The sequence below is a fragment of the Nelumbo lutea genome, chromosome 5 (assembly GCF_056320005.1).
Source record: "Nelumbo lutea isolate HS-2025 chromosome 5, American lotus-T2T, whole genome shotgun sequence".
In the NCBI taxonomy this organism is placed as follows: domain Eukaryota; kingdom Viridiplantae; phylum Streptophyta; class Magnoliopsida; order Proteales; family Nelumbonaceae; genus Nelumbo; species Nelumbo lutea.
The window spans coordinates 28668823-28813001 of NC_142688.1; the positions used below are offsets into that span (position 1 = coordinate 28668823).

The following is a 144179-nucleotide window of genomic DNA, read 5'->3' on the forward strand; positions in this document are numbered from 1 at the left end:
GGCTCCACCAAAGTCAGTAGCACTGGATCATGACCTCAAGTCCAATGGCTGGGGCACTCTCCTGGCTCAGACCGGTCCATGGGAGGCGCCGCTTACGTGCTAAAGGGGGACAACCATAATGGAAGGCGATCATGCGCCGATGAGGTGACTTGGCACCGATGTGATGGGTCTCCTGTAAGCCGATGATGACAGGCACCTGTGTGCCATGATGATAGGCAACCGCTTGGGACGGAACACACCCGTGCGCCAAGGGCAACAGGGTAGCTCACTCAGCTTGGGCAAAGGACTAGCGTTGTGAAGGGACGTACTTGAGCCAAGCCCGCATGCCAAGCCTCCCTTGAGTATCGGCAGCGCAGTGCCGGTCCAACACTGTCCCCATGAGCAAGTGTGCGTCCATAAGAAACCCTGGTAGCCATGCTAGCCGTTAACCAGGGCAGCCCCGCAAGGGAATGATGGTCTAGGAGTGCCACGGTTAGGCACCCAAGGAAGTCGACCACCCCTCCTCAAAGAGTATGTTAAGCTTTTGGTGGTCTGCCTGAAGATGACATCAGTTCTCCCAAAAATCTTACAGGCAAAAATGACGGGCATGTCCCTAACGTAAGCCTGCCAAGCATAGGCAAGGCTAAACCTGTGTCAGACCGTCACAATATGGCTAGATATCATGAACAGGGCTCTTTCAAATTTGGAGTTGGAGATGGGGAGTATGGTCCCTGCTCCTACTAAATATGTTTTTGTTGATGGGCGATGTTCCTATAATACGAGGTGGGATGATTTATCCAAAAAAAATATATATACAAGGTGGGATGTGCTACGAGGCCGGTGTGAATGCTCTGTGAGCAAGTAGTCCCAATTCACCATTGAGGCGTATGCGGATGGAATTGGGATGCCACAATGTATTCATTTGTATGCGGATGGAATTGGTGGGATGCTACAATGTATTCATTTTCATTTTTTTTTTCAGCAAGTATTCATTTTTATTTACTGGAGCAAACAGCAACTGTTACACCAGCACAATCATGTTTTTTTAGTGGATGACAATTTATTTTATTTTGAGAAACAAAATCATGGGAAGAACCTTGATTGTCTACATTCCACAAAACATTGGCCACGACACCATACGCATTACCAACGTCCCTAAGCATGATAACAAATGGAAAAGAGACCTTCCCAACGTCCCCAAGCATGATAACAAATAGTTTCCCCATGTAGGGCTGGAATGACCAGTTGGTATGTTGTTGGGATCTAATGTTGATAGCTGATCCCAACTCTTCCATATGACATGTTAGGGTTTGTTCATTTTTAAAGGTGTATTAGAGTTGTAAAATTTTCATGTCAAAGTTCGAATGCAAAGAATTTAGGTGGTATTCGGGGATGTGGATGGGCCATAATATAATATAGTTAATTTCAATCCACACCACGTATGTGCCTTGCGTTCGGTTGGTCATGGTATGAATTGATGTTTAACCCTATATAAACCTTTTTTTTCATTTTACCCTTGCAGGACGTCTCTATGAGCTTGCCGCTCTACTCTTTTCTATTTGAACCACTTGCCATTGTTCCTCCGACCACCACTACATCGGACCAGTAACGGTAATTAATATGAATATCATTATTTGTTATTTAATATTATTGTTAATATTTTTTTATTAATTATTCAAATTCTTAACAATTTGCTAATATTATTTTATTGTGTATATTATTAAAAAATATTTTTTTTTTTAATGATTAACATAAGGTTTTAAAAACTGACCTAGAACTAGAACCATTCTAGCCACCAGTTTTCGGGTTGACAATCTCACCGTTCGGTCGAAAGGACAGCATGTTCCAACTAGAGCTGTAATCAGATCAGATATAGAAAATCCGCATTTGTTCCAATTACTGAGAACCCACATCTGAATTCGATTCAAAATCTGATCGGATTTAAAGAATCGAATTCAAGTTCGAACCCTAAGGATTTAGATTTAATATGACTCTGCTTTAAATTTTCTAAAATACCATAATTTGTTTTTTCAACTTTTATATATAATAAATTAATATAAATATAACATATTAAATTTATTATATATATAAATACATAAATAATATAATATAATATATAAAATATATTTTTATAATTTTAAATATAATTATATAAATTTTATATATTAAAATTAATAAATATTATAATATAATCGGATTGGATTTTAATAAGATCAAATGGGGTCAAATCTGAATCCAATCTGATTATTAATTTGATGTACATTATAACATCCGAATCTAGTTTGATTACATAAATACATCCGAATTCAAGATAATAGGATTGGATGTCGGATTTGGCCTCGGATTTCTAGGTATCATTGACAGCCCTAGTTCCAAGTTCCAACTAAAAAAATTAAAAATATAATTAAAATGAAATGACCAAAAGTCATTGAACGGGTCGAACAGGTTGATGGTTTGACTTCCTGGGTCAACAAGTCGCTGACAAATTCAATGATTTTTGGCCAAGGGCCGGGTTTGGGGTAAAACGGAACCAGTTGCCTGGACAATTTCCCAAGCCAAACTGTTTGATTGTCTAAGGTGGCATTCAAAACTGTGTATATCTCGTGGACGGGACCGTTTTGGTCCAATTCATGGGATTTGGCCGCGTTCTGTTGGGTGTGGATTGGACCGATCTTGTCCACACCCCAATATAGCATGGACAGGTCCCGTCCACACCCCCAATTTCTCATCCACGGCAAAATCTTGTGGTTAGGGACCATCCACACTTGATTTTTGATCCCCTGCTTCACACTTTCCTTAAAAGGCTACCCTATTATCTATTTCACATTTTAATATTTTTGTTAATAAAATCTTAATTTTTTATTTTTTTTTTTAAATTTTAATAGTTTATCAATAAAATTATATTTTAAATTTTTAATTATTTTACTATTGTTTTTATAAAAAATAATATTTTTGGTTAATATTAATTTAATGATGCATTTTTCAATATATTTATCATATAAAATGCAAAATTTAGATATTTATGATTAACTGTGTAGATCAAAGTTTTCGAACTGTTGTTGACCTGGATGGTCAAACCGTTTAGCCAGGGAACCGTCCAGGCAAGCGGTTCCGTTTTGCCCCAAACCCAACTTTTGGCAAAAAATCATTGAAAAAGTCAACAACCTATTGACCTGAGCGGTCAAACCGGTGACCCGTTCAACAATTTTTTACCATTTTTATTTTTAATTATTTTTGTTATTTTGTAATTTTTTTTTTTGTCAAAATGGGTCATCCGTTCAAATTGGACGATTGGATCGTCGACCCGAAAACCGATGGCTAGAATGGTTCCATTTCTGAGTCATTTTTTCAAATGTTGGTGTAAATCAATCATAAATGTATATTAGATACATGGAATCAAAAAGTGTCCACACCACACCTACAGAACGCCATTATGAGTGTGGACTGATCCAATCCACACAATTTGTCCACAGTTCAGAACAACTGTAAACTGTGGTGTGGTGTGGATTGGTCCCTGTCATATGGTGTGGTGTGGACTAGTCCACACCCACCAATTTCTCATCCACACTACAAAACACCCCTTGAGTCAATGACAATTCAAAAACACTGGATTAACAATATAGATTATTTCAAATGTTGTAGTTGAGATGCTTGTAATCAAACACAAGATGTGGATAGCCATGAACCACACCTTGCAGAACGTCCATAGAGGTGTAATGTCAATGATCAATCCACACAGTATTGTCCATAATACAATACAACTACCAGCTAGAGTGTGGTGTGTTTTCATCCACACCTATGGTGTGGTTTGGACGAAAATACTCTACCCAATTTCTCATCTACGCTACAAAACTCCCCCTTATTTTAACCATACATGTGAAAAGCCTTGTTTGGCTTTTACCAAATCAATTAAACGATTAATCACTATATAATAATAATGATGAAGGTGATGATGATGATGATGGATAATCATATTAAATAATAATAATTATTGTTATATAATAATAATAATAATGTTATTAATAATGAATAATTATTACTATATCAATTATTCTTATCATTATAATATTTAATATTTAATAATTATAATTATTAATATTTAATAATATAAGATAAACTTTAGGATAGCTACAACAATGAGAATGCATTGGCATTGAGCAAAAAACACACAGGATTAGTGGGGCCTATGGTGGGGACCCCGGTCAAGTGGGTCAATTCCTACCCACATGCCACTACAATCGTGTCGTGCCACCCACGGCCAAGAACAACTTTACACGATTTTGAGCCAGTCCACCCAATGGTTCATGGGTCGTGCCGCGGCATGACACGATTGTATGGGTTTTAACGGGCTTGGGGGTTTTAGGTCTGTAGGTCGATTCAACATGACTCACATTGTTGTGTTGTGTTGTATGTGGCCCATGGGCTAGCACGGCCCGGCCCGTAATGAGCCGAGTACAGCCCGCCTGAAGAACTAGTTGTTAGACCCCCCCCCCCCCCCCCAAATGGCTAGTTTCAACCTTTTGGGTTTTTTTTATAGAAATACCCCAACAACTGTAAATAGTTATATGGGGGTATTTATGTATTTTGGCTTTGGGGGGCATTATTATCATTTTAAGGGGTATTTAGGTAAAGTGATAAATGACTTTATAATGACCAAAATACTCCTCTCAACAACTAAAAATTGGCTAGATTTAGGGTATTTTGGGGAATTAAATTATTTTCAATTCCTATAAATAGCTTTATCCTCCACCATTCCCATTACACCAATTCTCATTAGGGATGGAAACGGGGCAAGTTTGGGGAGGGCTTTGTAAATTCTAGACCCAACTTGCCTCCCTAAACCTTACAACCCGTATCCACCCCGAAACCCATGGCGGGTTGGATTTTGAGAATCCAAACCGTATCCACATATGAAAAAGCAAAACCTTCCCCACATTCAAGGGTAGGGCGGCTTGGATTTAGAACCGGAATTTAATTTCCCATTATTCCTTGTCATATATAAGCAATAAATAGTAAAATAACACAAATAAACAACAAAATTTCCAAAAGCATGTAGAAAACACATGAACTATTCATTATCTTTCACATAAAATAAAAAATATTATTAAATTCAACACTTGGTACATAAAGTTTATATGCTTTCTAACAATATGCGGGTCAGAGAGGATAGAGTTTAGCCTAATACTGTACCTACTCGTATCCGTATGGGTTGTAGAATCCTAAAACCCGTCCTTGCCCCAAAACCCATTCTTCAATAAAAATCCTGCCCCATCAAGTAGGGTAGGGGCGGATACCCACTAGGTAGGGTAGAAATTTCCATCCCTAATTCTCATACTCATACTCTCTCAAATCTCAATCTCTCATACACCATACTCTCATACTCTCTAATCTCCAATTCTCAACTTGATTCAAGTTTCAAAAAGAATAAAGCTTACTCGAGTATCTTAAGTTAGCAATTTGGGAGACTTGGAGGCTTCAACCATTAAAATCAATTTGAGATTCCGAATTAAAAATCCGGGTAAGTGAAATTAAATTAATTTTTATTTTTTTATAATTAAAATATGGCCAAGTCCTCCTCTCGCTTTTGACACTAATTCCCCAATGTGGTCAATGTTGACGATGTCGATGTTTAGCCGCAATATGATAGTGTTAGTGTTGATATGAATGCTACTGATATTGCCGATGTTCCTACCCCTAGAATTGTTACTAGTGGTAGGAAAAAGAAAAGAAAAGGAGAACATTAGTTGATTAGCCAGGTTTGGACAATATTTAAAATAGAGGAGGTTGAGGGGAAGGGAAAGAGAGTCGTTTGTCAAATATGTAAGAGTGACTTTAACTACAGTAGTAATGGTGGTACTAGCCACTTGGGCACACATAGGAAGTGAGATTTTTGGTACTTTTAAATATTCACAAGAAAAAATGAGGTAGGAGTTAGCAAAATATATTATACATGCTGAACATCCATTTTTATTAGCTGAAGATACTAAACTTGAAAATTTTTTTCGTAGATATGTAAATCCACAATTTAAACAAGTTTCTAGAAATACTATCAGAATAGATGCTTTAAAAAATTTTTATTCATATATACAAAATTTAATTTCTATGTTATCAAATATTAATTTTAAAATTGCAATTACTTCTGATATTTGGACATCTAGATTTAATATGATTTATATTTGTTTATACAATAGTTTTATTCCTATTTTGGTGTATACAATAGTTTATATATGAAATAATAAAATGAAATTAAAAAACTCCATATGGTCCGAAGTCTGCCATGCCAGACGTGTTTTACACCTCTAGATTTGATATCATTGTAGAGCTTCTTCCTTATTCAAAAAAAAATTGATTCGACAGGTCAACATCTCCCTCTTTGGACCCCTTCACAGAGTTTTTTTTTTTTTTTTTTTTCCTTTTAAATTAACACAGATGCAGGTTCAGGGAGGCAATGATGGCATCTTCTGGAGCTTTAGTTCGATGAGTGAAAGGTAGGGTTCATGGTTACTAAATGTGGATCAGCCTCGGCAATATCTCCCTCACAGGTAGAAGCAATGTTTTAAAAACCGAAAAGAAATCAGAACCGTTATGGCCACCAGTTTCCAGATTGATGGTTCAACCATCTGGTTCGAATGAATGGCCCATTCCAACAAAAAAAAATTAAAATAAAAAGAAACCAAAATCATTTAACAGGTGGATGATTCAACTACCCGGGTCAGCAGGTCGCTGACCAATTCAATGATTTTTTATCAGGGGCTGGGTTTGGAGTAAAAGGTAACTGGTTGCCTGGATACGTCCAGGTTAACAACAGTTCAAAAACATTGAGCAGAAGCCCTTGCGATCCATGAAGGGTTAAACCAACTCAGACCATTGAGGTCTCAAGGTTTACTTTGGAATCCGACAATCAACCTTTGGTTGGTGCTCAAAGTATAAGGAAAGAGATATGTAGCAGACAAATCCTTTTCCTTGTGAAGGACAATTTGTTGCTAGTTAGCAGTAGGAAGGTTCTTCTTTGTGAAGTAAAAATCCAATTCAGCTGCCCATGAATTAGCTTCCATAGGATTCTCTTTGCAGCAGTATAACTGTGGTGTCCCCATCAGATTTCATTCAGTTTAGTGCCTTCTCTTTTCTTGTATTTTTTTATTCCTTTGTTGTACTGTCTTCTGTTTAGTCTGTTAGGGTGGGAACAGAGCAGGATGCACACGAGGCTTGCTGACCATACCACTAGAGTCCAGGGAGCGGGTTTGATCCCATGCCTCCATATCTGGAGGATGCTTAATGATCATCCCAGCTACTATATCATTGACACGAGTGCTAAACTTATTATAATCCTTTAAACTGATGGCAAAAGCTTTGGACTTGGGATTGAGGTAGATTCCAAAGGTTGTGTTTGATATCATTGCTGCTTCTACTAGAAACATTCTGGGGACTGGTTCCTGGGTCGAATGGTCCGACTGTCCAGTCCGAATGGGCAGCCCATCCTGAAAAAAAAATAAAAAATAAAACAAAGAACAGCCAAAAACTGTTGTTCGAATTAATAGTTTGACCACCCAGGTCAGTGATTCACTGACCAAATCAACAGTTTTTGGCCAAAAATTGGTTTTGGGGTGAAACGGAACTGGTCAGGTTACTCGTTCCTGATTTTCTGGCTAACCATTTGGTCCAGTCTGGTTTTGAAAACAGTAGTTTATCAATACGATTTTTTGATAAAACAGGCCAGTATTTATATAAAAAAATCCACTTTTATTAAATAGAGGTGCCTTACCATTTCATAAAATGCCAAATTTAATGTTTCTATTATAAATGCCAACACCAATCCAATTGTCATTTTCTAGTGGAAGTGACAAGGACAATTTCTGTGTTGATAAATCCCAAACATTTCTAGTAAAGGCATAGTTCTCTCAAGCGCCCTAGTATACTCTACTTGTTCACCTGTGTCGGTTTGGGGTACAGTCAGTTTACCGGGAGGATCGCCCTCCCAATTCGAAGTTTTTCCTGGAAGTTTCAACCTTGTTGACTATGACAACAGTCGCAACTATAAAGACTCGCAACCATGGCAGGGTGGTACGCTCTACTCTCTCACGACCCCTACTGAAACGAACATTGAAATGAGAAAGGCTTGTAGACTCGTGACAGCAAGAAAACGCAGCACAACGGCTTTCGCGCCATTCCGTTGCTTGCTTTGGTTCACGCTAGAAAGTGCTTCGAAAGGTGTAGCAGGTGCGCGGAGCCGCAGCAATACTATAAACACAACCGAAGTGTTTACTGCAAAATGACAGACAGTAGGTTTCTTTATGATTATGGAGTAAAATCCCCCACCCCCTCCCCCTCCGTCCAAAAAAATAATAATAATATAATAAAATAAAAAATAAATAAATCCCATCAGGTGAACCATCTGCTTATAACTTTCATGGTCTTCATAATGTGAAATTTCGATGTTAATGGTCAATAGACCAAGAACTCACACAAGAATCAATATCTTATTTTAACTTTGAGCACAAGTTTCTCTCATCATTGATGTGTGGTACACGCAAAAAGTTATTTCAACTGGACTGCAAAATTGCAATTATACGTTGAGCTTATGACCTGTTGAACAGCCCTGCTAAATTTTGGGCTGAACGCTAATTCTCCACTAGACTTGAATCAAAATTTAGTAGTGCTGTTCAACGGAGATCTAAATTCAACGCAAAGTTGCAGTTTTGCAGTCCAATTTTTTCTTATGGTTATGAGTGCAGGTTGACAGCTAATGCTCTACTATACAATATCTTGCAACTCAAAATCCAACCAGATCGCAGGAGTATGAGAGGTAAATCCTAACAGTAATGACATGCCAGGTCATTGTCTTACGCCTATGTGCATCTAGACCATTTATAAGGACTTACCATCTACATTATTGAGGTTGGTCGTTTCATTTTGGTTCCAGAGACAGACGTGCATCATATGGCAATTCAGACCTGTTGCTATCTTTTTCTTTCTATTCTTTTCTTTTTTAATTTTTTAATTTTTTTGGTGGGGGTAGGGGGGGAAGAAAATCCCACACAAGAAATTGGAAGCAAATAATATCAAATGAAGCTAACACCTTTTACACAATGTATTAAGAATGCAGTTACAAGAAACCCTCGGCTTGCACTACACCAGGATACATGAGTGATATTATCTGTTTCAAGGCCTTGATTGATGTTTTCAAAAACGAGTTTGTTTCTGCCGCTACAAAAATCAAAGACAGCTGAGTTAGAGTCAAAACACAGTAATACGTACAAAAAATATCAACAAGCCAAGCAAATGATTATGCAGAAGGATGCATTCTGGTAGAACAAAAGGTTTAGTACCTTGCATCAGAAGTTTGATTCCCCTTGAGAAGTCTTCAACACGACCCAGCACTGGTCTAATACCACAAGTTTGTGAGACACCAAATTCCAAGTACAATGCCTTTTCCATTATTTGCAGCATCAAGAAACACACGCCCTGGATTTCCGGCTGAATTGGCTTGGACTTGTGGGCTTCACAGAGTTCAGTAACGATAGCAACAACCTGATCCTAAAAACCCACAAACCCATAATCATATAAGATGTTGCAGAAAAGCTGCATTTCCTTTAAACAAAAGAAGCTATATTTCCAATATAATCTGATTTTGTTTTCTTTTACTACCCCAGGAATGAGCATGTAACTCGCTAGTCTACCTAATTTTCTAAACAAGGTATGATGTTCCAGATATCAAGAGGCCAGATATCCATCCCATAGAGAAATTGCAAAGCTTATTATCTGCTTTTAATACTTTGCTGGGGTTAATTTTAGATTCAAACCATTGACATCCTATTGTTTATCATATAAAAGTGAGAGACATGCCGTTAATCATCATACCTGTAAACCATGCAGAATCTCAGGCATAGGAAGCTCAGGGAAATGTGCAAGATCAATGTACCCCACTTCCTCGGCCCTCTTAGCTGCTCCTTCAACTTGGAGACAAAGAAATTCCAGAAGCAGAAAAGCAATTCTATATATTTGTATTGCAACAGCATCAGAAAAATATGTTTGAGGAGCTAAATGAGCACTACACACTGCTGTATCCTTGATTAGAGCCAGGGTCATGTTTGAGACATCAGAAACCTCAGTTTTAGTTGCACAACCAAGAAGGGAAAGACCAAACCATCCGCTTCTGCTTTCAAGAAATGATGGCTTTTTGTTAGATTCAACCTCCTCTTTAAGGATTGGGGGGCACATAAGAGGTGATGTCCTACTTGAATGTTCTCCAAGGCGCTGAGCTCCTTTGCTAATAAAGGCCAAAAGATGAATGCATCTCTCCCTTAGTTGTGAATCCATTTCTTTCATGGCCTTAACCCAGTTTCTATGCTTTGCAAGCATACAGATAAGCATCAGAGTATGTTCTGTCTCTTTTAGAGCAGCTAGAGAAGTTTGTGTTTTCTGGGTCCTTGCCCTTTTCTTGTCATGACCATCGGATGAGAAGTCAGGTGCATTAAGATAATAAGAAACCAAATGAAATTGCTCATGGAAGAAGTAAGAAATCAAACCATCCATCATATCATCACAAGAACTGTCCCCTAAAGAATTAATCATTGCTGTAACCACAGCCAAGCCAAGCCCCCATATATATTGAGGTTTTTCATCTTTGTCAAGTGATGTAGCAAAACCATTGTTGCCTTGAATATTTAATATATGATTCCCATCCAATAAGAGAGCAAATAACGCTTTCAGAGATGAGAAAACATTGGCATTTTGAAGCATCTCAGCACCTCCTCTCACTCGAGCAAGGGTCAAAAGGAATTTCAAAATTATGGGAATGGAAGCAAAAGAATCCCTTTCTTGGAGCTTCTGAACAAGAAACCGTAACTGGAGATGCTTTTGTATGATCGGTAACCAAGTATCAGAAGTCAAGAAACTATTCAGCATTAGGTCAATTGTTGCAATAGTGAGGGTGCAATACTCCACTGTTTCAATAAAGTTACAAAGAATGGGTAACAGTCCAAGACTCACAAGAGAAACTTCAGTAAAAGCTTCAATAGATCCTGTATCCAACTTTTCCCTGACACATGAATTAGAGTAGCTTGACTTAATTGATGTGAGAAGCAACATAAGGACGAGTTTCATTGCTCCCTTAACCACAGTACTTGATGTCCGAAGATCACTCAATACTCTAAGGACAGTTCCTGAAGTCTTCGAGACAAGTTTACAGATAGATACATACATTTGTCTGTTGACTGTTGGGGAAAGCTTTCTAAATAAAGATCTCATGAGATGTAATAGTAGTTCAGTTTGTGCTGAGACAAAATTAAGGATATCCTCAGAAACATCTGAAGATAGATCTATTGCCTTAACTGTTCTTTGCAAATCATTGCATATGTGATTAATACATGACTCACAGAGTTGCTCAGAGATTCCTCTATCAATATGCTTTCTCTTTACCTCAGTAGACTGCATGGACAGAAATGTTCAATTAGTAATGCATAGGAACAAAACAAAGGGAAAAACTGTTAATGTTTTTGCTCTTGCCAGCTCAAGCTGGAAAACACAAGCTGTGCCGCAATATATGCAGCGTATAAAAAAATATTGTAAAATTTCCCAGAAAAAAAGATGAGCATTTGATACAGGAGAAAATTAGAGTAACTCCTTTATATCACAGCAAAATAGGAAAAATATTTTTATATGAAATATTTCACTTATATTTTTTCCTCTTTGACAGAAAACGCATCATTTTCCACTGATCTTCCATGAAATGAATAGACTTGATGTGAAAACCTTTTGTTTCCTCAGGCAGATAACTCACATTTTCTTCATACACACATAACATGGCTGTCAATGCCTTTAACGCAGAAAGCTTGGAATTTGCAAGAAACGCCATCGAGTTTGCATTCTGCATGTAACTCAGCATCCTTTCAGCAATTGGTTTTGATGCCTGCCATTCTGAATGATCCCAAAATTCCAATCCCATATCAACTTGTAAAAGCACAAGGTCATACTGGAAGGCACAATTGGAAGCCAAGTAGAAATCCCCCCTGTCCATTTGCTCATTAATTTGCAAGAGATTTGACTCAATTAGATACTGAGAGAGCTCTTTGAAAGGTCCAGGACTCATAGTACGGCCTTCCAGCTCTCCTTCTAGATGGTAGTAGAGGTCACTGAGTATTAAAGTCTCGAGCTCCTTTCCTTCACTGCAATCACAAAAAGGATGATCAAAGGACAGTATGGAAGAAAGAAAACTTCTGTTGAAAAGAATCAACTACCAAGAAAAAAAATGAAAGAAATGCAGCAAAATGCAGATGCTGCATCAAATGCAGGTGCCTGGTGGGTTTCTGTTTTGGCAAGCAAATGCTATTAAAAGAGACAGAAACAATGAATAATGAGACAATTCATTTATTGAAATTTTGTGCCCATTTCAAATGTTCTGTTTTCCCATCATCCAGTAACCACAGGATGATAAATAATCAAGGTGGAAGGGTTCAAACCTATGGCCAGTCTGTCTCTGCTCTGCTGGTTTGGGTGGACACTACCTGAAACAGATGCACTGCGCTACCCAGTGCATAACCGTCTCCCTACCTAGCAATTAGTGAAAATGGGGGCTTCAAAGCAGCAAAAGTAGGGGGAATGATACGGAACAAGTGAAGGGCCAGGGCATCTGAACTTTCTGCTTCCACTTGATTGAGAGCTAATGCCAAACTAAACAAGCAAGGGAATAGAATGTCACCACTTTGGAAAGTAAATCATAGGCTAATTAAAGAAGAGGTAGGCTCTGGAGGAGTGTCTGGCCCAATGTATTGTACAGAGAGGCACAGGTGCAAGAACTGCCTCTCCTTGATTAGTCAACCTCCAATGCTCCTCTTTCAGAGCCTCTCAAGTCATAGTATGGGAATACACTATTTTTGTTGTTTCAAGTACCAGGTTAGTACAACTTAAAATAACAATCTAAACACAAGCACATTCAAATCATTCTCTGAGGAGGTTGGGGTACCTGAGACGCCTACATCTCTGGTAATGGCTAGAGCTGGCATTAACAGAACTCATTACCTCTCCTCTGGATCTAAGGTTCATGGAGTGCAGAACAAACACGAAATCCTCTTTTATTCTTTCTACAAATCATACTTGATAATGGTGGTTGCCTTGGACAAGGAAAAGTAGCCTTTGTTGAACTCTCCTCATGACTTCCCTACCCAGGCAAAACCCATGGAGATGGACAGCACTTGTACAAAACATACTGAAAATGGTATAGAACATAAACTGACCAACTACACTAGAACCCATTATTCACCCAGCAGGCTCCATTTGGTTGTAGGAATTTCATTTGCAATGGTGTAAATTGCATAGGCATGTAAATGGATTGAATCCAAATCCTGGTTTACTTTTGCTTCAGATTTGACCTTTTTTGTGAAAGTATAATGGTGTGTCCCTAATTTATATGAAAGAGAAATGAGGCAGGAGGAAGGCTACTTGTTTGGGCAGAGTAAGGTAGGGAGCAAATTGGCGTGGTCCCCACTATATGAGAGAGAAAAGGTAGGAGGAAATGATGCAAAATTTGCATCAGTAATACATATAGCAATAAGACATTTAATGAAACCATACTCTGCATTTAGTTTGTAAGAAAATTTTGATATTGGGAAAGTCAATATGACATTTAATGAAACCACTAAGGACTTTCCCATAGCTTTTCCAATTTCAATAATTTTCTCAGAAACCAAATACAATGTGAAATAAATCAGTAATGCATATAGCATATGATAGTATCTTTCAACACACATACTAATATGATGCACCAATATTAATAAAATTACAAGGCACACACTGTAACTTTGCCACCTAGCCTAATAATAACTCATGGGGGCACACTATGAAGCTAATGCCCTTTTTTGTAAATCCCTATATATGTAATAAAATTTTCTAATTATGGAAAAGGAAACAAGAAACAACTGGACCGCCCATTTGTAATGGTACTGCAATTTATACATAAGTCCAAACACTTCGATTAAGACAAAAAAACTCTGCAAAATGGAAAATAAAGGATTAGCATACAAAAATGAAAATGGGATAGAAGAGGAAGATGAATTGAACTCAAGAAGAGTCGGATGTCTAGTTTTTTCCAGGAAGATTTCTTTCATAAAGACCACATGATGAGTTGCCAACTCCCATCCCCAGTTTCCTTGGCTATCAGAAAATTGGTTGTTACCACACCAATTGAGTGGAGTAGAAATCATTCCATTGTTGTTCCAAAATGCCTAGTATAAAATCCATATAAATGCACATAGCTGATGATTGTACAATGGTACCATAGATTAAGCAAAATATATAAAAAATGAAGCTTTCTAACTTTTTTTCAGCCATGATCACTTATTTAGTTAAGATCAAAAAATTATTAACCAATATATCTCAAATCCCGGGATACCATCCAAATGAAATTCTTTGTCTTCTTTCCAGTTCACTCTTTCCACTGCTCAAACATAAAAAGGAAAGCAGCCAATTTAAAAAGACGAAGAGATGGCAGAAAGCATAGTTGAATGTGCTTATTCTACTTGGATTTAAAAAAACTTCATATTGAAAACACATTTTCTTGGCACTACACCTGTAACCTCGAACTGAATACTGAGCTAACAGTTCGGAAAATGCAGATTGTCCCTTCAACTGTAAAAAGGAGAAATTAAAAACAAAGTGAAGAACTAAGGAATGGAAAAAAATTATAGATTACTGGTCAATTAAGGGGGTTGTCTGACAACAAGGTTGGTTCTGTTTTTGAAAACAAAAACTGCTATGTCAGCAAATTTATATTGTTTTTGCTGTCATAGCAGTTGCTCTTGTTTTCAAAATCAAAACCATGTTGTCAAACACCCCCGAAATATTCAGGATTTTGAGGGACTCAAGAATGGGTAAATTATTCACATAATGTGTAGAACAGTTTCCAGAAAAAAAAAATTGGCATGTCCAACCATGTGAAGGACAGAAACCAACCTGTTTATACATATTCCGTATCTTCTCAGTTAATGACAATGACAAACTCCCAGAATTACCAGTTGTTAATTTCCCCATTACATGCACAATGAACAAGCTTGAAGCAATCTGCATAGATATTCAAAAGAAAAATACTTAACTTTATTTGCACATGATGAAATTACACCAGAAATTTAACAATTGAAAAATTCATTAGCTTGGTTTTTATTCCAAGACTTGGAAATATTATTTTCACCAGCTATGAATGTCAAGGATACAGGCCAACCTTAAGAAAAAAGTTTACCAGTTCAAGCAAAAGCAGGTGTACATCGCATTTAAAGACACATATCCAAAGTTCAACTCAAATAAAGCACATGAAGAATGTGTTGCTGGTATGTCAAATTAGGTCATGTAGATAAGGAGACAAGAAGTGGATAAGGAGCATGTGGGAATATGGGAATAGAGAAATATTAATTGGAGCTATGCTCCCTCTTGGGTTGCATCGGGGGGGGGGGGGGGCATTGTAACAATGTGGAGAGAAGAAGCAGTTCAATGTCTGTAAGAATTAGTGGGCAGATTCTCAGCTTCTATTAAGTTGAAGGGGTGCAGGGCGGATTTGGATGGATTCTCATGAATGCCTATGGGGCAAACTCATAGAGAAAGGAATAATATATGGGGGGAGCTAGGGGATATTAGGGGACTTTGGGGAGGACCTTGGTGTCTAGGGGGAGATTTCAATGTGGTAAGATTTGTGAGTGAGACAACTGGGGGTAGGCAAAGAACTACATTGAGTATGAGAAAGTTCAATTCCTTTATTGAAGCTTTTGAGCTGAGAGATATTCCCCTGGGGCAATCTTGCTATACTTGGTCAAACATTCAAACAATCCCTATTCTATCCAAGCTTGATAGGTTTTCACTTTCACCTGATTGGGAAGAGCACTGGCCAGGGTTAGTCGGGAGAAATCTACCTAGAATCACCTCAGACCATTGGCCCATCTGTTTGTATGAGAGAATCAGTGATGGTGGCCCAACTCCATTTAGATTTGAAAATATGTGGCTCACTCACCCGGATTTTAAAGAGAAAGTCAAGGTTTGGTGGAATAACTTGGATCAGTCTCCAATGTGGGAAGGCCAAAAGTTGCTAAAGAAACTCCAATTGTTGAAAAAGGAAATCAATGAGTGGAATAGGGAGAAGTTTGGAAGATTGGAGGAGAACGAAGCTGATTTAATTTCTCAGATTGAAGCAATTGATAGCAAAGAGGTAGATGGAACTTTAGGCAAAGTTGAAATGGAGTTGAGATGGTACTTGAAGAAAGAGCTAGGGGAGACTATTGAGGGAGGAAATATGCTGGAAGCAAAAATCAAGAGAGAGATGGATCAGAGAAGGTTATGGAAATACAAATTTTTCCATGCCATGCAAATGAAAGGAGAAGAAAGAGCATGATTACTTCTTTATTGGTGGGGGAAAATATGACCATGGACCAAGGTGAGATTGCTAAAGCATTCTTAGAACATTTTAGGTCTTTTTACAGAAGACCCCTAGTTGAGAGGTGGAGGATTGAAGGCATTGATTGGGAGACATCGGGGGAGACTCAAGTCCAAGTTTTGGAAAAAAGGTTTGAAGAGGGAGAGATTAAGGAAGTAGTTTTTTCTATGAACAAATCAAAAGCGCCAGGGCCCCATGATTTCACAATGGCATTCTATCAAGACTGTTGGGACATAATTAAAGGAGATTTGCTTAGAGTGTTCAATGAGTTCTTTAAAAGAGGGGTGATAAGTCCAGGTATGAACTCTACATTTTTAGCATTGATCCCAAAGAAGAAAAATGCCAACCAGCCAGGGGATTTCAGACCAATAAGTGTAGTCACCAATATTTACAAGGTGATAGCAAAGGTGTTGTCTCTAAGGATTAAGAAGGTGATCCCCCCACTTGTTTCTCAATCTCAAGGGGCCTTTATACAGGATAGACAGATTATTGATCAAATCTTAATTGCCAATGAATGTGTAGAGGCTCAAAAGAGATTAAAACAAAAGGAGTGGCTATCAAACTGGATTTGGAAAAAGCCTATGATTTGGTGGATTGAACTTCTTGATTGATATTATGAGGTGTGGCTTTGAAAATTTGTGGTGTAAATGGATTAAGGGTGTTGACAAACTAGTCACTATTCAATAATAGTTAATGGGACAATGTATGATTTCTTTGAGGGATTCCGTGGGCTTAAGCAAGGTGACCCCCCTTTCTCCCTTTCTATTAACTTTGATTGTTGAAGCCCTAAGTAAATTGATTTCGAGAGCAAATTGTTTGCAGTTATTTTGGGGTTGGTCAATTGGGAGGGATAATGTTTTGGTCACTCATAGTTTGTAGATAATATTCTCATTTTTTGTGATGGAGAAAGTAAGGAGGGAGTGGAAAATCTGAGGCTAGTTGTGAAACTCTTTAAGATGATGTCTAACTTGAGGATTAATTGGTCAAAGAGGTTATTGGTTGGAACCAACATTGAAGAGCATGAAGTGAGGTTTTTGGTAGATTCCTACATGTCAATGTCTAGGATGCTACAAGTGATAGTGAGGAAAATTGAAAAAATCATTAGGGATTTTCTTTGGGAGCCAGGGAAAAAAAGAAGGATCATTTGGTTAGATGGGAAAAGGTGATGAAATTGAAGGTGGAAGGGGATTTGGGAATTGGTAATGTTAGGCTAAAACTCAGGCTCTGCTTTGCAAATGGCTTTGGAGGTTTCCAAATGAAAATGAGAAATTATGGCACAAAGTTGTTGCAAGAACTCATGGCATGTCGAGAACGGATTGGATGCTGGATGTCTCCGTAGGGTTACCTTGGCTGCTCCTTGGAAGGCCATCCATGGTGTTCTCCCAACTTTCCTAAATCATATCAGGTACGACTTGTCTTCTGGTAGTAAAATCAGATTTTGGGAGGAAAGAAATGCACGGATATTTGAAGGAAAAGAAAATTGTAAGGAAGCATTAGTCAAAACAATAACATTGAGGGTGGCATATTGGGTAAAAAGCTTGAAGTTGTTTTCAGCTTTTAAGGTCGAAGACTTTTTTAGGGTTTGGGGACTTATTGCTGCCTCCTCATCTACGAGACCAGTTTTTTGAGGCATGATCTCCTCCAACAGATGGCTGGAAGAAGCTGAACTTGGATGGCCCTTCAGGCATTGGGAGGAGGGGTATTAGAGATGAAAATGGAAACATTATTGCTCTGTACTCCGGTCCTGTGGAGAAGGGTGATGTGGCAAGGGCAGAGTTTCTAGTTGCAGCATATGGGGTTGAGAAGGCTAAAGAGTTGGGTATTAACAGATTGATCATCGAGGGAAACTCAAAAACTGTAACAAAATGGTTGCAGAAAGGGGAAGGGGTGACATGGCAGTTGAAGAATGAATTCCAAAGACTTAAATGGATGCCAAGGAACATGTCAATCCAGGTGGGATGGGTTAGGAGATCTGCCAACAGTTTGGCAGATAGCTTAGCAAAGCAAGGGGTTCAAAGAACACATATGTTTTGGGCACATTTGTAATTCTGTTCTGGGTCAGCTTACTATAGCTGGCTTATTTCACAACTTCTTGTTGTATCCTAAAGTTTTCTAATTAATGAAATCTTTTCAGAGTTCTTGACCAAAAAAATGTCAAATTAGGTCATTATATTTATAGATCATAAATGGGAAAACAATTACACTTCCCCAGCCAACCACCACAACTCTTAATATTGACCTGCTAATGCATAAAAGAAAGGACCAGTGCTACAATTACATAGTGATAAATATCTGAAAGGTCTGAGATATTGCACATGAAGTGTTTTTTATTATTGAACTGTAAGTCCCCATCACCAAGGATCAGAGAAATTGTGCATTTTTTTCTCAATGGGGTGGGTATTTTCTAATGAGAAAACATCTGAACATACATGAAACAATTGCAAAACAGAAGCAGAGTATTATCTATGCTACTAAGATAATCACTTTATCAGAGAAAGGTGAGAAACATCTGAACACAATTGGTTGGCATGTTCTAATATAATGCCATTTCATGGAGTTAAAAAATGTTAAGATCATACATATGAAATCTAATTGGATATAAGGGCACAACCAATATAGGCCTGAAGGAGAAACCACACAAGAACATTACAAGAAAAGGAAGATGCTGATACATGCCATAAACAATCTTAAGCAAAATTTAATTAATATTCGACCTAAAAATCAATTCTCCGTATGACTTTTCAACCCAGAAAAATAAGCACCAACAATTTTCATTTCAACTTTAAAAAAATGACTCTTAGAATCACAAAGTTTGTCAGAAGACTCAGAAGTAGGACTCTGTTTGATATTCCTACAATGGATAAGATCAGTGGATATTTTTGATGATATTCCTACAGTGGTTTTGCTGAATAATTGAAAGACACTGGAAGATTCAGCCCCAAGTAGAAATGTCCATATTTCTTCTTGGAACCCGCAGAAGGGCCAAGGAATTAAGTATTAACAGATTGATCATCAAAGGAGACTTAAAAGTGGTGATAAGATGGTTAGGGAAGGAGGATGAGGGTATGTGGGCTCATCTTAATGAAAGAAGACTCTTTAAATGGCTGACTCAGGGTATGGAAGTGAGGCTTCAGTGGGTCAAGAGGTGTGCTAATTCATTCGCAGATACACTAGCTAAACAAGGGGTGGTGGGAAGGGATCAGCTGTTCTGGGCCGTGCTGTAATTTTCCGTTTCCTTTCTGGGGGAGTCAAGATACTTTATCTCCCCCCACCTTTGTAATTATTTTTATTATTTAATGAAATGCTTCTGTTATTGATAGAAAAAAAAGACTACTTGGATAAGCTTTTGCTTTTGAGTTTTGGACTGTGAAAAACAAAATTGAGCAAACAACTGTTTTAAGTGTTTGGTAAAGTTGCTTTAAAAACTTTACAATCTGAATCCAAAACACTTTGAAGTCCCGAACCACGAAGCCTAAAATTAGGGATTTGGTCTTTTAGGCTTTGATATAGATGGACATTTTACCATGTGGAGATAAGAGAAATTTCAGAGATATTTTGCTAATTTCTCTAGGATATTTCAAAAACCCAAAAAATAGGGAAAGTTTTCAAGAAACATGGAATTAGTTAGAGAAAACCTTCAAGGAATTGTTAGAAGAAGCATCAAAATCGCACATTTAAGGCTCAAAAACACCATTGCAAATAAATGCATAAATCAAATAGGAGAAAATTAAGAGACTTTGATGTGTAGCTTTCTCTTTGTCTCCCTTTTCATCTAATAGCCATCTTCTCTTCATTATGTCACTGGCCATTTTGACTTTTGTCTTTTTTATTATTATACATTTTGATTAGGTTGAGAATTCCCTTCTTTAATTATATGCAATTCTCTTTTCCTTTCGAATTATAGTGACTTAGTAAGTGAATCATATGAAAATAGTAAGCCAATCATTCAATCACCAATCCCCCATTGGTTCTTTAAGGAAAAGATTTATAAAAAATTGTGATGAGTTTAATAAAATATCAAAATTCAAAAGTATTTTATAATATTCTAAAGTTTTAAACCTTAAATATATAGTCCATCAATGAAATCTGTAATATTGCTGACATGTTGGCAAAATATCGGATTTATTAGGAAAAAAAAAGATTCTTGGAAACCATCTAGCAAAATGGGGATATTTCAGGGAAAATTTGCCAAAGATTGCTGATATTGTGAACCATGATCCAAATGCAACCCAACTTTGAAACACAATAAAACAAATGTACCAATAAATGGCTATCTCTGTCATACAGAAAAAACATGAACTATGAAAGCTGAGAAAGAAAAAAGCTTGATCCAAATGCAACCCAACTTTGAAACACAATAAAACAAATGTACCAATAAATGGCTATCTCTGTCATACAGAAAAAACATGAACTATGAAAGCTGAGAAAGAAAAAAGCTTTACCTTTGAATGGATAAATACTTTGCTGTGAAATCCAGAAGTTGCATATGACTTTATCAAGTTGCCCATAACTGGGCTTTTGCACCAGGTAGACAAAATATCCATAAGATCAGTGAGACTAGCAGATCCAGATTTTTCTTTACTAACTGTGTTTTCTATTCTTTCTTTAGAGGGTTCAGAAGACTGTTTTGCAGACACTTCCGCTTGTTGTAGTTTTTCCTGCAAATACATTTCATGCGCAATAATATCCAGTGCTACAGAATGGCATTCATACTTGTATGCCAAGCTTAGATTTGCAACTCCAGACAAATCTTCAAGGGGAGTACTTGTGGTAGCAACTGCTGAAATGGATGATGACAACAATTTCCAGAAGTTATCAGATGTCTTGAACAACTCTAGGATTTGCACATATTGAGTGGCTCCTTGCCACAATGCTTTCAGAAACTTCAGCACATGCAACAGTAAATAGGGATGGCTGGAAATATAGAAATTTCACAAATTATATAGAATATTGTTTCAACAATAAAATTATAAAATAAGAATGAAAATCAATTAAACCACATCATGAAGTTTCAATTATGGAAAAAAGTTTGTTAACGAAGTAAATTAATAATAAACATGTCGCAATAATTAAGGATTTAATTATTGAATTAAATAGTGAACTGAATGAATACCATCCTATCCAGACAACACACCTCTCGATAAGAACATCAGTTTTTTTGACATGTTGGAAAAGTGCATCTATGATACTTGCTTTGCTAGGTCGTAATGATCCAAAAGAAGCTTCCTTTGCTTGCCGTTTCAAATCTCCAGACAAACTCACTTGGTCCTCCATATTCTCTTTAGTGGCAATCACAGAAACAAGGAATGCAGGCTGCAATATAAGGTCCATTAAAATGGCAAATCAACCATAAGGAAAAAGTAGTCATTTTTTTGACAACAGGGATGCCTCCCTGTACAGTCATAGTCTACTCATGTTGCTCCTTTTCAATGAAATATAAGTAGTTATTGATAAAAAAAATGAAACATAAATGGTTACCCTTCTCCAAAAAAAGTAAAAAAAGATAGTTTCCAAATATAAACAATTGTTGTCAACTCCGCTGACATTTTATCCTGCAAAACTTCTAGAGGTAACAGATTGGAGTGCATAAGGACCAAATTTAACCATGCAAATATTTCCAAAGTCTAATCTAATCCTTCAGAAAGATAATGAATAATGAACCTTGTGATTTTTAAAGCAAGGAATTAACTTCAAGCAGGCAAATCTTGCAATTTCATCATCTGACAGTGCTAGCATACCAATCTAGTGGCAGATTGACATGATTAAAGAACATTAAATTGTGTTTGTAATATAAAGAAACAAACCTGAAATGTTGCTGCAGAAGTGAGAAGTTTAAGTATAGCAACAAACAGATCTTCATTCCTTGGTGTTCCCTCACATAGTATGTCAGAGATAGAATACCTTAGATCCATGACCTGAAGAGTATATAGTTGTGGAAAAATTAAAAAAAAAAAGAGGTGAAAATTTTGACCAGGGCAATTTTAAAATCTTGTTACGAGGTCAAGGGATAAGCTCAAAGAAATTGAGATTCAGTACCTGCATATCATCTGAAGCAAGGCATATGTTCCCAAACAAATATGGTTGTGCATTATCTGCAATGGTGCATAACATAGAAAGAACCCTTGCAGCACCTACTTGTATGGTCTACAAATACAACAAATAAACATCCAATATAACACTCAACATTTTAACCTTAGAAGGTAATAAATTAGCAAAACAGAATCAAATGAACTCGACCTGGAAGTTAATATGCCTATACACAGATGTGGAGACACAGATACTGGAAATGGGGTGACCCTTGGGGGATGCAACGGGTACAAAAGTACCAAGGTGGTGCCCAATATGCAAGCCACCCAATTATCAGGGAATGGGTTGGGAAACACAGGACCTGACCATAAACTGGTCCATCTCTGGACCACAGGTTTAAGACCTCATAAAATGACTGCAACAGAAAAATGCAAGGGACATGGCAGTATTGGCATTACAAATATGGTGGCAGACATCATGGCAAGACAAGGGGTAAATAGGGCAAAGCAATAATGGGATATTTTGCACTAGGGAACTGATGTAAGATGAGAGGGCAGGGGCTTCCCTCACTAAAAGAATGCAGGGCATTCAATGTATACCATTTGTAATTATTTGTTCTGTATGTTAAAATATAGTGTCTTCATAGGGTTATTTTGGTCTTTTCTCCTCTCCTAATTCTGTTTTGTCTTCGTTCTCATATTATAGTGTCAGGGGTATTACTGTAATTTTTCATTTCATTATGAATATAACATATAGGGGTGGCAGTTGGCCCTCTCTCGATAGAGACTGTTTGCCCTATTCTCTTTGTCTCCCTCATCTATTCTTCTTCTTCTCTATTACTTCTCCTTCTAGAATCATACTAGGAGGCTTTCCTTTAATTATTTAAGGGCAAATTTCTTAAACCATCCTTATGGTTTAGCAATTGACTAACTCTACCCTTACAGTTTACATATTGTCTTAAAGTACCCCTACTGTTTCTGGAAATTGACACGGTCTTTAAGTGCTACAAAAGAAATAAAATGTCAAATTTGCCCTCCATAATTCCTCAAATTTTCAAAATAAAACCCAACTGATGAAAAATTTGCAACACCAGAAAGGTAGAGAGAGAGAATCCGACAGTCTAAATAAAAACCATTTTCAAGTCTTGACAACCACCCGAGCCAAATACTACCGTCTCATAGGCCTCGTCTACAAAGGAATGCGCTGAAATTGCTGCCTTGGGGTCGGGTGTTAACCCTAGCCGGTGCTTGCCATTTGAAACTGTGAAACAGAAGCAACGGAATGGGTTTTATTGCCATCGATGGAAACAAATCTGGCCTGAACCTTGAAGCCAACAGTGGCACAGGCATCGTAGGCGGTGTCTCTCTCTCTCAACTCAAGCCCAGTTGATCCTCAACATCTATCGGAACCAAAGAGCTTGAAGATCACTAAGTGATATCGCTTCATTGTAACCAAGTGATATCCAACAAGGATCACTGACAATGTCTTCCATTGAACCAGGATCGAATATAAACTAGTTGATATCTGATGAATATCCATCGATGTCTTCCATTGAACAAGAGATTGAATATAAACTAGTTGATCCTCAACGTCCGTCAGCATCAAGTGATATCCATGGAAGACATTGTTGGTGATCTTCTCTCCATTGCATGGGTATGAAAGCTCCTCGGTAATTTTCGTCAATGGGGTGATTAGTTACAAGGTCAGGCCTTTGGATCTCCATTAAGTGGCATAGCATCTGGAGTGGAGTCCATAATCTCCGAAATCAATCAACCCTTTCCCTCATTCTTATTGTTGTCACCCCTCCACTTGACGGTCGTCACAGACAATTGGACGGACCAGACTAAGCACTAGCAGCTGCAACTACAGTAGCCAATAAACTAGAGGATCCCAACGACAATGAGATTTTTAACTTTAAGAAAGCTTTGATTGATTCCCTCTACGACATGGATCAAGGGTTGAGGGCCTCTAATGAGATGAGAGCAGACTCCCCACGTTTCAAACAGGTCCATTCATTTTTGTTTTCTAGGAAATCTTTTTTTTTTTATAAATAATAAATCACATTTCATTAAAATCAAGAGGAGATTATAGACCCTTGGGGAGGCATGAGTTAACACCTATCCAAGACATGGAACCCACAAAAATGAACCAAAAAAGCTAAAACAATGAACACATACTTGCTACTATAAGATTACTATTTAGCCCAAAACAGTGTATCCCTAGCTGTCCCATGTTTTGCCAAAGTATCCGTAAGGGCATTCTCTTCAGCTCGTTCTTGTAGATCCAAGTGACCTCCTTTGAACTATTTACCCACCCCACTACTAGGGGTGTCAATTGGAATGGATTTGGTCCAATCTGATCCAGTCCAATGTGAGTCCATTATAAATGGACCAGGTCCAATCCAATCCAATGAATGTTTTGGACCAATTTGAACCGGTCCAATTCAATGGCTGGACCGTCCAATCTATTCAAATTCATTTTGATTTAGATTGTTTTCAACCCAAACCCGGTCCATTGACACATATATTCTTATCTCATATCAATGGATCGGATATTGGCTTAATCCAATCCAATCCAATATAAATTTGTTACGGATGGACCAGGTCCAATCCAATCTAATAAATATTTTGGACCGAATTGGTCCAATCCAATGTCTTGTTGGTCCGTCCAATCCGTCCAAATCGATTTTGGATTGGACGAGGTCCAATCCAAAACCAGTCCATTGACACCCTTACCCACTACTATCTTAGAATCCCCTTCAATCAACAACTACTCTACTCCCAAATCTTTTGCAAGACGAACTCCTTGTATGGCAGCTAACAATTCTATTACAATAGAATTCTCAACTCCCAAAGGGCTAGAGTAGAGAAGAATGACCTCTCCATTCTCATTTCTCAGAACACCTCCCAAACTAGAGGGCCATGGGTTGCCCCGGCTGCTCCCATCAAAGTTTAGTTTCAAAAAACCTTGTGGAGGGGGGGCCAGTTTGTGAAAACCCTATCCCTTAAGGATGAGCAGCTTGCTATTGCTTTCCAAGTCCTCCATAAATCACTAAAGGAGAAAGGATGAAAGAATTCCATAGACTTTAACTAGTGTATTGCTCTATTCAAGATGCAATCATCCAAGGCATGGTTGCTCCTTTCCTTCTCGTGGAATATTCTATTATTCCTTTCTTCCCAAACTGTCCAAATCAAAGCTGCTCTTGCACACCTCCACATACTTCTTCCTCTTTTCTGGGGCCATGAGAAGGTAGACAGGTAGAACAACAAATTTACTTCTGATGGCATCTCCCACCTGCACCCAAATAAGGAGAAAAGCCAAACCCAAAGCTCTGCAGTGACATCACAAGAAAGAAATAAATGATAACAGTCCTCAACGTGAAATCTGCAAAGAGTGCACCATTTTGGAGAGACACAGAGAAAGGGTCTTCTCTTTTGTAAGTTATCCAAGGTGTTAACTTTTCCATGGCACACTTCCCAACAAAAAGCCATTACCTTAAGGGAGACCGACCTAAACTAGACTTATTTAGAAGGGAAGGTCTGCTGAGAGGTATTCCAAAGTGACTTAAAAAAGGAACCACAAGAAAAGAACCCTTTGGGGTTAGGGGTCCAGATTCTTTTATCTGGCAACGAGGGATCCAACCACTATATCAAGGAGGCAAAGCAAGTTAGATAAACAGTTGGCTTCCTCATCCCTTAACCCTCTTCGAAGACCAAAGTCCCAAGCCAAAGCCGATGGGTTTAAAGGAGAAGCAAGGAAGTTTGAGATCACTTCATTTTTATGAGAAATCATTTATTTGGATAAATGTATTTAAACCCCCATTCCTGTACTTCCGAGAAAGGGAAAGATGGAGACAGTGAGAGGATAGAGAGGAACCAGAAGGAGAAGGGGTTCTTGTCACCACCATTATGCTCTTCATTTCAAGGTTGAGGACGATGAACAGTTCACAGGAAGGATATTTTAGGAATTTAAAAAATTACCAGTCACGTGATGTCACATGTGAATGTAGTGTGATGGAAAGTTAACAGAAAGGAAGGTTTTATACAATTATTAGAAACAATAGGGGTACTTTAAGACAATATGTAAATAGTAAGGGTGAGTCTGTCAATTAGCTAAACCACAAGGGTAGTTTAAGAAAATTTCCCTTTATTTAATTAAATACAGGCCTGATAGCATGGTATCAGAGCCTGGTTGATCAAGTTTCCTGACTGCATCAGTGAAGGATGCCTAGAACTAAATCAAGTGAGGTTTTCTACCATAAGAGAAGAAAGGATGGGGAGGAACCTAAAAGGACGGATCGCCCAGAAGGTTAGGAGGCTTCCATGCCTCAAGTTGCATCATTGGTTGTTTGTTTGATGGTGTTTTAGACTCCCTCTATTTGGCAGTTCGAAGGACTGTGAATGTGCAGATCGGTTGATCATTGTTTGTGCTTGGTGGGTTGTTTTCTGTGAACCATGAGGTCTGTTGACTTGTAGAAGAAGTTTCTTGTGCTGATGTTCTGGGTTTAGGGGTTGCGGCTATGCTGTTGAAGTTTCTGCACCTGTAGTTAAGTTGGTTCAGTGCTGTTGTTGAGTCTGGAAGGTGTTCGTCTTGGGAGAGTGTTGCAGAAATAACCGATGGCAGATTTTGGCAGTGAAACCAAAACGAGTTTGATGGTACAACCTGTTGAGGTAAATTTGACAGCCAAAGGAAAGTTAAAATATATTAAAGAGAATAAACCAGACCCCAAGGCTGCAGGGTATAATGACTGAGCCCAAGAGAATGTGCAGATTATGATGCATCTTTGGAACAATATGGAACCTCATATCAGTGTGAACCTGATGTTCTTTTATACTGCAAAAGAAATTTGGAAACATGCTAAGCGATTGTATTTAGGACAAGACAACATAACTAGAATCTATTGATTGTATCAGGAATATTTTCAGCTACAGCAAGGTGATAGGAGTGTGGAAGAGTACTATGCTTGCTTGAAGAGTCTGCTCAATTAGTTGGATCAGTACCAGCCCCTTTTGATTGATCACAAAGTGCAGAAACAACAGAGAGATCAGTTGGATGTGGCACGATTTCTTTCTGGATTGAGGTCTGAATTTGAACCGATGCATGCCAAGATTTTAGGTAGCAGTCCACATACAGATGTTCTCCAGTATTAGAGAAGTCTGCCCTAACCACAACCAGAGGTGGTAGAGGTGGCTCACATGGTAGAAGCAGCTATCCCAAAGGGGGTAACAGTGGTGTGAGAATAGGTCACAGTGGTGGTAGAGAGGGGAGGTTTAGAGGTCCTGGTGTCAATGTTGGTGGTCAAGGAATGATCAAAGAATGTAGCTATTGTGGATGGGAAGGACATACTGTGAACTTCTGTTATGATCCGCATGGCTCACCATCTACTTGGACCAATCATGTTGTTGTAAAAGGACATAGTGGTCCTACAAGTGATGACTATTGCTTTAGGTACTGGGAAGGAGAAGAAAATGGCTTCTATCACCTGAGAAGAGTGAAAAACTTCGTTTGCCTTCTTCTTCTTCCAGTAATACTGCAACTCTTGCAAAGTCAAGCACAAGATATCTTGTTTCCTCTTCTAAACCATGGATTATTGATTTCAGGGCCTCAGATCACATGACAAGACCCCTAGACTTATTTGCATCTTTATCCCCTCCCTCTACCACCCAATCGGTTACCCTGGCAGATGGTACTACCTCTCTTGTTTCTAGTACCAATGACGTTACTTTACATTTTGATTTCACTTTGCTGTTGGTTCTCTATGTTCCTAAATTTCCCTTTAGTCTTGTGTTTGTTAGTAAGTTGACAAGGAAGATGATTAGTGGCGGGCATAAAACTGGAGGATTGTATTATCTAGATGGTGGTGCATCACTGACAACTCTTCATTCGTCCATTATACCATTAAAGTGGCACTGTCGGATGGGTCATCCCTCTCTTCCAGCTCTCAAGAGTCTTGTTCCAGATGTTGTGTCTGTTCATGAGTTAAAATGTAAAGATTGTCAGCTTAGTAATCATCATCGTGTCTCCTATGTTCCAAGGGAACCTACCATGGTCATCCCTCTCTTCCAGTCTCGAGCCTTTTGAACATGTTCATTCAGATGTTCGGGGTCCTTGTCCAGCTGAGTCTTACAATGGTTTTAAATATTTTATTACCTTTGTTGCTGATTTTTCAAGGATGACTTGGATTTATTTAATGAAATCTCATACTAAAGGGTTTGATATCTTCTCTCCTTTTATGCTGAAATTAAGAATCAATTTGGTACCTCCGTTAAATATTTTCGATCTGACAATGCAAAAGAATATTTTCCAATGCTCATTTGTATGTTCTTTGAATCTCATGGCATAATACATCAATCGTCCAGCTCCTTTACTCCACAACAAAATGGAATAGCTAACTGATAAAAAAAAAATGGAATAGCTAACTGATCAAAAAAAAAAAAAAAGGAATAGCTAAGCGGAAGAATACACATTTACTTGACACCGCTCAAGCACTTTTCAGTCAAATGCCAATTCCAAAAAAATATTGGAGTGATGTTATTTTTACTTCTTGCTTTCTCATCAATCATATGCCATCTTCAGTGTTACATGGTTCCTCTCTCTTTTCTATTGTCTTTCCATCTCAATCTCCATTCCCTTTACCTCTGCGTGTCATTGGTTGTGTCTGTTTTGTTCATTGCCTAGGTCCGGGTTTGAAACATATGTCGGGCGACATTAGCGACATTTCGCGACATTTGAAACCATGTTGGAACCAAAAAGGGTATAAGTGTTACAGTCCTCTTCATCACTCTTTGTTCTTCTTAATGTGACCTTTGAAATTGTTCCTTTCTTCTCATTAGCAAAGCCTACTTCTCTTGATCCCTTACATCCACCTCCTCTTCCCTTACTAGTGGAGGTGTCTACGACTGCTCCCCTATTGTTCAAGAGTCAATGTGACCACTGATCCATCAAGTGTATGCTCACGACCCTTTTGGTATTATTGTGTTTTAGCCTTCTTCATCTCCACCTTAGCAGCCATAATCGACTTCTCCGTCAACGAATCCGTCTCATTTAGGCCTTCCCATTGTGCTTCACAAAGGTAAGTGTATTTCATGCTCTTCAATCTAATCATATACTTGGGACCTTACTTCTCTTCCTCCGGGGAAGAAAGCAATTGGTTGTCGGTGCGTTTACATTGTTAAGTATCTTGCAGATAGTAGTGTGAAGTGATATAAAGCAACTTAGTAGCCAGAGGGTATATAGACATATGGAGTTGATTACACTGATACTTTTTCACCTATGGCTAAAGAGGGTTTCGTTCGTGTACTTGTTTCTCTAGCTACACACTTTCACTAGCCGTTGTTTTAGTTGGATATTAAAAATGGATTTCTCCATGATGACCTAAAAGAGGTGTATATGGAGCAACCTCCAGGGTATGTTGCTCAAGGGGAGGAAGGAAAGGTGTGTCGGTTGAAGAAAGCAATTTATTGGTTGAAGCAATGATTTAAAAGCCTGAGGCGCATTTTAGGGTAAGCACCTCGACCAGGTCCAAGGTGCAACACTTTCAAAAGGGGCACACTTGGTGTGCCTAAGCGTGTGCCTAGTGCACCTTGAGCCTTGCTAATGGTGTTCATTCATTCATCTTACTAAAATATCTTCTTAAAAGGCAATTAAAATTATAAAATCATTATTTTTTGGGCTTGCCTCGAGGGGCATGGCACAAAGGTGACTCGTAGAATCAAGAATGTAATTTGTTTTACATCACATTAGTTACTTGAAGTAACGCAATTGAGGCAAAAAAGAGATTGTGGGTTTTACAATATTGAAAATGTTTTGTATGTTTGATTTTATTTTTAAATTTTCATTTGAATATGCTTTTTACATGTTATGCTTATGCATTTTAATTTTAGATAATAGGTTTTTTAAACCATTAATTTTCAAACATAACTTTATATTTCTTATTAATACTATATTTAATATTTTCTATTTTTTGGGTTTTTTTTATTTGACTTTTTTTAGATTTTTTTTTGTATTTTTGCGCCTTGCTTCAAAAAGGCGTGTGCCTCGTCTTGTGCTTTTAAAACACTTGGTTGAAGCAATCTCTGAGGACCTAGTTTGGGAGATTCAGTAGTGTGGTTCAGCAGTTTGGGATGACACAATGTAGGGTTGATCATTCAGTGTTCAGTAGAGATGCAACCTCTGAACACTGAATTATTATCACAGGAAGTGATGAGCATGGCACTAAAAAGCTCATACCAATGTTTTAAAAAACAACTTGGAACCGGAAGCGTTTTGGCCACCGGTTTTTGGGTCGATGGTTCAACCATTTGGTTTTAACGGACAACTCGTTCTAACAAAAAAATAAAAATTAAAGTAAAAAACAACCAAAAACCGTTGAACAGGTCAATGACTCAACTGCCTAGGGTAACGGGTCATTGACTGACCAAGTTTGGGGTAAAACGGAACCGATTGCTTGGACAGTTCCAAGGCCGAACGGTTTGACCATCTAGGTCGATGGTGGTTCAAAAACCATGGCTTAAACAGTTCTTACAAAGCCAATTCCAGACTTAGAACTTGGGGCACTTGAAATATTTTCTGGGCAAAGAAGTAGCAAGGTCAAAGTGGGGAATCTCTCTCACAAAGAAAGTATGTGCTTGACTTGTTGGAAGAGACTGGTCTTCTAGAGGCAAAACCAATGGATACTAGATACCCTTATAGATCTGAATGTGAAGATGTTCGATAGAGAGGGGGAACCCCTAGCCAATGCTGGATGGTATAGGAGAGTAGTTGGAAAACTGATATATTTAACCATCGCAAGACCAAACATTTCTTTCAGTGTTGGATTATTGAACCAATTCATGCAGAACCCAAGGACAACCCATTGGGAAGGTATTGTTAAGAGTTCTACGCTATTTGAAGGATGCTCCAGGTAAAGGGTTGTTGTATAAGAAAGGGAGAGAACTTTCCTTAGAAGGATACACAGATGCTGATTGGGTAGGATCAGTTACTGACAAGAAATCAACAATTGGTTACTGCATGTTTTTGGCCAGGAATTTGATTACTTGGAAAAGCAGGAAGTAGAATGTGGTGGGTAAGAATAGTGTTGAGGCTGAGTACAAAGCCATGGCCCACACTACATGTGAGTTGGTGTGGTTGAAACAACTGTTACAGGAAATGGGAATATCAGTCACAACTCCCATTAAACTATTTTGTGACAACAAGGCAGCCATTCATATATCATTTAATCTAGTGTATCATGAGAGAATTAAACACATAGAGGTGGATTGTCACTTTGTAAGAGAGGTGGTTAGTGGGGAAATTATTACCCCATATGTGAAATCTGAAGATCGACAAGACCCCCCCTTTCAAGTAATGCTATGCATCTTTAATCTTCTTAATATAAAAGATTTTTATTAAAAATAAAGAAAAAAATGATATCCCCCCTTACTCTTCATCCTCCTCCTAACACTCCCCCCTCTTAAGGAGGCTTATGCCTCTTGCATTCTGAACTACGCCTCACGCCTCTAGGTAGTGGAACGCTTCGCGTCACGCCTCCGCGTTTATATAACATATAGGGGCAGCAGTTGGCTCTCTCTCGATAGAGACTGTTTGCCCTTTATTTATTTCATTAAATACAAGCCTGATAACACTGTAAAAACTAAAAAAAATTATATTATCCATCAAAAATTAAAAAAAGGGACCCGGTGGGAATTGGGCCCAACTCTAGACCTGATAAAGTAAATATAATTTTTTCCAAGTTATTTCTGACTATATGCAAGAAATAGAGTTTTAACTGTTTAAGCTTTAGTGTCTTTTAACGCTAATAAGAAAAAGTTTTGTTTTCTAGTAGACTAAAAAACTTATAAAAAGTTAAAAACATAGCACCAAATGAACACATTGCAACGATGAACTACCTCACTTCGCCACATTACTCCTTGTCATGGTGGGATAAAAATATTCCCCAACATTCAAGCAGCACCAATTAGAGGGTAGTGCTGGAAATAAAAGTCAAACAAAGTGGAGGCAGAGTAATTATGGTTGTTTCCTTTAAATCTAGGTTTTCCAAGGTGGATGTTCTTTGTGGGGTGGAGTATAAAACTAAATGAAATAGAGACCATCAATCTGTAAATTTAGCAGCTTCCAGATGAGGAAATAGTCATTACCTGATCCCTGAAGAAGGATATCAAAGATATCACTGCTTTCACAACAGGAATTGGCTTGGTCACGGATGATAAAATTGCTTGGTGAAAGACTGGCAAACTGAATGAAATATCCTGAACGCATTTTCATAGGTGGATCAAATTGTTACCAAAAAAAAAAAAAAAGAAAAGAAAAGAACTATCACAAAATTGACATGTAAAATAATTGGGGAAATCATTTGATCATGAGCACGTACAATACAGCCTTAGGTAATGTAAGCATTGTATAAAATTGAAGACTTAATAAAAAGAACCAATGTAAATAATGTTTAGCTTCATCGAAAACTTTTAGTAGTGTTGCCCTACCAGAGAGTAATGAAAAAACTGAATAAAGTAGTAGATAACTGCATTCAGGAAACATATAAACCTGCTTAAATGAATATATACTTGAACAATTGGTGAAAGAATAATTTCATGAGTGAATCATCACAATTATGTGAAATTCAATATAATAAAACTTGATGATGAAGTGCAATCATGAAGCATATTGGTAAACAATTAATAAAATGATATAGTTTTAGCACATTTAAGAACCTAACACTAAATCTAAATCAAAATAATTATAAAAAAAAATCAAAACCAAAATCCTTCCAACTTGCAGAAAGCTGAGCTAAGACAATGAAAACTTTTGCAGTTGCAACACACCTTGGAAAGGTCGTTGAGCATGGTTGACACAATATCTAAAACAGAACATACTGCAAGCTGTAAACCTTCAATCTCCTTCAGTTCATAAAGACGGATGATATACAGTCTCTGTCAAATTTTGTTGACTTTCAATACAGGAAAATTCAAAAGACACATATATCAAATATGAAATGTAGACAATTTAGTATGACTGACCTCCACTGTATGAGTAGTTATACACATAATCCGGAAAAGTGTGTTATGAATGGAGGAATCAGAAAGTAAGATATTTCTGATAACATGGCCCAGCTTCTGTAAGTGGGGAATTGATGTAATGCATTTCTTCATAACTTCAAGTACCTAAAATAACAGAAAAGGAATGGTAAGGTTAGAACAAATCAGCAGCTTAAATTTCTGCATCTGCACAAATAGTTTGACAATTTATTCTTTGGCTTGATGGTCAAGAAAGCCATATTAGGCTTTAGTCAAGAGAACTATTTTCACCAAAAGAACATTAAAGACAATTTCTTCTTTGGCTTAATGATCAAGGAAGCTACTATGAATAGATCTGTCCACTCTCTTGGGCTTCACGGGAAAGCTTTGACATAGAAAATTAGCAGCCTCCTGTAAACTAGGCTTAAGCTCGACTTTCCCTAACAGGACCTAAGATAATTTTCACAAGTTTCAAAAAAGACCAAGTAAATTTTCACAAGTTCCATCCAATAAATCTGTTACTCCATTCCCTCCTCCCAATAAATGAATGGTTCAAATAATTCTACTTATAAATGTATTGAACTCACTCAACTGATTCGTTTAAGCATCTCCATGCTTGAACTTCTAAGTCGTTGCATGTGATACACAGATAATTGCCACCCATCACACATGACCAAGAAACAACGATAAATGGAGATCACAATAACAAAGGGAGCAAGAATGATATAAAAAAGTCACACATGTAACAAGCCAACATGATTTACATGTCAAATTAGATAAAATGTATCCATCTCTACAACAGTTATTCTTTTCTGCAAACCTGTGCATGCAAATGAAATTATCTTCCATCTCCTTTAATTGTTTGTAAACCAAATAGTTTTGTTATGGTTTCATCATCAATCCCCAAAATTGTGCATACACCATCTTGTTGCAGCCAGTGGTTTTGCATCCCAAAACAGGATTTTCCAAATAAACATTTATTGCAGCCAACATAAAATGGAAATTCCAACAACTGAACTCATCCAGCATATGGTAAATGCGCAAGCAACTATATTCCAAACTGTAGAAGAACAATCACATGCTAATGCAAACATACAATGTTTCAACGATAAATTTTATAATCAACAAAAACAGGGTACATATGGTGAACCAAAACCAAGATAGAAATCTTTATTTCAACAAGTGGAAAAGGCACCAGAAAATGAACAAAAATAAATACCTTGATTGTCACTTTCCAACGGAAATGCTTCAACTTGTATTTCCAGTACTCATGATTAACAAAAACATACTGAAGGCAAAAAACAACTAGAGCTAACACAGCATCATCCTGAGCTCCCGTTTCCAAAAGCCTCATAGTGAAATCCAGAACTAAATTACAAAAACAAATCAAATCAGTAATTTCATGATTATTAACACAAATGCAATGCTTACTAAACAAGAAAAAGAAAATCAAAGCAATGCTGGTTAGCAGAAAATGGATGATATAACATTAACAATAGAAATAACCACAATAACAAAGGAGAGATGCTTTGATGGATAAAATTATTAAATCGCTCTCAGGTGATAAATGGGTGTTGACCTATGGAAAAGCAGCGAAAACGTTTGGTAACAAAGCAGAGATGTTTTGATGGATAAATTTACTAAATCGCTCTCAGGTGATAAATGGGTGTTGACCTATGGAAAAGCAGCGAAAACGTTTTGTAACAAAGCAGAGATGTTTTGATGGATAAAATTATTAAATCGCTCTCAGGTGATACATGGATGTTGACCTATGGCAAAGCAGCAAAAACGTTTTGTCTGAATGCCACAAAATGTTGAATGACCACTTTCAAGACCATTCAAGGGCTTTCTCTAGCATCAATCTTTGGGTCAATAGAGGATATAAGCATGGCTACTTAGTAGCAAAGTGATGTTTTATAAATTGTCATACACTAAGAGAATCAACCACACATTTACTGCAGTGATTTGTTAAGCACATATTTCTCATTTGTCAAGGTAACAAGGCAACACCTAGGTGACAAGGCCCCCATGGAGGGTCACCTCACTCAATCGCTGAGCCAATTTATACAAGGCACTATGAAATATTTTTATATTCTTTTTTTTATAAATGAGAGTGATTTTATTAATTGAAATAAAGAAAGTACAGTCAGTCTAGGAGGAGGCACGAGGTGATACCTCCCCCAAGGACTGAACCATAAGCACTAAACACACAAGCCTGAAACACAATTACAAGGTAGCCAAAAATAGATCTCCCCTTGATACCCCTTGCTTGGCCAGAGAACCAGCCATTGCATTTGCTGATCTGCTAACCCACTGAACCCTGACTGTCATATTTCTTGTCAGCCATTTAACCTTCTTTAATAGATCCCTGTAGCCCCAACAGTCAGCCAGCAACTACTATCAAATTGTCCACTCCAAGTTGATTGGCCAGCTGTATACCTTGTACCACTACTAGTATCTCGGCCCTTACAGAATCACCAACACCCACTGGTCCTGAAAATAAAGACATCATGTTGCTTTCTTTATCTCTCAGAATCCCTCCTATTCCGGATGGCCCTGGGCTACCATGGCAGCTACCATCAAAATTCAATTTTACCATTCCTTCCAGTGGGGGTTTCCATTCTACTTGTGGTCTGTTCTTTGTGGAGTCTGTAGAACCCAGTGCTGCCCAACTTCTCCTTAAGTCATCAAAGGAGTAATCTGCCAACAAGTGTGAAGATTTCAACCACAAGGTTGTCCTTGCCATTATGCACTCCTTGACTTCAGCAAGGCTTCTTTCCTTTTCTTGAAATATACTAACATTTCTCTCCTCCCATAACGTCCACAAGGTAGCGGCTCTGATACATTTCCACATTAGCTTCCGTCTTTTTGTCATTCTCCCAAAGGAAAACGGAGTGAACAGCTGTTACGGTCTGACACAGACTTAGCCTTGCCTACGTTTGGCAGGCTTACGTTAGGGACATCACCGTCATTTTTGCCTGTAAGATTTTTGGGAGAATTGATGTTATCTTCAGGCAGACCACCAAAACTTAACGTACTCTTTGAGGAGGGGTGGTCGACCTCCTTGGGTGCCTAACCTTGGCACTCCTAGACCTTCATCCCTTGCGGGGCGGCTCTGGTTAATGGCTAGCATGGCTACCAGGGTTCCTTATGGACGCACACTTGCTCATGGGGACAGTGTTGGACCGGCATTGCGCTGTCGACACTCAAGGGAGGCTTGGCATGCGGGCTTGGCTCAAGCATGACCCTTCACCACGCCAGCCCCTTGCCCAAGCTGAGTGAGCTACCCCGTTGCCTCTAGCGCACGGGTGTGTTCCGGCGCAAGCGGATGCCTATCAACATGACACATAGGTGCCTATCATCATCGACATACAGAAGACCCTTCACATCGGTGCCAAGTCACCTCCTCGGCGCACAGTCGCCTTGCATTATGGTTGTCCCCCTTTAGCACGTAAGCGGCGCCTCCCATGGACCGGTCTGAGCCAGCCGAGTGCCCCGGCCATTGGACTTGAGGTCATGATCCAATGCTATTCACCTTGGTGGAGCCATCTCATCGGGCAACTCCTAGCCTCTAAGCGCATAAAGGTTTGTTTTGGCCTACCTTGGCCTGGACGCCGCACGGGTTTCTTCCGCTGTAGAACTACCCCCGTGACAGTTGGTATCAGAGCAAGCTAGCCAAATGCAACCGCAATTGGTGTCAAGCAAATTAGCCCAGAGCCAGTTGAAGCAGTCATCACGACAAGCAGCAACATTGTGGGGTGCGGTCCCTAGGCACTTCCACCCAGGATCGAACTGAATTCAGATCAGGCCTGGCAAGAGGCCATTTATTGTTTGTGTCCCCATTCCAATGACCCTTAAACAACTTCCCTTGCGGGGGGTAGACGCATTGGTTGTCCTCATGCAGGGGCAAACGCGTGAGCCTTGATAGGAATGTGGGTACACTGGCCGTTGGAGCAAGGCGGCCCTACACCGACAAAGTATCAGGTGGACATGGTCAGTTCAAATAGGTGGATCATTCATAGCAGCGACAGCGCACCACAAGGCGAGTTCATGTTCGGCAACTCATGGGTAAAAGTTGCCACATTAGCGTTCAAAGCAGTTAGGTCTCCTTGAGGCAGCAGTAGTGGGGCCCCCTCGGAGTGAAGAGGTAGCTCGAGTCGGCGAGGCGAAGCGTAGTTTCGAGGGCCAAGAGAGCATAAGCCATGGCTAGGTTTGAGTAACCCGAATCGGCGAGGTGAAGTCTGCAGGCCAGCATGGTGAAAGGGTACCCAGGTCAAAACCAACATGAGTAGAACTATCAGCGTGTTCGGTAGCATCACTGAAAAGCTACCAAGAAGACGGTCGAGCCTTGAGGTAAGATGATACATGGGGCGGACCTCCGCGAAGCACCACACACATTTCTTCGAGGGCCCTTCTTTCACAGTTCAACGGCATAGCCATTGCGCGGTTTGAGTAACTTCAACATTGGGGGGTGAAGTCCAGGCAGGCCGGCATGGTGAAATGGTTCTGTCCCCATAAATGGACACCAATATAGGCAAGACCCCGATTGGACAGGCGAGCCCTGGAACTGGCAGACATGTGGATGGCGCGGGACATAGATGCCCATTCACGGAAGGAGTCATTGTCGAGGACGACAACGAAGTGAGTGGGGGAGCCTGTTACGGTCTGACACAGGCTTAGCCTTGTCTACGCTTGGCAGGCTTACGTTAGGGACATCACCATCATTTTCGCCTGTAAGATTTTTGGGAGAATTAATGTTATCTTCAGGCAGACCACCAAAAGCTTAACGTACTCTTTGAGGAGGGGTGGTCAACCTCCTTGGGTGCCTAACCTTGGCACTCCTAGACTTTCATCCCTTGCGGGGCTGCTTTGGTTAATGGCTAGCATGGCTACCGACACTGCGCTGCCGACACTCAAGGGAGGCTTGGCATGCGGGCTTGGCTCAAGCATGACCCTTCACCACGCCAGCCCCTTGCCCAAGCTGAGTGAACTACCCCGTTGCCTCTAGCGCACGGGTGTGTTTCGGCCCAAGCGGTTGCCTATCAACATGACACACAGGTGCCTATCATCATCGGCATACAAGAGACCCTTCACATCAGTGCCAAGTCACCTCCTCGGCACACAGTCACCTTGCATTATGGTTGTCCCCCTTTAGCACGTAAGCGGCACCTCCCATGGACCGATCTGAGCCAGCGAAGTGTCCCAACCATTGGACCTGAGGTCATGATCCAGTGCTACTGACCTTGGTGGAGCCATCTCATCGGGCAACTCCTAGCCTCTAAGCGCATAAAGGTTTGTCCTGGCCTACCTTGGCCTGGACGCCGCACGGGTTTCTTCCGCTGTAGAACTACCCCCGTGACAGTTGGTATCAGAGCAAGCTAGTCAATTGCAACCGCAATTGGTGTCAAGCAGATTAGCCCAGAGCCAGTTGAAGCGGTCATCACGACAAGCAGCAACATTGTGGGGTGCGGTCCCTAGGCACTTCCACCCAGGATCGAACAGAATTCAGATCAGGCCTGGCAAGAGGCCATTTATTGTTCGTGTCCCCATTCCAATGACCCTAAAACAGCTTCCCTTGCGGGGGCAACGCATTGGTTGTTGTCCTCATGCGGGGATAGATGCGTGAGCCTTGATAGGAAAGCGGGTACACTGGTCGTTGGAGCAAGGCGGCCCTACACCGGCAAAGTATCAGGTGGACATGCTCAGTTCAAACAATCATTCGCAGCAACGACAACACACCACAAGGCGAGTGCATTTTCGGCAACTCATGGGTAAAAGTTGCCACACTCGCGTTCAAAGCGGTCAGGTCTCCTTGAGGCAGCAACAGTGGGGCCCCACTCGGAGTGAAGAGGTAGCCCGAGTTGGAAAGGCGAAGCGTAGTTTCGAGGGCCAAGAGAGCATAAGCCATGGCAAGGTTTGAATAACCCAAATCGACGAGGTGAAGTCTGCAGGCCAGCATGGTGAAAGGGTACCCAGGTCATCACCAACATGAGTAGAACTATCAATGTGTTCGGTAGCATCACTGAAAAGCTACCAAGAAGACAGTCGAGCCTTGAGGTAAGATGATACATGGGGCGGACCTCCACGAAGCACCACACACAATTCTTCAAGGGCCCTTCTTTCACAGTTCAACAGCATAGCCATTGCGCGGTTTGAGTAACCTCAACACTGGGGGTGAAGTCCAGACAGGCCGGCATGGTGAAATGGTTCTGTCCCCATAAATGGACACCAATATAGGCAAGACTCGGGTTGGTCAGGCGAGCCTTGGAACTGGCAGACATGTGGATGGCGCGGGACACAGACGCCCATTCACGGAAGGAGCCATTGTCGAGGACGACAATAAATTGAGTGGGGGAGCCTATTACGGTCTAACACAGGCTTAGCCTTGCCAACGCTTGGCAAGCTTACGTTAGGGACATCACCGTCATTTTCGCCTATAAGATTTTTGGGAGAATTAACGTACTCTTTGAGGAGGGGTGGTCGACCTCCTTGGGTGCCTAACCTTGGCACTCCTAGACCTTCATCCCTTGCGGGGCGGCTCTGGTTAATGGCTAGCATGGCTACCGGCACTGCGCTACCGACACTCAAGGGAGGCTTGGCATGCGGAATAGGCTCAAGCATGACCCTTCACCACGCCAGCCCCTTGCCCAAGCTGAGTGAGCTACCCCGTTGCCTCTAGCGCACGGGTGTGTTCCGGCCCAAGCGGTTGCCAATCAACATGGCACACAGGTGCCTATCATCATCGGCATACAAGAGACCCTTCACATCGGTGCCAAGTCACTTCCTTGGCACACAGTCACCTTACATTATGGTTGTCCCCCTTTAGCACGTAAGTGGCGCCTCCCATGGACCGGTCTGAGCTAGCCGAGTGCCCCGGCCATTGGATTTGAGGTCATGATCCAGTGCTGCTAACCTTGGTGGAGCCATCTCATCGGGCAACTCCTAGCCTCTAAGCGCATAAAGGCTTGTCCTGGCCTACCTTGGCCTGGACACCGCACGGGTTTCTTCCGCTGTAGAACTACCCCCGTGACACAGCAGGGTTCCACCTACACCCAAATAATGATACAACCCAGTTCCAAATATTGACAGCAAAAGAGCACGATATCAGCAAATGGTTACAGTCCTCACCCTTTCGTTTACATATAAAGCACCAATTTGGGGACAAACACATATAAGGTTTCTTCTTTTGCAAGTTTTCCACAGTATTGATCTTATCATAATAGGCTTCCCAACAGAAAACAACTATTTTAGAAGGTAGTGTCCTTGACCAAACCACTTTAACAAAGAAGACCTGAGAAGAGGGGGTGGAAGAAAAGGAATTTAAAGAAAGATGCACAAGTGAAGGAGCCAACCGGGGTTAGAGACCAAACCCTTCTATCCGGGTTAGGGGGGTCCAAACACACAGAGTCTAGAAGCAACAAGAGCTTTGAAGCACAAGAAGATTCATCATCCCTTAACCCTCTTTGGAACCCAAAATCCCAGTTTAAATCCAATGGGAGAAACGGGAGGGGGGGGAGGAACCTAGAAATAGGTTTCTTTTTAAAGAGGGAGATGGAATAGAGGGAAGGGAAACAATCTTTTAGGGGTTGAATGATCACTCAAATGTCTTCCCAAAAAAAGAATGGAGTTTCTAGAACAAACATCATTCCTTACAAACATGAGGAATTTGGAGAGAATGATAGAAATTGCCTTTCAGGGTGTTAGGAGCAAAGCCTATCGGGATACTCCTGCATCCTAACCTAATTCGGAACAGCCACGAATACTCTTCACTACTTCATGCCACAACCTGTCTCTCTCCAGGGGCCACCTCCAAAGCCACTTACCTAAAAGAGCTTCGTTCTTACTCACTAAATTCCCTAATCCTAGGTTCGACTCACCACCTCCCACCTAATTAAGTGGTCTCTTTATTCTTCTCCAAGTTCCCATAAGAAGTCCCTCATCAATTTTTCCAACCTCTTTGCCTCCCTTTTAGGAATTCTAAAGACTGATAGGAAGTATATTGACAAGTTGGCTGGAGTTGCCTTAATCAAAGAAACCCTACCCCCCAAGGAAATATAGTTTATCTTCCAAGCTGCCATTTTTTTTCAAAATTTTCCACCACTGGGTTCCGGAACCTACTTTGTTTTGGATTTGCACCTAAGGGAAGTCTTAGGTAGGATAAAGGCCACTCTAACCAAGTGCATTCTAAACAATCTGCTACAGAGTTATGTACCATCCTTTTGCATTCTTTTTACATTCCAGCTCATATCTCTTTCTTCCATCTAAGTTGAACTCCATAAAGTTCACTTGTTTACCTTTAGAACTTGCTCCCAAAACAAACTTATGCATCCAACCGATCACTTCAAGACCTTCCAGCAGTATTGTGGCTTTCTTTGCCTCCCTAATCTCCAATCTCTGCAGACCTCTGATCCTTATCTCTTCGAAAATAAAATCTTTTGCTTCAATCTTCATCACTTTCCTCCATCTTGCAGCTTCTACGAACCTTTCCTCCATCACCAAGTCTTGAAGTATCATTACGTATTTTTATATTCTTATTCTTTTGAGATTATAATAATAAAATAGACAGCTATTAAACTAAATATTCATTTTGTGGGTTAATATACCAGTTTCTTTTTATTATTTTCATATTTGTTAGGGTGCAATCAACACACATTTTGATTATGATGTCTTGAACCCTTATGATATGGTGTTGGTAATCGCATTTTGAACTTCTTTGGTGTGGGAATTTGCTGTCTGAGATTATTCTCTGTTTGAGGTAGTTTGTCCTCCTTTTTGGTGTTCCAAATCTGTTCACGCCCTTTGTAGAGAATTTGCGAGTTTCCTCCCCGGGTGTTTGGTTTCACTTGTGCTTTTGATCAGCAGTTTAATCCTCTCTAGTTGCATGCTCACATTCTAATATTCTGTTTTTTCTTTGACTGATCTTGCTTATGGTCATCTTTGTAATCAGAGCACTTTCCAATGAAGTATTGCCTTTTAGGCATCAAAAAAAAAAAGTGTTATTGAAGGGGTATTTCGGTCTTTGTACCTGTTGAGAGTGCTGATGTGTACTATTATGTTAGTTCGAGTGCCCCTTACTTAAGTAAGGGTACTTATGTCTTTTCCAGTCACATTAATAATATAATAACAGGTCTGGCCGAATCTAGGGTTGACTTTTTCCCATTTTCGAACCAGACCTTTTCTCTTCTCCTTCCTCTTTCTTCCTTCTTTCCTCTCTTCCGTCTTGCTATTTACTTAACAGCTAACAAACAAAACAGACTTCTAGGGCAGGCCAAACTTTAACATGGTATCAGAGCTACATCAAACAAATCAGACCTGCTAGAATTCTGTTTATCGCGCATTCGAACTAGGGTTTTTCTTGGATTTCTCAGCCGTTGGTTGGAGACTGGGAAAAGGGCTGAAAAGGAGTGATCGCCCTCTTCCCTTGGAGGTTTCTATGCCTCCGGTGGTGTCGTTGGTGATTGGTTGATGTGGTTTCTAAGCCCTCCCCTAATTAATGTAGGGCTGGTGTGTGTGGTGCAGTGGTGTTTCATTCCTTCGTGTGATTGGCCTTCAGGCGAAGAGGTAAAGAGTTTTTTTTAATGCATATTTTATGTTATGGAACACATGAGAGGTGTGGTACAGATCATATGATGGGTTTTCATATTGCAGTATGCTAGGGTTTATGCTGGTTTGTGTGTGATTCAAAGGGAAGTAGTGTTTACTTAATGGCGAAACTTCCGGCAGCTGTAGAGTAGGGTTTGTGGTGTTACAAGTACAGCTGACAGCCTTTGTCATTGCTGAAATCAGTGTGCAGATTTCGGTGAAGTGTCTGTGTGCAGTGTGCAGTGTGTAATGCTCAGGGTTCAATGATAAGGGAATTCGGCAATGGCAGATAACAGTGATAGTAAACCTAGTGTGATGATATCTACTGACTACCTGAATGTCCAAATGACCTCCATTAAACTAAATGGAGAGAATTATATCCCTTGGGCCAAGTCTGTAGAGGTTTTTCTAAAGGCGAAAAAGAAGGTAAAGCACATAAGAGAGGAGAACCCCCCCACTAGTTCTCAGGAATATGAAGACTGGGAACAGGAAGATGCACAGATTATCACATGGTTGTGGAATAGTATGGAACCCAGAATCAGTGTGAACTTCATGTTTCTTGACACAACCAAAGAGGTATGGGATCATGCTAAGAAATTGTATTCTGGTCAGGATAATACAACCAGGGTATATCAACTATATCAGGAATACTTCAATTTGCAACAGGGAAATCAGAGCCTTGAGGAGTACTATGCCAGTATGAGAAATATCCGTAATGAGCTAAATGTCTATCACCCTCTCACTTCTGATGTTAAGGTTCAGCAGCAATAGAGAGAGCAACTTGATGTGACTCGGTTTCTGGTGGGGCTGAAGTCTGAGTATGAACCAGTACGAGCCCAGATACGAGGAGGATTTTCCCTTCCATCTTTAGAGGAGGTGTTTGCTCGTCTTCAGAGGACTTCCATTGGATCTATGGAAAACTCTAACATCTTCGATAAATCAGCATTTGCAGTGTCGAGAGGACGAGGTGGCAGAAGTGGGGCTCGAGGAGCCCAGCCTGGCCGTGGTGGCAGTAGTGGTCCAGTGTATGGCCGGAGTGGTAGTGGTGGATGTACACATATCCGTGGTGGTCGTCGTACTGGAGGCAGAGATTCAGGGGGAGCTCGTGGTAGAGGACGTGGCTCGGGTCCACGAAGGTGTACTCATTGTGGTTCGGATGGGCATACTATTAACTACTGCTATGACTTACATGGTCCACGCTCGACGTGGGCCAACCATGCCATGACTAGTGACACCAGTTCCAGCTTTAGACAAGAGAACCGGTCAGCTGACCAGATGCCTTCTACCTCTCTAGATGGTCCAGGCAAGGAGAAGGTGAGTGTTCCTCAGATGTTTGGGGTCCTTATAAAGTGATGTTATATAATGGACACAGATATTTTGTTATTTTTGTTGATGACTTTTCAAGAATGACGTGGCTCTATTTGATGAAAGAAAGAAGTGAATTATTTGCCATCTTCTACAAATTTTATGCTGAGATCCGCAATCTATTTGGCGTTCACATCAAAATTTTCCGTTCTGATAATGGCCGTGAATACTTGTCTTCATCTTTTCAAGAATACTTGGACCAACATGGCATTATACACCAAACTTCATGTACCTAGACCCCACAACAAAATGGGGTTGCTGAGAGAAAGAACCGACATATTGTAGAAATGGCATGCTCACTCATGCACCACATGAATGTTCCCAAACCCTTTTGGAGTGATGCAATGCTCACCTCTTGTTTCTTAATTAATCGGATGCCCACGTCTATTCTTGATGGTCGTTCTCCTTTTAGTGTCTTGTTCCCCAACATGTCTCCGTTTCCGCTTCCTCCATGGGTATTTGGGTGTGTCTGCTTCGTCCATAATCTGCGTCCCGGGACTGACAAGTTAGATGCATGATCCCTTAAGTGTATCTTCCTTGGCTATTCCCGAACTCAGAAAGGGTACAAGTGTTACCATCCCAGTTCTCGTCGTTCTTTGGTATGTGCTGATGTTACTTTCTTCGAGTCCACTCCGTTCTTCGTGGGGTCCGGTGATGCTACTTCCTCCACGTCACCTCCTCCTCTTCCCCTTCCTGTGGCTTATCTCCCTCCTCTGGTTCTAATCATGCCTACGCCTTTGCCTCCGATGCCACTGTCCGTTGACCATCCACCTATCCGTCACGTGTATACACATTGCCCACGTGTACCGGTTGCGCCTCCTCCGGCTTCATCACCGTCAACAGATCCAACTCCAAATCCGACACCAGCCTCTGACTTCAATCTCCCTATTGCCTTACGGAAAGGTAAACACACCTGCACCCTTCACCCTATTTCCAATTTTGTTTCCCTTACTCACCTCTCTGCCTCCCATTGCCAGTTCATCTCCTTCTTATCCTCAGTGGTTGTTCCTAAGGATGTCCAGGAAGCCCTTACCTCTCCAAAGTGGTGTCGTGCTATGGAAGAAGAGCTCTCTGCCTTACATCATAATCACACTTGGAACCTCACCGCTCTTCCTCCTGGGAAGCAGGTTGTCGGTTGTAAGTGGGTGTATACCGTTAAGTACTTGCCAGATGGTCGTGTTGAGCGTCTGAAGGCGCAGCTAGTTGCAAAAGGGTACTTCCAAACTATGGCATTGACTACATAGAGACATTCTCCCCAGTTGCTAAGATAGGGTCAATTCGTGTTGTCATCTCCCTGGCAGCTATGTACGATTGGCCTCTACATCAACTAGATATAAAAAATGCCTTTTTCATGGTGATTTGCTCGAGGAGGTCTACATGGAGCAACCACCAGGGTTTGTTGCTTAGGGGGAGGATGGTTAGGTATGCAGACTTAAGAAGGCTATATATGGACTTAAACAGTCCCCTCGAGCATGGTTTGGTAGGTTCAGTGAGATGGTCGAGAAGTTTGGTATAAAACAATGCCAAGTTGATCATTCTGTCTTCAATCATGACTCTCCAGCAGGAAAAATACTATTGGTGGTGTATGTAGATGATATCGTTGTGGCTGGGAATGATAAAATGGGCATTGACAGATTGAAGGCATTCCTACAAGAACACTTTCAGACAAAGGACCTTGGCAAATTGAAATACTTTTTGGGCATAGATGTAGCAAGATCTAAGCATGGCATTAATTTGTGTCAGAGGAAATATGTGCTTGATTTACTGGAAGAAACAAGTTTGTTGGGTACTAAACTGACTGAGACACCAATGGAAACAAATACGAAGCTGAGCAGTGATATAAGTGAAGTATTTGAAGACCCTGGCAGATACTGACGTCTTGTAGGCAAACTAAACTACCAAACCATTACTCGGCCAGATATTTCATTTGCGATTAGTGTGGTGAGTCAGTTCATGCAGAAACCTTTGGTCCCACATTGGAATGCAGTTCTAAGGATTGTGAGGTACTTGAAAGAAGCTCCTGGTCGTGGGTTACTGTACAAAAGTGGTGGAAAACTGGAAGTAGAAGGATACACCGATGCTGATTGGGCAGGTTCCATGTATGATAGATGGTCTACCACAGGCTATTGTACCTTCCTAGGGGGTAACCTGGTAATGTGGAAAAGTAAGAAGCAAACAGTTGTGGCAAGAAGCAGTGCGGAAGTAGAATAGAAGGCCATGGCACATATTGCTTGTGAATTAGTGTGGTTAAGGAATCTTCTACAGGAGATAGGATATGACATCAGTACTCCAGTGAAGCTCTATTGTGACAATCAGGCAGCGGTTCATATCTCTTCAAATCCGGTGTTAATACAGGAAATCAGTGGGCAAACTTGTTTACAAAAGGTTTGAGTCGGGGGAGAGTGGACTACATATGTAACAAGCTGGAATTATATGATATATACTCACCAACTTGAGGGGGAGTGTTAGTGAAGGGGTATTTTGGTCTTTGTACCTGTTGAGAGTGCTGATGTGTACTACTATGTTAGTTCAAGTGCCCTTTACTTAAATAAGGGCACTTATGTCTTTTCTAGTCACATTAATAATATAATAATAGGTCTAGCCGAAACTAGGGTTGACTTTTTCCTATTTTCGAACCAGACCTTTTCTCTTCTCCTTCCTCTTTGTTCCTTCTTCTTTCCTCTCTTCCTTCTTGTTGTTTACTTTACAGCTAACAAACAAAACAGACTTCTAGGGCAGGTCGAACTTTAACAAAATGATTGCATTGAACCAACATAGTCATATTCTTCTTACCATATTGCACTTTGCAAAGAAAGTGATAAGCTTATTCTGGATTCCACTATGTGAACCAAATACATACAAAAAAGAAAAAAAGAAAAGAAAAAATTGCTACACTAAATACCAAGCAATCTAACAAATGCACTAACACATGTCATGATGTATTGGTAGCCCACAAAGTTAGCAACAAAGCTTAATTAGTACCATATAATTAAACAGAAGAATACATCTCCTCTTCCAACAAAATGTACAATGGAAAGAAGAGAAAAGAAACAATGACAGGAGAAACAAAAAAGACCCGAAATTAAACTAAAATGCAATACTAGTATACCAAGGAAAAGCTCAACTTAATCTTACTACAAGAAAACCTTATGTCTTAAGTAGAAAAGAAAATGATCAGCACTAAGAACCATAGTATTATTTAGTTTTTTTATCAATGGAACTTTGATTATATTAAAAATATGTGAAAAGCATTAAAAGTTTAATTTAATGACCACAACATCAGCCCTAAAACCAACACTATGTTACAAAGATCCCCAAAACAATTGCTGCCTTTCTACCCCTTGTTTAGAAAGGAAGTCAGCTAGCCCATTTGCAATCCTTCTAACCCGTTTGAATTCAGCATCCAGCTCTTTTGAAGTCCTTTCTATTTCCCTGAAAGCATTCTTGAGAGTCCATGGAATATGTCTATTACTTCATGCCCAAGAGAACTTTTGAGTCCCCTTCCACCTCTACTTGTCTGAGGCCCAATTGCTTAGCTAATCTGAGACCTTGTAGTAAAGCCAATATTTCAGAGTTATGGAATTAGCCACACCGAGTGTCCCGGAGTAAAGGGCCACCAATTTGCCCTCTGAATTTCTAATTGCCCCACTAATACCTGCCATACCCGGATTACCCAGAGAGCATCCATCAAAGTGCAGCTTATCTTTACTACCTTGTGGGGGGTTTCCATTCCATTTTTATTCTCCTTCCAAGCCCTTAGAATATCAGTCAATGTGAATTCTGAAAGCATTCCATGTTTTCAATCCAAAATGTGAACTCTGAAAGTATTCCATTGTCACAATAACCCCCTCCACAGTTTTACTTTTGCCATTAAAAATTCTGTTATTCCTTTCCTCCCAAACCACCCAAACAGTTGCAGCCTTAGTAGCTCACCATATCAACCTTCCTCTTTTCTTTAATTGCTGAAGGAAGATAGGCCTGAAAATGTCTGCCACCTCTTGAGGAGGGAATCATCTGCAACCGGAGAGATCACAGAGAAACTCCCAGATAAGAGTAACAAAGGAACAGGAGATTAATAAGTGGGGTAGGGTTTCTCCACTTTTCCACACAACAAGCACATATGAGGAGAGAGGCAGCAAAAAGGCCTTCTTCTTTGCAGCACATCACAAGCGCTAACCTTTCCAAGGAAAGATTCCTTGCAGAAAGCTCGAACCATAGGTGGGATAGTATTATTTAGTTAAACATATGTTCAAATAAACCTAGTTAAAATTTAACCAATAAGATGAACTACACATAACTGGACATATGATCACCATAACTGTTTATCTAATATTGAATTTGCTAACAATCAACTTGGTCAAATAGCCAGAACAGATTCAGGATTTAGAGTATGCTAGAAGAGGCTAATGACATGAATAGCCAATGAATGGAAATGGTGTGAATAGAGAAGCAGGACTTAAACATTAAGCATAAACAGGAAACTTAACAATAACATAATGTAGGAACCTCAACAAACAAAAACAGTTTAAAGACAATTGTTCATTCAACAAGAATCAGAGAAACATGCCTGAAATAGTCAATTGGCAACATTCCTCATTCTGTTCACAATCAATTAAGAGCATTCTTGCAAGTCCACCCGACAGACACCATCTGCCACTGAAAAGAAGAGAAGTTCCTTGTGACAAGATGAAAGCTTGATTTTAAATCTAAAACTTAAATCAATCTAACAATGCTCTTCTAATAGCAACACAAAAACAGTGGGGAAAAGCGTACAAAGTGTATTTGAGATTAATCCTTTTCCAAGGTGAAAGAAGAAAAATCTAAAAGGGAAGAATAGTATACTTATTAAAATATATTCTACTAAGTTAGGAGAGTTGCAAGCAAAAAATATACTAAATTATTGATTGAAAACATTCCATGGATGGAAACATCAAGGGAACCAACACTTATTACAATAAATTTGGAATGCATATAAAAGCAGCTTTGTAAACTAAAAGGAATACTAAAATACAAGTACATCATTGTCAAAATAACATAATTCTGTTAAAAATTGAAAAGTAAGATGAAGCAAGCAGATTATAAGTTCTTAAACATTTCTTTGATGCACCAATAAGGGATAAAAGAAGGATTTATGAATAAAATAATATCCATGTAATGTGATTTGAACCTTCACCACTTGTGTAAATAACAACTACTATTACCACCAAGCTAAGACCAAGTTATTTAGGAATAAGAAAAGGATATTGTTTGACTATGAATTCACCTTGACACATTACTGTTCTCTTCAAAATTATTTATCCTCAGGGCCACATCAAGTATATTTGACTTTAGAGCCACCACAGCAACATGAGATGGAGAGCTGCAATTGCAACAAAAGAATTGTGACAAAAAGTTCACCATTACACACTATAAAAAAAAAAATCTTTCTTTTATATGTACACACAGTACAGGAAGAATGGAAACCCTTCTCAATTATTTATTTTATTATTTTTTTCAAGGAGCCTTACTTTCCAGTTATAGAAGAAAATCGACACAAATTTTAACATGAAATTGTCAAACATTTTTCTAATATCAAATTCATATAAGGATATGATTGTGATTAATCATTTTGTCAGAGATTTAAATAATCAGGAGCACCTCTTTACTTTTATCAATGTCCTCCTGACCATGATTAACCATAAGGCAAGGCAAATGCCAAATAAAAATAATACCTTGGCTTTGGAAGCTGTTTGTTCGGCCACATTTCCCCCAATACCACAAGTTAAGGCAAATGGCAAACAAATAAAAGACTTGGCTTTGGAAACTGTTTGTTCAACTACATTTCCCTAAATTAACTACATTATATTTATTCTTCTATGGCCAACAGTGTAAGACATGAACATGTTTGAAATGGTAGACTTGCAAAACTTAATAATTGCATAATATCAATGAAATAAGTCCATAAAAGGTTAGTATAAATGAAAAAAATCTACTGAAGCAAAAAAAAAAAAAATCAGAATCATTCATATAAAAAGTAAAAGAAGAAATGTGAAAACATTTAGAGTGCATTTGGTAAGATGCAAATGCAAATAGTTCATGAAAAAATGCAGACTTGGTTTGGTTCTGCCTTGATAAATTTTGTATTCTTAAAAAATGTATTTGGTTGTGATGGGTACATACATGAATTCCAAGACAGGAATCTACCATTTTTACATTGATCAACTTTGGGTGCCAAAGTTTGCTTCGAGTTTTCAAAAACAAACTTTGCTCCTATTTTGAATGAAACATGTCAGACAAAACAAATTTACTGTCATTTTCTGTAATAAAAATGCTTTCTTACCAAACACCTGCAAAGCTGAACCTGTTTGCAAATTCGCTTCAGTTCAGCGTTTGCACTCTTACCAAACACAGCCTTACTGAATAGTGAGCCAATTGGAGTATCTCTGGAACTGTAGAAACTAGCAAATCATCTAATATCATATTCATTGTAGTAGCAAATACAATCTCATTTTGAATTTAAAAGAATGCAATATATTAGCTGATGGTTATTTAAAGTAAGAAATAATCCAAGGGCTTATAACCTAACAGGAAAGCTCTTGATGGCCTATAATGGAGGGAGATAGTTCGTGTAGATGACTACAAATAATTGGGATTAAGGCCGAGTTAAGTTATACAGGCCAAGGTTCTTGAGAAGCTGATGAATAGTAACTACTAATGAGCCTTCTGTTTATAGTTGTCCATTTGGTGTTCACCTTCTGTATAGCTTAGCTTAGTGATACAACCATACAACAATACGTATTCAGAATCACAATACATGTGCAAAGCAAACAGAAACATGAATGGCATACCACTTCAACATGTTCGCCATTATAGTAATACTCAAGGCCATCAGTTTTGCACCACTACCATCAGGCGATAAATTTTTTACCAAAGTGCAGATAATCTCAACAACATCAACCCTACAGAAGACAATAAACAATTTATACTGAGAAAATAGAATAGTAAACTATTTGTAAAAAAGGACATGGAAGAATATCCAAAATGATCATAGGGCACAATCAATAAAACAAAATGTGAAGGCTCGATGAAAGTAAATATCTAGAAAATTTTGTAAGCCAGTAAATTACCGTAAACTCTCTTCTATATGCCCACTTGTGCGAGCTGCTTGAACTGGAGATGAATTACCAATGTCCAACAATGAAAAACATACAGCCTACAAAATTACAAACTTAAAATCAGCTCAGGGACAAAACATATTTAAAATAAAAAGAATCCCAATAGCAGCCTCATCCACATAATACATAGACATGATGGTCTATTCTTAAATACAGGTCTTTCTTACTAAAGAACCGAATTGCAAAAAACAAGGCTCAATTCTATCAACACAAACCTGGTTAAGTAAACCCAATATTACCAATCTCCTTATTCATGTGAATGAGGATATTCACTCCAGGTTTTTTGTTTTTTACAAGTAAATATTCAATCCAGATGCAAGAGCTTTGGCTTTTCCAACTAGATGTCTCATATGTGATGATCCCTCCTCTCTACTATTGACGCAGCCAATAAATTTGAGAACCTCTTTCCACTTTTACTCTCCGGAAATCCAATAAGAATGTCATTCTCATTGCCTGCAGTTCCTATAAATTTCTGGTGTGCTAGAAGCATATTACCATGAAACACTTGCCAGATATAATGTTGGTGAAATGGATAGTACTACTTTATCTACTTTATAATGTACATCATATATGCATGGTGAGTGGTAGTATTTTCTGGAGAGCATAGTGTTGTATGTCTAGAGTGGGGTGTGTTCAATATGTCCTCTGTACTCTATTTGGACCCCATGATTTAGTTTGGAATCTTATTCGTCTTTTTCTACCAAAAAAAAATGTGCATGATTAAGCAGCTATGAAGTGTGGCCAACTACATTTGTTGTACTACAGTGTGGCCATGATGTACAAGCATGAAGTCAACACTCGTAGTCTCATAGATTTTGAGGACCTGCTGTTTATAGAACCACATAGCCATGTCAGAATGTGATAATCATGCTAACACCCACAGCTCACAGCCTCCCCAAGTTTCTGTCCACAGCCATTCATCACAACCTCATAGGTAGACCCAAATTTTAAATAATTAGGTAAGCAACAACATTAAGGAGGAACACCGATTGACAAAGCAGGTCAGGATGAAATATCAAAAGCAGAATACCTTGCTAAAGGACGCCAGTCGACAAAGAAGGTCAAGAATAACAAGTACTTCCTCATGTCTGTTAAAATAGAACTCCCGGGCCAAACGCAGGAGCAACACTAACACTCCAGATTGTGCACACTGCACCATATGTGATACATGTCAGGTAAAACCAAAACGAAAGATGGAATAAAAACAATAGTGACAGTTATAAAGAAGAATATTGTATTCTCCATCATCATAATTTACAAGTCCTTTTTTCTAATTAAAAAAAAAATCCGTAGACCATTAACATGGAAACAAATTGGAGGATGAGGCTAAGCATGAATAAATTTTACCAAACCACAACAAGAGAAGTCTAATATAGTTATCCAAATTAAATACCCAGATTAAAGATCACAAAGAAAAATTGAATGTTCAGCATTTAGGCCCATATACCTCCCAACGAACAAGAGCAGTATTTCTTTCAATGATTTTCAAAATGTGACCATGAGTTTGACTAGGAATCAGAAGGCCTTCAACCCCAGGAACATGCAGCGGCCAGTATGTCTCCATGATCTGAGAAATGTTTTCTACATCACCAGGGATCTCAAACAATGTTGATATACCAACTGACTTTTCTAAAAAGTTATACCTGTTGAAATGATAAGCAAAGAAAATAGCATCAGACTACACTGGTAGCCAGAATTGATCTGAACAGTATCCAAGAAATCTTTCAAGAATGAAAAATAGAAAAAATAAATAAAAAAAAGCAGTATACAATATATGCAATTATGGGCTGAACATCCAGTACAGAAAATGGTTTGCATTATTGGTTTAAGCATGAACAATTTTATGTTTGGGGAAGAATGCAGGTTATGGATATGCACTTCCCCAAACCTAGTACAGTCTTTACTTTCAAAAATTAGGATGGAAGCTTTAAAGTAAATGTCTTTCCTCCCTAATCACCACAACGAATGTGTGGATGCAAAAGATGGAGTAACAGAAATTTTCTAGTATTTCTGTGTTTAAAAAAAATAAAAGAAAACGGAAATATAACAGCCACTCATCATTTTATAGTCATCAAATAGTTGCTTCTACAGGATATAAGAATCTCTCCTACCAACACAATATCAAAAAAGTGGTAACCAATCAAGTGGCATTCATCAAAATTTGCCTGGGGGTTTTGATTGGTCAAAGCTCTTCCGGTATTACACCTATACATATTTATGCATATATATTTATATAAGCATCCTAACAAACTGTGACTTCCAACTACCATGAGAGGTGTTCCATGATGTGTCATCTATCCAGATTCCTCATATTAGATTGGCATGATACTTCCAAATCAAAACCCCAGCCAAAACTACATCACCATTTCTGTTAGTAAGCTAGGACACCATCTTTTGCTATTGAATCAACAAACTCGTTAACATCAGTAAGAGCACAAATATAAACAAAGACAGAGAATGAGACACTCTTGGAAAATATACACAGCCTGCCTCATATACGCAACAGTAAAACTAGAAGAATCTGCTTCTACTGTAAAGGGTCCTCCAAAGAAAGAGAGAGAAGACCCTACAATCTTCTACAGGGCAAAAAAATGGAGCCATGCAAACAAATTAACAAAACAAAAACAAAGAACAACCAACACAGAAAATATAAATACATAAAAGAAATTCTACTTACACACATTTAGAAGGCCATGTTCCTTCGCAGAGGGCAGATAAGAAGCGAACCAGTTCAACAGTTCGAAATGGGAACTCACCCTCTAAAGTGCAAAGAAGACACCGAATAGGACCATCTATAAAACTGTCTCTATCCCAAAATTGAACACAAAGTGACTCCTGCACAATAAATGGCAATAACCTCCATAAACTAAGCTAGTTACAGCATAACATAGTGAACGTGAATATCTTTATAAATTATAACAACCAGTATTGTGACCAAACCTCTCCTTGATAAATTTTGCAGAGGATATCCAAAATCAACTTAAGGGTATCATCTTCTATCTGCACCATGAAGAAAGAAAGGATAAGCAAGAAGCATAGTAGATTATTTCAAATATAATAACAGAATTTCAAACCAAAGTTACCTGAAGTGTAATCTCATAAGATGCAATAAATGCAGAAATGAATGTCCTCAAGACACTTCGATAACCACTAATAGGACCCTGCAAGATAATTTCCACAATCAATATGGAAAATTAGCATATGTTCTCTTTTAAGAAAGAAAGCATCTTAATAATACACTAAATTCCATGACCAGCTAATTAAAAAAAAAAGTAAATGCATGTACACAATTCCTTGATAATCCAAACGAGGAAATAAAATTTTAACAGAAAAGAAGACTGATGTATGCAGAGAGTAAAATGATCTAAAATCTATGCTGAAACAGAATGTGCAGGGACCTGCACAAGCCACCTTGAATGTTGAGCAATGAAAACATGGTAATGGAATGTCATAAGAAGTTTTGCTGGTTCAGTCAGGTCTGATTGCACAAGGTTTAAAACTTAGTCAGAATTATTGATATTTTAACATTTCTTTCTGGTTCCAAGGATGACAAGAACAAAGTGCTGAAAAATATCTGAAAAGGATAAACACTTGTGAGATGCTTTAAAAGAAGAACCTTGGCAGACTACCTATCTCCCCCCATGTCTGCATCCTTTGCCTGAGAGAAGGGGAAACAACTGATCACCTCTTCATCCTCTGTCAGGAAACCAGAGACATTTGGAGTCATTTCCTCCAGCTAGCGGGGTATAGGTGGGCTGCTCCAAATCAACTTCAGGACCTGATTCACCAGTGGCAAGGAAAAGGATTAAGCAAGAGAGGCAAGGTGTTTTGACAAATAATTCTGCATGCTGTGCTTTGGGGAGTTTGGGAAGAAAGGAACAACCGCCCTTTTGAGAATAGAGCAAGGTCAAGGCCTGATTTGATCTCACACAACACCTATCTCTGTAATCAGTGGGCAGCCAGTTCAGACAAGTTTAAAGGAGTCTCCATAAATGACCTCAACAGGGACGCCAGTCTCTTCCTTTTCTCCTCCCCCCCCCCACCTCCTTCCCCCCAATCTACAGGAGGCCTCCCCTTAGGATGGAAGAAACATGGACCCTAATCTTCGACGGAAGTGCTTCAAGTAACCCTGGATCTGCTGGTATTGGGGAGCACTAAGGGATGAAAATGGAAACACCTGCTGGGTGTACAGCGGACCGATAGGTACAGCTGGCTCTACTAAGGCTGAAGTGATGGCTGCACTGACAGGGATCTGCTTAATCAACTAGCTAGGCATTCAGAACTTAACCATAGAGGGAGATTCAGCTAACACCATAAAGTGGCTAGGAAGACAGAAGGCTGGACCGTGGAGACTCAGTCACTCCCTAGCAGAAGCAAGGGATTTATTGGCAGCTTCAAATGCAAACCTGCACTGGATCCCAAGGGAGCTCAATGCTCTTGCAGATGGGTTAGCAAAATTAGGTACTCTTTTAGAACTGTACTGTGATAAGATCCCCCCTGTGTAATTCTCAGGGGTCTGATCCCTGTTTTTCTTTCTTTTTCTCCTTGTACACCCTCTTGTGCACCCCTCTTTTTGTTAAATGAAATCAGTCAACTTTTCTCAAAAAAAAATTAAGAAGCTTTGATGGTTCAGTCAGGTTTGATGGGTGTTGGAAACTCCAAAAGAGATGAATCGCTCTCTCTATTACACCAAGGTTTAAAAATTGTCAGAATTTTCGAAATTTCAACATTTCTTTCTGGTTCCAAGGATGGCTGGAACGAAATGTTGAAAAATATCTAGTTTCAGCCCATAATAGGTAGTAAATAGGAGAAAAATCGGATGGTTACGTAAAACACAATTAAAAGAAGGGGCAAGATAAATGGCTAAACATAATTGTAAATCATGTACCCAAAAATATAATTTCAAATATACTGATTATTCCCCTGAAACTTTTGGCCTGCTACATCATCCTGCAAATTTTCAGAAATTACTTTCATTATGACCAAGGTCAGAACACTACTCTGTTATGGGCCCGCGAATAGGATCTCGTCACCGGTCGGTCCACGGGGAAAACCTCCTGTTTTCCCTTGTTCCTCCCTTTTCTTGAGGAACCTATCTTGGCGCCTTAATGGTGATTTGTTCAAGAGATCACCAACTCCTCTCTACTCTGTCTTGACTGAGAATTTTCATGCCTTTATTGAATATTATCAGCTCCTTAAATAGGGGATTACAAGAGATAAGAGTCCTGCTTTTGGGAAGACTCCCCACTAATCTATACTACTGAACAGATAAGATAAGAACACTGAATAGATAAGACTCCCTACTAATCCTACTACTGGAAACAGATAAGATAAGATAAGAAACACTGAATAGATAAGACTCCCTACTAATCCTACTACTGAAAACAGATAAGATAAGAATGTTGAATAGATAAGATAGAACTGTATCTAGCTGGAATTAGATAAGATGAGAACTGAGAACACCCAATTACTGCTGCTGTTGGCGGCTATACTTCTTCCCAATAAACGCGTCCACATCATTACTCCCCTCCTGGACTAAGAGCTTGTCCTCAAGCTCAAAATCAGGATATGTGTCTTGAAACTCAGTCAAAGGAATCCAGGATAGGTGGAATGATTTTGCCACCTAGATCGGGTTCCAATGAAGAGGGTTCATTCTTAGACAGCTGCAGTGAGATACCAAGATTTGACCATGCGTAGCTGCATTCTTTGCCGCGGGCAACTGCAGCCTTAAGGTACTTCTGAGATGTCTTGAACCGTAGAGTACAAAGATTGTGAAGGCCAAGCTGGTTCCACTGAGCTGCATCATCTGGATCCTTTTCTATTGCCTGCTTTAGTGTGTACAGAGCTCGCTCTTCCACTTCCGTCAAATCAATATGTCCAGTTTCAAACGTTGCTGCAATTTCATGATGAGCCTTGCGAACCATGGCAAGTCCTGCCCATGCTATCCGAAGCTCAATTGTTGCAGAGTCCCCTTCTCTGAGTATTGAAGCCATTTCACTCGCAGCCCATGAAAGTTGTTCAGTGGGATCTTGAGACCTTTCTGCATCCTTGATACGATGAAGCGCAACAGCATATCGAGTTGACATGCAATTAGGCTCCAGTTTTGCTGCCTTCTCCAGGCAATTTCCAGCACTTTATGATCACCAGCCAAATAGTATGCATTAGCAAGATTCACCTAGATATGTGCAGCCCTACGATTTGATCTGACTGTAGCTAACAAACACTCTTTCGCAACATTTGCAACCGCAACATGAGGCATACAAGCTCCTTCACCAGCACTTGCCCCCGCACCTGCAACAACTGAACCATATTTACACAAAAGAAGAAATGCGTAATTGATTAGGGCCGCAGGATGGTTTTGATCTTTTAGAATCAAATCTTGAAAACATTTCATTGACGGCTCCAAGCTACCACTTTGAAGATAAGCAATCCCAAGATTTGCAAGGGAATCCAAGTGGTCAGGAGCAATAGACAACAAAGAGGATAAAACCGATATAGCACTTTGTAGATGGCCAGTTCTAATAAGTAATAAACCAAGTGTATTCCAGACAGATGCCTAATAACTGACTGCACTGACTCCTTCAACTTAGAAATAATTTCTCCAAGTTCTTCATGCGTGAGTTCTTTATCGACACAATGATCAATTGCACTTCCTAGCAGGAGGCACTGTGCATGATGAATTTGAACCAAAGAAAGTAACTCAGGCCTGTCAGTCTCTTCCTCACTCCGAAGTAATATTTCTGCTGCCTTTTCATATGTTGGCACTGCCTTCTATGGCTGACCCAACCTCTGGTACATTAGGCCAAGTATAAAATGTGCATGGGCATTTTTGGGCATCTTCCTTGCAACATGAACCAAACCAGTTTTAAGGTTGCTGACTTTTTCCTCACGGGATGCTGGAGCCCCTTGATAGTGTTGATTGGCATCCGTATCAGGCCCACATTCAAGAGAACATTTGCCCTTGTTAATTCTTGAACGACACTTCCCCAGTTTATTTAACCATTTAGCTTCTCCTTCTGTGGCATCAACCATAGCGTCTTTACATACTGAGGTACTTTTCTCCCCACAATTTTCTTCCTTAATGCTCCTGGTGGAATCAGAAGGAGCGATGAAGGCACAGTCATCGTCATCGCTTTCGGGAGGGTCGACGTTGAGGTCAGCAATGGCGACCTTGGAGTAGTTGCTCTTATTCTTCTTTGAAATCTCGTCGATGGAATCCTCGGAACATTCTGGGTGTTGCTAACCTGCACTAGGGCAATGACCTGCTGCTCGCCAGACGATTCTGCCATGTCTAGTCGGCAGTCGGTTGTGGTTGCAGCCCCTTCCAAGTTCCTTTCCTTGCTGGAAAAGTACAACTCCATCAAGCACCTTAATTCTCGGACGTCGTCCTTGATCTCGCGCACCTCCGTGCTTTTTTCCACGATCTTGAGCTCCAGTTCATGAACCCTAGTCTTCAACTGCTCAAGGTCACCCATGAATCGCTCTCTCTATTACACCAAGGTTTAAAAATTGTCAGAATTTTCGAAATTTCAACATTTCTTTCTGGTTCCAAGGATGGCTGGAACGAAATGTTGAAAAATATCTAGTTTCAGCCCATAATAGGTAGTAAATAGGAGAAAAATCGGATGGTTATGTAAAACACAATTAAAAGAAGGGGCAAGATAAATGGCTAAACATAATTGTAAATCATGTACCCAAAAATATAATTTCAAATATGCTGATTATTCCCCTGAAACTTTTGGCCTGCTACATCATCCTGCAAATTTTCAGAAATTACTTTCATTATGACCAAGGTCAGAACACTACTCTGTTATGGGCCCACGAATAGGATCTCGTCACCGGTCGGTCCACGGGGAAAACCTCCTGTTTTCCCTTGTTCCTCCCTTTTCATGAGGAACCTATCTTGGCGCCTTAATGGTGATTTGTTCAAGAGGTCACCAACTCTCCTCTACTGTCTTGACTGAGAATTTTCATGCCTTTATTGAATATTATCAGCTCCTTAAATTGAGGGTTACAAGAGATAAGAGTCCTGCTTTTAGGAAGACTCCCTACTAATCTATACTACTGAATAGATAAGATAAGAACACTGAATAGATACGACTCCCTACTAACCCTACTACTGAAAACAGATAAGATAAGATAAGAACACTGAATAGATAAGACTCCCTACTAATCCTACTACTGAAAACAGATAAGATAAGAATGCTGAATAGATAAGATAGAACTGTATCTAGCTGGAATTAGATAAGATGAGAACTGAGAACACCCAATTACTGTTGTTGCCGGCGGCTATACTTCTTCCCAATAAACACGTCCACATCATACTCGAAACTTAGATCTAAATCCTTGACTTGATATAATTTATTTCACCTCAACTGCTCATTAGAATGTCAATCTTGAAGTGAAAGAAGATTAACAGTTGATTATTGATTTGATGAGAAATGATTTCCCAGGGCCTTGGCAGTTACACTACTGCATTCAGAAAGCTAGATTTATAGTTACTTGTATGAACACCTTGATCGGCTAGTATAAAGACCAGCAGCCAGAACCTGTATAGAATCTGTATCAGAGGCCAAAAGCCCCAGATTTTATCAGTAGTTGATTCTTGATTTTCTTTTTGATAAATAAGAATGATAAATTTCATTAATAAAAACTAGTGCAGTTGCAAGCTTCCCGTGGAGAGGCACGAACTGCGTCCTCTCCTAACATTAGGAAGAAAGACAAAAGATAGAAAATAGATTCAGTCTACAATTGAGCCCAATACAAACTTTCCCTATTTACCCCTTGCTTTGCAAGACCATCAGCCGTAGAGTTTGCTGATCTCCCCACCCATTGTATTCTCACTGTCAAGATTCTTGTTAGGTAGTTGAATTTTTTAATTTCATTCTTAAAACACCACACTATAGATTCCGAATTTTGTAGCCAGCCCACTACCACCTTGGAATCCCCTTCTATTACAAACTATTCCACACCTATCTGCACTGCTAACTGTACTCCCTGGATAGCAGCAGCAAGTTCCACCCTATTAGAGTTTCCAACTCCTATGGGTCCTGAGAAAACAAGAACCACATTCCCACTCTCAATCCTCAATACCCCTCCCACCCCTGACGGACCAGGATTACCAAGACTACTTCCGCCGAAATTCAGCTTCAAGAATCTTTCAGGAGGGGGTTCCCAAGCCATACTCACTTTAGTCTTTATAGATGAACAATTAGCCTCTGCTAACCAATTCCTCCAAATATCATTAAATGAGAATTGATGGAATAGGTCCAGTGATTTTAGCCACAAAATCACCCTATTTAGAATGCAGTCCTTCATCTCTTTTGGGCTTCTCTCTTTCTCTTGGAAAATTCTGGTATTCCTTTCTTCCCACACGGACCAGATCAGCGTTGCTCTTGCACACCTCCACATAATTCTTCCTCTTATGTGACGCCAAGGGAAGAAAGCAGGATCAAAAATCAAACTTGCAGAGAACAATGAGAAGAGCCACTCCCATAACTCTGCAATAAATGAACAAGATGTTGGTAAATGGTTACAGTCCTCACCATGTGACCTGCAAAGAATACACCAAGAAGGTGAGAGACAGAGAAAAGGTCTTCTCTTTTGTAGAATGTCAAAGGTGTTTATTTTTCCATAATACACTTCCCAACAAAAAGCCATAACCTTAGGGGGGACAGGCTTGCACCAAATTTCCTTAAAAGGGAAAGGCTGGTTGGGAGTAGAGATAGACTGAGTAATGAATTTAAAGAAAGAAGCGCATGAAAAGGATCCATTCCGCTGGGGTGTCCAAATTCGATTATCAGGTTCAGAAGGGTCCAAACATACTGTATCAAGTAGGCTTAGTAGATTTGTGAGAGACAATTTCCTCTTCCCTTAAACCTCTACGAAACCCAAAGTCCCAATTTGGTGTTAATGGATCATTCATAATGGAAAAAAACTTTGACACAAAATGCTTTTTATACCTTGAAACAAAGAACAAAGAAGGGAAAAGGTCCTTCAATGGAGCCTCTCCAACCCAAGTATCCTCCCAAAATAGGACTGAGTTACCATTGCAAACATCATACCTAACAAAACTAAGAAACTGAGGAAGAATGCCATCAATAGCTTTCCAAGGTGTTGCCAAGGTTGCCCGCCATGATACTTCTAGCATCCCATCCATTTTTTGAGCGACCATGAATACCACTCACCACCTCATGCCAAAGTCTCTCTCTCTCCACTGGCCACCTCCACAGCCACTTCCCCAACAATGCTTTATTTTTTTTAATCAAATTCCCTAACCCTAATCCCCCTTCCTCTTTATTCTGGCATACCACCTCCCATTTTATCAAGTGATCCTTCTTACTGTCCCCCGGCTCCCAAAGAAAATCTCTCAACTTCTCTAGCTTCTTAGCTTCCCTAGGTGGTATCCTAAACACAAACAGGAAATAGGTTGGTAAGTTAGCAAGTGTGGCTCTTATCAACATGATTCTACCCCCCCAGGATAAGTAGTTTTTACTCCACGGTGTTAACTTCTTTTGGAACCTCTCTACCACTGGACACCAAAAGCTACTCTCCTCCCTAGGGTTTGCCCCTAGCGGAAGCCCCAAGTAGGTCATAGGCCAGGACGACATAGAACATCCTAAGCTTCTTGCTATAAACTCCACCTCCCAATCCTCCAAGTTAACACCAGCTACACAACTCTTTTCAAAGTTGACACTCAAATTTGACAATCTCTCAAAACTTATAACCAGATCCTTGAGATTTCTCACTTTCTCAATATCATCCCCGTCACAGAAAATCAAAATATCATCTGCAAATTGGAGATGGGTGACCGCAATACCATCCCTACCTATTCTCCACCCTTTAATCACATCTTCTCTATCAGCCTTTGAGATCATACTACTAAGCACCTCTGCTATTAGAATGAAGAGGAAAGGTGATAGAGGGTCCCTTGCCTGATACCTCTACAGGCTGGGAAGAAGTCCTCCACCACTCCATTAACCAAGACAAAGTAATGGCAGGAACTAATACATCCAAAAATCCAACTACACCATTTATTCCTAAATCCACAATTTCACAATACTTGTACCAAAAAAATGCCAGTCCACCAAATCATAGGCCTTTTCTAGATCCAACTTACAAACAAAGCCTTTTCTTTTAGATCTTCTCATATCCTCCACGCACTCATTAGCAATTAGGATCTGATCTGCTATTTGTCTCCTTTGTACAAAGGATCCTTGGGCGTGGCTTATTAGGGATGGAAAAACTGCTTTAAGCCTCCAAAACAACACCTTAGCCAAGATTTTATAAATACTAGTTACCAAACTAATTGGCCTGAAATCCTTAGGTTGGATAGCATCTGATTTCTTAGGGACTAAGGCCAAAAAAGTGGCATTGACTCCCGGACTTACTATATGAATCTCTATAAATTCCTAAACAGCATCACATAAATCCTCTTTCAAAATGTCCCAACAATCTTGGTAGAAAGCCATAGTAAATCCATCGGGACCTGGCACCTTAGATCTATCCATCATAAACACTGCCCTTCTGATCTCCTCTTCTTCAATATTCCTTTCTAACCACCTTGCTTTTTCTCCATCTAATCTCAGCTATTCCAATCCTTCCAAAGGCACCCTCTCATTCAAAGTCCTCTTGATTGGTAATTACCTACCCTTCTAGCTCTAATCTAGCCACTAAGTTCTTCCTCCTTCTACCATTTGCCAACTCATGAAAGAACCTAGCATTCCCATCCCCTCCTTAATCCACTTATGCCTTGACTTCCGCCTCCAACAAATCTCTTCTCTGAGTAAAACCTCTTCTAGGTCCTCCAATTGCCTTCCTGATTCTCTATCCTGCTCACTCAGCAACCCTTGGGCTTCCCTCTCATCCATTTTTTTCAATTTGTGTGAATAGGCTCAACTTTTGTTCCTCTACCAAAGTGATCTTTATTCCACTCCTTCAATTTGACTATCAGTCTCTTCAACTTTTGATGAAATTTGATTCATTTCCACTTTATTCCCCTTAACTTCTCGTTAACCACATATTCTCAAACCTAAATGGTTTAGGTCCACTAATTAGGGATTCCACACTGATCTTGATGGGACAATGGTCTGATGTGACCCTAGGCAAAGCTCTAGAGACCAGATTTTTTTTTTATCAGTAACATTGAAATTTTATTAATGATAAAACAAGATTACAACAGGATGGAGCTAAAACGTCTTAACTCCAGTTACCCAAGAACTTTCTAATCTTGTAGTGATTACAAAACAGCCCAAAATAATGTGTCTCTATTTACCCCTTGCCTAGCTAGACCATTAGCCAATGCATCTGCACTTCTCTTTATTCCATTACATTGAATTTCCATGTCCCTGGTTAACCATTTATATTTCCTCTTTTCGTTGTTGTATTTCCACATCATAGCACTGTCCTCTGTCAGCCATTTCACCACCATTGCAAAATCACCTTCTATAACCACCTTTTTGATCTTCATTTCCTTGACCCTTTGAATTCCTTCAATAGCTCCAAGAATCTCAGCCCTCAATGAATCTCCCACCCCAATCGGCCCAGAGTACATGGCTAACACGTTCCCTGTTCCATCCCTTATCACACCTCCAATTCCAGAAGGCCTTGGGTTGCCTATGTTGCTACCATCAAAATTCAGTTTGGTGAATCCAATAGGTGGAGGACTCCAACAAGCTTTTGATAACTTTCTATATAGGCATGAATCTGCAATCTCCTTCCAATTCCTTATCAACTCAACAAATGAAAACACTTTGAACAGCTCCAGTGTTCTCAACCATTGTGTCATTCTAATGTGAATTCTCTCTATAAATTCTTCCATACCTCTCTCTTTACTTGAGAAGATCCTTGAGTTCCTCTCCTCCCACACTGTCCAACATACTGCAGCTCTACCACGCCTCCACATGATTTTAGCCCTTTTAGTTGGCCAATTAGGCATGGAAGAAAACAAGCTTTGAACATTCAAAGGGGGGGTCCACCTGCATCCAAACAAATAAGTAAACCATACCCAAATAGCTTTAACAAACCGACAAGAAATTAGCAAGTGATATCCAGACTCACCATCAAACTTATAGAGAACACACCAATGAGGAGAGAAACAGCTGTCGAGTCTTTTCCTTTGGAGTAGACCCCTTGTATTAACTCTTCCCGAGAAAGGCTTCCCAACAAAAACTCCCAACCTTGGGAGATATAGGTCGACAACACATTTCTTTAACATGAAAAGAAAAGACAGCGAGATGAGAGGGTAATAGTTCTTTGAAAAAGGAGGCACAAGTATAAGAGCCCGTGGGAGTGAGTGTCCAGATTCTGCTATCTGCTTTAGATGGAAAGTAAGGCTATGGTACAGGCAATCTCTGTGTCCCTAACACCTCTTCTCAAGCTTAGGTTCCAACTAAACCCAGAGGGTGAATTAGAAGGAGCAATAAAGGAAGAAATTGATTCATTCTTGAGGGAGGACAAAGCAAAAAGGCATGGAAATTGATCTTTCAGAGAGAAGTCCCCAACCCAGACCTGTTCCCAGAATTTATAAGGGTACCAGAATGCAAGTCATACCTGATCCATGGAGAGAATAAAGGCAAGATGGCTTGAATGGCTCTCCAAGGGGAATCTCTTGTGGCCCTTGCTAGAACTCCTAAATCCCAACCATTATCTGCCAATCCATGTATACTTCCCACCACCTTAACCCACAACCTATCTTTCTCCAGTGAGAATCTCCATAACCATTTTCCTAGTAGTGCAAGGTTCCTAGTCCTAATATTACCAATACCCAACCCTCCCTCTTTAGCTCTACAAACCACCTCCCATTTGACCCTATGGTCCCTCTTCTCCTCCCCCAGCTCCCACAAAAAATCCCTCATTAGCTTTTCCAACCTATTAGCCACCTTCGTCAGTATCCTAAAAACAGACAGAAAATATACAGGAAGGTTAGCCAACGTAGACCTAATTAGGATGATTCTCCCTCCAAGGGACAAATAATTTCTTTTCCAGTTGGCCAGCCTCTTTTCAAATCTCTCCAAAACATGGGCCCAAAAATCATCTCTTTGAGGATTATCTCCCAAAGGTAAGCCCAGGTAGTTTAATGGCTAATTAGACACTGCACATCCCAAAATATCTACAAACTCCCCCATCTCCCCTTCCCCCATATTGACTCCAACTATACAACTTTTTTTTTCAAAATTCACCCTAATATTTGACATCTGTTCAAAGAGTTGTATAGAGAGTTTCAAATTTTTAATCCAATTGACATCCCCACCTTTGCAAAACAGAATCGTATCATCTACAAATTGTAGATGTGTAAATGGTACATTATCCCTTCCAACTCTCCACCCTCTTATAAGCTCCCTGGAGTCTGCTTTAGATATCAAACCCCCTAGCACTTCAGCTACCAATGTGAACAAAAAGGAGGATAGAGGATCTCCTTGTCTGATCCCCCTCAAAGCTAGAAAATAGTCCACCACGGTCCTGTTCACCAAGATAGAATAGTGACAATCCTTAATGCATCCCATCACCCAATTGCACTAGATATCTCCAAACCCAAAATTCATCATCACCTCCAATAGAAAGGACCAATCAACCATATCATAAGCCTTTCCTAGATCTAGTTTGCAGACCACTCCTCTTCTCCCGGATCTCTTGTAATCCTCTAAACTCTCATTTTCTACCAATATCTGATATGTTATTTTTCTCCCCCTCACAAAAGCTCCTTGATTGTTCGAGATGATAGATGGTAGCACCTTTCCGATTCTAATTGACAGCACCTTCGTGATGATCTTATGAAGGCTGTTAACTAGACTGATCGGCTTGTAGTCCTTTGGGTGGCCTTGCCTCACTTGGGAACTAAAGCAATGAATGTGGAGTTTAGCCCTGGGTTAATCACTCCTCTGGTATGGAATTCATCAAATACCAACAATATGTCCTTTAAGATCTCCCAGCAACCCTGATAGAAAGCCATCGTAAAACCATCTAGGCTCGGTGCCTTTGATCTATCCATCGAAAATACTGCCTCTTTTATTTCTTCCAACTCAAATTTCTTCTCCAACCAATCCTTCTCTTCTCTCTTCAGTGTTGGCCAATCCAAGCCCTCCACCATACCCTATTATTCAGTGGCCTTCTATATATATGCTCCTAAAATGATCTGCAAATGCTCCCGCTATTTTTCTCTGTCTTGTGATGTTGTTCCCTTCAATTTCCAATCTAGTAATAGAATTCTTCCTCCTACCACAAGCCAAGGCATGAAAGAATTTAGCGTTCCTATCCCCCTCTATTAACCACTTGCATCTTGACTTCTGCCTCCAACTTATTTCCTCCTTAAGCATATAATCTTCTAACTATTTCCTTAAACTCCACCTATGTTCCTTGTCCTCTTCAGTTAGGCCTTCCCTCCCTTCTTTATTGTCCAGGTCCGCAATTTGTGTGATCGCATGCTATTTCCTTTCCTCCAATCTCCCAAATTCTAGTAGATTCCATTCCTTGATTCTCCCTTTCAGATACTAGAGCTTCTTATGAAACCTCATTCCATACCACACCCCTACTGGTTTGCTCTTGTCAAGATTGTTGGAATAGACCAACAGAAGGCAGTTAGTCAGTTTTACAAGAGGAGGCCACTAACCAGCCACTTGTAATAACCGCCGTCCACTTGTAACAACTACCACCCAATTGGACTGTCAAGATTGTTGGAACAGACCAACAGAAGGCAGTTAGTTAGTTATAGGAAGAGGCCACATCAGCAGCCACTTGTCACAACTGTCATCCACTTGTAACAGCTGTAACAGTCAAGATTGTAAAACTATAAGTAGTAGAGCCAAAAAATGAATAAGGGAGGACTCTTTCAGCATTAAACTCTCTCTCTCTCTCTCTCTCTCTCTCTCGATCTTTCCAAGAATTCAGGAGGTTGGCCCCTCGAAGAGCCCTGAGTTAGGTAGGTTCCTAACAATTTGGTATCAGAGCCAGGTTGACCAACACAAGAAACACATCAGTAGACACCCGAGTGGATCAGATGAGGTCGAGATCCTCGAATGTCTTCAGATCTCAAAGAAATGAAGGAAAGCTTCACTGCTCTCCTCCATCGACTGAAGTAGGGGGCAACAAGCATTGACAGAGGTAGCCCCGAAGAGCGCAGCAATGAAAACAGTCACAGAATAGGGGCGACAACACAAATAGCCAAAATCGACTTCCCCATATTCTCAGGCGGCGACCCAACCCCCTGGATTCTCAGAGCAGAAAGGTATTTCGATAAACATGAAACACCGGGACAGGATAGGGTAGCTCTGGCTTCTATGCATCTTGAAGGGGAAGCTATCCTCTGGTTTCAATGGTACCGAACGGGGCACCCCCATCAAACCTGGGCAGACTTCACGGACGCCATAACTGTCCGTTTTGGATCATCAAGGTTCGAAGATCTTGATGAAAACTTGGCAAAACTGTGGCAAGTGGGATCAATAAAAGAATACCAGATGGAGTTCGAAAGGTTGGCTGTGAGAGTCCAAGGATGGACGGAGAAGGCATTAGTGGGAAGCTTTGTAGGCGGCCTAAAAGAAGAACTGCAACTGGAAGTGAAAGTGATGCAGCCCACTTCGGTCATCAATGCGGCAGCACTAGCAAGATAGTATGAGGACAAGTTCAGTCAAGCAAGAAAGGTGCAGCGACCATGGGGTCCAGAAGCAAGAAGGGAGCAAGAGAGGACAACAGCACCAGACAAGGAGGAAGGAGTTCTTAGCCCAGGCCCACTGGTTCCTTTCAAACGGCTGGCTTGGGCAGAGATGCAAGCCCGCAGAGACAAAGGTCTTTGTTACAACTGTGAAGAGAAATTTGGGTCGGGCCATCACTGAAAGAAACAACAAGCATTTCTCCTCCAAACAGATGTCGAAGAGGAAGACGACATCCCCGATTGTGGAGAATCTAACCCAAGTTAGGAAATACAATCCAATGGCATGCCTGAAATATCCTTACAAACCCTTACGGGACTTGCGTCCCCTCAAACAATGAGAGTTGCAGGGCTGATTCTAGGGCGCCAAGTGTCAATCCTCATAGATAGTGGCAGCTCCCTTAACTTCATAACTCAAGTCTTGGTGGATAAAATGGGACTTCCGGTGCAACCAACAACGACCTTTACGGTTCATGTGGCCAATGGTAAAAGCCTATCTTGCAATAGCATTTGCATGGGCCTACCACTAAAGATTCAGGGTCATCAGTTTGCGGTGGACCTATATCCTCTCCATCTCAGTGGAGCAGACGTGGTGCTAGGCATTCAATGGTTAAGGCAGCTAGGACCCGTGGTCTGTGACTGGGCCCGTCTCACCATGGACTTCACATCAGGAAACTCTACAGTCCATCTACAAGGGCAGACATGCAAAGGCCCAAGGCCCATCAGTCTTGCAACACTGACAAAGCAAAGAGGAGACCTAGATCAGCCCATATTCATGCACATGGACTCAAATTTTCCTACTTAGATCTGCAATCAAATTTTCCTACATTAGACCTTGAGGGCAAGGTCACTCTAAAGGAAGGGAAGATTGTCAAGACTGTTGGAACAGAACAACAGAAGGCAGTTAGTCAGTTTTACAAGAGGAGGCCACTAACCAGCAGTTTGTAATAACCGCCATCCACTTGGACTGTCAAGACTGTTGGAACAGACCAACAGAAGACAGTTAGTCAGTTACAAGAATAGGCCACATCAGCAGCCACTTGTCACAACTGCCATCCACTTGTAACAGCTGTAACAGTCAAGATTGTAACACTATAAGTAGTAGAGCCAAAAAAGGAATAAGGGAGGACTCTTTCAGCATTAAACTCTCTCTCTCTCTCTCGAAGAGCCCCGAGTTAGGCAGGTTCCTAACAGCTCTCTACCCACCACTCTTCAACCTTCCTAATGAACCCCGGATGCTCTAACCACAAGTTCTCAAATCTAAATGGAGCTGGACCCACACTATGCACCTCCTCCTTACAAAGTACAATAGGCCAATGGTCAGAAGTCACCATTGGGAGTGCTCCAGAGTTCAGATTCCCCCAATGTTCTTCCAGGTCGTTTGCAAATAGGAATCTGTCCAACTTAGAGCAAATTGGATTCGTTTGGAGATTGGACCAAGTATATCACCTCTGTGACAATGGAATTTCTTTTAATTCAAAGGCCTCAATGAATTGGTTAAACCTCCTCGTACTTGTGGTGCTCCTCTGCCTAGAACTATTTGTTTCTGCCAAGAATCTTGTTACATTAAAGTCACCTCCTAGGCACCATGGACCTTCCCACAAACCCCTTATGTCTGCAAACTCCTCCCATAATAATCTTCTTTCTCTGTAGTATTTGGCCCGTACACATTGGTTAATACCCATTCAAAACCATCTTCCACTTGCCTAAATTTCAGTTAGACTATGAATTGTCCTACCAATTCCTCTAGGCCTTCCACTACCTCATTCTTCCACAATGTCACCACCCCCCTACTGATCCCCAAGATGGTAGGACCACCCAACTAATCCCCCTACTCCTCTACACACTCCTTACCCATTTGGTATCAAATTCTACTCTTTTCTTTTCCTGTAATAGTACCACATCGGGGTCCATTTTTCGGACTCCTTACTGCTCTTTTCATTGCACTACCCAGTCCTCTCACATTCCAATTTATAATTTTCATTACTATTTTTATGTCCGCCCCTCGCTCCTTTTCCCTCACCTACTTCCTCCCCTCCTCGCCCCTCTAGTTCTAATGCCTTTGTCACTTGCCCCTTCCTTCACCTTGCTTCCAGCCTCACTCATTCTCCTCCACTCGGCCTTGACTTCTTCTCTCTTTTTCTCAAGGAATGCTTTCAGCTTATTTGGATCCTTCAGTTTACACCCCAGTTTCTATACAAATATTGCCACAGAATCCTCACTTGCCAATTCTTTTCTCTCTGATTCTTTCATTTTATCTCCCAGGCCTGTGTCCCCACCTGTGCCTTCTTCCTCCTTGTTGTACCCTAACCTAGTCTCAGTATCCCTTCCTTTTAACCATTCATTCTCCTCCTCCTCCCTCTCTAACTCCTCTCTACCTCTACAACTAATACCCGCCCCCCCTTCTCCTACACAGACTGCAAACTCTGAAATGGGATCGGAATCTGGCACACAGGACACAGAGCAACCATTAGTACCAATAACTGAAAAGACACTGTTACCTTGGTTTAGCTGGAGCGGACTGGAGGCACTGGAGTTAAAAGCTATCGGATCCTGGAAGGTGTGGTTGTTGGAAAGCTCCTTAGTTTGGATCTGTGGAGTGAACCTCCCTGTCTTTTTCGTTTTACAGCGGTCCCTCTCTGCACCCAGTTGTTCGTCCCTCCTTTCTACGTTCTTGCTTTGCTTCAGAGGAGTCATGGATAGTTCTTTACTAACTCTCACCCATTATCAAGCTTTGGTTCAGGAACTTCTAAGTCCAGATCGTCGTTGCCTTCCCCACCCTTGTTCTCCTGTGTATAAGCCGATCCAGCCTATATCCTTCCCCTATGTCTTCTGAAAACAATGTACTAAGGTGCAGGGTTGCAGCCAAGTCCGCCTCTGAAAGTTGGTCTACCTCCGTACTGCCTATGCTGGACTGGTCGTCCAAGTCCTCTTCCAAATCTGGGTCTTCTAGTTGGTAGTTGGCCCAGCCCTCATCAACCCCTTCCTTTTCCGTGCCACCCTCTCTTACATATCTGAGATTCGGTCGATCTTTCACTGAGCTGCTTCCTTTTGAATGCTCAGGCACTGATCTAGGGACCCATTGCAGAGGTTTCATGTTTCGCCAAGCCAAAATAGGGCCTCCTGTAGTTTTCCCATTCTAGGCACCCCAAGATGGAGCCGAGGACCAACTAACACCCCTAATCCTCCAAAAACTTCTTATCCATCTTCCATCCAGTTCAGAGAGCTTTGTCTCTTGCACCAACACAATATTAGGCTTCTCTCTTGTGAATAAATCCATTATTACCCTCCTTTTCCTAGCACTTCCCAATCCTCTCACATTCCAACTGATAATCCTCATGGACACACTTTCAATAAAGTCCCTCTTGAAGTCAACTCCTCACCTAGAGTTGATTCTTTAAATTTTGTTGTTAGAGAAATGGGTATTAGTGCATTACATTACTCCCACAAAAAATCCCACACACCATAGATAAAGGGCTTCATTTTCTCATTGTTATGCTTACTTTCAATGGGAGAGGGTAGCTGTTTGGACTAGGCTATTAGTTCTTACTCATTCTTCCTCCTCTCTACCCCAGAATATACACTGCTTCATCTCTATATATTAACAAGATCTCTGATCAGCCACCAATCAAAGACAGTCATTGTAATGGAATGGAAGGTAACATACAAATAGATACCAAAGAGACCAAGTACAACAGACACAGGAGTTGCAAACTCAACAAGAAGCACAAACAATGAAATAATAGCAAATTGAGATATAAGTTAAGAAGATGCAATTAAGTAACAAATTTTAAAAAGCAAATATTATATTTTCTAACAAGTTCAAAAGAAACAAATCTTTTTAATTTCTGATATTAGAGTAACTTACATCTGAATCCTTCAAACTATCATTCTCCAGAATTTCAAGAAATAAATTCAATGGTGCGGCCTCAAAAGCTTGGCGAACATACCCCACATGATCAATCTCCTGAAATAATACACCAATCAAATGAAAAAAAAAAATCTCATGAAACTATGTTGAGTCAACATCAAATTGTAAAGTAAGAATGGAGCTGATATGAGAGAGAACATTTTAGCAAGGTCATATACCATGAGCACATTATTATCTTGTTTTTCAGGAAGTGAGGAAATTAAACAGAGGAATACAGCCCATGCAAGTATCAAAGGACTTGCTTCTCCTGTCTCAAGAACATTGAAACTTGAAATCACAGAATCCATCACTTGGACATCCTTCAAGGAAAAAACAGAGTGACCCTGCCTGATAAAGAATGTCAAAAGTGATCCAATAACCAAACTAGAAAACAACGAAAAATAAGAAGAAGAATTTTCTTGTCTAATAAATAAAAGTTGTAGACCGGTTGATTATCAACAAAAAAAAAGAAAAAATAAATAAATATATATATATATACACACATAGAGAGAGAGAGAGAGAGAGAAAGAGAGAGAGAATTTTGCAGCATACCTGAAAGGCACTTCATCATGAACCATTTGAAGAAGACTTTCCAGGTCCAAGGTTTCAATAAGAATTAGCAGTAGCTGAACTTTAGCACGATATAAAGAATTTCTTGCTTCAATTGATAATGTCAACATTGCAAAGTTAAAAGACCCAGATAAGACACCCTGAAATTAGGCACCATACGCAAGGATTCAGATGGAAAACTGCACAGGATCCAGCATCTAATAAAAAATAAAAAATCAAGATAGTACCTTGTAAAGCAAACACAAATTCTTCCATTGTTCACCATTACAAGCACAAAATGACTCGTAATAAGCGAGGAAAAGAATGTCCAAGACCAAACTATCTTCAATCAGAGTCTCCTCAGCCCACAAAGTGGCAAGGTCAATTTCCTACAATGCATCCTCACAATTCCACATCAGAAATTAAAATAAATAATTGGTCTTTTTTTTTTGAGAGAAGTTAAGAATAAAAAGGAAAGAATGGCAAGCAACACGAACAAAACGGACAAGGAAGAATTCTACCCATCGCCCTTACTATTTTTCTCAAACAGAAACATCATACTAGAATAAGTATCAAATATTAGTAAGCCATAATAATATTGATAGGGATCATACAGCAAACTTCAAGACTTATTGAAGAAAGATAAGCGCTCAACAATTCAAAGGCTTTGGTTCTTATTTTGCACAATAATTGAGAAGATTCTAGCTGCGAGCTAGAATAAATTCTGAGTGTTATGAGTTAGTAATTGAGTTTATGAAACAGTAATGTTAGAAGTTTGTTAGGAGAGTGTTTACAGCAAGGTTGTACTTGAATAAAACAAATAGAATACTGCTGTGAACTGATGTAATTTAAGAAGAAACACAGGTTCAAAGAGAAGAAGAGAGAGAGAAAAGAAAAGAGAGAAAGGAAGGAGAAGAGAGATAAACATTAATTTCCTTACAATAGTAGGAGTTACTCTAATACCCCTACTTAAACTCCAACACAAAATAAAAAAGATAGACATAAACAAGGCCCAGCCGGCCCAACAGTGAAAGGAAATTATAAATAAAAAACATAATAAATAAGTGTGGGGTTGGAACCACACACACTACTAAAACTATCTCTTCAACAGTGTGGGATTGGAACCACACACACTACTAACTATCTTTACACTCCCCCTCAAGTTGGGAGTAGATGTTTGTCATTCCCAACTTGCATAAATTTGTCTCCAGCTTGCTCTTTGTGACTGCTTTGGTAAGGAGATCAGCTAATTGCATGTCTAAGGCAATGTAAGGAAGACATACTTTTTGAGATGCAACTCGCTCTCAGATAAAATGTTTGTCCACCTCGATATGCTTTGTCCTGTCATGCTGTATTGGGTTGTGGGCAATATTAATTGCAACTTGATTATCGCAATACAGCATCAGAGGCTTCTCATAATCAATTTCTAGCTCATTAAGCAAGGATCTCAGCCATAACACTTCTGCAACACCATTGGCCATGGATCCGTATTTAGCTTCTGCACTAGAGTGAGCAACAACAATTTGTTTCTTGCTTCTCTAGGAAACAAGATTTGCCCCCACAAATGCACAATATCCAGAGGTAGACCTCCTGTCATCAACACAACCAGCCTAATCCGCATCCGTATACAATTCTATCTTCATGTGACCATTATTCTTGAAGAGTATACCTCTCCCTAGGCATCTCTTCAAGTAGTCAAGAATCCTTTCCACTACAAGGAGGTGAGTGGTCCTAGGAAAATGCATGTATTGGCTAACACTAACAGCATATGAAATATCTGGCCGAATTAGGCAAAGATAAAGAAGTTTCCCAACCATCCTTTGGTACATAGCCCTGCCCTCAAGAGGTACTCCACTTTCTACACTTATTTTATGGTTAAGCTCAATAGGTGTGTCAGCTTGCTTCACTCCCAACTTTCTAGTTTCCTCCAATAAGTCAAGAACATATTTCCTCTGAGAGATAAAAATGCCATGCTTAGATCAAGCTACATCAATTCCCAAGAAATAGTGCAATTCCCCTAAGTCCTACACTTCAAATTCCTTGTGAAGATGTTGTTTAAGAGATTCAATCTCACTAATATCACTCCCTGATATCACAATGTCATCTACATAGACTACAAGTAGTGTCAGGGAAAGACATGTCTTCTTAAAGAAGAGAGTGTGATCTAATTGAGCCTGTATGTAGCCAAATTTGTCCAAAGCCAGTCTAAACCTATCAAACCAAGCTCTCGACGAATGTTTCAGGCCATATAAAGCCTTCTTTAGTAAGCAAACTTTCTTTCTTGCTTTTTTACTATAAAATCCAAGGGGTAACTCTATGTATACCTCTTCTTGCAAGTTTCTATTGAGGAAAGCATTCTTAACATCTAGCTGAAATAGTGGCCATGAGAAGTTTGCAGCAATGGATAGTAGGACTCTAATAGTGTTCATTTTTGCAACAGGTGCAAAGGTTTCCACATAGTCTATGCCATAAGTTTGTGTGAATCCTTTTGCAACCAATCTGGCCTTATACCTCTCTATAGTACCATCAACATTATATTTTACAATAAACACCCATTTGCATCTAACAGGTTTCTTCCCTTCAAGCTGGTTAACTAGTTCTCATGTGCTCTTAACAAGGGCATTCTGCTTTCATTATCTCCTTCCACTCAGGTATCAAAAGAGCTTCTTGCACTTTTCTGGGTATAGGAATAGTAACAATAGATGCCAGGTAAGATCTATAGGACTCTAAGAAAAAATCATAGGAAAGGAACTTGGAGATACAATGGGCAGTGGATGAGGTGCAACGACGCTTCCCTTTACGAATTGCAATTGGAAGATCAAGGTCATCTGACGGTGGAGGCTGAGCATCAGTAATAGTGGGCTCAACAGTAGGAGCAGTGGTAGTGTCTGGATCTGGGGCCATAGAAGATGTTGGGATTGACCCGGATTGCTACTGAGGACAGGAATCAACATGCCTCCACCACTTTCTGTGATATACCCTCAACTCCCTGCACTTTTGACAACCCTCTTCACGACACTCCCTCTCAGTAACTGGGACAGGTAAAGGAACTTTTGGGGCTGAAATTGAAATCCCTTCCTCACCATTCTCCCCCTGAGGAGAAGCCCTATAATAGTAGGGCATATCCTCAAAAAAGGTGACATCCATGGACACAAAACGTTTCCCTAAAACAGGCTCATAACAACAATATCCTTTTTGATTTTGTGCATACCCAAGGAAAATACACTTAGTAGCTTTGGGATCAAACTTGGAACGATGAGGTCCAAGGATTTGAACAAAACAAATACACCCAAAAATTTTGAGAGGAATAGTGAACAGGTCCTTATTTGGATACATAAGGTTGAATGGTGTTTGCAAGTTTAGAACCTATGAAGGAACCATGTTAATAAGGTAAACGGCTGTACGGAATGCATCCCCCCATAAACGTATGGGAACATTGGAGTTGAGCATGATGCTTCTACTACCTCTAATATATGTCTATTCTTTCTCTCAACAACCCCATTTTGTTGAGGTGTACGAGGACAAGTGCTCTGATGAATGACCGCATGATCAAGGAGATAGGATGCCAAGGGTTTTGCAAAATATTCCTTGGCATTATCGGATCTAAGAATTTTGATCTTCGTTTCAAACTGGGTTAGAACCATATGATGGAAAGCCTGGGTCAGAAAAGGGACCTCATCTCGAGAATGCATAAGGTAAACCCATGAGAAGCGGGTATAATCATCAACAAATAACAAGAAATATCTGTACCCCCCCCCCACCCCATAGTGGGAGTATGATATGGCCCCCAAGCATCGGTATGCACAATTTCAAAAGGAAGGTTGCTTCTTTTGTTACTCAAAGGATAAGATGATATACTGTGTTTTGCAAGTTCACAACTTTCACACTTCAAACTAGACACTTCGACTGACTCAAATAAATTTGGAAAAAGACTCTTCAAAGACCCAAAACACAAATGACCTAATTGATTATGCCAAAGCATAATCTTACTCCAAGACTGAGAGACAAACAATTTTCCCACTTCACTCTGCTTCCCCTTTGGATGTTCAAGCAAGTAAACTCCATTCATCTCACAGCCAATCCCAATCACCTTCTTCGTTTTCAGATCTTGAAAAACACATTGATCAGGAAAAAAGGTTACTGAGCAATTTTGATTTTTAGTAATACTACTAACTGAAAGTAAGTTAGCACTGAGCTTAGGAACATGCAAAATTGAGGATAGGGAGATGGCATCAGACAATCTGATGTCTCCCTTGCCAGAAATTGGCACAAGGGAGCCATCAACAATAGAAACTTTGTCTCTCCTAGAGGATAAACAATAGGTGGTAAACAAAGTAGATAGGCTGGTCATATGGTCTGAAGCATCTGAATCTATTACCTAGAAAGGCCTAGTGTTACCTAGGACAGAAGCATGACATGCAATAGCTCTTGTACCTGTATGAGCAAGGGCTGAAGTAGGATGAGTAGGAGTGGTGACTGAAAAATGAGATGTAGATCCAAAAATACCAGCTTCATTCTCTAGTTGTGTTGTGTAGCCCAGACAGCTACTAAAGCATCCAAGGATGTGGTCCTTGTGCTGGAAGAAGATGTACTGTCAGTAGTAGTTGCTATATTGGCACTCCCCTTCTTGTTTCTAAGTCTAGCTAGCATTAGGTGAGGATGCAATTTCCAATAGGTATCCCAAGTGTGTTTGGGCTTTTTGAAATAATCACAAAAAATCTCTCTTGTGTTCCTTCCTAATTTCCCTTTCCTTTCCCCCTCCAACCTTAGATTTTGTTGCTGTCAAGGCTGCTTCTATGGGCTGAAAAGATAGCATAACCTTCCTCCTACTCTCTTCATTGTGGACTAATGAGTAGGCCTGAGATAAAGTCACACTCTCCCTAGTGAGAAGTTGTTGTCTTATAATGTCTAACTCTGAGTTTAGACTGGCTAATAACTCAAAAACTCTATTTGTTTCAATCAGTTTTCTGAATGTTGCTACATCCCTCTGGCTTTTCCATTCAATAGTTTCTAAGTGATCAATTTCATGCCAAAGAGATTTCAGAGTAGCAAAATACACTGAGACTAGCTTCTCCCCTTGCTTGAGGTTATTCACTTCACACTTCAGCTCATAATCCCTAGCAACATTGAGTGGTTGGGAATAAGTTTCCTTCATACTGTCCCAAATCTCCTTGGTTGTTTTTGCCCAAAGATAGTTGCGGCTGATGTGGGGCTGCATGGAATTACATAGCTAAGTCATTACTAAGTAATTCTCTTGAACCCATTTTGCATGTAAAGTATCTTCCTTTGCTGGCTTCTTTGTATCTCCAGTCACATGGCCTAATTTACCTCTACCTCCAATAGCCATCATTGTTGATTGGGCCCACTCCAAGTAATTGGTTCCATCAAATCTAACAGTGGTAATTTGAAAAGAATTTCCAGTCATGTTACCAGTCCCAAAAAATCCTTCCCCTTGTGTTTTTAACTCACTTCCAAACTTCTCCATTCTTAAGAGAGCACTAATAAGCTAAAAACTTCCAAGAAGAATACCTAAAAGGATAAATTCTTTTTCTGCAACACTAAAAAATAGAGAAGACAACCCAGAATTTAATCTCAGCCAATAGATCCTTTCCAACAGTGCAAACACAGTCAGAAAAAGGTCAACTTCCTGGTAGACAGATCTGGACTGTAATCAGCCGATAGACCCTTTCCAAGAATGCAAACACAGTCAAGGATTAACTCCCTGGTAGACAAACATGGACTGTATTCAGTCCAATAATCTGTTATGGACGCATTCCTCGGGAAGGCGTACCATCGCCGCCGGCAGCAACAGGAACCTGACCCACCGCCAGCAGCAGCAGTGATCCAATGATTCTCATCCTACCCAGTTCGGCAACAGCAGTCTCATCCAGATTAGATTAATCATCTTGCTTGTTTTTATCTTATTCTATTGCTCTTATCTTATCTTGTTAGTAGATTATCAGATTAGGATTAGCTTATCTTATCTTATTAGTAGATTATCAGATTAGGACTAGCTTATCTGATCCTTTGCAAGATAGAACTAGGAGTCTCCCTAAGATTAGGACTCTTGTAATCTCCTATTTAAGGAGCTGCTATCAGTCAATAAAGATATCGAATATTCAGTTAAAGAAGTGAGTTAGGAGAGTTGGTGATTTTTTGAACAAATCACCAAAGGCACCAAGATAGGTTCATCAAGAAGGGACAAGGGAAAACAAGAGGTTTTCATCGTGGACCGACCCGTGACGAGATCCTGTTCCCGGGCCCATAACAACATGGTATCAGAGCCTACCGTCATGGGAGATCTGGTGCAGCTATCATCCAAGGTCCACGAACTGGAGCATAGGCTCGTGGAAACCCGCGTGGAGGTTCGTGAGGTCAAAGACGATGTCCGGGAGCTGCGACGCTTGCTGGAATCGTATTTCTCTAACCAGGAGAGGGATCCAGAAGGGGCTGTAACCACAAACAGCCACCAACCAGACTTGGCGGAGTCGTTCGACGAACAGCAGGTCGTCGCCCCGGTAGCCGAAGTACAGCAGGCTGGAATTCCCGTCGTACAACGAAAACGGAAACCCCTTAGGCTGGCTGTATCGCTGCAAGCAGTTTTTTCGGAATCAACGAACAGATGACCGGGATAAGGTAAATCGTTCTATATTGCTAGAAGAGGATCGTGTTAAAGCATAAACTGAACGTGCTAAGGCACCAGTAGATTTCACTACATTGCAGCTTCACAATGTGATGTATGAGAAAATTCATTTTGGGAAAGCCATAAAGGTGCGCAAAGATTTCAAGTCAAAGTATCCAGATATTGAACTTGTGCCTGAGGAAGAGTTTTTCAGTTCAGCCCCTCAAGATATTAAAGGATCTATACTATCAAAAGACAGTGCACATGACCTGATGCTAAGGCGGCTTAATTTTGAGCTTTTCCGGCGAAAAAAACTCTGCAAACTTCATGAGAAACTAGAGCAACACAAGAAAAGCCTTATGGAGACCATTGCACGCCGAAAGAAGTACCTTTCAAGTCTCCCGAAATCTCTGAAGAAAGCATCCTTGCTTGTCCAGCACCAACTAGGGGTTCTGCATACAAAGAAATTAAAGCAGCATAATTTAGCAGAATTACTGCCACCTCCACTCTATGTGATTTAAGCAAGGCTGTAAGGGAAGCCATGTGCTTTCTGATGGATCCTCAGCTTGGAAAGAAGCTATGTTATCTCCAGTTTCCATAGAGGTTCGACGATATTGATCGCCACGATAGATACGCTAATCGCAATATAGTGTTCTTTGATATCAACAAGAAAGGCTTGGATGGGATCCAAGGACCAGTCTACGTTGGAACTGGTTGTGTCTTGAACAGGCAAGCATTGTATGGCTATGACCCACCAGTGTCTGAAAAGAGACCAAAGATGACTTGTGATTGCTGGCCTTCTTGGTGTTGCTGTTGTTATGCTGGATCAAGGAAAAAGTTGAAATCAAAGAAGGGAGAAAGAAGTTTGTTTGGAGGGTTTGACAGCAAGAAGACGAAAGTGATGGCAAAGGACTATTCCAAGAAAGGCTCTGCCCCTATCCTTGATCTTGAAGAGATTGAAGAAGGGCTTGAAGGATACGATGAGCTAGAGAAATCATCTCTCATGTCTCAGAAAAACTTTGAGAAGAGGTTTGGACAGTCACCTGTCTTCAATGCTTCAACACTTATGGAAGAAGGTGGTCTTCCTGAGGGTACCAACAACACAACCCTCATTAAGGAGGCTATTCATGTTATTAGTTGTGGCTATCAAGAGAAAACTGAATGGGGAAAAGAGCTTGGATGGATTTATGCTTAATCACAGAAGACATATTGACAGATTCAAGATGCACTGCAGAGGATGGAAGTCAGTGTATTGTGTTCCTAAACTAGCTGCATTTAAAGGTTCAGCTCCTATAAATCTTTCAGATCGTCTGCACCAAGTTCTCAGGTGGGCTCTTGGATCAGTTGAGATATTCCTTAGTCGGCATTGCCCTCTATGGTATGGCTATGGAGGAAAACTAAAATGGTTAGAGAGGTTGACCTATACTAACACCATTGTTTACCCTTCAACTTCCATTCCTTTGCTTGCCTATTGCATCATTCCTGCTGTCTGTCTTCTCACTGGAAAGTTCACCATTCCCACTCTGAATAATCTTGCTAGCATATGGTTCATTGCCCTCTTCCTGTCCATCATAGCCACCGGTGTGCTTGAGCTCCGATGGAGCGGTGTTAGCATTCAGGATTGGTGGTGCAATAAACAATTCTGGGTGATAGGAGGTGTCTCAGCTCATCTTTTTGTCGTCTTCCAAGGCCTTCTTAAAGTTCTTGCAGGAGTTGACACCAACTTCACTGTAACTTCAAAGGCTGCAGATGATACAGAGTTTGGTGAACTGTACCTCTTCAAATGGACTACACTTCTCATTCCTCCTACAACACTGATTATCTTTAACATGGTTGGAGTTGTTGCTGGAATATCGGATGCCATTAACAATGGTTATGGCTCATGGGGCCCCCTATTTGGGATTGATGGCTCTCAAGGACCTAAGAACAACATCTTATGCAACTTGTTTCTTGATGATACTGGTACTGAGCTTCCCCATCAGTCAGCTAAGCTCTTTGTTGGTGCTGCTGTTAAAGTCTTGGTAGAATGGTGTAATTTACCATCGGCCAAAGCCACATGACTCCCATTGGCAGAGTTCCACGCCACATATCCAGAGTTCGAGCTTAAGGACAAGCTCGTAGTCCAGGAGGGGAGTAATGTTATGGACGCATTCCTCGGGAAGACGTACCATCGCCGCCGGCAGCAACAGGAACCTGACCCACCGCCAGCAGCAGCAGTGATCCAATGATTCTCATCCTACCCAGTTCGGCAACAGCAGTCTCATCTAGATTAGATTAGTCATCTTGCTTGTTCTTATCTTATTCTGATGCTCTTATCTTATCTTGTTAGTAGACTATCAGATTAGGATTAGCTTATCTTATCTTATTAGTAGATCATCAGATTAGGACTAGCTTATCTGATCCTTTGCAAGATAGAATTGGGAGTCTCCCTAATCAGCAAGGAGTCTCCCTAAGATTAGGACTCTTGTAATCTCCTATTTAAGGAGCTGCTATCAGTCAATAAAGATATCGAATATTCAGTTAAAGAAGTGAGTTAAGAGAGTTGGTGATCTCTTGAACAAATCACCAAAGGCACCAAGATAGGTTCATCAAGAAGGGACAAGGGAAAACAGGAGGTTTTCCCCGCGGACCGACCCGTGACGAGATCCTATTCCCGGGCCCATAACATATTCACAGTCAAAAGTTCAAGATCAGATCTTTTCCAGATGATCCCTCCAAGAAAGGCTCACAGTCAAAAAATAATTCGTAGGGTTAAGAACAAACCCTAGAAAACTCAGATTTTCCCAGTCGTACCTTCTAAATAAATCTAACTTATTTCTTACTACTGCTGGCTCAAGAAGAAATGAAAACTTACCCAGAAAACTCTGATTGCCACCTTCAATCTTGATAAAGATCCAATCTAGATTCCTCTAACCTTCTCTGATTCTTCCTGATTACCAAAAAAAACACTCTCCAATCTTCGGACAACTGCTAAAGATCTCTGGTAACCTCCAAGAATCAGGCAAAGATAGCTCCTTTCTAATCTTCCAGCCCTAGATAATTCTCATGCGGTCGGCTGGGTTAGACTCACATGAGAAGCCCTAGATCGAGCTCTGATACCAACTTGAATAAAACAAATAGAACACTGCTGTGGACTGATGTAATTTAAGAAAAGAAACACAGGTTCAAACTTCGAAGAGAAGAAGAGAGAGAGAAAAGAAAAGAGATAAAGAAAGAAGGGATTCGGTTGTGTATACCTGCCGCCCCATTTAATTGTTATTTATAAACATTAATCTCCTTACAATAGTAGGAGTTACTCTAATACCCCTACTTAAACTCCAACACAAAATAAAAAAGATAAACATAAACAAGGCCCAGCCGGTCCAACTATAAAAGGAAATAATAAATAAAAAACAAAATAAATAAGTATGGGGTTGGAACTACACACACTACTAAAACTCTCTCTTCAACAGTTGGGGTTGGAACCACACACACTACTAACTATCTCTATAGTTGTTTTAGTTATATAGTTGTTAGGAGTCATAGTTCTCGGTTTACAGTGCAAATTAATAATCCTAAGAAGCCAAGTAAGAGTAGGACACCTAGTTAGGACAATCACTTGCTATTTTATGTTGTATTGGTTTTTTCCTTTTGATAAGTAAAAGTAAGGTTTTATTAAAGAACAAAAAATGCGAGAGAGACAGAGAGAAAGAAGAGAGAAGAGAATATGAAATCACACGAATGATAATAAGAAAAACATGTAGATTCACAAGAATGAAAGAGAGAAAGAAGAGAAAAGAAAAGAAAAGAATATGGAAAGAATTTAAAACGTGTAAAGCCCTTTCTTTTCCAAGTTTGAACCCCTTTCCTTTCTAATTATCTGAACCTCCTGAAGAAGTACAATAATACAAGGGCTCAAGCTGGCTAAACAGCTTCAGCCCAGAGGACTCTCTTAGAGCAGAAGTTCTGGCACTCCTACAAAGGCTCAAGCTGGCTAAACAGCTGGGTTTTCAGCAGTTGGAAGTGGAGGGAGACTCAAAACTGGTAATAGGTTGGATGCAAACAAACAACTTAGGCACCTGGTCCCTTGGACAACCTGTAACGGAGATTATGCAACTAAAAGGGGAGCACGAAGTCAGGTTTAAATGGACTAGGAGATCAGCCAATGCAATGGCTGATACTTTAGCAAAGCAAGGAGTTAGTAGGCAGAACCTTTTTTGGGCCTGTTTGTAATTTGGTGAGGGGTCACCTTGTTTTCTGAAGGTGACAGTTGTACCAAGTTTATTAAAGAATTAATGAAAGTTACTGTTTCCAATCAAAAAAAAAAATGTACAATAATACCAGTAACTGTTCAAGACAAAATGTCACCCACCTTCTGGAATCCATAGCATCCTTGGAGCTTTCTCAGTCCCTTGTTTCCACATGATAGATCTCTTGCTAGAGAGACTTTAGAGTGGAAAAATACAATGATAGTGCTTTCTCCCCCCTCTTTAGATTATTTATCTTGTTGTACAATTGATATGCTCTAGCCACATTTAATGCCTGGCAACAAGTCTTATCTTCACAATTCTACATCTCCTTTGCAGTATTTGCCCACAAGTACTTTCTTACTAATATGTGGTTGCATTGAGTTAATGAGCCAAAAAGTAACCACGTAATTCTCCTGTACCCATCTACCACAATGTGGATCCACAATCTCTGCTTTCACAGTTTCTCCTGTAATGTACCCAAGACTTCCACACCCATCTATGTACATTTTCATAGACTGAAACAACTCCAGACTGGTTTATCCAATTTAAGAGTGGCCACCAGCACATCTCAACTCTTTCCAACACTGCTCGAGACAATATTCTGGTCTAGGCCTAGCTTTCGGTCACTTCCAAAAGGATCCAGGGATCTAAAAAAATTCCAATAATATTCCTCAATAAAAAGGAATGATAAACAATTACAAAAACTGACTGATAGTCAGGACCAAAAAGGTTCTGTAGGTGGAAAACCTAACCTGTGCAAAAATAGAACTAGAGAAAGAGGGGTGCACTAAAAAACTCAAACTACCCTCTAGTTCTAGGGAAATATCCTTGAGATTAATTAATGCAAGAGTGCCACTTCCAAAGCAACTTCCTAGGGTTGACAATCAAAAAATTGAAGACTGATACTTTTGGCCAATTTTCTCAGACTACTCCTAAGCAATAGAAAAACAGAGACAAATCTCAATAAATCCTAACAAAATCAGTTTCAATTATAATGACCAACCCTCTTAGATCCCCATTCAATCTGTTGATCCTAAGCTTATGGTTCTTCCCAGGATTTCTGTTCTACGCAACCAACAAATTTGTAGGTTCAGAAAAAATGGTAAGAAAAAATGTAAATTCACAAGAATGTGAAAGAGACAGAGAAGATGGAGAAAGGGGAAGAAAAGAATATGGAACAGTTTCTTGGAGTGTATGTTACATTTTCTTTTCTATTTATATGAACATCTAAAAGAAGTGAATAATTACAATGATACCCCTGGCTGCCACAAGACATAAGATTAATAATACACTTCCAATAAATGGACAAATATCCAGTTGGTCATCCATCTAGACCAGCATGAAGACTAAACCATGATATCCCAAATCCCAATAGTTTAATATCAGAGAAATTCAATTCCCTGACACATGCCCACAGCTGGAACACATAACAGGGGCTTAACACTTGTATGAAAGCAAGAAAATGTAAAGCGAATAAGAGAAATAAAATTAAAGCCCATCTAAATGGTTTATAGCAACCACCAAGCTTTAACAACTCCATGAATATGGTTTAGAACAAGCCTATACATCAATTATAAGTGGTCAAACTAAAACAATATTATAAATGCAAAGTGGTATCAGCATCAGAAATATTTCACAACATACTAGCTGACAGTTCCAAATTAAAAGAAAAGTATTATGCAGTTCAACATACCATATGTTCTGGATATTTGGAGGATAGAAGGTTCTGAAGAATGGATAATAACTTTCGTTCTAATCCATCAGCAAACAGCTTCAGTGCCTCCTCTTGAACGGCATTACCATCTTTGGATACATTTCCAATGTATACTACATCAAAGAAGAGAGAGAGAGAGAGAGAGACTTCAGATCCGGCTTAACTGGATAAGAACTCAAGCAGAGCCACATAAATGAGGTCTAAGGCTCTTGGTATTAGAACTCAATAAACAAACAAGAATGAAATATATAATTCTCCTTTTATCAATAACAAAAAATTATATTAAAAAAAAACAACATATAGCTATTAGATAAGGTTCTTTCTTTTGAAGAAGAGCCCCTATTAGAAGATCCCATCTAAAATAGACATAACAAAACAAACACAATGAACGATCTACAAATGTATTATCTTGGTATTAAAAAAATAATAATAATAAACAAGTTGAACCACCCTATCGCACCCCTGGTCAAGCTATCAGTGGAAAAATGAGCCAACTTTGGGATACACATAACAACCTGTTCACTCTAGAGACCAAAGCTCTTGCTTGTTTGATATGATGCCACAAGGACCAGGGGCCAATAGAATAACCAAGCATCAAACCAAAAACCACCGGGAAATCTCCCTCAATCTCTATACTCTCAACACCTTGATGGAATGAGAGCACCCCTGGTCAAGCTATCAGTGGAAAAATGAGCCAACTTTGGGATACACATAACAAGCTGTTCACTCTAGAGACCAAAGCTCTTGCTTGTTTGATATGATGCCATAAGGACCAGGGACCAATAGAATAACCAAGCATCAAACCAAAAACCACCGGGAAATCTCCCTCAATCTCTATACTCTCAACACCTTGATGGAATGAGAGCCTAAAACCATAGAAAGACTAAGGGCCCATTTGGCAAGTCTTTTTGAGAAGATCTTCTTGTAGCTCTGACAGTCAAAATACGCATTGGGCTTTTGACATAAGATTTGGGCAGCCCGAAGACCGTTTGGCAGACGTGTCTTTCTGCGCGAGATTAAAATGCGAAAGACGCGAGAAGCTTCATTTGGAGCTTCCTGAAATCAGCCCAAAATGGGCTTTTCACGTCTTTTCGGCATCCCGTCTTTTGGCGGCTAGATCTTCCGCGTGCCAAACGGAAATAGACCGATTTTCGGTCTTCCCGGCTTGTAAACAGCCGAAAGACCACGTGGAAAGATGCGCCAAACAGGCCCGAAATATCAGCACATGTGAATGGCCCACAAGACCAGAATGCACCATGATGGTAGTACCACCCACATCCTTATAACAACCAACACAGAAGGATCCAGTCTTCCCAAAAGAGCAGCCATCACAATTGAGTTTAACAGCTCATCAAGTTGGAAGGGATCAATTCTATAACTTCACCTTCTACAACTCATAGAACCAGAAAGAGCCTGCCATCCTCTGATAACTGAATCAATAGAGAACTCTATACAACAATACCTTGTCAAGTGTCAAGATTTCTGCAGTAGACAAAGAAAAACACTTCAAAAGACTCAGAATTTCCACAAGGGTTCCCATTTAACACCAAGAGAAGCATGAAATGGTTCAAAATGTCAGCTATTGTATTAGACAGCATTAGGTGCCTCTTTTTATGAAGTCCTTGTATATATGTTCTTCTGATCAATAAACTTGATCTTTGTTGCCAATAAAAAAATGTCAGCTGCTAAAGCACAAGAAATAAAGAGATGATTGAGACTGTTCTGTAAAGCTTATTGGATGGATAGGGGCCTTTTTGTATATGTATAAATATAATTTCATATATTAATTAAACATTTTGATTACACAAGAAATAAAGAGATGTTTGAGACTGCTCTGTAAAGCTTATTGTATGGCTAGAGGCTTTTTTGTGTATCTATAAATATAATTTCATATATTAATTAAACATTTTGATTACTCAACAAAAAAAAACTGTTAACAGCATAACTAACTTTCTTGGATAAGATTCATGAGAAGACAAATTCCATGCCCCCCCCTTCATCTGAAGAATATCACAAGCACATTCATTTTCATGTGCGCAATCTCCCAACAGCAAGCTCTGACTTTTGGATTGAAAGGGCCTGCATGGCAGTTCAGTTTTGGATTTTGTTTCTCAAGTAGGAAAGCATCATAAGAACCCAAGCAATATTTTGACTAGTATTTTAAATTAAACTGAATAATTTAGTTTAATAATGCCTTTTATTATTGTAATCTCAAAAGGTTAAGAATATAAAGTATCTAGGAACAGTGTAAAAAATATCGTGGCAATTAGGCGAGGTGATCCTCCATGAGCACCTTGTCGCCTAGGCAACGACTCGACAACTATACTAGAGTATGTAAAGTATTGTAAATTATACATAGCATATATGCATGTTTTTTTTTTAAGATAAAATATTTTTTATTAAATCAAAAATGCAAATACAAGGTGATAAGCAATCACCAGAGGGAAATCAAAACAACAGAGACCCAAGCAAAGAATCCCCAAGCCCCAAAAAGAAAAACCACCCCAAACAAGAATCTTTGACCCAGAAAAAAGAAAAAAAAAAAAAACACCGCAACACTAAGGCAAAACCCAGACCCTACCAACCAAAATTGACACCCTTCGGAAACCCACCCCTACTGCCCAAACCCAACCAAGACTCCCACTCAATGACTCTTCTTATCAGCTTTTTGAGAACAATCCTCGAGTCGCCTTTTCTCTGATCTTTTGTGTTTTTTGACGAGTTTATTAGGCCCAATGCCATATAACCCAGACCCTACCAACATGCATATATGCATGTTGTACATATATACTTGGGATAAATATATTACAGAAAGCCTGTCAGGCTCAAGTTGCATTTTAAGTCGCTTGGGTTACTTGAGGCCTCGGCCCAACCAAGTTGAGGTTAAGCCTAAATTTTCACACCCAGGCCAAACCCAGAGCTTCAAAGTCCAAGCTAGCCCATGCAAAAGCATGGATTGAACCAGACTGAAATTGGGCTAGACCTGCCCAAATTGCATGGCTAATTTCCTTGATGTTCAATTCATTTGCCATTGTATATTAGTGAGGTTAAAAAAAAAAGGTTTAGGTCACATACTCTCAAACATCAGATAACGATACAATTTATTTCTCAATACTAAGTTTAAAATAAAATAAACATAAGTAAAGTTTCACCATGGTAACCCAAAATTGAAAACATGTTAAGGAATATAAGGAAACAAGTGGGAAATGGTAACATGAATTGAAATGCTATCCCAAAGAAAAGATGAGAAAATGATGACTTACAAGCATGCATAAGAATTTGCCTTGTACACTTCAGCAAGCACTGTCGCTCAATGTAGTATTGAAGTAGTATCTTCAAAACAGCAACAGAAGAAAAGGTAAGACAAAGAAAGTAGCAATATACAGGTGGCTTGATGTTGAATTACTGTTCCATTTTTGTTACCAACAACAATTCACATCTATTAACAGTATTCCCCACATGATTAACCATCCCAATGAATTTATTAACAGTATCACCATAAATATGAAATTTAGAGGAAATACTTGCAGCATTTCTGCCAAAATACTTGATATGTTGAAATTTTGTGAAATATCGTCAGAGTTAGGTCGAGAAGGAGAAGAAAAGAAGAGCTGATTAGGTATGTCTAACTGACTCCCACACCCAGAAAGATGACCTTTTATATTAAAAGATAAAAGGACTATCCAGTCCTTAAGATACAAACAGTGTACAGCCAATCTACAAGTACAGTAAAGTACAGCAAATAATACAAGGAAAATGGCAAAACTAACCTGCCCCTATATCTCTACTATTAATGTCTGTACAATATCACCATAAAGAAATAAACTAAAGTAGGGACTTTCTCAGGTTTGGGGGCACAAAATCGCAAAATGTAATCTGGGACCCCTGTAACTTACAATGTGGCAGATATCCAAATTATCAGGACCCAACCACTTAACAGAGGTCCTACACCAAAAAATCAGCATTATCAGGACACTGTAACTTACAATGTTTTTTTTTTTTTTTTGATCAACAACAGGAATCATTTCATTAACATAAGAAATTAAAATACAGAGGGGAGAATATATCTTAGCTCCATCAGAATAAACAATCAAGGAGAGAAAAACCAATTACAAATGAGCCCAGAAAATAGAATCCCTATACCTCTTGCTTAGCTAAACCATCGGCAAAGGAGTTGGCTCTTCTCTTTACCCAAATACATTTTACATCAATGTCCTTAGTCAACCACTTAAACTTCCTCTTCTCATTGTTATAGTTCCAGAGCCCAATCTTTTCTTCCTAACCAGCCCACTACTACCTCAGAATAACCTTCTATGACCAGCATATTGATATTCAGGTCCCTTGCTCTTTTTACCCCTTCCATGACTACCATTACCTTGGGAGTCTCCCACTCCAATTGGACCAGAAAACATGGCTATTATATTCCTTTGTTCATTCCATAGCATTCACCCAATGCCAGAAGGTCCTGGGTTTCCCAAACTGCTACTGTCAAAATTCAGTTTGATGAAGCCATGAGGGGGAGGATTCCATGATGGACTTGAATTCACCTTAGAAAGGACTGACTTTGCAATTCCTTCCAGCTTCATAGCAGATCACCACTGAGAAATCTGTAAACAGCTCCAATGATTTCAGCCAGTGTATTGCCCTTATGTGGACACTTCCATGACACTTTCTACTCTCCTTGTCAGAAAATATTCTTGAGTTTCTTTCCTCCCAAATATACCAACATACAGCAGCCCTAACACATCTCTGCATAACATTTCCTCTTTTTGTTGTCCAGCTGAAGGAAGAAAAAAATAGGCTTTGCACATTCAGAGGGGGATTCCAACTGCTGCACCCAAACAAAGAAGTAAATCATTCCCAAATACTTTTTGCAAAATGACAGGCAATTAATAAGTGGTAACTGGACTCACCAACAGTCTTACAGAGAACACCCCAATGAGGAGACAAACATCTATTAGGTCTCTTTCTTTGAAGCAAATTGCCTGTGTTGGTTCTTTCCAGAAACACTTCCTAACATAAACTCCCAATCTTAGGAGGGATAGGCTGGCACAAGACTTCCTTAACAGGGAAAGACAAGCCAAAAAGGTCAACTCGTTGAGTAAGTGTCTTAAAAAGGAGGCACAAGTGAAGAAACCGGAGGGAGATGGGGTCAAAATTCTATTATCTAATTGTGTGGGGTCTAGAAAAATACCATCAAGGATGCCCAAGAGAGTTAAAGTGCTGTCCAATTCTGTGTCCCTAATAATTCTCAAACCCAAGTTCCATCAAACCCAGAAGTCGAGTTAGAAGGTACAAGGAAAGTGGAGATAGGTTCATTTTTATAATCAGACATAGCAACTAAAGTTGGAAATTGGTCTTTCAAAGGGGAATTTCCAACCCAAACCTGCTCCCAAAATTTGATGATGTTACCTAAATGTAAAATCATGTCTGATCCAGGGAGAAAATAGAGGCAAGATAGCTTGAATTGCTTTCCAAGGTCCCATCCATTATGTAAATGTAAAATCTTGTACTCCTAGCCAGAATCCCAAAGTCCCACCCATTATCCACAAGCCCATGGATACTAGTTACAATCTTAGCCCACAACTTTTCTTTCTCAATGGGGAACCTCTACAACCACATCCCTAAGAGAGCCAAGTTCCTCTTCCTGATATTCCCAATGCTAAAACCACCAAAATTCTTACCTCTACTCACTACCTCCCACCCAACCCTATGGTCCTTTTTCTCCTCCCCCGGTTCCCATAGATAATCATTCATTAGCTTTTCCAACTTGCTAGCCACTACTGTTGAAATCTGATTCTGTTGAGAAAATGCAATATGATGAAAGGGCTTTTTTCGGTTTTTCATCTCCTCTTTGTATTTGGGTGTCCAAGTAAGGGGAAACTTGTACTTTCAGCAACATTATAAACTTTTTGTCTTTGGTGTGAACAGACTCGAGACACACCTTCATAACTTTCTTCTTCTTCTCTTCTTCTCCTCCTTTCTCTTCTTCTTCCTTTGTTTTTGGGCATCACCTTAGACAACTTGGTATCAAAGCTCATCTGGATTCAAGGTAGGCTTTTGCTGGTGTTCATTACCCTAGAGGCAACCTACTGACATCAGACCAACACCAAATGACGTCAGCAGCCAATACAAGTGGCAGCAACCATTATTAAAATCGGTATGGTTCAAATCGCCCTGAATTTATGGGTTTTTGGTATAGGTTTCACCTCCATTTGTAACCTTTGTGATTTGTTAGGATTTTTCTGAAAGGAAATTCACAAAAAATTCATATTCAAGTTTGATGCTGTTTCAACGCATTTAATGGAGTGTTTCTCCTTCAAACCAATTTCATTTGGCTCGTTTTATATTTCTAGGAAGATAGAAAGTGGTCATGTAATTTTCTAAACCATAGAAATTTTTTGGGGTTTTTTCTTCTTCCTATATTCTGCCGCCCAAACTATTGTTGGGATTGTCGCTTCTTAGCCATGTGTTGGCTCTTCCCTTGGATTTGTTGTGTGTCGGTGGTGCATTGGAACTCTTTGTGACTCTTAAAAATTATTCCTAGTTAAGGAATAGGAGCTTCGAAGGATGTTCACTTAGTTCCCAGAGTGCTTCCAGGAAACGTGGATACCTCCAGTGGCATGATAACCACTGCGAAACTTAATGGAACCAACTTCCTTGGAATGGTTCCAATCTACTAAGCTCACCATTGGACAAAGAGGAAAGCTAGGTTTTATTACCAAAAAGGAAATAAAGCCTAAATTAGAAGACCCAAAGTTTGATAAATGGGAACAAGACAATCTGATGGTAATGTCGTGGTTGGTTTGCTCCATGCAGCCACGTATAGCTTCTAACTATATGTTCTTATCCACTGCTAAGGATATTTGGGATAGGGTCACAGCTACCTATTCTCAAGTCAAAAACACTACTCGAATTTATCAGCTCCATAGAGAAGCCTGTCGTTTTTGTTAGGGGGAGAGCATTGTAGCTATGTACTCCTCCTCCTTACAGTCCCTGTGGGAAGAAATGGATCATTTGGAGGCCTTACAGTGGAAAGGTCCACATGATGGGGAGCAGTACAAGAAATATGTTGACAAGAATATGGTTTTTGATTTCTAGGCGGGGTTAAACTCTGTATTTGACCTTACTCAACAGCATATCCTAAGTGCAGCCATTATTTCTCTTGTTGCCTACTCCCTAGTGTAAGGTGAGGAAAGTAGGAGAGCAGCCATGATGACATCTCCCATGGTTGAACATTCTGCTCTCATGTTCTCTAAGCCCAAGCAAAGCAAATAATAAGTCTATAATCATCAAGGGGTCTGATGATATCATTTGTCAATATTGCAAGAAGCCCAGAAATACTAAGGACAAATGTTGGAAGTTTCATCCACACCTGAAGCCTAAAAAGTTGAAGACAGGAAAGAAGGGCAATGCACACTTGGTTGTAGTTGGTAATGATGTTCAGCCACCTATTCCTATGACTTCCTCTCAGGAGTCTTCTGATCTAATGCATAAACTGAGAGGCCTCTTGTTGCACTTGGAGAAAAATGGGACATCCACTCGTTATAGTAATCCTTCCAATGCTTATGCTAGGACAGGTACTGCATTTGCTTTCCTCTCCACACCAATGCCCACATGACTAGTATGTCTTCCTCTTTTTCTTCATACACATTGACGACTATAAAAGGTAAAGTTACAGTTGCTGATGGATCCCAAGCTCCTATATCTAGTCTAGGTGAAGTTAAGCTTGCCAACAACCTTTCCTTAAAATCTGTCCTTCATGTTCCCTAGTTGCATAAAAATCTATTATTTGTTAATTCTCTTAATAAGTGTCATAACTGCCCTGTGGACTTGAGCACAAGGAGGATGATTGGAAATGGACTTGAAGTTGAGGGAGTCTACCTTTTTGATAAAGCTTTGGAACAAGGAATGTTGTGTTAGGTTGAGTCCTCTAAAAGTCAAAAATTGAGTCTTTTGCAACTATGGCATTGTCGTCTTGGTCATGTATCTTTTGTTTACGTTAAACTTCTATTTTCAAAGTTGTTTGAGTCAGTATTAAGCTTGAGTCCTAATTGTGAAGTTTGTTATTTGTCAGAACAATGTAGAACCACATACTTTGTAAGTAATATAAGAAGCAATGTTGCCTTTCATTTAATCCACACTGGTGTCTGGGGCCCATATACTATTACTTCTATGGGAGGTTACAAGTACTTCATTCTTTTCATTGATGACTATCCTAGATACGCCAAGCTCTACTTGATGCGAAGTCGAGACAAGGTTCCTAAAATTGTCCAGAATTTCATGAATACGGTAGAAACATAGTTTGAGAAGAGAATTAAAATAATAAGATCTAAAAATGCAAAAGAATCCTTTGAAAACCAACTACAAGTATTTCTTGAAGAAAAGGGAGTCATCCACCAGAGTTCATGCACTCGTACTCCACAACAGAATGGGGTTGCTGAGAGAATGAATAGACATGTTGAAGTTGCTAGAAGGTTGTTGTTTCAAACTCATGTTTCCACTCGTTTTTGGGGAGATGCTAGTGAGACAGCTAACTACCTCATTAACCGACTTCCATCAAGGAGCCTCAAACATCAATCTCTTCATCAACTCCTTTTTTCCAGATGAGCCACCTTTCAGCCTCCCTCTTAGGGCCTTTGGTTACCTCTACTTTGTTTGTGATACGAGTCCCTCTAGACACAAATTTGATCCTAAGTTTATCAGATGTGTTTTCCTTGGTTATTCTTCTGTCAAGAAAGGGTACCACTACTTTAATCCCCGATCTGGAAGGAGATATTGTTCTAAGGATGTTACATTCATTGTGTCCTCCACGTTTTTCCAGCCAACGCGTCCTTTTCTTCAAGGGGAGAATGTCAATGAAGATCGGACTCCCTTTTGTCTCCCTATTCCGTACTCATCTTCAACTTCCAATCCATCTTCTACTACCATTCCTTCACCTCCTCCTTCCCCTCCTATGTATTGTCCTCGGTCTTGGCAACATTTTTTTATCAAGCAGTAGAAAAAGGTGGCTGCTTATGCTGAACGTTCGTCACAATTTGAACACCCAAACTCAGGTAACCTTGATCCTACTCCTCTTGAACCTACTAATGCTCCTATCACTAATCCCAACCTTGATCTTCCCATTGCCATTCACAAGGGAAAGAGAAAGTGCACCAACTACCCCATCACCAATTATGTTTCCTATGATGTTGTTTCACCCTCTTATTGTGCCTATATCTCAGCTATCACTTTTGTTTTTATTCCTCATAGTGCTACAAAGGCAGTGAAATCACCTCCTTGGAAAGTTGTGAATCTAGAAATGGATGCCCTCATAAAGAACCAGACTTCGGAGCTTGTTACTCTTCCCAAGGATAAATCTACAGTTGGATATAAGTGGATGTATACAATCAAACACAAAGTTGATTGCTATGTTGTAAGATATAAGGCACGGTTGGTAGCCAAAGGGTATACTCAGACTTATGGCATTGAATTACCGAGAAACGTTTGCTCCAATAGCTAAAATGAGTTCTATTTGTGTGATTTTGTCTCTTGTGGCATACTTCTCTTGGCCTGTATATCATATGGATGTGAAAAATGTCTTTCTTAACGGAGACCTAAAAGAGAAAGTTTATATGGACCTACCACCAGGAGTGAGCCTTCCTAATAGTGAGGGAAAGGTTTGACACTTAAAGAAGCCCCTATATGGATGTAAACAATCTCCAAGAGCTTGGTTTGATAGATTCAAAAGAGCAATCTTGACAGTTGGCTTCTCTCAGTCTTAGGCTAAACATACTTTGTTCATAAGAAGGCATGATGATCGGGTGACCATGCTGATAGTTTCTGTAGATGATATTGTTTTGATTGGAGATGACATCTCTGGCAGTGTTTTAAAAGCAAAAGGAGCACAAAAAGCGACAAGTTCCAAATGCGCCTAAGGCGCAAGGTGCAAGGCGAGGCGTGCGCACAAGAAAATATCAAAAAACAAAGTAGGGGAAGAAAGAAGTAAAGAAAAAACTGAAAATAAAATAAAAACAATGGGGTGGAGCCCTGTTTTACTGTTTTCAAATTAATATTTGCTGATAAAAAACATTGTGTAACAGTGGGGCGGAGCCCCTGTTTTAGTGTGAAACAGACAAGGGAAGAAGAAGAAGAAGAAGAAGAAGAAGAAGAAGAAGAAGGGGGTGGAGCCCCTGTTTTAGTGTGAAACAATTACAGAAGAAGAAGAAGGGGGCGGAGCCCCCATTTTACTATAAAACAATTCCCGAAGAAGAAACACAATGAAAACAAAGATTGGGCGAAGCCCCTATTTTTCTGTGAACAAGAAGGAAGGAGGAGGAGAAGAAGAAGAAGAAGAAGAAGAAGAAGAAGAAGAAGAAGAAGAAGGAAAAGGAAAAGGAAAAGAAGAATAAGAAGGAGGAGGCGGGCGGAACCCCTGTTTTCAGTGTAAAAAGCAAAGAAACAGTAACACAACGAAAAAAAATGATTGGGCAAAGCCCCTGTTTTTCTGAAGAGTTGAAGACACTGCAATTGGTGGTCCGACTGAGAGATGGCCTCTGATAATCAAACTTCGAAGGTGGCTGATCAATTGAGAGTCTAAGATAACTGAGACAGACCTGAACTTGATGATCCAAGAAGAACCATGGGGTTGAGGGCCAAGGGCTCTAAACTTTGCCATTCAAGACTTCGACTGATAGTGGGAGTCTGAGAAGATTTTTGTGAAAGCCTTGCATGACAAGTTTTTTTCACTCTCAATTGGGTCTTCAATTCTTTCTTTCAAATTTGCCATACCATATCCCAATATTTTGGCACATAAAAGGAAATAAATATTATAAATACGATTATAATCATCTATAAAACTAAATTTAAAAACAAAAAAAAGAAAGGGCAATTTAAAATAATTGCTCGCCTAGACCGCCTGGAGCCTGGCCTGAGGCGCACTCCTTAGGCGCAAAGGCAAGCGCCTTCCTAAAGTCTGACGGCCTTGACCCATGTGAGGCGCCAACTCTGGAATGCGCCTCGCCTTGCGCCTCAAGCGTGCCTTTTAAAACATTGATCTCTGGAAATCTCTGAGTTGAAATCTTTTCTTGCCTCCATATTTGAAGTCAAGGACCTTGGTGATCTTAAATACTTTTTGGGAATTGAAACAGCAAGATCAAATAAAGGTATTTTCATTTCTCAAAGAAAATATGTTCTTGACTTGCTCCAGGATGTTGGAAAATTGGGGTGTAAACCAGTTGGAACCCCAATAGACCCTAACCACAAGTTGAATGCCACATATGGAGATTTTCTTCTAAATAGAGATGTCTATCAAATATTGGTTGTCTGTCTTCTCTATCTATGTTTGACAAGACCAGATATATCCTATGCAGTCAATGTGGTTAGTCAATATATGCCCAGAACCTCTCACATGCAAGCTATCAACAGGATTCTCGCTTACTTGAAGGGGTGTCTTGGCAAAGGAATGTTATACTCCAATCATGGGCATTTGAAGATCAAGGCCTACACAGATGCAGATTGGGCAGGGCCAATGGACGATAGAAGATCTACTTCTAGCTATTGTGCCTTAGTTGGGGGGCAATGTGATATCTTAGAAGAGCAAGAAGCAATCTATCATTGCTCGCTCTAGTGCAGAGGCATAATACAGCGCAATGGCTCATGCGGTTTCAAAGTTGTTATGGTTGAAAATCTTGTTAACGGAAATGGGGATTCCAACAGAAAATCCTATGAGACTTTACTATGACAATTAGGCAACTATAAACAATGCTCATAATCCAATTCACCATGACCGTACAAAACATATTGAAGTGGATAGGCATTTCATCCAAGAGAAAATTGATAGTGGAGAAATTTGCCTAATCTTTATAAAGACCTGAGGATCAACTTGTTGACTGCTTTACTAAAGGAGTTCACAAGCCAAAGTTCGATAGTAACCTAGGCAAGTTAAGCATGATAGATAGGAGTGTTGAGAATATGCAATAGGATGAAAGGGCCTTTTTTTGGTTTTTTCATTTCCTCTTTTTATTTGGGGCACCCAAGGGAAAACTTATACGTTCAGCAACATTATAAACTTTTTGTCTATGGTGTGAATAGTAACTCGAGACACACCTTCGTAACTTTCTTCTTCTTCCTTTGTTTTTGGGCTTCACCTTAAACAACTGATTCATGTATCATTATCTGAGATTTAAAAGAGTTTATGTAGAACTTCCAACCACCATCCAAATGTTCTCTACAAAAACCCACATTGTGATAAGATTTTAAACTGAATTTAGCAAAGCATCTTCAAGATATGACCTATTGAATGGTGAGTCTTGATCATCCTAAACTAGGACACATGAAAAATTATTGAGGGGGGGTTCTCAAACTAGCAATGGGTCCTTTATCCCCAGATCAAAGCTTTTGGCTTCACATTATAAGTTTATCAATTGATATATGTTAGAGATATGCCAAACTAAAATCACATTATTATACAAAGTAGGAGTGCAACTTGAGCAGGCTTAGGTTGAGGATTTTCTAAAATGTAAGTGAGGCCAGTCTGAGGAAAGAAAAGAGAGAAGAGAGAGAGAGAGAATTATGTGTACCTACTACAAATGTGGATTTTTTATTAGTAATGGAAATATTTCATTGAAATAGAACCAATCTGCTCAAAAAAAAAAAAAACAAGCAGAGGCCAAAAACCGACAATATAGAACATTACAACACCTTGCTAGGTGATTCACTCCAATAGAAAAAAGGAAAAAACTTTACAAAAGAAGCTTACAAAAAAGACAGATTACAAATTAGCACCCAGCCCTGGGCATCCCCGTTCAAAATTTTCCCTACCCACCCCTGCTCTTGCTAAAGAATCAGCCAACATATTAGAGCTCCTTGGTACCCAATTAAATGAGGCATCCCAAGTAGCACCTAGTGAGAGAGCTTGTCTCAACAGAGTTCTAAACTCCCATGGGAACTGACCATTTGTCCCCATCCAACTTAAAACAGTTTGACGATCACCTTCCAATTGCACATTCTTCCGGTCCTGCTTCACCACAGTTCAGACCATAAATTAAGGCTAGCAATTCTGCCCTCAGAGAGTTCCCCAAGCCAACTAGTCCAGAATAACTTACGATTATATTCCCCCATGATCCCTTACAACTCCACCCACTTTAGAAGCTCTTAGATTTCCAAGACCAACATGCTTCAACCATTCAACAATTCAAGCCTATAAAATTCTCAATGTGTTTGTTAATCACCTAGACACATCACCAAGGTTCAAATTTTCGATACGATATGTGTATCAGGAGTTGTCCAAAACCTCAAATAAGGGGTGTTTTGGACTTTGACCAATTTCAGGGGGTAGACATGCTTAAAACCGACCCCCTAATGCAATTTTGAAAAAAAAAAAAAAAAGGTTCTTAAGTAGTGAAACACCTGATACGGTTGTTCATGTGTATTGGGTGTATCGACACTTTAAACCATTTACATCCCTGTAGGTAGCTAGTGTGATGTTAGAAGTCCCATATTCTTAACCTTAGAAGCTTGGAGCCATGACAAAGGCGGAAAGCCAATTAGTTATTTTGATCAGAAGTCATTTTGGTTTAAGATTAAGGATTGAAGATCAATTAGACTCGTGTTACTTCTTTAGTTAAATTTTGTCATTTGATATCCTATTCACAACAGCTAGGGCTTCAAGTATTTAAAAATCTTTGTTTTTATTTCTTTAAAAAGTTAATAGTCCATTAATAACGTATAAGCAACAATAAAAGGTTATTTAGAATTTAATAAACCATTACAAAAGTGTAAAACACACAAAAACATACAAAAAAATAAAAAACTAAATAAGCAAACTTATAAAAAGGCGCACACCTAGGTTGAGGCACAGAGCAACCCAAGAATGTGCCTCTTGATAGTGATGTCACTTGGGTTTTAGCAAGGTACATGACTTAAAATGCACCTTACCTGTGCACCTGGGCATGTATTTCAACAAATAGAGAAATATATTTTTATCAGTAACTGTCAAAACTTAAGGTAATAATATAAAGAATGTTGTATAAACTATAAAGCAATATAAGCCAAAGGATAAAGCATCCCTTCAAGGGACAGACCCCGCTGCCTCCTCTTCTTCTTCTTCTTCTACTACTACTATTACTACTACCAATACTTTTTATTTTCTTCTTTTCCTATAACAAAAGTATGGGTACATCCCCTATATTTTTTGAATTTTATTCTCCTTCTTCCTTTTTTTCTCATGAATATGTTGATTTTCTATACTTTAATATGAAATTTATACTTTCTTATGAAAATCATGAACAATTATTAAAGAAATATGGTTATGGTACCTAGGGAACTACCCTAGGATCTATGTTTTAACATAAAAAAATCCATCGCCTAGGCGACGCCTAGGCACCCGCCTAGGTGACTAGGCGACAAGGCACCCCCCAATCGCCTAACCTCGCCTTGGTGCTTTGAAAACTATGACCCCAATACAAAAGCTCCTTACCCACTGCTTTATCTAGCAAATGCATCAGATATACCATTAGCCATTCTTGGTTTCCACACTTATAACTGGTTCTCAATTCCTTAGCCATCTTTTTTTTTTTTTTTTGATGAATAAAATGTCAAACAACTTGGCCATCTTTCTTTATGCCCTTCACGTTTTCTAGGAACACTTCCCACTCCAAAATCTCCAAAGATTACCCATAACTACAACCATCAAAGTTCATCTTTGTCATATTAGGCAGGGGATGAAAGCCACAACAATGTTCATATTCTCCGAGGATAAGAAGAATTAGCCACAGTATTACAATTCCAAATGATGTCATTAGTAGTAAAAGGAGATAATGCATCCAATTACCCAATGGGCCACCCTAAAAGAAATATTTTCTATGATAGCATCCTTCTGTAGTGATTTCTCTTTGAAGATCCTTGCATTCCTCTCCTCTAATACAACAGCAGTTTTTGTGCACCTCGATAGCCACTTCCCCACTTCTTAGGAGGTGAGAACAAAGATGAGCTGAAAATTCTTTTGATGTCCTGAGGAGCACTCCATTTTCACCTAACAAAGAAAAAAAAAGTGCTTCTGCTTCCAAATGCTAGAAGTGAAAGAACAAGCAATTAGCAGGTAATTCATAGTTTCACAACTTGCATAAAAATTTTCAAAGGCATGTATTTCTCTTCTGGAGGTTATCATAAGTGTTTATATAAAACACTAGGAAATATTCCCCTACAAAAATGATTGGTAAAGTAATAAGATCTGAAGTATGTTAGGTGGGTGGGGCTAGCCTAAGTCTAACAATAAGGGTGCTAAGCACAATCTTTGTTATCACCATCATCTCAGCCTTATCCCAACTATATGGGGTCAGCTACACGAATCCTGTTTCACCTTTCCATTCTGTTCGGTGGCATATCCATCATTAAACTATGGGTCCTTACATCATTCCTTATTACTTCCCCCAATTACTTTTGGTCTGCTCCAAGCTCTTCTAGCCCCTTAAACTTTTGGTCTGCTCCAAGCTCTTCTAGCCCCTAAAAGGTGGTGTGGATGGTCTTCTATGCACGTGATCAAACCATCTCAATCTACTTGCTCTCATTCTATCACCTATTGGAGCTACTCCCGGGTATTCATTTATATGATTTCATTTCTATCCCTGTCTTTTTTAGTTTTACCACTCATCCATCTAAATATTCACATTTCTGCCACTCATTTTTTGGATATGTTGTTTCTTAACTGCCCAACACTCTGCGCATACAACACAGCTGCCTTAAAACCGTTTTATAGAATTTTCCTTTTAGTCAAAGTGATATTTACCTGTCACATAAGCCTCCAGATGCACTCCACCATTGTTAAATTGAATCCTTAAATCATTTCTTACTACTTCAAACTAAGTCCTTTTATGAGGTCATTGCACCTAGCACTTCTAGACCTTTCATGGGCAAGCATCATAAAAGTAGCTCAAGTTTTCTTAAAAGGAATCAAATACAAAGTAAGGGTGACAGAATTAAGTCCCCGTGGTGTGACAATGCCCTTTGAAGGATTCCTTCCTTGCCCTCTCTGCCCAGCAGCTCAAACATGAAAGCATTGGTGGTTGAATGTTATGAAACCCAAAACAACTCCATAATCTGGTGCCCCAAGTTCAGGAGAGACCTAAATGACTAGGAGGTTAACTCTTCTATTGAACTGTTACAGAAATCCAGCATGTGCTACCCTGTGTTGATCATAAAGATAAGGAGACTGGGCCTAGGATAGACCCAGCTATTTCTGTGAAATCTTTATACAAGAAACTGTGCTTCCAAGAGTCTGATTATAGACAACCTTTTCTAGCTTCTGCAGTATTAGGATGATGCCTAAGTACAGACAACCTTATCAAGAGGGGATGAATCAGAACAATACTTGATGTATCTTATATGCTCAAAGTTTGGAATCATAGACCACTCTTTTTGCATTGCAATTTCAACTGTAAGCTCTGGACAGTTATTTCAAAGCTTTGGGGTGAGTGGATGTTTGCTATAGCTGGTTCAGTCTCTATTCACAGAGGTGTAAATCGGGCTGTGCCACCGGCGGCCCAGCACGAATTTGGACCAGCCCAGCACAATGGTCCGTGGACCGTGCCAGGCACGGCACGATTGTGTAGGCCGTGCTGGGCCTGGGGTTTTAGGTCCGCAGGCTAGGCCAGCACGGCACTACCGAGCGGGTCGTCCCGCCCACAGCCCACGTGCCGACATGGCCCATAATATATATTTATACATTATAATATATTTATACATTTTATATGTTTATATATAATATATTATATAAATTATAATTATATAATAATATATAATATATTAATAAAATAAACAATTGTTTTCAATTTTAATATACTAATTTATTTATTTATTGTATATATAAGCAATTGTATACATCAAAATTCATATAAAATTAAAAAATTTTAAGCTTTTTTCAATTTTTTAAATAAATAACTTTGGCCCAATCCACGGCCCGGCTTGACCTACAGACCAGCCTGGCCTATAGCACAGCACAAGCCCGCACGGGCTTGGGCCGTGCCGAGCCGACCCCCCAAGTTATCCCAGGGGAGGGCAGCACGGCCCGAGACAGCCCGCAGGCTGCCCATGGCCCATTTTACACCTCTATCTATTCAGAAGCTAGTATTTAGTGGTCTCAGAAACCGTGGCAATAGAGATGCAAACGCATCAGATCAGATTTGAATCGGGGTATATCCGAATCCAATCTGACACTGTTAAGAGACGACCCGATCTGATCCAAAGATCCAATCGGATCTCATAAGTATGGATTTGAATTTGAATCCGATGAAGAAGTTGGATTTTCAGATCTGATCCACTCCGACTTAAATTTCTTAGAAAGTTAATAAATTATTAAAAGAAAAATAAAAAATAATAATTTAATAAAAACAAAAAAATACAAGTACCTTTCAACTATTTTCATCATATATATACATGTTTTTTATAAAAAATAATAATAATTAACATAACAAATTTACAAAAAATACAATACAAATAATACATTTATAAATAAATAAATAACACATATGTGTTATATATATATATATATATATATATATATATATATATATATATATATATATATATATATATATATATATATACATATATATATTGGATCAAATCTTCTCAGATCGGATAGGGGTGATCCAAATCCGATCTGATTTCTGATCGGATCCTATTTTCTGATCCAATCCAATCCGAAGATCTGAACAGGAGAGATCCGAATCCAACAATATAGGATCGGATTGGATCAGAATCCGATCCATTAGCACCCCTAAGTGGCAAGCTTTGGAGGGAATGTGTCCCACTGCAATAATTTGAACCATCTGGGAGGAAAGAAATCCTTACATTTCAAAGAGCTCCACACAGCTCTTTTTTTGAATCACATACACCCTTTTTGTAAACAGCAACATTATCATCTTTTTTTTGGTAAACAATATAACCATCTCTATACTGTATATTCCCAATGTACAGCTCCTTGATGTGCATGGGCTGATATAACCATTTTCTCTTTGCAATACAATACCTTACTTTTTCAAGATTAAAAAAATGAAAAATAAAAACTTGCAGCAGATCACTTCTTTTTACTACTTACTAATACTATATACACAGTCTTCTATGCACATGACCATACCATCCTGCTCTACATTCTCTCGTTTTATCACCTATTGGAGCTACTCCTATGTTCCTTCAAATGAGTTTTTTTTTCGATAAATTTCAAATGAGTTTATTTCTAACCCTGTCCTTTTTAGTTTTTCCACTCATACATCTAAACATATGCATTTCTGCCACATTTAATTTTTGTAATTAGATAACTTTTTTCATAATCAATAGTGCTGTAAACGGGTCGGTTCAGCTTGATTTAATTTACACGTACCAACCGTTAAACCGACTTTAAATGCATTTGGTCGGTTTAATCCATTAACCGAAGTAAGAGATTCAAATAACACAGTGTCATAACGGGGATTGAGGACGCAAGCCTATAGCTGGATTTGGGGGACTAGCTTTTATTTTTTGGGTAAATGGATGAGTACTTGAAATTTCGCGAGTGATAAACAACAGTATAAGACATTGAACTGACACTATGGAACCCAAGGACCCACTGTCATAATAAAAATTGTGAACAGCCCTAACAATCAAAAAAAAATTGACCATTACCAATCAAAAACAAGGAATAATAACCTCAATAGCTTTGCAAGGATGTTGTAGGCTCACCTAGAAGCCAACACGAAGACCATATCTTCTCTTGATAACTGAATGAAAAAACAGAGCTTGATTAAATAAGAAACTTTTAGCCATTTTCCAAAAAGAGCCATATTCTCATCCCTAAACCTGCCCAAACCCAAGCCTTCATTTGCTTTACTCTTCCAAACAGTGGTCCAGTTCAATAATTGATCATTTTTAGAGCCACCTGCTCTTAAAGAAAATCATACACAACCTTTTTCCAAATTTGTTGATAATTTTACAAGTGCATGGAAGATAGGGAAAAATAAATTAGGAGATTGGGTAAGGTTAGGGCTGGCAAATTTGACCCAGACACATTTGACCCACCCAACCCACCAACTTCAAAACCCACCCATTTGAGTAGTGGGTCAATATGGGTAAGCCACCCATTTGGCTCATAGAAAAGGGTCACGGTGGGTTGGGTCAAGGGTACCCATAGGGTGAGATGCCTCTAACTCATTGTCATTTACAGAGATACTCCTCCTTGAGTACAAATTGCAGTTACAGAGAAGAGAGAAAAGCTGCTAGCGGCTATTGCTGTAGTGACCACCGATGTCAACCCCAGTACGTCTTTATGCTTTTCCTTCTTCTCCCTCTTCTTCTTATTCTCCTCATCGTCAAAAAAGAGATTCTTGGAAGTTAGGCAGCATTTGGGGGTTTAGGGTTTGAAAGCAGAGGAAATGACGCTGAGCAGTGGAAATTACAACAGTGGGAAGACAGATTTCAATTTGAGTTTGAGGAGAAAGCATTGCAGCTTGAACAGTCACTTCAGGAAACGGATGAACACTTGAGGGTTGCTCTTGGCAAAAATGTAAGAAAGTATTACCTTTTACAGAAAACAATCAATCAACATATCATCTCAAGATATGGAAAAGGGGATCCATGGAATCCATTTGATCCACTGAAGCAGAACTCAAAATGGTTTCGGCTTTTGGAAGCATTCTCAATCTGAGCCTTGATTTGATCTGAACCACTTAGGGCTTCAAGTTCTTCCCCCCAGCTATTTGCTGTTAGCTTTACTTCTGGATCAGTGTGTTATCTCAAAATGTAAGAAATCACCATCATCCATGCCTTATCCCAACTATATATGGGGTCAGCTACAAGAATCTTGTTTCACCAATCCGTTCTATTTAAAGCCATATCCACTGTTAAATTATTAGTGCTTAAATCATTTCTTACTACTTCTACCCATGTCCTTTACTGCTTTTTGGTCCACCCCAAGCTCTTCGAGCCCCTTCAATATGTAACAAATCACTTCTTCTAACTAGCACAGTTGGCGGTCTTCTGTGCACATGCCCAAACCATCTTAATTTACTCTCTCTCATTTTATCACCCATTGAAGCTACCCCCAGGTTCGAACAGATAACTTCATTCCTAATCCTATCCTTTCTAGTTTTTCCACTCCTCCATCTTAGAATTCGTATTTCTGCAACATTCATTTTCTGGACATGTTGTAGCCCAAACCATCTTAGTCTACTCTCTCTCATTTTACCACCTATTGGAGCCACTCCTAGGTTCCTACAGATAACTTCATTCCTAATCCTATCCATTCTAGTTTTCCCATTCCTCCATCTTAGCATTTGTATTTCTACCACATTCATTTTCTGGACATGTTGTTTCTTGATTGCCAACACTCTGCTCCATACGACATAGCTGACCTTACAATTATTTTATAGAACTTTCCTTTTAATGTAAGAAATTATTACTTTTTATAATTGGAATTACTTTCGAGATGATGCATTGATTGATTATTTTCTGTTTTAGTTTGAAGATAAAGCTGTTGAAGGAGCGAGCCTCTGTGACTACGACTAATGGGGCTTTTTTTTCTGAAAAATCATTGTGTTATACATGAGTTTCTCTTGAAAATTATTATCAATTTTGTTTTTTTCTGCAATTTTTGTTTATTTGGTTGAAATAATGATTTTTTTATCAACTTATGAATTTTCTACATTTTTACTTTTTTAATGAAATATATATATATACTTTTCTTTGTTTTTATGCAATTTTTCTTTTTTTGGTTGAGATATACAATTTAAAAAATATATATATCATTTTATGTATTTTTGCAGTTCTGATTTTATGGATGAAATACATGTCTTTGAAAAAAAAGCAATTATCATTTCTATGTTTTTTTTGAAATGTCTGCTTTTTTGCTAAAATATATAATTTTTTAATTTTTATCAACTTTTGTCGTTACTACATTTTTTCTATGTTTTGAAAAAAAAAAAAGGTTGAATGTAGTGCATAAATGGGTCAAAGTGGGTGGGTCAGGGTGGGTTGCGACCCAATAACAAGCAATTAATGTGGGTCATGGTGAGTTAGTGGGTCAATTTGGGTGGTTGGCACTCAACCCACCCATCTGCCACCTCTGTAAGGTGATAATGAATTTGATTATACCTCTAAGGGAGAAGGAATTCTTTATCCAAGCTCCCAATTTTTAGACAATTTTTCCACCATGAAGCACCAAAAAAGAAATTGCCTTACTTTCCATCTAGAGGTAAACCAAAATATTTCAAAGGCCAGGGATCAACAACCTCAAGCTCCAAAGAGTTTGCACTACTCCTCCTTATCTACTTTATTTAAAATTTAAGTAAAAAAATTCAAACAGGACCAAACATTATACAATCACATGAAACTAAATGACAAAGATGTCTCATCAAATACAATTACTGCCGTTCATTCACTAGTCAAAAAGAGGAAAAGTGCAGGCAGTTAGCAATACAAAGTCGTTAGGCAAGCTCAATTAGCTCTCAGAATCAGAAAGCTTCAACGAAGATTTGGAGTACATCTCAGGCCTTCCATCAGGTCAAGATGGATGCTTCTGAGACCCAGTAGATAAATGGATTGGGGCAAGGGGGAAGGCAGGGCTCAAAAGCCCTTGTAATACAGGATTACAGGGTACAAATGCTAAAACCACAAGGTGAAAGCAGCAAACTGACCAACCAAAGGGTCTATCCTATTTGTAACCAGAATAGCAATAAACTGGCAACTTCGTCATAAGAACCTTCATCACATGTACAAGTATGCAGAATGCAGTATAAATCAACGCCACAATCATAAATTGTAGTATAACTACACAAGAGGGATAAAAAAGTAAATAGTTACTAACCCAATGCACAAATTCTTGATTTTTCAAATCTGCAGCCATATTATCACGTTCAACAGATTGTTTGACAAGAATGTATGATTGCACCTCATCTAGACACTGAAGAGACGCTAAGAAACATACATTTTAGCATGAATACAGAAAAAAAAATGATTCAACAGAATCACTTATCAAAAAAATGATTCAGTAGAACAGATAAGGATCAAATAAATGATTCAGTAGAACGGATAAGCATGAACAAGTAATCAATTTAAAAATAAATATGTAAAGATCAAACAAAGGAGAATTCAGTCAAGGGATACTGGAGCATTAATGCATTATTATTTCCTTTCAGGCTTCAAGTTTCAAGTTTCAAGAACAATATAATTACTGCAAATTCAACTTTAAGTCTTTCAGAGCAAAACAAAAACTAGAGGCACTAGGATTTCCTGAAAGCAATAAATCCTGTAAACACCCTGAGTGTACAGTATCAAGCCACACACAGGAACAACTCCCCATGAATTTAATATACAAGTATAGGAGATATTCCTGGTGTGTGCTAGGGTATTCCCATTATTTTTGCTTTCAGGAGATCCAGACCTAAATTTGAAGAGTATCTCATGGATTAATGTCGGTTAATGTAAATTAAAGAAAAAAATGCCATCAATGCATTATGTTTTCATTTAGTATGCATGAAAATCAAATTCTTATACTTTTATCAACCAACACAAAATGCAATGACATAACTAATATGGTGAGTTGCACTTCTGCAGCATTTGGGTTCTTTAGCGTTCTTGTTTTTAGCTTATGCTGGTTTCAATTGACCTGTTTCAGTACACTTATCAAGGAGAGTTACTATTGTACTTTTCTTTTCTTTTTCAACTAGAGTGCAGATTAATTCCTGCAGATAGACCAGATCATGGGGATCAGTTGTGATCCTCTCCCCTAAGGCAGATACTTGCGTAGCTTAGACTTTTTAAGGAAGGAATGGATAATTTATTTTCGAGTACTAATAAAACTTGAAGAGTCCAGCACAGACTGATTTGCATCATATTTATCAGTGTCTTGGTATATATAGCATTTTCTTGTCTTGACATAAAATATATGCACTGCTTATTCATTTCAACCAGTAGGCCATGCCTATAAATTTTCTCAGACCAAAAATAGTCATTCATAGCCATCAGATAATAAAGCAGAACACTTTCTTAGAACCAGAAGAATCAGGTTCCTGCTTTAACATCTCACACATACAGCAAGGGAGTAGACAATAAGTGGTCCAAACAGACAACTTTAATATCCTGTTCTATTAAAAGTATAACCATATAAGAATATTTCCATGCTCCACTATTAGAATCTCAAAGACTAAGTGCATTTTTTCATTCTTTTCAAAGCCACAACAACTTCTTAACCAACAAAAGTACAAAAGATATCTACAGTGGTCTAAATGCATTTTCTTGTGTTTGTCTTTTATGACTTAACAGAACATAAACCTAAGTCACCTAATTAACAAGACACAAGGCCCTGAAACACCAAGGGTTAACCATGATTTCTTCAGCATGAACAAAATAATCAATATCGACCTTGAATTGCATACGGAATACATAAATGCATAATTAAGTCAAAACCGGGTAGTTTCAGAAGGCCGTTGTAAACAAAAATATAAAATAAAATTCAAAAATTGGCATTAGAACATATAAAATGAAGAGAGAGGAGGAGGAGAAAGACAGCAAGGTTTAATTGTTGCAAGAACAAATGAGTCATAATAAACTTACCAGACAAGAGCTAACATGTAAAGCCACATCTTTCAATTGAGGTTGTATGATCAACCGATGTGAGCCTACATCAACTTGATGGGAATCCAGAGCAGCCCTAGATGTCTGGTTCGGGGGCTTAAAAAGGGAAACCGTATCCAAGAACCAAGAGTGATTGTTTTTCAACTTCTTTACCTGGACAAAGAGGGATAGATTTCAAATGCGGAGATCCAAATGGTGGCTAATGAGTGAAATGAATGGAGATAACATGGCTTTACCAGAGAGAGCGGAAGCTCGAGCGATAGAGGGGCGTTTTCGAGGTCATTCAAGAGAAGGACGAAAGAGTCCCACCAAAGAGACTCGTCGACAGACTTGGGGGTCGCGGCCAGGTCAATGGCTGCTGCAGCACTTGCCATTTGGAGAACTCCTCAATCAGAGAAGAAGGATTCTGTCTGGGAATGAACCCGCGCTTTTTATTCTTCGAACAAAGTTGGGAAGTATGGAGGGTAAGCTGGGTCGGTAAGTGTGAAATGTTAACTATGTAATGTATGAGGTGAAGGCACTTGGGAGAGTTGAGGTTAGTATAGCGCGCAGGGATTTTAGGAGGGATGTCAAGCATACACTTGAGACTTGAGAGTGGTGTCAGGTGCACTATTTGGACCTGTCCAAGACCCCGAGTCAAGGGGGTTTTATTCCTTTTCCTTCACATAGGTGATTTCTTCGTTTTGGGAAAACAGTACTATAGTAGATGGGTCAGCGACCATTGCCCTTAACTTTCATTTGCAATAAAGACCCGTTAACTTTCGCTTTGAAACAAATATGCCATTAGCCTTAAGTTAGATGACCAAATGCTTTAAATTGTCAAAATACCCATCGAGAGACCCAAAAAAAAACTCTACTTTTCATGGTTTTGAAAACTAGACCGGACCGGTTGACTTGAGGACCAGTCAGACAACCAGTTTTGTTTCACCCTAAGACCGTTTCTAGGCCAAAAACCGTTGGTTTGGTTTGGTTAGAAACCGCTGACCTATGTAGTAGAACCGTTGATCCGTCAATCCAAACAATGGTTTTTGGCCTTTTAGGTGGTGTTTGGTATCGTGGAATGACCACGAGATATTACATTTTGAAACACAACGATGGCTTAGGACGTTCGGGTTGCCTGTGGTGTAGGCAAATCCACGCTATCTCGTGGATCGGTCCACACCACGGACCAATTTTTCATCCATGGGTTTTTCTCGTGGATCAAAACATGCTACCCCGTTGTATGCTATGAAGACTAATCCCCTACTTCGCATCTAATGTTTACCTAAGGTAAACCTAATTTCTTTTACTGTTGCAACCTCTCTTATAGAGCACTGCCCCTTCTTCTCCACTTGCCTTCGTAACTTCGACCACCACTGCTTGCTTCACCAATCACTGCCTGCAACTCCGATCACTTCTGCACTGAACCACTGACGTTAAGTGCTCCATCTCCATCTACTCTTACCCTTGTTTCATATTTTTTTTACAGCTGATAAATACATGCTTCTTCGATTCTTTTGCTTTGTGAATGGTTGCATGTTTATATACTATGAGAAACAAAATTCCCCTTCATCTATAGAGTTATAAAAGCAATAAACATATATTCTATTAATCTATAGAAACAAAACTGCTCACTCGCTTCTGCAACTTCAACCATTGTTGCATCGAACCACCGGCGGTAAGTGCTCCTTCGCCAGCTTCTACAACTTCAACCATTTCTTTCGTTGGTGTTCTTTTTCCATACTTTTTTCTGTACTCTGTCTAGCATATACAAAGAACATGTTAAATATTCAACGAAAGAAAACATTCAAGAAAATACTCAGAAACTAAAGCTTTTGTTTGTATAATAACTATACATAATTTTAAAACTGACTTGATTTAATGGAACTTGACTTCAGTAGGGGGATGGTAGCAACCTCCTTCAAAATGTAATGCCATACACAGGGTCTAGCTGAAAAGTTTGATTTTCCTTGGCTAAGCAAGGGTGTATTAGCATCCTCCTTCAATATCTTTCTTGTTGATGTCAATAAGGCAAGAGTTATTGCTTGCTCATTTGTTAAAAACTATTTAACCTTCTTCATGTGAATCCCAAACATTTATTAGCTTGAGTGCTGGAAATTGTGCCGGAAAAGAGAGAATTATGAGGGGGTAGGAATGAAGATGAATCCAAAAATTGCCTTTTATTTGTTCAGGAAGAGATAGGATATTCTAAGGGTTGGACCTCTGAAGTGCTTAGCCTGTGAGATCTCTAAAAGTACAAGAACATGGTGTATTGTTGTGTTGATGCATTCTATTATTGGGACAAGTGGATGAATCCAATGACCACCTGTACATTCATTGTCTGGCTACCTGGGCAATCTGGCTTCACTTTATTAAATTTGTTGGGGCTAGTTGGGTGATGCCAGGCTCAGTAAAGGATGTGCTTCTACAATTGGTGCTTCCCAGGTGTGCTCTATAGTTGGTGCCTCCCAGGTCTTTCTAAGCTTGCCTTTTGAAGTCAATTCCTGCTATGGTGATTGGGTCTATCGGGGCGGGGGAAGTAACAATACACTATTCAATAACAAAAGGAAAAGCTCTGATGAGTTGAATAACCTCACTATTGATAGATTGGGTTCTTGGGTTTCAACTGCAAATTACTTTAGAAATCAGAATGTGTTCTTGATTCTCAACTCTTTAAGTTTATGGGAGTTATGATTTTCTTGTCCCAGATGGAATTGGCTTTTGCTTTTGCACCTGGCTTTTGCTTTCTCAACTCTTCAAATATTATTTTATTTTATTAATTATTATAGTTACTATTTTATTAACTATTAAATTTTGAATAATATTTCTATTAATATTAATTATTTTGTTAATTATTATTAAAATATTATTTATTATTGATTAATGCTAATATTATTTTATAATTATTAAGATTTGGATATTATTTTTATTAATATTAATTGTTATCGATATTATTAATTATTATTAAGTGTTATTAATATTGTTGTTAATATTATCAAATATCATTAATGTTACTACCCATTTATTATTAAAATTAATATTATTATGTGTTTATTTAATATTATTAATTAAAATTTTTAGCAATTTATTATTATTATATTGTGTATATTACTAAAAAATAAAATATTATTTTTAATGATTAATGGCATAGGCTATCTTAAATGTTGTAGTCGAGATGCATGGAATCAATCACAAGGTGTGGACTGAAATGCACTACACCTTGTAGAACACCATAGAGATGTGTGGATTGGTCCATACATTTTTGTTCATAGTGTAGAACAACTATCTGGTTGGAGTGTGGTGTGTTTTCATCCACACCATAGTATAAATAGTAAACAGTGAACGGTGAACAGTATCATGAACAGTGATCAGTATGATAAGAGGGTTAGGATGGATAAGTTAGAAGAACAACATGAATAGTAAATGATGGATATAGAGCCAATGAAAATAAGAACATGCAGATGAGTATATTATGCAGAAAATGTATTGAAAATAGCGATCAAAAATATTTCTTAATATAATAAAAATTGAAATTGAAATATTTTTTAATATTGATACTTACAAAGATATAGAACAAATAGGTAGATTCTTAGTGATGATATAACAATACACAATCTCACACAAAATTACAAAGCTCAAATAGAACACTTCTAAGATCACTCGAAAAGAAAAACACTCAAACTATTACAAAGCACTAAGAACTTGGAGACTTCTGCACTTCACAAAAATTTTTGCACACCCTCAACTAAGAGAAGAGCTCCTTATATAGAGGTTGCAGAGACTTCCAGAGAGAGACAACCTAGAGCCACTTTGTTCGATCTTATCTCTAAGGCCTCTAAAATTGAGATGCCTTTTGACTTTTCTTATTGCACATCTTAATTATTGAGATGAAATGGAATCTACAAATAATGTCATGTCCTTGGTGCGGGCTGAGAGAACAGACACTTCCAGTCTCGAGGTCCTTCGAGATTCCTTTGCTTTTTTCTTTCACCTTTCTAGCCATATGAAGGGACATTTCTTCAAGTTCTAGTGGGTCTAGATCTGAGAACTTCAAAGCTTGTCCATGTAGGATTCAAAGATAGACTGAAAAATATCATCTTCTTCTGAGGTGGGTTTGAGAATTTCCGTGAGATCAAATTTATCCCATCACTTTATTTCAAAATTTCTCTTAGTAGTTGGAGGCATCCAGGAAATACCCAAGTGATAACTTCATTTTATAATCCATGGGAGAGGAAATGTTTTGAAGAATTTGAAATGCTTTACATGATCGAATTCTAGGTAGGCTCTCCCCTTATCAAATGCTTTGTGTTTGTCCATGAGCTCCTAGCAAAGGAAAATGTTATTTGAACCTCCACAAGAGGTCCACCAAACATATGCCCAATTAGGATATGGGCCTTCAAAATCTTTAAAGAAGCGTATAAACCATGAATGTCTAAAGATGGAATTATGCAGTAGGAAGACTTTGTACCAGGTGTCTTGATAATTCTAGTAGTTGAATATATTGGGTCTCCTATCAATAGGCTTAGTGATGAATTTTGGGTTGCTAGCGTCACCCCAAGCAGATAAAGATATAAACTTGACTATTACTAGCTTGGAATATGCTTGTTCGAATTTATTTTGGATCTCTAAAATAATCTTGAATTTACGCAGATCCAGTATGGAGGAGAAATTTTCATAATATTTCTGGTCTTTATTTTGACCACAAACTATGAAATGATGCCCATCTATGATGGAGAGGGCTAGGTGCTAAAGTGCTCCTTCTAAGTTGATATGAGAGGAGAAGGAGGCAGATTCATTTCGGGAGATGGTTACCATGAAATCTGAAGAGTTAGAAATATATTGGCTGGAATTAGCTTCTTCCCTAACTGGAGATGGATCCTTGATTAGGGGAGATAAGAACACTGAATAGATAAGACTCCCTACTAATCCTACTACTGAAAACAAATAAGATAAGAATGCTGAACAGATAAGATAGAACTGTATCTAGTTGGAATTAGATAAGATGAGAACAGAGAACACCCAATTACTACTGCTGCTAGCGGCTATACTTCTTCCCAATAAACGTGTCCACATCATGGTCAAGAGTTTTTGGATATAGACCACAAATCGGGCACAAAATATCAACTTAAGGAGACAACCTTACGAGGTTTTCAAACATGGGAAGTGCACCACACAAGCACCTCCAAAGGAACATATGAATTCATGGAGGGAGGTGCTTGATCTTCCAAAAGTCTTTCCAAGAAAGGCCAAGACATGCCATGTTATGGGTGGAGGAAGAAACAACATTTTGAACAAAGACTTTATAATTAAGCTTAAGAATATGAGAAGTTGCCTGATGTTGTCTTAGTCCAAACCAAAGAGTCAGGAGTGATTCTTGTATTATAGGTAACTTGAATGAAAGAGGCCACCATCACCTTCGCTATTGGCTATTGGAAGAACTTGAACACAGCTTATTGTCCATGGGATACAACATCCAAGCTAAGGGTCATGAAAAAGAAAGTCTAACACTTCAACCATCTTTGTCTTGCGACCTCACACCTTTATGTTGTGTTTGGCTTAAAAGAAAATGTTGGGAAAAGTAATGAAACCTATACAAAATTTGTTAAGGTTTCCCTGACTTTTCTTTCATTTTTCTACCTTTTCTTTCAAACGAAACACAACCTTAGTGAAGTAATCTCTCAAATATTTGCCTAAGTTGAGGAAGAAGTAGAAGGCCTCCTACTAGTAGTTAAGGGTGTCAATGGACCATTTTTGGAATTGACCCTATCCAGTCCATAATCGAATTGGACGGATTGGACGAACCAAAAAGACATAATGGATTGGAGCAATCTGGTCTAAAATATTTATTAGATTGGACTGGACCTGGTCTATCCGTAATAAATTTATATTGGATTTGATTGGATTAAGCCAATATCTGGTCCATTGATATAAGATAAGAATATAGGTGCCAATGGACCGGGTTTGGGTTGAAACCAATCTAAATCAAAATAAATTTGAATAAATTGGACAATCCGAATATTAAATTGGACCAGTCCAAAATAGTCCCAAATTATTCATTAAATTGGATTAGACCTGATCCATTTGTAATGAACTCACACTGGACTGGATCGGATTGGACCAAATCCAGCCCAATCAACACCCCTACTAGTAGGAGAAGCCATCATGAATATTCTTGGTTCTCAAAATAGCCCAAGGTCTGTAACTCTCAATTTCAAGTGGCTAACCTAGTTTCATAACATGCAAGAGCCTTATTTTTTTCAAAAATGAAATGTATCACGAAATTCGAAGCCCCTCATTCAATGGCTTTAGTAAGTGGTACCACCCCTCATCATTCTAGCTTTACAAAAACCGCTTGCCTAAGCATTTGTCTTGAGATAAAATATGCTTAGCAAAATAAATGGGATGCCATAAAATAAGTGGAGATGGAGGAAAGGGTAGAGTGTATGAAGACAGATCTACAAGCATGAGATAAACATTTTGCTTTCCATCCATTGAGTTTTCATTGTAGCTTTTCAAGTCCAACCTATTAGCACTTGAAACTTATTGTTTATTTCTTCATTTTAATATTGTAAAAGAAATCTGCGAAGTATAGTTAATTTGCACAATATTTTGCAAAGTTTATTTTTTCACGAGTGAATTCATGAACTCCTGATTCACACAAAATTAAAGAATCAGTTTAAAGTGGTGTAATTTGACATTTCAATGCTTCTTGCAGTCTCATCATCAAGAAGAAAAAACTTATAAAATACAAAAAGCATTACGAATATGGCGGCAATTACAAACAATTGATTATGAAGAAAAAAAAGGTAACATTGCCTCTCTGTCTACCACATGCTTTTTCCAAATAGGTTTTCGCCTTACACCTTCTACCTTGAAGACTTTATTACACTAATAAATTTTCAAGCCGATTTTTCCACAATAAAAAGTGACTATGGATACATGAAATAGCGAATGTTCCTTTTTTTTTTTGGAATTTTTATTGGATATTTTTTACCTTTTTTGTCTAAGCATACAGTGGCCTTTACTCTTATTTCAGGAATTGTTCATTTATAACCATTCAGAAACTGCCCCTTTGTAACTATTCAAAACTATCCGCTTACAACCATATAAGAAAATGTCTACTAAAGAGTCTTTACAACGAAATTGTCATGGAAATCAAAAAGAAAAATAACACCTACAATCCCCACACTTAAATATCAATAAAAAGATAAGACTTACATAAACACAGAAAATGCATGAAAGTATCAAACAAAATAAATCTACCTTCATCGAAGGCATTGCCACATACACATTTACCAGTACTCATAAACACATGAAAGGAGTCCTACTTTAATTACACCAATGACTTTTGAACTGACTTCAAGGATGGGATGAATAAGGTGGAAGAGGAGGCCAACCACCAAACTTGGGGGGGATATAATACTTCGGAGGAAATTTGGGGAAAGGAGGCAAGGGTTTTTTGTAAATGGGAGTGATCTTGGGGATTGATGGAAACTTGGGGTAAGGAGGGAGCTGGGGGATGGGTGGACATGGTTTCTTATAGATTGGAATAAAAGGTGGTTTGTAAATTGGGATTGGCGGTGGGAGTGGCTTCTTGTAGACAGGGGGCTCGTAGATTGGCACTGGTGGTGGGAGAGGTTTTTTGTAGATTGGGGGTTTATAGACTGGAATGGGCGGTGGGAGAGGCTTCTTATAGACTGGGGGCTTGTAAATTGGCACTGGTGGAGGGAGAGGCTTCTTATAGATTGGAGGTTTATATACCGGAATAGGCGGTGGAAGAGGCTTCTTGTAGACTGGGGGCTTGTAAACTGGCACTGGTGGAGGGAGAGGCTTCTTATAGATTGGAGGTTTATATACCGGAATAGGCGGTGGAAGAGGCTTCTTGTAGACTGGGGGCTTGTAAACTGGCACTGGTGGAGGGAGAGGCTTCTTATAGATTGGGGGTTTATAGAGTGGAATAGGTGGTAGAAGAGGCTTTTTGTAGACCGGGGGCTTGTAAATTGGCACTGGTGGTGGGAGAGGCTTCTTATAAACTGGGGGCTTGTAAATTGGTATTGGTGGAAGGAGAGGCTTCTTATATACCTTTGGTGGCAATGGAGGGAAAACCACAGGAGGATAATAGACCTTAGGAGGGAAGGGCTTGTACCATGGGTGCTTAAACATTTGGTGGACTCTTGGGAAAGGTGGTAATTTGGGTAATGGTGGGTACTTGAAATGAGGCCATAGGAAAGCCGATGTGCAGGTAATCGGCGAGAATGCCAACTTTCCGGTCGGCCCGTACTTTTGCTTTCCGTTATCCTTCGACTTCAAAATGATCTTTGAGGAATCGAGGCCGTTGTGTGTTGGGCACGGTGAATTTGAAGCACCGTAGAGCTGTGCAAAGCATTCCTCCGTCAACTCTCCATTCTCTTTCACGATTTCGCTGGCAAGATTTACTTTGAATTTCCCTTCATTGTCGAGTTCACCGATGCCTCTTGTCTTAAACTCTCCCTTTGCGTCTTTGCAATCGATGGCCACGCGGAGCCCTACAGTTAAGGCAAATGCAAGTAACAATAATAACCAGCATATTTTAATTAAAGCTTGTTGGGCAAAAGGACTTAGTACCCCATTTTACCAAGATATTAATAAGACAAGCTTTGAGACTAGAGATAGTTTAATAACCTTTTGTCAAACTGTTTTGGACAGAAAGTTTGCATTGCATATTCAACTTTAATGAATTTAATACAAATGAGGGAGCTAGGAGGAGCATAACTGCATAAGCATAAATAGATCACTAACAAAGGCACAAACATAAATAGATTTTTCTTTTTTGAAAACCCTAAGTATAAATAGATCATTAACTAAAATAGCTCATTCATAAACTGTTCTACTGTTTTTATGATCATCATCCATTGGTATAGATTTAGATAGAGAAGACAAGGGGGCTAAATATATATATATATATGATCAATTCCACCGACCATCGACTTTGAATTGCTAGAAATTGGGCAACATTTGATTACATTTCAAAGAAACGTTTTTCGCTGTTTTCAATTCCAAAGGAGGCAACGTGGTTTGTTTTTTGTGCCCAAAGACGGGAAAAAAATAGGATAAGCATTCCTTTTCTTTGTTCCCTTTTTTTTTTTTTCTTTTCTGAAATACAATTAAATACCGATTAAGCCTATGAAGAATTCTATGATTTAGCTTTCAATGGGAATACACGATGGTCCAAAATTCTTCACCAAAATCTTGGTAAAACATGAATGGGTTAAACTGGTCACATTATTTATCATAGCCCACGAATAGGTTCAATTGACATGGGCCGCAACCACAATTCAAATCTCCTACGCACAGGACAGTCATACATTGACAATATCTCTCCAATTTGTATGTTCTCATTCATGGGGGAGATGTTTCCAATGTACAGTTATATCATACTATCATGTGGGTAGAAGGTTCACATTTATGCAATCATCAACGATTCTTTATTTTTTTGATAAGTAGCTTATCTAGATAAATGTTTCTTAGGTAATACTTTCTTGAGTAATGCATTTATTGGGATAAGTTAGGCAATTTACTATTTTTACCCACTTAGAAAGATATTAATGATATCTAAAACCTACTCTATAATTTGTGTTTTGCTAAAATATCCCCTATAGTTTGTAATCAGTTTACTTAATCAACATTTCATTAGATGAAAGTGGAAAATTACAGTTTTAGCACTAACATCCATTCAAATAAATTTAATCAAAATAAACTGAAAACAAAAATTTTGCCCCTTGTAAAACACGAACAACCACTCCATTTTTCTCTAGTTGGACAAATAGTTCTTAATGAAAGACTGATTAAGTAAATAAATTGCAAACTATAAGAAGGGTTTTAGTAAAATACAAACTATAGGGTATGTTTAAGTAAATCCATAAAAACATAAGGGATATTCTAATAAATAACCTAAAAAATTTTAAAAAAAATTGACCAACCCTCCCCCAACTTACCATAAAAACGAACAGGCCCAAGGCCCATCATGTTTATGCTTACTTGTGTGTACGTTCTGTTTTCAGAAGTCATTCACGAAAGTTCTCTCTCTCTCTTGATTCTATCCAAAATTTGTTCATCGTATTTCATATCCTTAGTTGTTTTTCAGTCTCTTGACTGCAGAGCTGTATCAAAGAAGGTTGCAAACAATTGGGCCCTCAGTCTCAACCGAACAAACCACTCTACAAGACAGTATTCAGTTGAGAACCACGACACAACTGGGTTAGAAACTTAGAATTGAATCAGATATTATAGAAGAGAAAAGAAAATTAAGAAAGAACTTTTGTTCCGTTCCACGGTGAATAACAAAGAAAATCGCCCGTGGTTGAGAGAATCTTAAACTTCAAACGATAACATGAGTTGAGTGGCCATGTTAACTCCGGTCGATGGTCGAAGCAAAAGTGAACTCAATATCATAGGTTAGTGAAGCGAACAAGAGAACTTTTTTACCTGAAAATGCATGGCTACTCTTAATATTGTTCTTTACACAATCCACGCATTCTCCAACGCCAAACACCTCGACCGACTTATCATCGCAGCGGCAGAAACCTACACTCAGTAGCAGAGTGACCCAGAAGCCCAAACGGGCTCCTCCACAAAAAGAAAGAGCCCTCATTGGGGATCCAAGTACGCCCCCCAATGATCAGAGAAGCAAGGGATGAAGGAAAGTAGGAACTCAGTAAGAAGCTCGTAGGCCGTAGCTTCTTTGTGTGATTTAAGTGCGAGACCCTTGGACCTTATTATATAACGAACTAGAGAGTGAAAGAGAGTGAAAGAGTTACTTAAAAAAAACAAAAAATACAGTGTGAATGAGGCTCGCCGACAGAGTCCATAAAGTCTTCACATGTGGTCAAGTCCCATTGGGTTACTGTGCGTCAGTGCGTGTATATGAGAGATAACAAAGCTAAACAATGCTCACCGGTTTTGCTGATCAACTGCCGTTTTCTTCATTGAATGAGGTTCAACTACTGCGCCTCTCCATTTCATTAAACCCCAGCTTGATTACCAATTCTAATAATAAATACGTCGTCATCAACCAATTCTAATAAAAGCCAGGCTCGGGCTTTGGCTTTTGCCAAATTTGAAGGGCCCCAGTCTGAAGCCCCATCCAGAACAGGAACAGCCCGTGAACAGGTCTTATATTCATAATATTTCATACTTTGTATTGTAATGATCATGGATTTCGAAATCGGACTGGAACAGACGGTCAGATCGGAAAAATCGGGAATCGCTCACCTGATAGGTTCCATTTCCTCCCAAAACAGTTGATTTTGATAAATAAACCGTTGAACCGGCTGATTAACTGTTCAAATGATTTTAACTGTTTTTTAATTTTTTTTTAATTTTTTTATTTTTATCAGAACCAAAACGATCGGACTGTTCGAACCGGTAATCGGACCCCTGACTGGTTCGTTTTTAAAAACCATAGTACTGATTTATGATAAAATCCCCCAAAAATTCTTTTTTACTAGAGTATATATCCTCTGGTTACGAGTTGTAGGTCGTGCACTAAGATGACTAAAATAATATCCACAACTATGACCTCGTTTATTTGCCGATATTTAGTTGTGATTAAGTTGGTTAAATGGGCAATTGGCTACACCTTTATACTCATATATTGTTTTATTGGATTTCACATTAAGTTAAAATTCTGAAGAGTATCAGTTACCCAAACGCCCGATACCTTCTTGAAAGATGGATAAATAACTGATCTACATGCCAAATTGCCAATAATGCACTCTCCCTCCCACTTCTTTCTTTACTTTAGTAATGCAAGAACTTTGAAATTTAAGAAAACACTAACCTAGATGAACGAACTAATGAAAACAAGGGGAACTTAAAACTGTCAATGGATTGGTTCTACGTACCCAAGGTAACCTAACTAATTATGTGGGTTCTGGCTCTGTATTTATGCCTCAATAAACAATTGAATCAGGAGAGGTTCTTGTTGCTTAAAACCAATGAAAACCCCAAGCGATTAAATGGTTAATGACATAAAGATTTCCCTGTTTTCTTATTTAATAACTTTTAGGGGGCATTCTTTTTTTTTGGATTTTGAGGGGGGGGGGGGAGTTGGTCAATGGGATTTTGGTTCCCATTGACCAAGAATCCCATGTTCATTTTTCAGAGTTACGTGGAGACCAAGGAAAGTTTATTTTCCTAGGTACCACTTATGTGGGTAACTGATACCCACCTAGGGGGAAAGTTGCTAATACTTGAATGGAACAAAAATGCCCCTCTTAATAATAGATTTTTATGGCTAAAATGGTCATTACCTTATTAACCTAAGAAATAAAAGAACATGGGTAAATGCACTTACTTGGATAGATGTTTGGTAGGAAAAACTTACCCAGATAATTGCATTTACCTGGATAAATAACTACCAAAAAGTGAACGGGGCCTTAATTATATTTTATGTCTGACCGGTGACAGGATTAAGACAATTTGGGTTAAAACCATTTGTTTTATCAACATATAAACATTTTACCGTCTTACTGTCACTTTTATTAAAGTTATTATATAAATAAATTGCTGAATCCTCTCATGAAGTTTCTTATCATTGCTGAAACATCCCCTAAAGTTTAGTAATTGTAATCACTTTCCCTTAACTTATTAAAACAGTTGCAATTAGAATTTTAATAAAAATGTTTAAAATACCCATGCAGATATAATTACTTTCAACCAAAATATTTATTTTTCAAATTTTCCCATCATATCAATCGTTCAAAAGTAAATTTCAACTTTTAACTCTCCTTTTTTTTGTTTCTCATAAAGTTTATATTGTTTTTTTTTTCAAAACCATCCTTAACAGTAATTGCATGGGTATTTTAGACATTTTTGTGCCTCTTATTAGAAGATTTTAAATCTACTATTGTAACTGTGACGATAAGTTAAGAAAATGTGATTATGATTATTACTAAATTTCAAGGGACGTTTCAATAATGGTAAGAAACTCAAGGGAAGATTAGCAATTTACCCAAAAAAACGTAGTTTTGAATTGCTATTGATGATGTGCGATCTGGTGCTCCTTTCTAGTAGACAACTTGGACATAGGACTGAGTAGGTCACCTAGTCGAGTTGCAAGAAAGTGATTATCAGAGTATTCGGGTAACATGACTTGGGATGGGCACTCCGATGCTTAAGTCAGCGAACTGGTAATTATTTGCAAGAAAACAAGAGAGCTTAAGAATTACAAGAGCTAAATCATGCGTACCTTATGAGGTTGGAAGTGAGGCCTTTATATAGGCGAGCTTCCGTGAATCTCACGAAATGTGTCTGAGATCTCCGGCCCATCTAGTTCAGAGGTGGTTTCATGCCTAGAGGCGAACTCCACATAAGTGGGTAATGTTTATCCAATCCCGCATGAAGTAGGCAAGGTGATAACCGGCTATTCCGATGTGGCATCATGATTTCGGGGAATTTGGAGGCAATAAACCGCTTAAGGGGAGGTTGTCTGGCACGTCGGGTCGGTCACTAACTGGAGTCGGATTAAATTGGTGGAAGTAGGTCGCCTCTTACGCCGACCTAAGGTCTTGCCTAGTTGTTTGTTGTTCGACCTACCGGAGTGGTGTCGAGGTCACCAAGGCGGTTGTGAAGTGTCCGAAGTGCTCCTGGGGTCTGCTTACATGGTGCCGAGATGTCGCCCTACTGTTCTGCAATGCCATGTGTCGAGATATCATTGGAGTACCAAATTATCCCTCATCAATTGCCCTCACTCTTGAGTCTAGTGTGATTGGTCTGATAAGGGAGTAGTATTAACCTAAGGTGATTTGGCCCAAGTTCAGTCTCGATTGTGGTCCAACCAAGGGCTCAGGAATGGGTTGGTTCAACCGATCTGACCTAGGCACAAGGTAGCATTTCGGGGATGCGCGGATGGCACATAACTATTAGGTCACGTGGACATAAATAACGTGCTAAACTAATTTTGCCTCGGAATACGAACCATTGTGTCCTTGTGAACAGCTAGATCCAACTGATCTCAATTGTTCGTAGTTCGGTTCGACTATCTATAAATAGGACCGTCGGGGGCCCATTTCACTCGTCCATAACCTTGGAGTTCTAGTGCATAGTAAGGTTGCAGAGCTCGGCATTGTCGAAGTCATTGGTGTAGTTGGCAAGGTCAATCTATTCATTCTAGGTGAGTCATCTCCCCTTGATTCATTCTTTGTTTTTATCATGTGGGTGTTGAGTTCGAGGAAGAGAGGGATTCGTCCTGCCAGGTCGAGGAGGGATCCGGGGAAGAGATGGATCCTCGGCCCATGAATGATGAGGTTCTAATAAGGGGGCCTCATCCTCCCATCATCAAGCCAAAAATAAATATGACTTTGATCCCACCGAATTGGTTGTCAAGTATGTTTATGAGCTCGTAGACCGATAAAGGATACCAGACCAGTTCAAATATTCCCTTCCCCTTGGGCAGTTCCTGTAGGAGCATGATGATGACAAGGTCGCTATCTTCGATGAGGCCTTGAAAGTGGGTCTTCGGTTCCCCCTTCATCCCCTTAATCTCAAGGTGCTAAACTACTACAATGTTAGCCTAGATCAGCTTCACCCCAAATCTATTAGGACTCTGGTTAGCATCATTTCCTTCTGTCACCATGTCGGCTTCCCCCTAGATCTCAAGAATTTTGTTGGCATATGCCACATAAAGTGAAATCCCTCAAGTACTCCTGGGATGTATAACTACTACCTATCCTTTTGGCCTGGGTGTAAATTTTTGCACAAATTCCCTTCCAAGGTACCGGATTGGAAGAGGAGGTACTTCTTTCTTGACTGGAGTGGTGGATGGCCATTCTCAACGTCCTGGAGAGTGGGGGCTTAGGACTCCGAGGAGGATATGTTGAGTGAACAGATGCAAATTAGGGTGCAACTCTTAGTGGACAGGAGGTTGGAGTTGAGTGAATTATTGGCTGAGGAGAAGTTGATCCAGACTGGGTTGAGTCTTTTTGGTCTTAACTTATTTTTGCACATTTTGTATAGGAAATATGTTGGGTGTGCCAATGTCCGGTTTGTTCTAGGCTATGAGGAGGAATAAGAGAAAGGTACTCCACAAGAAGCTCCTCAGGTTGCAACTTTTGATCTTGCTAGACGGAGTGCAGCCAAAGCCATGTCGATGGTTGACCTCGTTGAGGAGAATGACCAGAGGGGACCTTGCTCGAACCCAAGGCTGCCTAGAGTTTCGAGGAGCTCATTCCACAACTCAGGGCCAAGGCAACACTACTTCGAATGTCATGGCCACTTCCGAGGAGAAGCACACCATCATGGATTCATGGGCTTCAGGACTACCCTAGTAAAGAGCAAGGAGGTCATCTTTCCAGAGGAGGTCGTAGAGCTCCGTGAGTCGCGTCCCAATGAACTAGGTGGGATTCTTATGTGTTGCCTCCTGGTAGTATGTTCCTGACCTCTTCCTTCATACTTAGCCAAATTTTAGCTTTTTGTTGATACACCATTCTTTTTCCCTAGGCGAACACCATGGCCCATGCACTACTAGGGCAAGCTGAGAGGGGAGCTACTAGAACTCAAGTTCTTGAGGAGGAGGTGATGGAGCACCGATCTCACTTGGAACGAGCTAGCTATCTTGTCCATGACTTGAAGGCCGAGATTGTCTAGGAGCGAAGTCATAGTGTCAACCTAGCGAGCACCATTGAGAAGTTGATTGACGAGTTAGAATCCAAAGGCCGTGAGTTACGAGAGAAGGAGGCCGAGCTTGCTAAGCTTCAAGGGAAACTCCTCAATGACACCCATACTACCAAGGTTCGAGCTATCGAGGACTTCAAGACTTTGCTTGATTTTTTAAAGGAGAGAGAAGAGTTTGAAACAAGTGCCTTCCATCAAGGTTTCAAGCTATGCCGATGCTGGTGGCCTCGGTGTGCCCCGACTTCGACCTGGACAAGCTGAAGATCTCCACATGCACCGACAAGACGATACCTAGGTCGATCAAGAGCCTGACTTCAAGGAGGAAGACGAGGTTGACGGGAGCGTTGAGGGCATCGCAGACGGTAGGGGTGATCATTTCAGCCCAGCCAGGCCTGGAGATTTTGGGCTTGGGCCTAGGTTTTGTGTTTAGGCCCGGCCCCCCACATCAAGCTTGCAAATTTTAGGGCCAGGCTTGGGCTTAATACTTTAAGTCCGGCCTGGCCCACATATATTTAAACTTACACATTCTGTGTATAATGTATACATATGCATACACATATGTATACATGTTATTTTACATTATATTATATATTTTATATATAAATATTATAACATGACATCTACAATTTATATTATATGTAATATTTTATATAATATAATGTATAAAATAAGCTTATATGCATGTTATGTCATTTAATATATAGATATGTAATGTTTTCTATATGAGTGACATTGGCCCGGAATCAGGCCCGACCTCGCCCGGGCCCATATAGACTTGGTCTAGGGCTTATGTTTTAGGCCCAGAATCCTGGGCTAGGCCGGGCCCAGGCCTAAGCTATAGCCCTTATCATAAGTGCAAAGCCCGACCTAGCCCATGATCACCCCTAGCAAACGGTGGAGCTGGTACTAGCAGTAATGGAATCGGCAACATGGGCGTTGAGGAGCCCAAAGGCAATTAAACTTCTTGCCTCTTTTCTTGGACCCCCTATATGTCATACGTAGAGAATTTGAGCTCGACGGCCTTAGAAAGATCTACTTCCTGTTCTTCTTTTCTCTCTTTTTTTAGCAAAGTATGATGTACCTTTTGCATTACTTAATGAAATTGAATTTTTGCATATATTGTGCCCCCCTTCTTGCCTTCTACTTTCTATCGCTAGAAAATAAACTAAGTGTCAAAACACGGCCCAAGGTTGGCAAGGTGCACCTATGCCTAGATCTCAAAACGACTAGGCTTACAATTTCGGTTAAGTCAAAACCTTGCCGATGTGTCAAGCTCTCAACATCTTTCAGGTCGTCATAAGGGCGTTAGTCCCTAGAGCTGAAAGCGGTTTGGCTTCCCCTTGTTAGTTTGACCAGGTCACTGTAGTGGGCGGTCTATACTTTTGTTCTCGCGAATGTAGATCAAAACTTCTAAACTCCTCATAAGTAGTATCTCCTTAAGTTATCAACGTTCCACGCATGAGGTACCTACCTCTCCTCCAATGTTTTGAGCTTGTGTTTGCCTTAGTCGATCACCTTGAGTACTCTATAGTGGCCTTCCCAGTTCGGACCTACCTTTCCTATACTTGTTTCAAGTACCATAACCTTGCTGAGTACTTTATAGTGGCCTTCCCACTAAGTTGAGGTAAGTTCATATGTCATCCTTGTTAGCCTCCTTGCCGTAATGTCACAAACCGCAAGGTCAACACTTCAATCTTGGTTGGGATGACAACCTCCATCCCGTACGTTAGGTTAAAAGGAGTCTCATTGGTCGCCATCTGGATAGTAGTTCAGTAGGCCTAGAGAATACTAGGCAACTCGTTCACCCACAAACCCTTAGTTCGAGAAAGCCTAGCTTTCAATCCATGGAGGATCACCCTTATTCATCTCGAACTTGATATCTTTGAATTGCTTCCCGTTGTTTGATATCAGCACCTTGGGGAGTCCAAATCTGTAGACGATATTACTCTAAAAGAAATTCTAGACATTATGAGTTGTGATGGATATTGATAGTTTGACTTCCACCTACATAGTAAAATATTCCAACACAACCACCAAGAACCTCTTATGTTGGTCACAAGCAGTGCAAATAGGGGAGCATGAAGGACTTGTGATACAGTTGCTCGCCAATGATAACATAGCGAGCTGATTACCACTCTACCCTTCGAGCTGCATTGTGTTGAGCATTCTACTAGTAGGGTCTCATGGCATAGATAGTCAATGAGTGGGTTGGTCCAACTTGGTTCTGCATCCAAAACAGGAGCAACCTCTTTTGACACCTTGATATGCTAAGTTACGGTTGGTCTTTATTGTAGACCGTTCTCTTCGTGATGTCCATTGCATCAACCAGTTTCGAGAGCACATCGGCATTAGTTTTCTCAGACTTCGGAACTTGCTAGATATACCAAGAGTTGATGTTAGGCAGGAGCTCTCTAGCCTTGGCCAAGTAGGCCAATATGATGGGCTCCTAAGCTTTATACTGCCCATTCACTTCATTCAACACTAATTGGAAGTTATTGCACACCACGAGATCTTTCGCGCTGACCTCCTTTGCCAGCGATAGCCTGGCTATCAATGCCTCATATTTAGTTCATTGTTTGATGCTCAAAAAACAAACCAAAGAGCGTACTCTAGCTTCACTTCGCTAGATCAATAGATGATTAGCCCAGCTCCACTTCCACACTAGTTGGATGAGCTGTCCACATAGAGGATCCTAGGCTCCTCATCCCGAGTCGGGTCGAGTGACACGATGATAGATGCCTCCGAGGTGGTCACGAGCTTGACTACTTCATGGGTTGGCATGTTAAATGTGCGCTCGATGATGAAACTTGCCAGGACTTGGGCCTTAATCACTAGGTGTGGCTCAAATCAGATGTCATACTCGTTGAGCTTGATTGCCCATTTTGTTAACCTTCCCAAGACCTCAGGTTTCTGAAGGACATGCCTCAGAGGTCGATCGGTTAGGACCATAATGGTATGGGCCTAAAAGTAAGGGTGCACTTTACGGGTTGCTAACACAAACAAGAAGGCCAACTTTTCGATATTCATGTACCTCATCTCGGTAGCATGCAGGACTTTACTTGCATAGTAAATAAGTCGTTGCACCTTGCCCACCTTGCGAACTAAAACTAAGCTAACTACCTCATCACTCGTTGAGAGGTAGAGTTTTAGCTTGTCTCTAGGCTCCGACCTAGTTAGCAAGGATGGTGAACTCAAGTACCTATTCAGCTCGTCAAATGCGAGCTAACACACTTAGGTCCACTCAAAGGCTTGTTTCTTTTTTAGGGTTTTAAAGAAAGGAAGGCACAACCAACCAACTTAGACATAAACTGGTTTAGGGTGGCTATCCAACCTGCTAGTCTTAAGATCTCTTTAATCGACCTAGGGGTCTCATATATAGAACGACCTAGATTTTGTTCGAGCTAGCTTCAATGTCACGTCAGTTCCCTATGTTCCCAAGACACTTACCCAACGTGACCCTAAAGATGCACTTGTTCAAATTGAATTTCATGTTGTATTTTCTTAAAATATCAAAAACGCAATTTAGGTAAAAAATTAAAGAATTTGAAAACAAGGTTTTCACAACCATATCATCAACATATGCTTATTATTTATTTCCAATTAAATAAAAAAACACTTTATTTACAAGTTGTTGGTAGGTCGCTTCAACGTTCTTTAAACAAAAAGGCAAAACTTTATAATAGTACAAGCCCATTTCAGTTACAAAGGCGGTTTTTTTCATGGTTGACTGAATCCATCTGGATTTGGTTGTAGCCGAAGTAAGCATCCATGAAACTCAACAGCTCAAACCCTAAGATCGCATCTACTAAGCGGTCTATCCAAGGGAGTGGGAAGATGTCCTTTGGGTAGGCTCTATTAAGGTCAATGTAGTCGACGCATATGTGCCATTTGTCATTGACCTTCTTTACGAGCATTGGGTTTGCAATCCAACTCAGGCATTGAACCTCTTTAGCGAAGTCTTCTGCGATGAGCTTCCTTTCCTGCTCGTTCACTATCCTTCACCGCTCTTGAGCAAGGTTCCTTTTCCTACTGAACTAGTTTAACTAAAGGGTCAATATTCAACCTACGAGTTATGATAGATGGGTCTATGCTAGGCATTTCTACTACCAACCAAGCAAAAACATCTAAATTATTAATTAAAAAACTTATTAGTTTAGAGCGCAATGGTTTCGTGAGGTGAGCTCCGATTTGCACCAATTTTGTAGGGTCAATATCTAAGACTGAAACCAGGACAGTGTCCTCCATAGGACGAGCTCTCTCATTGCCGTTCTCCAGGGGTAGCTCCAAGTTGACATCAGCGGCTTACTTTTCTTTCCCTTGAGCACAACCACATAACACTTCCGTGACTTGAGCTGATCTCCTCACACCATTCCCACCCCATAGTTTGTTAGGAATTTCATTGATAGATGATAGGTCGACACCACAACTTTGTGTACGTGTAAGATTGGTTAGCCTAAGATGCAATTGTAGGGCAGGAGAGTTGCGACCACTAGGAAGTTGTGGTTAAGCCCACCTGGTTTGGTGGTAAGCCCGCCATCACTAACACTCTTATGCAACCTAGAAGTCACACCATTTCTCCATTGAAATCAACCAAGAGGACATTGGCCGATAGCAGGTCCTCCCTCTCCAGCTCCATCCACTCGAATGCTTCTAAGAAGATGATGCTTGCTGACCTGCCAGAGTCAACCAGAATTTGCTTTACCTTGAAGTCATTTATCACTAACTTGACCACGAGGGTGTCATCATGCGGATACTGGATCCCGCGAGTGACATCCTCAGTGAAGCAAATTACTTCCTCCCCGTGAGGGTGCTTCGGTTGGTTCTCGTCCTCATGTACAAGCTCCTGGACTGAGTTCTTTCCTATCGAGGTGTTGTATCTTGCCACAATGGACCCACTCGTGATCATGTTGATCACACCATAGATGGGCTACTCTACTAGTGGTGGGTCTCGAAGAGGCTGGTCCCTCTTCTAATCCTTACTCAACTGCGACACTTCTTTAAACTAGTTGAAGGTTGGTGGCGGTCTTCATGCTTGATGAACTGCTTCAGGTAACCTCAACGAATCAGCTCCTTGATCTCGTCCTTGAGATTACAATAGTTTTTTGTATCATAGCCGATGTCCCAGTGGTAGTACTTGTTTGGGTTCCTATTGGCGGGGTCCCCTCTCATTCGAGGTAGCCATCTAACGTATTCAGCTGCCTTTATCTGCACAAGATTTCACCCCTCTTCACATCCAGAGCAATGTAGTTACCTTTCTAGACGGGAGGGGTGCAAGAATGCTGGCCTGAGGATCTACTGCCTCTGTATAGGGGGACCTGCTGCACCTCGGCGACATGCCCTTCTTCCTTTGTTTGCTACTCCCATGTTCATCCTCCAACCTCTTCTATTTTCTACTCAGCTCTAACCAGGATTCGAACGCTTCCTTAGCCTTTGTGAACTTGGACACTTGGTTGAGAAACTCTTCCATGGAGGCTGGAGGGTTCAAGTCAACCTCTCAATGCAAGTCAGGGTGTTAGACGCCATTAACTATTGCGGTGAGTTGGATGACTGAGTTGAGGTTTGGGATCTGTAGCTGCTCCAAGTTTAACCATTTGATTTAATCCCAGAGCTTATTGTTGGGTTGTTGGACCATGTTGAAGAGGCAGGTTGCTGACTTCGGACACCACTTGCTCATCGCATCGCAAAATGGGTGGTGAAGAGATCGACGAACTGGCTCCAACTCTTGATTGAGCATGCGTCCAGTCCCGAGTACCACATATGAGATGTGCCTTGTAAGGTGGTCGGGAAGGCCATGCAAAGGCTCGCGTCATTGGCCCCATGTGGTTACATCAAGGCCTAGAAGTTATTAAGGTGATTGACCGAGTCGGTGGTTCCATTGTAGGACTCCAGCATGGGGGCCTTGAAATCCTTAGGTCGTGGGGCCATGAGGATTTCCATGACTAGTGGCAAGGTGTGGGTCACCGGCTACACTAATGAGGTGGCGATTTGGCTTGCCTCTTTCTTGTCTTCTTCTTTATTTTCCACCTCCTCGTTGTCACTCAGAGCGAGGCAACTCCTTCCTACATTGCAGCATGCATGTATGTGACACCTTCTTTGGGACCCCTCAGTTGAGCTGGTGGCCTTAGACGTCACAACCCGAGTTGATTCCACAATGGGAACTTGGTTTTGGTTGTTGTGACGATGATGTGGGTCCAGTACTTGGTCCTGATTTTGATTCCGATTTTGGTCATCGGGCTATTGGTTATGGTCGGCGTTATGCCCTATAGTCCGATCTCGCTGGTGTTGCTACTTTGACATCCCTGTTAATGCTGCAAAACGAGCTTCCTACGTTCTCATCTATAAGTCAGTCCTGCGGACAAATTGCACCAGCTCGTTGAGCTGGCGACCATCAATTCCAACGAGAACCACTGAGAACTCAACAGGTGGAAGAGGTGCATTCACGGTGGGCAGAGGGTAGTTAGGGTTCTATGTGACAGGGACACTAAGTAAGGTCAGGCGCATAGTGAACTGCCTGATAGTGATAGAGAAGACATCAACGTGCATGGCGTGCTGGTCTTGTCCCCCTATGACTGCTTCGTCAACACGTATGTTGTTGTTGACGGGGGTGTTGCTAGAAGATGCTATTAAACTTGTGGTTAGAGAGAGGGTGAGAATACGAATTTTGTGTAGGTAGGGGTGTCAACGGTATTCAAAAATCCGATTTTGAATTCGATATTCGACATAATTGAATCGAATTCAGATAATTCGAATATCTAATCAATCGAATTTGGATATCCTATTCTTACTGAGTTAATCGGATTCGAATTCAGATATGACCTGATTCAATTTGATAAATATCTGAATTCGACCGATTATTTAATTCTTATATAGAATATATAGAATATTTTATATAATTTATATATAATAATTAAGTTATATAAATAATTTATATATTTATATACTTTATATCAATAAAATATTCATTTAATATATTTATTAATTATCTAGAATAATTAATTAATCGAATTCAAAACAAATCGAATATTTGAACATTTAATTGGATTCAAATTCAGATATTAATTTTCAATATCCGTTGGATATCAAATCGAATTCAAATATTGGATTTTCTAATAGGATTCAAATTCAGGTATGATCCGATCCAAATTCGATCCGGTTACACCCCCATGTGTAGGTTTCCCACAGACGACACCAATTGATGATGTGTGATCTGGTTATCCTTGCTACCACACAGCTCGGACATCAGACTGAGTAGGTCGTCTAGTCAAGCTACAAGAAAGTGATTATCAGAGTGTCTAGCGCTTGAGTCAGTGAACTGGTAATTATTTGCAAGAAAGCAAGAGAGCTAGAGAATTGCAAGAGCTAAATCGCATGTACCTTGTGAGGTTGGATGTGAGGCCTTTATATAGGCGAGCTACTGTGAGGCTCACAAAACACATTCAGGATCGCCGACCTATTTGGTTTGGAGGTAGTTTCATGCCTAGAGGCAGACTCCGCATAAGCAAATAACGTTTATCCAATCCCGCCCAAAGCGGGTGGGGTGATAATCGACTATTTCAATGTGGTGTTGTGATCTCACAGAATTCAGAGGCAATAGATTGCTTATGGGGGAGGTCGTTCGGCATGTTGGGTAGGCCATTAACAAAAGTCGGGTTAGATCGGTGGAAACAGGTTGCCTCTTACACTAACCTAAGGTCTTGCCTGGCAATTTGTTGTTCGGCCTACCAGAGTAGTGTCGAGGTCGTCAAGGCATTTGTAAAATGGTCCTAGGGTCTACTTACGTGGTATCAAGATATCACCCTATTTGTTATACAATGCCTTGTATCATTATATCATTGGAGGATCAAATTACCCCTCATTAGATAATTATAATCGTCAAGAACAAACGGGTTCGATTCCTCTGATTAATAATAGATCGGGTTCTGGATCCAATAAAATGAGGATCAGTAAAAGGCCCATAACCACATTAGATAGAGACATGGATGTGTTAAAAGTGGAGGTCATTTCAAGAACCCTACTTACCAACTGTCATAACTCATAAATACATATCGAAGTCAAATAATACATTGGGCTATTTTAGTCAAGTCCCCTTATATTTTGGGAATTTACCCACTCCAAGAATTAATTTCACATATATCAAAATCAAACCACGGGCAGAAATGAGAAATTGAGAACTCATCACGAACTTGCTGTGAAGTCTTTTATAACATGGCCACTTGTTGCTTTGCATGACATCTATCCAGAGGATGTCTGTTGGAAAATGGGGTCACTGTAACTTTGGAGGAGAAGATCTGAGGCGCGTCTGAAGACATTGTCTTTAGAATGTTATTTGCCCTCACTCAGTTTCACTGAGTTTTCTGTTGGATTACAGGCAAATCCATTCCCAGTATACCATAGAGCCTTGGGCGAGAATCTGCAACCAGCAAAGCTGAAGAATCTTCGGAGAAACCTTTTGTGAGACTGTAGCAGACCGGACACACAGAGAGAGAGAGAGAGAGAGAGTGGATTTCAAAAATGTGTGTTTTTGGAGTCTGATTCATGCTCCTTAAATAGTTTATGAAGAGATATGAAGAAAATGTAGGTGTTGGTTTAGAGAAGGCACTTTGAACAGTCACAATTTCAAAATTGTGACTGTTTAAAAGGCGTCGCACCAAAACCAAAGCCACCCTTCCGAGCCATGCCGATGTGAGCAAAGTGTGCCTCATTGCGCCACACAACTCGCGCACGCGCGTTGAGCGGTATCAAACCCCCATACTCCTCTCTACTATTTCTAAAGAGTGTAAATCAGCTCCTATTAAAATACTGAAAACAAATCTTATAATTTTCCAATGTGGGACAAATTCAAAACTGAGTTTTGTAAGAGAAAAGCTAATTTTTCAATCAAATGTGTATGTGCAATTTCTCATGTAATTGACCAATCAAACCCATTGGATTTAATCTCTTATGAGATTAAAATCCAACAACACCTAGGTTATTCATCAATCTTTTTCCACGTGTCTTAAAGCACGAGGGTATCCAACCAAAGCCAATAAGACAATCAAGACTCTGAAAATGTTCATAACTACTATAGGCAACTATCGGAAAATGTTGGGTTGTGCCTTGAATTCCTACATGATGCCTGCTTTATCACCAGCCCAATAACTTTTGTGGGAAAGAATAAAAAAAAAATTTTAGGCTCAGTTTGGAAAGAGTATAAATGTAAATATATATGGCGTGTATATATATATATATATATATATATGTATATACATTTTTGCATTTATACTCCTTCCAAACTCAGCCAAGTTTATGGTGGATGTGGAGGGTTTAAACTGATACCAACCCCATTTGCTATATATTTAGATTCTATAAGATAGAGAGAGTTTTTCGGGGTGCATTGGAAGTTAGATTTTTTGTGTGAAGTTAAACAATCTTATACTTCACTGCTTCTGATATAATGAATTTTCTATTCCTCCTTCTCTCGTGAACATAGGCATAAAGTTAACCACGTTAGATTCTTGTGCACTCTTGAATTGTTTTTTTTTTTTTTTTTTAAAGCCTTGAGTTGTTCTATTTTCTATTTCTTTATGTTTCTCTACCTATCAAACCCTTTGGCCGAGAGGGAGAGAGGGAGAGGGAGAATAAAAGGTATCATTTCATGCTCCATTCGTTTTGCTTCACAGTTTTTTTGTCTTTTGAAGATGGTTGCACTTTCAAGAAGAGATATGTTACATGTAGAAAGGTCCCCAAAGGGTCGTCTCCTCTAATAATCGTGGCGGGATAATAAATCAGCCCGAAATGGCAAACTCCTCATTACACGAACAAGGTTTGTAATTTCTCTTGGCTAATTCCCCGTTACACGAACAACGTTTGTAATTTTTTTTGGCTGGCTATATTTATATTGAAGTATATCGATTTCATAATAGACAAGTGATGAGGTTCGAATATTCATTAGCAGCCTCCTCCCGAAGGATGGATCAAGTTTAGATGGTGCTGTTAAGGGTCAAGCAGGGCAAGCGACTGCAGTGGGCGTCTTCAGAGACCATTTGGGCCGTTGATCGGAGGGATACAAGCTTTTTAAAATCAGACCGGATAACGAACTGGATAGGGTCCAATTCTTGGGTCGAACGGTTCCACTGTTCAAATTGAATGAATAGCTTTTTCTGATAAAAAATAAAAAATTAAAAACGGTCAAACCATTGAACAGTTGAAACGGTTTAAATGATTTAACCACCCCGGTCCAATCTGACCATCTGGTTCAGTCCAGTTTAAAAAACCATGGGAGATATTCCATATATATTGGCATATCAACCAATGACTTCATCAAATTATTACTCGTGCTTGTTATTGTTGAATTCGATTCTCTTTTCACCATCATGGCCTTGCAAAAGCGAAGTTGCTTTAAATGACAAGAGGAGACATTGTTTCATGCATCGATGGAGTACATACGCTCTCATGGATCGATTGGTCTCAGACATTGCCATAGAGAAGTGAACCGAAGTGCTGATAAATTGGCGAAAATAGTTATTTCTCAATGTAATCGTTGCCTTTTTTTTTAACATCCACCTCTTGAGTTGTATTCCTGCCTTTGGGAAGACATTATTGGAGTTTCCATTTGGTGGAATTGCTCCAGTCTTGTTAGGTTGTAGTTCTCTTCTGCTATCCTCAGAATTTTTTTTTTTTAAAAGAAGGTTCCAAAATAGTAGTCCTCAAAAGGATTGGATGAAAAAAGATAGGTAGACCTAGATTTGGTTAATTCCTTTATCTTTGGATCCCAATTCAATTTTATCCATCGAATTTATATAAGATTCAAATCAATTTCAGTTTGCATAAATGGACATTGAATAGTATAATCTAAGGTTTTAAACACTGGATTGGACACGGAATCATTTTAATTACCGGTTCTTAGGTTAAAAGGTCTGATCATTCAATTCGAACAGACAGCCCATTCTGCTTAGGTCAGTGGGTTGTTAGCCAAATTAATGGTTTTTGGCTCAGAAACGATTTTAAGATGAAATGGAACTGTTTGCCTGACCGGTTCCCAAATCAATCGATCCGACCATTCAATCCAGTCTGATTTTCAAAAACCATGATATAATTAGAGTAAATTTAAATGGGTAAATCTATAATACCATAAAAACATGATAAATGTTATTAATAAAATCAACTAGAAATGGTTTTGATATTGTAATTCCACGAACAAAAGATTAGAAAATAACTCACATCAACCAATAACTATCAAGTAAGACGTTATATTTGATCAAATAAAATTGTCTTTTTTTATTTTTTTGCTGTAAAGTAAAATTGTCAGGCAACATATTAATAAGCCAAATTGCGAGAGCCGAAGGGACCATTGTTATGATATAACATTAAATTATAAATTCCCTTTATGCTAGTTGTTGCAAACCCCATTCAGTTAAAGAACCGCATGCTCGAAGTTTAAACCAGGAATGTAGAGTACCCTCTCTGAATACCTGGCCGAACAGTAGATTCTCTGGTTGATTCCCTTGAGTTGAGCTATCAGTTAGGCGATCTGTCTCATCCTCTGCCCCAGCCTCTGAGTTGTCCGACCCTTCAATCTTCTTCAGGAGGTACCCACAAAGAATTGACATACGTTAAAAAGTGAGGAAGATTTGGTACAGAGTAATGGATACAAGAAGCCTGATCTGGCATCTCATCCACAATTCCACACATTCTGATCAGTGATCACCATAGTGACAACAAACGGGTCGTACAAAACGGGATGAAATTGGCCGGTTACTAAAATACTCTTTCACTTGTCTCTGAGTTGTGTGTTTCGTTCCAGTGCTTGGTGTAAGGACCGAGAACTAAATGAGTAATGATGTGTCTTTGCGGTCAACGTTGCTGGCGTTCCTTCTTCATTAGCAGCCTATTGGGGAAGGTGGTTGAACATTGAAGGCCTTTCGATGTTGTTCATTATTAAGGAGGTGAAGCGGACAGAAGAGCTTTGCAACTTGGAAATTTGAGTTCTCTGCAGACTAATTGGGTCGTATTTCGTCAAAATGCTGGGTTGCCAAGCTATCTCATCAACTTGAGTTTGCATTAAAAAATTTGGGAAGAAAGTTTGTTACATTTCATATCAATAATGATATATTGATATCCCAACAAAAAAAAAGCATAGTTTCAATTTAGGACACGTATATGGGTTAGGGCCCACTGCCCAGTTGACACTTGACAGCGGTGACAACCATCAATGTCCCCCACTCACACGACACCCAAGGGGCAAGGGATGCCCTGCAAGTTAACAGTGCATGTCCCATAGCCATAAGGCCTTAATAAATAGCAGCAATAGCTGGTTACCCATTAAGGAGGTGCTTTGGAAGTCCCTTTACATTTCTTTTTTTAAGGGAAGTTAGCAGTAGTGCTTCTTGGTACATACGATGAGTCATGTACCTTACCCTCTAACTTTGTAGGACCTGGTGGGATCCGATGTCATAATGGGAATGTATGCTAACTATAAAGGAGATTGTGTGGTTACAACTTCACTTTAAGAATGGCAATTAGGCTCCATTTGGGAAGACTGTAAAAGCGGATTCAGTGCATACATGTACTCTAGTTTAATTTTATAACTGTTTTTCAAGAGTATATTTGTACATTGATAATGACGAATATATAGCTTCCAAGATATGTTTGCACCCAAATTGAGAGGGAATTTTACATAAAAAAAAATCATGTAAATTTGCACTCAAAGTTAATTAATCAAATGTTAAAAATGTATATTTCTTCCCAAACGGAACCTTAGGGGGCGGGATGGGGAGGCATTCTTTTTATGATGCCATCTCCATCCCCTTATTCCTTACTATTTTTTTTATTGATGTTGAATCACTTAATTTTTTATTTTTATTTTATACTTAAAAATAAAATAGTTATAATTTACAGTCCTATCAAAATATATTTAAATTTATCTAAACACGTTTCAACATATTCAATCATATTTTTAAAAAGTTAATAGAAATTCATTAACTAATTCATTAAAAAACATAAATACTCAACATAAATCTCAAAATTTGGGCCTCAAGGCTTTAAACCCATTTATTAAAAACCTAAATAAATGTTTAAAATTATATAACAGAGATGCCCATGAGGCAGGAAGTGATTCCCCATCCCTGCTCATTAAAAGTAGATGGAGAATTGAGGAAATTAATGGAAAAAATTGCCATCCCTACTTCACTTTATATCATTAAAGGAAACAGTACTCCACATACTAACTTTTGCATTTTGTTTTTGTAATAACAAGCATTTTCAAATTGTGCAGATCCTCTTATGCAATTTGCCTAACCTCTCTATCATTAGTTTTTCTTTTTTCTTTTTTCTTTTTTCTTTTTTTTTTTTTCTTTTCAATCTGATATGGGCGCATGTGGCAGGGCTCAGGATGGTGCCACGTGGCATTAGCCGGATGCAATCATGGCCATCTGCTGGTAATCACTTCCAACCACTCCCAGGGCAAAACGGCAAAGTCAAATATAAATAGGGTATCTCTCTCCTGATAAAATCATTTGGTTCATTCCTATTCTCAAGCTCTTTTACTCTCGGGTGACCTCATCTGATGTACCCTAATACTTTCAGATTGGATACATCAGCCCTCAGACACATCAACCCTGGACTAAAGAATCATATTTACTCTGTTGCCCTTGACCTATCCTTGGCAGCAAAACATTTTATCAAGATATTTTGGGTTGATTTAACAGATAACGTATGAATCCACTGAATATCAACTTGGTTCGGTTATAAATAAAAGTATAAACCAGATTAAGGTCAACCTTAATACAATCCGATCGAGCTGTTGAATCCTAGCTCAATCCTAACATTAATTTCGGGTTGACCTAAGTTTTACACTTTTTTTGTCAAGCGTTCTTGTTTCCTGGACTTTAGGATTGAGACCAATTCAGTTTTATCATTATGATATTTTGAAAGGCATTGTTTTTTAAATTACCTTTGGCAACGGGTAGGGTATCCACAAAAGTTACCTTTTGATCCCAAACCCATTAAACCCATCTTGATGGGTCGTATCTGATTGTCATTTTTCAAGTTTAAATTTCAAATTGGATTACCTTAATTAATACCCATTAAACTCATCACAATTGATTCTATTCAACAGCCCGTATTTTTTTTCTACAAGTTAAACTCATTGGTTCCGTTTAACATTTTATTTACCATATTATTCCATTAATTGTATTTATCTCATAATTGAGTAAATTCAATATAAGTCAATATAGAGCCAGTCTTATATAAAATAAGTATGTTGTAGATGGTTTTGAAAACAAGTTGCTTAGCTGAAATATAAGTATTCCAATCACTAAACAACTCCACAATACCTTGCTAAACTAGCATTGATAAACAACCATATTATATCCATGTGTATTAAAGTGTAGAACATTCATTTGCAAATATTAGACCCAAGTCTCGAGCCATGATCAAATCAACTGGTAATGTTTTTGTCTCTATAATCTCAATTATCCATTTAAGAATTTTTTGGATGACTAATTTTATCAGAGAATCTAATTTTTCTACCATGACATATCACTATTATTTATTAAACTTAGTTTATTATAATTTTGTAACCTTCTACATGATCATTAGAGAAATTTATAATATTATTTTATTAAGCTATGCATATATGTAAATGTTTCCTTGGGATTCAATAATTTGCACTTTCCATTTTTATGGTGAAATTACACTTCACATAAAGTCATAAACTATTAAAATAGATATGTCTTCTGTATAAACTTCTTAGAGTTGTAGTATATACGATTTATATATTTTTAATTTTAATATATATTTGAATTTTCATGATGTATCTCTGTATATCTTAATATTTTCACCATATCCATGCGTATTCAAAGCTTAGCCAAAATTCAGCTATATTTCTTTAAATTTTCTCTTCAATATTCTTTGCATTTTCTAGTACACAACATATAAGAAAATGTGATACACTTTTAAGTAGAAATGGTGAGGTAGGCCAATATTATTGACTTCGGGTACCTGGTAGCCTAAGGTCGAAACCCCAAACTCTATAAGGTTTTGATAAAATTATACAGATCCTAATAATAGTCAGGTGCCAAAAAATTCCTACATAATTTCCATCACTAGATAAGCATACATACATGCATATCTATCAAGGATTAAAGTATCGATATGATACTTCCGATATAGGGTGCATCGTATCCATATCCATGGCTATGGATATAGGATATGCCACGACTGGGCACGTATCCCATGAGTCGTGTGTATCAGCACAATACACGTATCCCATGAGTCATGTGTATCGGTGGATACTGTCCAATACACACCAATACAAAAGCATATTTTTGCCTAGTTTGACAAAACTGTAGCTTTTGGATTGTTTTTCATCTTTAATAAAAATTAAAAAATATATATATATATATAATTATAAAAACTGAAATAAATAATTTAGGATTTAGTTAATGTATTTATGTGATTTATATGCATTTTCCTAGCATATATAATATTTCTATATCTTTCGTTTGTATCCATGTGTTTCTAAAGTGTATTTGTATTAGTATCTATATCCATATCCAATTTGTATGATACGACACCTAATAATAATACTTTGATTCTTGATGCATATACATAACCCCAACCCCAATAACAACACAAATTGAACCTAATTCTCTGGTCTCTATTACAAGCTGTCATAAAACTTACCCACTAAGCCATCATTACTTGGTGCATGCATAAATATACACATAAGCAATTGTATGCATATATAAATCTATATAATATTTATACATATAAATATGAAGTTAAATTGAGTAGAGATTGGCCAAGTACTCAAGCCTAATCCAAAGTGAAATCAAACTTCAGCCTGATCCAAGCCCAATTCAACTTTTTTGGGATTGAGTTTGGGTTTACCTGACCCAAGTTACAATCTTCTTAGTCGTAGGGATTAGCCAATCCGAGCCAATAAAAGAAACATAAACCAAAAGAGAGGGGACTGGTTGATTGATTTTGCCAATTCTTCATAAATGTTTAATCGTGTGGGATCCACTTATGAGGCCATCAAACTTGTAGGTGATGTGAAATCCCGACTTAAAAGTGGTTGTAATAATAAATAGTCATAATCAGTCTCAAAAATCTATACTATTTTAAAAATTATGAATAGCCCCTAAAAATTTATGGAATTTTAGTTGGACAAATTTTGCCCATTGTATTAATGTTTTTTAGATTTGAATTTGAGGACAATTTTGATATTTTATTGATTGTTTTAAATGAGTTATTTAAATGAATTACAATTGAAATTTCATAGAACGTTTAGTTGGATATATTTATCTCTATTTTAATTAATAATGAATTATAACTGAAATTTCATTAAGTGTTTATTTAGATGTATTTCTCACTCTCTCTTAATTAATATTGAACAGAATCATCGTTATTTGGTCATTTTTAAAAATAAGTCCAATTGTTACTATTTAATGGTTTTAAAATGTTGATTTTGAGTGTGATTCCACAATTTTGATTTGGGTTAACTTTTCCATTGGCTTATAAGTAGTTTATGCTCAATCTCAAGATCTTTGAGAGGGTTTCACCCAAAATATCCATTTCGAAAAGTCAATTTTTTTTCTAAAAAGAATTCAAGAAAGAGTTTAAAATTTGATTTCTAAGATTATAAGCATCTCAATATCAAAAAACAAAGAAAGATATATGGATGCCCCAATTATTCAAGGCATAATTAATAAGAAGGTTTTGAACATCACAATTAAAATTAAGAAGAAAATTTAGGGTTGGAAATTAATATGGTTATTCTATTTACAAGGCAACAATTGGCCAGTGGGTAAGACCTCTTGGATCAAATCCCACTTGCACCTAGGTCGGGGGTTATAGATTTGGGGAATGGGCCGCCCCCAATGTGTAGCCCCATGGAGCAAAACAAATAAGAAAAATAAAATAAAATATAATTCCTCATTTTAAATGATGCTCAAATGAAAATACCCCCAAAAGGATTGATAAAATTCAAAGTCAATTCTTTTAAAGCCCAAGAGAAGGCAAGGGAGCAATTGTAAGACAAATTAGAAAAGGCTTTACAAATTAAATGGCTTTTATTTTTGAGAAAATCTATAAGAACCATTTTTCCCTTTGTTTAATGCTTTTGTATTTGATTTTGTGGGCAAATCAAGTATTTTGCTAATTATTTAAAATGAGAAATAGAACAAATTGAGTCCTCAATTATTAATTTCTTGTTGAATTATACAAGAGGATAAAAATGGAAATCTTTTATGCTTCTTAAATAACTACACATGTCTTTTTTTTTTTATAACTCTGAATGTGTCTAAATAGACATCAATAAATTACAAAACTTAATGAATTGTAATTGAAATTGCATGGAGTAGATTGACAAATTTAATTACTCTAGACACTTGGAGCTACATGTTGATTTATAGATGACTTACAAATTAATTGAAATCTACAAGAAGTGGAGTAGATCTTTAAGGCTTTTGGACTTTTTCTTGACTTAAAATACCCCTCTCCCTCTCTATTATGAAGATTTAAATTGTAAATTGAATATTAATTTTCATTTCATTCTATTCTCTCTCATCAAGTCTCATATTTAAGGTTAACTTCCATTCTCCCTTATAGAATCACATGCTTTTTGGTATGATAAATAAGAAGAATTTTTATGAATAATAGAAATAGAAAACAAAATTTAAAACTTTCTTAACAATGAAACCACTATCATGTTTGTTAAATGATGGAAATGGAATACAAAAATTATAAAAAAAAAAAGAAAACTAATGTCTATTCTATCACCCTATTAAATAAATCTAATGATTCAATAGTTTGATTAACTAGGTCACCATGTCGTTGGTCAAGTCAATATTTTCTTACAAATAAGTAATTTGGTAGAAAATGAATTTAAAATCCTGATCAAGTAATTATTCAATTAATCTAATCTATCTCTAGGCAAATGTTCAATTAACACAATAAATTAAAAATATAGACAAAAGATATAGAATAAGAAGATTTGATAGAAGTAAACTGAAAATCAATAAATCACCCATACATATACAATTGTTGTTGTTATCATTTAAAGTTGTCATGTGTTGTCAGTTCAACACGTGATCCTTGGTTGGGGCCAAAGTACGAGGATAGAACAACCGAATGCGGGCTTGGGGCTCTCTGTCTTGTGGACCTTTGACTTTGGTTATTACAGTTGATCCTAGTCAAGCCGAGCCAGGCAAGGCTTTGTACTTATGGTGGGGGCTACAACCTAGGCTCTGGGCCAGTTCACCCCGGATACTGGGCCTGAACACAAAATGTAGGTCTGAGCCCAAAATTTCTGACTGGGATGGGCTTGGGCCATGGTGATTGATTACCCTTTGTTACAGGGCTTAGACCTGTTCATGGGCCGGACTGAGCTGGGTTTAGGCTGGGCTTTTACTCATTATTAATGAATAAATATTAGGCCTGACCAATGGGCCTATAATTTGGGCCCGATCCCAATATTGATAAAAAGCCTGAAGTATGAGCCTGAGCTCGAAGTCCGACCTAATAAAAAAAATTACAATTTTCCCTATTCAAATTAGAATTAAAAATTCAGATGGTTTTTTTTTCCTATTTAAATGAACAATGGGCCTACAAGATGGTTTTTTTCCCTTTCTTTAAGTCTAACTTTAGGTCGGACCGGGCCGGGCTCGGGCTGGGCTATTTTGACAAAACCAGAGCCCGATTCAAATTTATTGCAAGTCAAACTTTTTGGCCCAAATTTAAACCCGCAGGCCTATAAACATGTTCAAGCCCATCCAGGGGCCAGGCCAGGCCGAACCGGCCCATCGGGCCACCCGGCACATGAACAGGTATAATGGGGCTACAGCCAAAAAATGCTTCCTACTTGAAAGGACTGAGATGGACCAACTGAAAATCTGATACCATCCATTTTGTAACACTATGACAACCAAGACCTAGTCCAAGTAAAAAAATATACATAGTGGCCTATAGACCATGAGAATAAGAACATACGCTCATCAGTCACCCATAACCGATCGTGTGGCCTAGACAGTAACATCTTTGATTTAACAACGGATCGTGTTGTTATAGTTTTAGATAAGCACAAAAGATACTTATCAATGCCACTCTCAATTCCTGGGGGCCATACCCCGGTAGTCTCTCGAAATAAAAAAAAAAGAGTGCCACTGAAATGTTTTGCCACGTGTCACAACCCACAAAATTCAGTTGCAATAAATTAGGAGCAGATTAGTAAGGCAATCGTTTGGTTGACCCAGGGATTGAGGTTCCATCATTTCTTAAAACAGTTTGCCTTATTTTCACACTAGCGGGTCCATGCGATTCATGGGAGGGGGCACTCCTCCTTTTCCCTCGCTCATCTAAGTCAAGACACTTTATCTCATCTCAGCCCCGATGATGGGTTCGGCGTGAGGCATCTATTCTTTATCGGGTATAGTGAATTTCAAAATTTTTGCCACTCTTAGATAACCACCTAAAAAAAATCTAATTTATAGATATTTTATAAATAAGATTATGAGAATTTAGGGTATTTTAGGAATTAGATTACAAGGTATTTTATAAATGAAATTATGGGACCTTACGAATATAAGAATATGAGGAAATTTTAAAAATCAATATTGAACCTACGGATATTTTACTAATTTACCATTAGTTTGGGGGAATTATATGCAAACCCCATTTCTAATTTGGGGCAAAAATATTTTCCCTGTCTCGGCCTTGCTCCATCTCTATTTAAGATTTGAGAAAAATTGCCCCATTTGGGGCAGGGCAGACTAGGGCCCTAGTTTTACAAGG

The 144179-nt window shown here is 39.2% G+C and overlaps 2 protein-coding genes and 1 pseudogene across 5 annotated transcripts; all 3 read right to left on the reverse strand.

The window, feature by feature from the left end:
* Positions 1-7750: 7750 nt before the first annotated feature.
* LOC148851304 (nucleoporin (DUF3414)) lies at positions 7751-109397 on the reverse strand. 4 transcript variants are annotated; one of them, XM_088947787.1, is made up of 33 exons: positions 109013-109397; positions 108756-108929; positions 107008-107103; positions 88457-88526; positions 85173-85306; positions 72877-73017; positions 72632-72789; positions 72259-72427; positions 72038-72136; positions 54611-54688; positions 54468-54527; positions 54205-54362; positions 52975-53170; positions 52558-52677; positions 51480-51565; positions 51201-51311; positions 49637-49732; positions 48941-49029; positions 34646-34794; positions 33430-33573; positions 33235-33342; positions 32554-32664; positions 22427-22534; positions 22195-22305; positions 21525-21703; positions 20833-21304; positions 14926-15033; positions 14543-14601; positions 11759-12143; positions 9838-11406; positions 9306-9513; positions 9056-9183; positions 7751-8241 (listed from the first exon to the last, which is right to left on the reverse strand). In XM_088947787.1, exons 1-32 carry the CDS (start codon positions 109148-109150, stop codon positions 9083-9085), a joined length of 5985 nt encoding a protein of 1994 aa, XP_088803913.1. In that variant the 5' UTR covers positions 109151-109397; the 3' UTR covers positions 7751-8241; positions 9056-9082. The 4 variants fall into 4 exon arrangements, with proteins under 4 accessions (XP_088803913.1, XP_088803912.1, XP_088803914.1 ...); XM_088947786.1 differs by lacking the exon at positions 7751-8241 and having other exon boundaries at positions 9023-9183; XM_088947788.1 differs by lacking the exon at positions 7751-8241 and having other exon boundaries at positions 9023-9183; positions 72259-72399; positions 109013-109284.
* LOC148851305 (uncharacterized) lies at positions 57110-59002 on the reverse strand (annotated as a pseudogene).
* A 6526-nt stretch (positions 109398-115923) lies between the features above and the next one.
* On the reverse strand, positions 115924-119628 carry LOC148851306 (uncharacterized). Its single transcript, XM_088944361.1, has 2 exons — positions 119220-119628; positions 115924-117280 (listed from the first exon to the last, which is right to left on the reverse strand). The coding sequence occupies exons 1-2, from the start codon at positions 119383-119385 to the stop codon at positions 116115-116117; spliced, it is 1332 nt and encodes a 443-aa protein (XP_088800487.1). The 5' UTR covers positions 119386-119628; the 3' UTR covers positions 115924-116114.
* Between the last annotated feature and the right edge of the window lie 24551 nt (positions 119629-144179).

Coding starts and splice junctions, on each gene's coding strand:
- LOC148851304 (XM_088947787.1), bottom strand. CDS start 109,150: ATGGCAAGTGCTGCAGCAGCCATTGACCTGGCCGCGACCCCCAAGTCT. Junction 54,528..54,610: donor CTTATGAGATTACACTTCAG/GTAACTTTGGTT, acceptor TTCATGGTGCAG/ATAGAAGATGATACCCTTAA. Junction 51,312..51,479: donor CATATAGAAGAGAGTTTACG/GTAATTTACTGG, acceptor TGTCTTCTGTAG/GGTTGATGTTGTTGAGATTA.
- LOC148851306 (XM_088944361.1), bottom strand. CDS start 119,385: ATGAGGGCTCTTTCTTTTTGTGGAGGAGCCCGTTTGGGCTTCTGGGTC. Junction 117,281..119,219: donor GAGTAGCCATGCATTTTCAG/GTAAAAAAGTTC, acceptor CCTTAACTGTAG/GGCTCCGCGTGGCCATCGAT.